This window comes from Scyliorhinus canicula, chromosome 10 (genome assembly GCF_902713615.1).
Source record: "Scyliorhinus canicula chromosome 10, sScyCan1.1, whole genome shotgun sequence".
Taxonomy (NCBI): Eukaryota; Metazoa; Chordata; class Chondrichthyes; order Carcharhiniformes; family Scyliorhinidae; genus Scyliorhinus; species Scyliorhinus canicula.
The window spans coordinates 48,862,923-49,007,101 of record NC_052155.1 but is presented as its reverse complement, the minus strand read 5'-3'; the positions used below and the strand labels follow the sequence as shown (position 1 = coordinate 49,007,101).

General features: G+C 46.4%; 1 protein-coding gene across 1 annotated transcript; it reads left to right on the top strand.

Annotated features, from left to right (window-relative positions):
* Nucleotides 1-40,444: 40,444 nt before the first annotated feature.
* Nucleotides 40,445-138,011, top strand: wnt9a (wingless-type MMTV integration site family, member 9A). Its single transcript, XM_038808869.1, has 4 exons — nt 40,445-40,582; nt 78,526-78,785; nt 92,522-92,787; nt 132,930-138,011. Exons 1-4 carry the CDS (start codon nt 40,497-40,499, stop codon nt 133,410-133,412), a joined length of 1,095 nt encoding a protein of 364 aa, XP_038664797.1. The 5' UTR covers nt 40,445-40,496; the 3' UTR covers nt 133,413-138,011.
* The last annotated feature ends 6,168 nt before the right edge of the window (nt 138,012-144,179 follow it).

The window sequence follows — 144,179 nt, the reverse complement described above, 5'->3', positions numbered from 1 at the left end:
GGGTGAGGGGTGGGTTTGGCTGCAGATCAGCTTGAATAGAGCCAGAGGTCAGAGCTCGTAGAGTCCCGACAGTGATGTGCATCGAGTCGACACCAGCCCTCTGAAAGAGCACCCTACCTTGGCCCCCACCCTATCACCTGCAGCCCCACCTAACACACATATCCCTGGATACTCAGGGGCAATTTAGCATGGCCAATCCACCTAACCTGCATATCTTTGGACTGTGGGAGGAAACCAGACCACCCTGAGGAAACCCACGCAGACATGTAAAGAAAATGTAAACTCTACACAGACAGTCATCCAAGGCCTGAATTGAACACGGGTCCCTGTGAGGCGGCAGTGCTAACCACTGTGCCACCCTTCTGCCCCCGAGAGCATTGAAGGCGGTGGTTCGGGGGGAGATTATCTTGTTCAAGGTGCATGAAAAAAGGAAAAGGAGAGAGGTGTACGAAGGTTTATTGGTCGAGATAGTAGAGGTGGACAGGGACTATTCGAGGGCTCCCACTGGGGATGGATTATTGAAAAGGAAAAAGCTACAGGGACAGTTTGATAAATTGACGACGGGGAGGGTGGTGAGGCAGCTGCAGAGGGCAAGGGGGATGCAGTATGTGTATGGAGAGAAGGCAAGCAGTGTGTTGGCACATCAGCAAGCACAGAGGAGCTGTGGGAGAGGGCAGAGCTCCGGAAGGGAAGTGAATTTAGGTATCTACAAGTAAGGGACTTTGCTCGGAAGGTGCGAAGCTTGCCAGGATGCCGACTTATGCCCTATTGGAACGGTTGCTGCTTCTGTTCGGGGAAGGAGAGGGTAGGATTGGGGATGTATATGGGTGGCTGGGACAGTAGTGGTGTGTACAGGTGCTGAGGATCAAGAAGCAGTGGGAGGAGGAGTTGGGAGGGGAGATAAGTTGGGGAGAGTGGAGTGAGGCATTGCACAGGGTGAACTCGACCTCCTCGTATGCAAGGATGAGTTTGATGCAGTTTAAGGTGGTACACTAGGTGCATGTGACTCAGGCGAGAATGAATGAATTCTTCCAGGGACCGGCAGATGAGTGTGAGAAGTGTGGGTGGGGACAGTGAACCACGCGCATATGTCCTGGGGCTGTGAGAAACTGGAGAGATTCTGGGCAGGAGTGTCCGGGACACTAACAACGATTGTGGGGGAAGAGATCGGTCCGAACCCGATGGTGGCGATCTTTGGAATATCGGAGAAGCTGCAGCTGTAGGAGGGGAGAAAGGCCAACGTCGTGGCCTTTGCCTCTCTGATTGCCCTGTGGAGAATTTTACTGGAATGACAATCAGCAATGCTGCTGGGGTTGGCTGCTTGGTTAGGGGAGCTGTATGATTTCCTCCAGTTGGAAAAAAATCAAGTTTGAACTGAGAGGCCCAGCGGAGGCCTTTGAGACATGGTGGGGACTGTTTGTGGCCATGTGCGAGGAGCTGTTCGTCGTGGCGAGGAGGGTGAAAATGAGGAAAAAACCTGTACAGACTGTAAAACTGTGAGTTGGAGAGCATGTTTCATGGGTTATTTATGTTTTGTAGCTGTTTGAATAAGTCTGGAATAAAATATATTTAAAAAGAAATGCTGCCCCTGAGAGCATTGGAGAATGTGATCAACATTTTAAATAGAATTTTCAAGCGGTTATTGGATAGACATGTGGAGTGCACTAGAATGATTGGCAGTAGGTTGATTTGATCTTAGTTTCAGACTAGTTCGGCACAACATTGTGGGCCGAAGGGCCTGTGCTGTGCTGTACAGTTCTATGTTCTATGACAGGTGAAAACCTTTGTTGAAACCCAGCGGTTTATGGCTTGCATTGCTATGGGCCAGGAATCAACGGTCTGAGGTCAGCAAGGTAGCACTAATATTTATCTTTCAAAAATACATTTAAGTTTAAAAAAAATTAAAGCATTTGGGTAATACTGAAAACTGTATTAGATGGTGATCTTACAGAGGGAAAGTTACTCTCAAGGTTTTGATGGCCAATTAGAGCACCATCTACTGGTATTACAGGGAAATGCAAATGGTTGGTGCAACAGGTTGAATGCAGACATTTTATAATTGGAATTCAATGGAGGGCATGATATTTGTGGGTATATTATATAATTTATGTAAGAAAACCTCCACTTTGTTTATAAGAGAGATAGAAAGAAGATATACTCAGAATGCCCAGAAACCTCAACACGGAGCCATGCCATAGATGGAATATTCTCATCATTTTTCACAAACCTCTCCATGGCTTTGCCTGTCCCTATCTCTATAATCTCCTCCAACCCCATAGCCTCACAAGGTATCGGTGATCCTCATATCTGACTTCATGTGAATTCCTGGTTTTAATCGCTCCACCATTGGTGGTTGTGTCTTTAATTACCGACCCCTGGAAATCCCCCCTTCTTCATCTCTGCCTCCGTACCTCCTCGAAGACACTCCCTAAAATCTGTCTCTTTGACCAGGCATTTGGTCATCCTTAGGTGCCTTGGTGTCTACATCATTTCATAATGCTCCTGTAAAGTGCCTCGGGCTGTTTTATCATGTTAAAGGCACAAAATATACGTTGGAATATTTTGCGTAAGAAATCATTACCAGCTAGATAGATAATAATAATCTTTATTGTCACAAGTAGGCTTACGTTCAATGAAGATACTGTGAAAATCCCCTAGTCGTCACATTCCGACGCCTGTTCGGATACATAGAGGGCAAATTCAGAATGTCCAATTCACCTAACGGCACGTCTTTTGGGACTTGTGGGAGGAAACTGGAGCACCCAGAGGAAACCCACACAGACACAGGGAGAATGTGCAGACTTCACACAGTGACCCAAGCCGGGAATCAAACCTGGGACCTTGGCGCTGTGAAGCAGCAATGCTAACCATTGTGCTACGGTGCTGCGAGATAGATAGAAAGAGAGAGAGATAACTCTGAAACCTTGAGCTATTTGGATTTGATAATTTCACCACGTAAGTAGACTTGCATTAAAAACATTGAGAAACATGGCTTAAGTGATGTGGGATTGGCTAAAGGACAGTTATGAAAGGTTTGTTCAGAGTTAGAGCAGAGTGATAATTGGGAGAGCAGAGCTCGAGTCAGGCAAGCTAAAAGCAATGTATCAGCAGCCTTGTCTGCCCTCTCAAGATCCCTGGGCACTACATGAAGAAGAGGGGATGATTCCTAGCCAGCATTTATCCCTCAACCTACATCATTAAAACCAGATTATCTGGCCATTTGTTTCACTGCAGTTAGTGAGATCTTGCTGTTTGGAAATCAGCTGCTGGGTTTCCTACAGTACAACACTTCAAAAGAACTTTTAGCTGGCTGTAAATCACTTTCAGATGTCCCGAGCTCGTCAGGAGGCTATGCAAAGTGCAAACGTCTTTTTCTTTAATTTGTTCATTCTAATGGTGGCCCTCATTCATTCTGCCCATCACTCCTTTAGTCAGTCTAACAATAGCTTGTGTTTATGTAGCATTTTAAATGTAGTAAAAGTTCCCAAGGAGAATTAACAGACAAGCACCACCCTGCCTAAAGGGCAGGCAGCAGGGGGCCTCCGATCCCGTTGGAGACCCCCACGAGTGCCGTTCCATCTGGTCCCCGTTTTTTTTTGTTTTCAAAAAATATACTTTATTCATAAAATTTATAATAAACTTTACAGAACATTTCAAATTGTCTTGACTATATGTTCCCATCTAAGTTACATTCATTTGTCTTTCTTCAATTCAATTGGGATAACATTACACACGTATCCTACTTTAAGTTACAGTTCTTTCTTAAATATTTACATTGCTTTGTTTCTTTTATACATTGTGGTATTGAAGACCCGGACCGAGGGGTTTTACACTGTTACCAACCCCTCGGTGTACATTTGCTGGTAAGACCTTACACAGTGGTCTTTCCCCATTGCACCTTGGCGGCAGCTGCCCCAAGCTTCAGTGCATCCCTCAGCAAGTAGTCCTGGACCTTGGAATGTGCCAGTCTGCAACACTCGGTCGAGGACAATTCTTTGCACTGGAAGATCAGCAAGTTTCGGGCAGACCAAAGAGCATCTTTCGCCGAGTTGATGACCTTCCAGCAGCAGTTGATATTTGTCTCGGTGTGTGTCCCTGGGAACAGTCCATAGAGCACAGAGTCCTGTGTTACTGAGCTGCTTGGGATGAACCTTGACAAATACCACTGCATCTCTCTCCAGACCTTCTTTAAAAAGGCACATTCCACATTTCCCCCACAGCCACTCCGAGGGTCCGAAGCTGAGCCTTCGGGTGTACATGAAGAATCTGACAGGGAGGGCCCTTCTCACCACCAGCCAAGCGAGGTCTTGGTGCTTGTTTGAAAGTTCTGTGATGAGGCATTCTGCCAGATGACTCTGACAGTCTGCTCGGGAACCATCCAACGTCCTCCACAGTCTCCTTTTCCCTGAGGGCCTTGAGGACATTACGTGCTGACCACTGCTTCATTGCCTTGTGGTCAAAGGTGTTTTCCTTCAAAACTTTTTCCACGAGGGACAGGTGGTACGGCACGGTCCAACTACTTGGAGCGTTCCGCGGCAATGAGGCCAGGCCCATCCTTTGTAACACCGGGGACAGGTAGAACCTCAGTATGTAGTGACACTTGGTGTTTGCATACTGGGGGTCTACGCACAGCTTGATGCAGCTGCACACAAAGGTGGCCATCAGGATGAGGGAGGCGTTGGGTACGTTCCTCCCTCCTTTATCCAGAGGTTTGTACATTGTGTCCCTTCGGACCCGGTCCATCGTGGATCTCCAAATGAATTTGAAAATGGCCCGGGTGACTGCTGCGGCGCAGGTTCGGGTGATGGGCCAGACCTGCGCCACGTACAGTAACACTGAGAATACCTCACACCTGATGACCAGGATTTTGCCCGCAATGGAGAGAGAGCGTTGCTCCCACCAGCCCAGTTTCTGTTTTACTTTGGCAATGCGCTCCTCCCAGTTTTTGGTACACGCCCCAGCCGCTCCGAACCATATCCCCAGCACCTTCAGGTAATCTGACCTGACCGTGAAGGGGACAAAGGACCGATCGGCCCAGTCCCAAAGAACATGGCCTCGCTCTTGCCGCGGTTTACCTTGGCTCCTGAGGCCAGTTCAAACTAGTCGCAGGTGTCCAAGAGCCTGTGTACAGATGCGGGATCCGAGCAGAAGACGGCAACGTCGTCCATGTACAGGGAGGCTTTGACTTGCACGCCTCCGCTGCCTGGGATCGTCACTCCTCTCATACCCGGATCCTTCCTGATGGACTCAGCAAAAGGTTCTATGCAGCACACAAACAGGGCCGAGGAGAGAGGGCACCCCTGCCTGACTCCAGATTTGATCTGGAACTTTTCTGATTCCCACCCATTGATTGAGACTGCGCTATGGATGTTTGTGTAGAGCAGTTTGATCCAATTGTGAGTTCCCTCCCCAAACCCCATTTTGGAGAGCACATCCATCATGTAGGTGTGCGATATTCTGTCAAAGGCCTTCTCCTGGTCAAGGCTGATGAGGCAGGTGTCCACCCTCCTGTCCTGCACGTAGGCGATCGTATCCCTGAGTAGCGCGAGGCTATCAGAGATCCTGTACCAAATGGCGCTCGCCCAAGGTCCCCCGAGACAAAGGGATTGAATCCCAAAGCTTCAGGTACCATGGGAATCTGCACATTAGAGTGAGGTTTACTGCCTCGCTCAAATATGCAGATTTACCAAAACTGATCCCGCCCATTGTGGCAGAGATTCCCTTGCAACATCTCGCGAGATTGCGTTGAATCTCGTGAGACATTGCGAGCCAGGTGGATCCTGGCAGTGGGGTCTCTCGGCTTTCACTGGCCACGGTGCACCACGGCGATCTGCTTTTCCGGCGCAGTGTGGCCGGAAGATCCAGTCCTCTATCTCTCTCTTATCCCCACACTTTCTCCCTCTCTCTCTCCCCCTCTCTCTCTCTCCCCCTCTCTCTCTCTCTAGAACATAGAACATACAGTGCAGAAGGAGGCCATTCGGCCCATCGCGTCTGCACCGACCCACTTAAGACCTCACTTCCACCTTATCCCCGTAACCCAATAATCCCTCCTGACCTTTTTTTTTCACTAAGGGCAATTGATCATGGCCAATCCACCTAACCTGTGCGTCTTTGGACTGTGGGAGGAAACCGGAGCACCCGGATGAAACCCACGCAGACACGGGGAGAACGTGCAGACTCCGCACAGACAGTGACCCAGCGGGGAATTGAACCTGGGACCCTGGGCTGTGAAGCCACAGTGCTATCCACCTGTGCTACCGTGCTTCCCACAAAGTGGAGAATGTGGGCACACTCCCTCTTGTTTTCTCTAAACCCCACTCTCTAATCCCCGCACTCCTTTTAACCACATACACTCTCTCTCTAATGCCCCCACACTCTCTCTCTAATGCCCCCACACTCTCTCTCTCTAATCCCCACACACTCTCTCTCTCTCTCTAATCTGCATATTCTCTTTCTTTGTGTAATCACCACTCTTTTCTAATACCCATATTCTCTTTAATTCCCACTCTCTCTGGTGTCCACGCTTTTACTCTCACTAACACCCATACTCTCTCTCTCTAAACCCCAGCCACCCTCTTGCTCTCTCTAATCCAATCGCTCTCACTGGTCTCCACATTCTCTCTTTCTGGTTAATCTCCACTCCAATTCCCACAATCTCGCTCTCATCCATACACGCTTTCTCTCTCGAATAACCACTCTCTCTCTGATCCCCAGCCTCTCTCACTCTCTCTAATCCCCCTCTCTCTCTCATCTCCACTCTCCGTGTCAAAACCCCACACATTCTCTTTCTCAAAAACCCATTCTCTCTCTCTATAATCTCCACACTCTCTCTCTCTCCCATCCACACACTTCCTCTCACTCTAATCCCCACACTCTTTCTCTCTCTGATACTCACGCTTTCTCTCTCTCTCTAATCCCCAAATACTCTCTTCCTCTCTCTAATCCATACACTCTCTTGAATCCCCACACTCTCACTCTTTTTGTTTGAGCCTCATTCTTTTTCTTGCCCTGTCCAATCCCCACAAAATGTCCCTCCACTCACTCTCTCTAATCCCCACCTTCTTTATCCCTCTCTAATCCCCATTCTCTCTCTGCCTGCCTAATCCTCACACTCTGTCTCTCTCTAACCCCACACTCTCTCCCTCTCTCTAATTCCCACACACATTGTCTCTCTGTCTAATCGCCACATGCTGTCTATCACACTCATTCTCTCTTGCTGATACACATATTCTTTCCCTCTGTCTAATGCCCACTCTCTCATTAATACCCAAACTACCTCTCTCTCTAATCCTCACTCTCTCTTTCTCTATAATCCCCATGCTCACTCTCTCATCCACACTCCCCCTTGCTTTCTCTAATCCCCACTCTCTAACTCCACACGCTCTTTCTGACCCCACACACTCTCTCTCCCTAATGCTCACACAATCCCTCTTTCACTCTAATCCACTCTCTGTCTCTAATCCACACTCTCACTCTCTAATCTCCACACTCTCTCTCTAATCCGCTCATTCTCTTTCTTTGCGTAATCACCACTCTTTTTCTAATACCCACACTCTCTTTAATTCCCACTCTCTCTGGTGTCCACGCTTTTACTCTCTCTAATACCCATACTCTCTCTCTCTAAACCCCAGCCACCCTCTTGCTCTCTCTAATCCAATCGCTCTCACTGGTCTCCACATTCTCTCTTTCTGGTTAATCTCCACTCCAATTCCCACAATCTCGCTCTCATCCATACACGCTTTCTCTCTCGAATAACCACTCTCTCTCTGATCCCCAGCCTCTCTCACTCTCTCTAATCCCCCTCTCTCTCTCATCTCCACTCTCCGTGTCAAAACCCCACACATTCTCTTTCTCAAAAACCCATTCTCTCTCTCTATAATCTCCACACTCTCTCTCTCTCCCATCCACACACTTCCTCTCACTCTAATCCCCACACTCTTTCTCTCTCTGATACTCACGCTTTCTCTCTCTCTCTAATCCCCAAATACTCTCTTCCTCTCTCTAATCCATACACTCTCTTGAATCCCCACACTCTCACTCTTTCTGTTTGAGCCTCATTCTTTTTCTTGCCCTGTCCAATCCCCACAAAATGTCCCTCCACTCACTCTCTCTAATCCCCACCTTCTTTATCCCTCTCTAATCCCCATTCTCTCTCTGCCTGCCTAATCCTCACACTCTGTCTCTCTCTAACCCCACACTCTCTCCCTCTCTCTAATTCCCACACACATTGTCTCTCTGTCTAATCGCCACATGCTGTCTATCACACTCATTCTCTCTTGCTGATACACATATTCTTTCCCTCTGTCTAATGCCCACTCTCTCATTAATACCCCAACTACCTCTCTCTCTAATCCTCACTCTCTCTTTCTCTATAATCCCATGCTCACTCTCTCATCCACACTCCCCCTTGCTTTCTCTAATCCCCACTCTCTAACTCCACACGCTCTTTCTGACCCCACACACTCTCTCTCCCTAATGCTCACACAATCCCTCTTTCACTCTAATCCACTCTCTGTCTCTAATCCACACTCTCACTCTCTAATCTCCACACTCTCTCTCTCTAATCCGCCCATTCTCTTTCTTTGCGTAATCACCACTCTTTTTCTAATACCCACACTCTCTTTAATTCCCACTCTCTCTGGTGTCCACGCTTTTACTCTCTCTAATACCCATACTCTCTCTCTCTAAACCCCAGCCACTCTCTTTCTCTCTCTAATCCAATTGCTCCCTCTGGTCCCCACATGCTCCCTTTCTGTTTAATCTCCACTCTCTCCCCCCGTCCAATCCATACAAATTGTCCCTCTTTCTGATCCCTAATTTCCATGTTTTTTCTCTCTCTAATCCCCACACACCTTGGCCGGGATTCTCCGATATTGTGGCCAAGGATTGACGCCGGCGTCAAAACCGGCGTGAGTGACACCGGCGTCAATGGGCCTCCAGGCCCAGTAATTCTCCTGTTCTTCGGGGACTAGAACAGCGCCGGAGTGCTGTGCGCTGCTCCGGCGCTGAAAGCCGGCCCTGCACGGCCGGCGCATGCATGCGCAGGCCGTCTCCGCGCCAGCGCATGCACGGGGTTGCCGGCCCCCGCACAACATGGCGAAGCCGACAGGGGCCCGGCGCAGAGGAACATAGCCACCCCCCCCCTGCGGAATGAGCACGCCCGCCGATTGGTAGCCCCAGATCGCGGGCCTAGCCACCGTGGAGGGACACCCCGGAGTCGTATCCCCCCGCCCCCCCCACCAGGACGGCCCCTGCAGCCAGAACACCAAGGTCCCACCGGGTGGGACCATACGTGATCCATGCTGGCGGAATTCGGCTGAACTCGGCGGTCACTCGATTGGAGAATCACCGCGGGGGCCGATCGGTCTCGTGGCGACGGCACGGGTGGGATTGCCGCCGATTCTCTGGTTGCCGGTGAATCAGCGGGCCGGCGCGGAGCGGCCTGGCGGGATTCTCGCGCCCTACCGCCGATTCTCCAACCCGGCCTGGACTTGGAGAATCCCAGCCCGTGTCTCTGTAATCTGTAAATACATTCTCTCTCTAATCCCTAAACTCCACATCTCTCTCTCTAATCCCCCCCTCTCTCTCTATTGCCCACACTCTCTCTCCAATACCCACACACGCTCTCTATAATCAAAGACACTCTCCCTCTCTCTAATACCCCCACACACACTCTCTCTAATCTCTCAACTCCATCTCTCTCTCTAATCCTCCACACTCTATCTAATCCCCACACTCTTGATCTCTGTGTAATCCCCATTCTCTCTTTGCCTGCCTAATCTTCACACTCTGCCTCTCTCTAATCCACAAACTCTCTCCCTCTCTCTAATTCCCACACCCATTGTCTGTCTGTCTAATCCCCACACTTCTCTATCAGTCTAATCTGCACTCACTCTCTATCTCGCCAATCCATACACGTGTCAAATCCACATACTATCGCCCTGTCTAGTATCCACCTCTCTCTCTGTTTAACATGCAAACTACCTGCTCTCCCTCTAATCCCCATGCTCTCAACCTCTGTCTGATTCACACACACTCTCTCTAATCCCCAATCTCTCTTCCTCTTTCATGATGACAATCTCTCTCCCTCTAATCCCCACTCTTTCTCTATAATCCGCATCTCTCTCTCTCATCCACACTCTCTCACTCTCTCTAATTCCCACTCGCTAATCCCACACTCTAATTCTCACTCTCTCTATAATGACCACACACGCTCTCTGTAATACACACTCTCTCTCTTGCTCTATTTCTCTCTCTAATCCCTGTACTCTCTCACTCACTCTAATCCCCAATCTCGCTAGTCCCCAGATTCTCTCTCTCATCCACACACTCTCTCACCAATCCCCGCATTCTCTCTCTTTTTCCCTCTCTCACTAATCCCCACTCTCCCTCTAATCCCCAGTCTCTCTCCCTCCCTCGCCAACCCCAGAACATTTCTCTCTGCTTTTAATCTCCAGTCTCTCTCCCTCTCTATAATCACCACATTCTTCTCTATTTATTTCCCAAACTCCATGTCTCGTTCTAATCCCCAAACTCTCTCTAATATCCACCCTCACTCTCTCTCTCCTTCTAATCCCCATACTCCCTCCCTCATCCACACATATTCTCTCTCTATCATCCCCACACTCTCCCTAATCTCCACATTGTATCTCTCTTCAGTCCCCATATGCTCTCTCACTCGTTCTCACCCACTGTCCATTCTATACAAAATCTCTCTATCTCTAATCCTCAGACACACACTCTCTCTTTCTAATCCTGACTCTCTCTCTAATCCACACTCTCTAATCCCGGATCTCTCGCCAAACCACACACTCTCTCCCTCTCTCTAATCCCCACACTCTCTTTCTCTATTTAATCCCCACACTCCTGGTCTCGCTGTGTAATCACCATTTTCCCTCTGTCTATTTAATCCTCACTCTGCCTCTCTCTAAACACCATAGTCACTCTTGCTGTCTAATCTGCACTCTCACTCCCTCCCACTAAACCTCACACTCCCGTTCTCTCTAATCACCTCACTCTAGCCCCAGCCATCACATTCTCAACCCCACACTCTTTCTCTCTGTCAAATCGAAAGACTGGATCCCTCACTCTAATACCCACACTATCCCTGTGTCTAATAACAAAACTCTATCTCTGTCTGATCCCCACATTTTCTCTTACTCTCTCTAATCCCCACGCACACTTTCTCGTTCTCTCTAATTCCCAAACTCTCACTCTCTCTACCCCAAACTCACTCTCATTCTCGCTAAACCCAACACTCTCTCTCCCTCTCTCTCTCCATCCCTACATACTCTCTCATAGAATCATAGAATTTACAGTGCAGAAGGAGGCCATTTGGCCCATTGTTCTGCACCGGTCCTTGGAAAGAGCACCCTACTTAAACCCATGCCTCTACCCTATCCGCGTAACCCCATCTAACCTGGACAATAGGAGTTAATTTATCATGGCCAATCCACCTAACCTGCACATTTTTGGAATGTGGGAGGAAAGCGGAGCACCCGGAGGAAAACCATGCACACACGGGGAGAAAGTGCAAACTCCACACAGACAATTACCTGAGGTCGGAATTGAACCCGGGACCTGGAGCTGTGAGGCAGCAGTGCTAACCACTGTGCCACCGTGCTGCTCTCTAATCTCTCCCTCTAATCCCCACTCTCTCTCTTTCTGTCTGCATCTCATACGCTCTTGCTGACCAATGCCCACAAAATCACCCTGTCTCTAATCCCCCACACACTCTCTCTCTAATCCCCCCACACACTCTCTCTCTAATCCTCTCTCTCTCTAAACCCACTCTCGCTCTCTCTCTAATCCCCTCTCTCTCTCTAATCCCCTCTCTCTCTCTCTCTAATCTCCTCTCTCTCTCCAATTCCCACACATTCTCTCTCTAATCCTTTCTCTCTCTAAACCCACTCTTGCTCTCTCTCTAATCCCCTCTCTCTCTCTAATCCCCTCTCTCTCTCTAATCCCCTCTCTCTCTCTCTCTAATCCCCTCCCTCTCTCTCTAATCCTCTCTCTCTGAACCCACTCTCGCTCTCTCTCTAATCCCCTCTCCCTCTCTCTCTCTCTCTAATCCTCTCTCTCTCTAAACCCACTCCCGCTCTCCCTAATCCCATCTCTCTCTCTCTCTCTCACTCTCTAATCCTCTCTCTCTCTCTAAACCCACCCTTGCTCTCTCTCTCTAATCTCCTCTCTGTCTCTCTCCCTAATCCCCTCTCCCTCTCTCCATCTCTAATCTTCCCTCTCTCTAAACCCACTCTCGCTCTCTCTCTAATCCCCTCTCTCTCTCTCTCCCTAATCCCCTCTCCCTCTCTCTCTCTAATCCTCTCTCTTTCTAAACCCACTCTCGCTCTCTCTCTAATCCTCTCTCCCTCTCTCTCTCTAATCCCCTCTCTCTCTCCAATCCCCACACACTCTCTAATCCTCTCTCTCTCTAAATACACTCTTGCTCTCTCTCTAATCCCCCCCTCTCTCTCTCTAATCCCCACATACTCTCTCTCTTTCTGTCTAAACCCCCCGCTCTCTCTCTCTCTCCCTCGCTGTCCAATCCCCACAAAATCTCCCTTTCTCTAATTCCCACACACATTCTCCTTCTCTCTAATCCCCACATTCATTATCTCTAATCCCCATTTTTGTTCTCTCTCTCATCCACACACAATCTCTCTCTGATCCCCACACTCTAATACTCACATTCTCTCTCTTACTCGCTAATGCCTACATTATATCTTTCTTTCTAATCCCCACTCTCTGTGTGACAAATCCACACTGTCTTCCTTTAATCCAGACGATCTCTCTATCTGTTTGATCACCCCACTCTCTCGCACTCTCTCATACCCACACTCCCTGTCTAATATCCACACCCTCTCTCTCTGTCTCATACCCACACTCCCTCTGTCTAATACCCAAACTCTCTCTCTCTGTCTCATACCCACACTCCCTCTGTCTAATACCCAAACCCTCTCTCTCTGACTCATACCCACACCCTCTCGCTCTCTCTTTCATTGATCCTAACTCTCTCCTTCTAATTGCCACACTCTCTCCCTCTGTCTAATATGCACTCTCTCCCCATTTATATCTATCTAATCACCACAGTCTTGCTCTCTCTAATCCCCACACTATCTCTCTCTCTCTGTCTGATCATCACACTCTGTCTGACCTCGAATCTCTCTCTCTAATCACCAATCTCTCGCTCCAAATCCACATGCTCGCTTTCTAATTTCCACACATTCTCTCTCTCTAATCCCACAACCCCACGCTCTAATCCCCACAATCTCTCTCTTTAATCTTCAAACTCTCTCAAATCGCCACTCTCCCTCTCTCTATCTAACTCTGACACTCCTTTGTTCTTTCTGATCCTCAGACTCGCTCTCTCTCGAATATCCCTACTCCCTCTCTCTAATCCAGACATTCTCTTTACTCCCCACTCTAATTCACCCTCATACACACTGGGCGGGATTCTCTCACCCCGGGGCTGGGACGGGCGCGATTCTCACCAGGCCGCCCGACGCCGGTTTGCCGATTCTCCGGAGAGCAAAGAATCAGCACCATTGGCGCTGGCGCAGTCGGCGCAGCGCCAGTTGGGGGCCGCTCTATGGGACCACCCCCGGCGATTCTCGACCTGGGATGGGCCGAGCGGCCACGCAAAAAAAGCCAAGTCCCCCTGGCGCCGTTCACACCTACTCTTACCCGGCGGGACTTTGGCGTGAATGCATCCGGGGGCAGCCTGGTGGGGGGGGGGGGGGGGGGGGGGGGGGGGGCTCCGACCCGGGGGTGGGCCTCCGCTGTGGCCTGGCCCGCGATCGGAGCTTACCAATTGGCGGGCAGGCCTCTCGGACTGGGGACCTCTTTTGTTCTGCGCCGGCCCCTGTAGCCCTACACCATGTTGGGTCGGGGCCGGCGCCGAGAAAGGAGCCACCGTGCATGCGCAGGAATCGCGCCAGTTCCACTGCACATGTGCAGACCTGCGGCGCCCATCTGACGCCGGGATCGGCAGCTGGAGCAGCGGGGTCAGAATTGCTGCTCCTGAGGCCATGTTGACGACGTTGCGTTACGACGGCGTCAACACTTAGCCTCAAAAATCAGTGAATCCCGCCCACTTTCTCTCTAATCCCCACTCTCTCTCTCTAATCTCCACACTCTCTCTCTAATTCCCACACTCTCGCCAGCTCTAGTCCCCACTGTGGTAGCGTTCCCCTTTAAATGGGCGCATTCTCAGAAGGTCATGTGACCCGGATGGCCAATTGTGCTGGAGCGTGCAACGTCTGAGACTGAGCGCAGGTTTTACTGTTAGTTGGCAAATTGGATTTGTAGAGTGTAGTTAGTCGCCTTTATCTCACTCTCTGTAAATAGTTATTTGCCTTAATAAACCATTTATTCATCAATCGACTTGGTATTTGCCAGTCTTTCACAATAGTACATTTGACAAAGAGGATTAACCAGAGTGCTTTCTATTGCTACAGAAATCAGGAGAGTAGCCCTCATGTGGAAGCCTTTCCTCTGAAGCAAACTTGTTCAGCAGGCTGTGAGTGGCAAAATGCCCTTTTTTGGGAAGCTTGAGCCATTTGATCCTAACATGGAGCAGTCAGTATTGTATCTTGAATGCCTGCACTATTTCTTCAGGCCAATGAAATTCGGGGGGGGGGGGAGGGGGGGAGAGAAGCAGTGGGTAATCCTATTAACAGCCTGTGGGGCCCCTACCTATGATCATCTGACTTCTCCAGTTGCTCCTGACTCCAAAACCTTTGAGGAGCTTGTGGAATTAGTCGAGGGACATTATCACCTGAAGCCCTCAGTGATAATACAATGGAGCAAATTTACTTTGATGACTAGGAGGCAATAGCAGCATTCGCAGCGTGCCAGAAACAAATGCATTGCATGTTCGAGACAACACTAAACGACATGTTGAGAGACAGGCTAGTCTGTGGTGTTAACAACATAGCAGAGGCTGTGATTACCTTAAAGAAGGCAATAGAGGTTGTCTAGTATATACAAAGTGCTGAAAAGGGGGCAATAGGACTGCAGAGAGTGCAAGCAGGCGAGGTCCACCAAGTTTGGCGGGAAGTTGCTGGCAGTCATCGTGCCAGGTATGAAGGCGCAGAAAGTAAATGAACAAAGAGGCTCTGAACAACTGTAGCGATGTTGGGAAATTGGTCCACAGACCAGGAGCTATGAAGAATGTTCACCAGTGTGGAGATCACCCCCAGGAGAGATGTAAATTAAGGGAAACTATGTGTTATGCCTGCAGTAGGAGGGGTCACATTAGGAGGACGTGCAAGGCTAGGCAGACCCTACAGGGGGCCAAAAAAAAAAACTCTGACTCCAGTACAGTGTTGGGAATAACCCTGAAAACGGATCTGAAGTATACAGTTTAAACAACATTAAGATGGGCAAGGCGGCCCCAATTACAGTTGTGCTAATAGAAGATGGTCAGCTGTTGAGAATGGAGGTGGACATAGAACATAGAACAGTACAACACAGAACAGGCCCTTCGGCCCTCGATGTTGTGCCGAGCAATGGTCACCCTACTCAAACCCACGTATCCACCCTATACCCGTAACCCAACAACCCCCCCTTAACCTCACTTTTTAGGACACTACGGGCAATTTAGCATGGCCAATCCACCTAACCCGCACATCTTTGGACTGTGGGAGGAAACCGGAGCACCCGGAGGAAACCCACGCACACACGGGGAGGACGTGCAGACTCCACACAGACAGTGACCCTGCCGGGAATCGAACCTGGGACCCTGGAGCTGTGAAGCATTTATGCTAACCACCATGCTACCGTGCCTCCAATACAGTTGTAGGTGAGCAAATATATTGTTATTTACAAGGTGGGGTCCAGCCCCTGAAGTTAAAAAGCATGACAGCCAGACTAGCCATGTATACTGGGGAATCTTTAAGGATCTTGGGAACAACCACAATGCCCGTAAGCTACCTGCTCCAGTGAGCTCAACTGCCTGTAATAGCAGTGGGGGAGGGCCGAGAGCCAAGTCTAATGGGCAATTGACTTCTCCAAATTAGATTAAACTGGCTAGAAATATTCAAAATTAAGGTAGGAGACTTTCACGTCTTAAAAAAATACCAGGAGGTTTTCCAAGATGAGTTAGGCAAGATATAGGGACTAAACACAAAGATTTATGTGGATCTTGAGGAGCACCTAGTAAATCTTGCGGAAGTTTTAAAAAGATTCAAGAAGACCAGAATAAGGCTGAAAAGGGAAACATGTACGTTCCAGGCTCCTGAAGAGACGTGCTGAGGATTTAGGGTAGACGCCAAACAGCTGCATCCGATGAGGAAAAGATAAAAGCAATTGAGGAAGCACTGGCCCCAAAAATAAGTCAGAAATGAAATCTTTTTATGAACGGTGAATTATTACGGCAGATTTATTCTCAATCTTTCTACAATGTTGGAACCCCTACACACGCTGCTCAAGAAACACCAGAGGTGGTATTGGAGAGAGAATCAGAAAGAAGCTTTTGAACAGGTCAAACTATCTTTGCAGTCATCCAGTCTCTTAGTTCATCTTGACCCCTCAAAAGAGATAGTTCTGTCCTGCAATGCGTCTCCTTACAGAATCGGAGTGGTTTTAGTGCACAAGATGGAAAATGGTGCAGAAAGGCCTATCGCCTATGCCTCGAGGTCTCTGACCGATTCTGAACAAGCTTACTCACAAATTGAAAAAGAGGGAACTAGCTGTACTCTTTGGAGTGAAAAAGTTCCATCAATACGTCTATGTACAACATTCCATAGTAGTTACTAACCTCTAACCTGGCCGGGCTTATTGAGGGAGGATAAGACCATTCCCCTCTTAGCTTCAGCATGCATCCAACACTGGGCTCTATTATCGACTCTGTCTAACCCCCATTCTCTCCCTGTCTAGTTCCCACACTTTCTCTCACAACCAACTCTCTCCCTCTAATCCTGACACACTCTTTCTCTCTAAACTCCACACTCTGCCCCTCGCTCAAAACCCATACATTAGCACTCCCTCTAATCCCCACACTCTCTACTCCATACACTTTCTCTCTAATTCCCACTCTCCCTTTTATTAATCCCCACAATCTCTCTCTCTCATTCCCACTCTCTCTCTAATCCCCACAATTTATCTCTCTTTAATCCCCCCTCTCTCTCTCTCCAATCCTCACTCTCTCTCAAAACCACACCTCACCCTCTCTCTCTACATCCACACACTCTCTCTCTATTGTCCTCTCTCTTTCTTTACTGCCCACAATTTCTCTCTCTAATCCCCAATCTCATCCTCTCTCTAATCTGAACACACTCTCTCTACCTAATCCCCACACTCACTTTCTCTGTCTAATTTTCTCTTTCGCTGTAATCCCCTTTCTGTCCTCAAATCCCAATTTTCTCTCTCTAATCCTCCCTCTCTCTCTCTCATTCCCCACACTCTCTCCCTCTGTCTAATCCTCTGTCTAATCTCCACACTCACTCTCTTTAATCCCAGACTCTCAATCTGTCTAATCGCCTCGCTCTCTCTAATCCCCACACTCTCTCTGTTTAATCCCCAAATACTCTCTCTCTCTAATCTCCACTCTCTATTGTTGGCAGTTTATGAGTATATGTTTCAACATAGGCGAAGCACACACATTTCAAACATGGATGCTTTAAGCCACCTTCCCCTACCCAAAAGTATATACCACCTCTGCCAGTATGGGCAGCACGGGCATTTTCATCTTTGTCATCCCAGGATGGGCACAGTGTAGCTCTTGCAATAATAGCTGTCTAATGGGAGTGGGAATGACAACCCTTGCTCCCCATAATAATACACTGTCTTCACAACTTGTGTTTTCTCATCTCAAAGAGTTGTAACTGTTATCGTGATGTCAGCCGTGGAAGCCCAGCGGAAAACTGTCAAAGTTTCATTTTGGGCACATTTGGCCTTTCCCGCTATTCACCCAGTGCGGTCCAATCCACGCTGGGCACAACATGGTGGTTAAATCACCCCCCATGTGTTTGACTCGTGATAATATGAGGTTTTTTTGGGCCCAAAAATGACTTGTCACATCGATACAGGCAACTTATTAAGAAATTTTAAAGGATGAACAATTTGCTATGGAACATAGAACATACAGTGCAGAAGGAGGACATCGGCCTATCGAGTCTGCACCGAACTACTTAAGCCCTCACTTCCACCCTATCCCTGTTACCCAATAACTCCTCCTAATCTTTTTGGACACTAAGGGCAATTTAGCATGGCCAATCCACCTAAACTGCACGTCTTTGGACTGTGGGAGGAAACCGGAGCACCCGGAGAAACATACGCAGACACGGGGAGAACATGCAGACTCTGCGCAGACAGTGACCCAGCGGGGAATTGAACCTGGGACCCTGGAGCTGTGAAGCCACAGTACTATCAACTGTGCTACTGTGCTGCCCCATGCTACCTTTGTTTGCTACCTTTACTTCAACCCTCTGTAAATAGTTATTTGGCCTAATAAACAGTATATTTGTTAATCTATTTGAAGATCGCCAGTCTTTAAAGATATTAGACCCACACTCTCAGGATTCTCCGGTCTGTCAGTCACGTGTTTCTTGGCTGTACGTCTTTCGCAGATGGCGGGATTCTATATTCCTGCCGCTTGTCAATGGGATTTCCCATTGAAAACTTCCACGCATTGGGGAGCCCATTGGCGGGGTGCACTGCCAGTGGGAAAAGTAAATTGCAACACCCAGAGAATTCCGGCCACTCTCTTACTCTCTCTAATGCCCACAAACTCTCTATAATGCCCACATCTCTCTCTCACTCTTTCTAAAGCCCACACTCTCTCTATAATGGACACACACTACCTCTTTACTGCCCACTCTCTCTAATCCCCACTCTCATTCTCTCTCTAATCTGCACACACTCTCTCTATCTAATCCCTACACTCACTTTTTTCTGGTAAAAAATGCCACTGTTCCCACGTGGGACAGACCCTCAGAATCGGAGAATCCAGCCCACTATATATCGCTCTCTAATCCTCATTCTCTCTCCCTCTAATTACCACATTCTTTCTCTATCTCCAATCCCCACACACTCTTCTCTCTAATCCCCACACACTCTTCTTTCTAATCCCCACACACTCTTCCCTCTAATCCCCGCACACTCTTCTCTCTAATCACCGCACACTCTTCTCTCTAATCACCGCACACTCTTTTTTATAATCCCAGCACACTCTTCTCTCTAATCACCGCACACTCTTCTCTCTAATCCCAGCACACTCTTCTCTCTAATCACCGCACACTCTTCTCTCTAATCCCAGCACACTCTTCTCTCTAATCCCCGCACACTCTTCTCTCTAATCCCCACACACTCTTCTCTCTAATCACCGCACACTCTTCTCTCTAATCCCAGCACACTCTTCTCTCTGATCCCCACACACTCTTCTCTCTAATCCCAGCACACTTTTCTCTCTAATCACCGCACACTCTTCTCTCTAATCCCAGCACACTCTTCTCTCTAATCACCGTACACTCTTCTCTCTAATCACCACACACTCTTCTCTCTAATCCCAGCACACTCTTCTCTCTAATCCCCACACACTCTTCTTTCTAATCCCCACACACTCTTCTCTCTGACCCCAGTACACTCTTCTCTCTAATCACCACACACTTTTCTCTCTAATCACCGCACACTCCTCTCTCCAATCACCGCACACTCTTCTCTCTAATCCCAGCACACTCTTCTCTCTAATCACCGTACACTCTTCTCTCTAATCACCACACACTCTTCTCTCTAATCCCAGCACACTCTTCTCTCTAATCCCCACACACTCTTCTTTCTAATCCCCACACCCTCTTCTCTCTGACCCCAGTACACTCTTCTCTCTAATCACCACACACTTTTCTCTCTAATCACCGCACACTCTTCTCTCTAATCACCGCACACTCTTCTCTCTAATCACCGCACACTCTTCTTTCTAATCCCCACAAACATTTCCCTCTAATCCCCACACACTCTTCTCTCCAATCCCCACACACAATTCCCTCTAATCCCCACACACCGCCTCTCTCTCTCTCTCTGTCCAATACCCAAACTCTCTCAGAAATTTCCAAACCATCTATCTCTAATCCCCACAATATCTCTCTAAATCCCATACCCTCTCTATCACTCTAATCACAACACTCTCTCTTCCTAATACCCACACTCTCTCACTAATGCCCAAACGTTATCTCACTCTATCCCTACTCTCTCTGTGTAATCCCCACAAATTCTCGCTCTCTAAAACCCACAATATCTCTCTCTCCAATTACACACTTTCTCTCTCTAATCCCCACTCTCTCTAATCACCACACTCTCATGCTCTAATCCCCATACACTTTCTCTCTTTAATCCCTCTCTCTGATCCCCACATACTCACCATCTCTCTCTAATCCCACACATTCCCTCTCTCGTTCTAATTCCCACACTCCCTCTCTCGCTGAAATCACCACTCTCTCTCTAATGCTGACAAATACTTCTCTGTCCGTCTTTCTGATCCCTACTCTCTCTCTAATCCGCACACTCCCTTTCTCCATAATCCCCACTCCCTCTCTCCAATCCCTGCATGCTTTCTCTCTAATCTCCACACACTCTTTCTCTCTAACCTGCACACTCTGTTTGTCTAATCCTCTCACTTTCTCTCTTTAATCTCCATCGACTCTGTCTAATCCCCATTCTCTCCCTGTCTAGTTCCCAGTTTCTCTCACAACCAACTCTCTCCCTCCAATCCTGACACACTCTTTCTCTCTAAACTCCACACTCTGCCCCTCACTCTAAACCCATACATTAGCACTCCCTCTAATCCCCACACTCTCTACTCCATACAATTTCTCTCTAATTCCCACTCTCCCTTTTATTAATCCCCACAATCTCTCTCTCTCATTCCCACTCTCTCTCTAATCCCCCACAATTTATCTCTCTTTAATCCCCCCCTCTCTCTCCAATCCTCACTCTCTCTCAAAACCACACCTCACCCTCTCTCTCTACATCCACACTCTCTCTCTCTCTATTGTCCTCTCTCTTTCTTTACTGCCCACAATTTCTCTCTCTAATCCCCAATCTCATCCTCTCTCTAATCTGCACACACTCTCTCTACCTAATCCCCACACTCACTGTCTCTGTCTAATTTTCTCTTTCGCTGTAATCCCCTTTCTGTCCTCAAATCCCAATTTTCTCTCTCTAATCCTCCCTCTCTCTCGCTCATTCCCCACACTCTCTCCCTCTGCCTAATCCTCTGTCTAATCTCCACACTCACTCTCTTTAATCCCAGACTCTCAATCTGTCTAATCGCCTCGCTCTCTCTAATCCCCATACTCTCTCTGTTTAATCCCCAAATACCCTCTCTCTCTAATCTCCACTCTCTCTCCTTCTAGTCTCATCTAACTCCCTGTCTAATACCAAAACTCTTTCTCTAATATCAACTCTCTCTTTAATTTCTCACTCTGTCTAATCCCCACACACATTTTCTCTCCCTCTCTATCTGACCCCCATTCTCTCTCGAGCCTCAACTCTCTCTCTAATTACTAGTTACTCTTGCTCGAATCCTCATAATCTCACTCTCTTCTTAATCTCAAATCTCTCTTTTTAATCTCCAAATTCTCCCTCTCTCTCTAATCCCCACTCTCTCTCTCTGTCTAATCCCACACTTTCTCAATTTCTCTAATCCTCACACTCTCTAATCCCCAAACTTTGCTCTCTCTAATTTCCGCTCTGTTTTTCTGTCTAATACACAGTTTTTCTCTCTCTGAAAGCTACTCTCTCTAATTCACAGTCTTGTCCTCTCTCTAATCCCCAGACTTTCTATCTCTCTAATCCCCACTCACACCCTCGCTCTAATCCCCACATACTCACTAATCACCGCACTCTCTCTTTCTCTCCCTCTCTAAACCTCACTCTGTCTTTCCCTGGTCTTTCTCTCTCTCTAATCTCCACTGTCTCTCTGTAAACACCACACACTCACGTCTCATCCCCCCTCTATCTGTATAATCCCCACAAACTCTCTGCCTCTCCCTAATCTTCACATTCTCTCTCTAATCTCCACTCTCTGTCTCTAAACACCACACACACTCTCTCTCTCTCTCTCTCTCTCTCTCTCTCTCATCCCCCTCCCCCTCTGTATGATCCACACATCTCTGCCTCTCCCTAATCTTCACACTCTCTCTCTAACCTTCACAACTTTGTTTTGAACCCCCAAATTATCTCGCTCTCTGTCTAATCCCCATACTCTCTCTCTGTCTAATCCCACACTCTCTTGCTCTCTCTTGCTCTCTCTCTCATCCCCACTCTGACTGTCTAATCCCCCTCTCTCTCTTTAAACTCCACACATTATCTTGCTCTAATCCTTCACACTCTCCCTCTTGAATCCCGATGCACTCTCTCTTTCTCTCTGTCTCTCTGTCTGATCTCCTCTATCTGTCTCTAATCACCCACTCTGTCAATGTCTAATCCTCGCTCTCTTTCTCTCGCTCTAATAATCACACACTCTCTCTCTAAAATCCACCCTTTATCTCTCTAATCCCCCCACACACACTCTCTCTCTCTCTCGTGTCAACTCCCTCTGTTTTAGCCCCATTCTCTCACTCTCTAATACCCACACTCTCTCTGTGTCTAATCACCACACTCACTCTCTATCTAATCCCCACTCTCTCTCTAAACCCACATTCATTCTCTCTAATACCATGTCTCTCTCTGTCTAAACCCCACACATGTTCATTCACTAATCCCCACACTCACTCTCTCTTGAATCTCCACACATACTGTCTCTCGAATCCCCACTCCCTCTCTAATACCTACACACTATATTTCTCTAATATCAACACAATCTTTCTAATCCCCACCCTCTCTCTTATACCCATGCACTCTCTCTCCCTTACCTCGACACCCTCTCTATCTCTCTAATCTTCCCACTCTCCCTCTGATCCCCAAACTCAATCTCTTTCTGTCTAATCAGCACATTCCCTCTCTAATATCCACTCACTCTTTTGAATCCCCAATCTCTCTCTCAAATCCCCACATAGTCTTTCTCTCTTTAATCGCCACACTCTCCCTCAAACCCCCAAACTCTGTCTCTCTCTAATCACCACACACTCCCTCTAGTCTCAACTCTCTCCTAATTCCCACAATTTCTCACTAATCCCCACTCTCTCTTTCTTTCTAATTCCCAGACTTCCTCTCTCTCTAATCCCCACTCTCTCTGTGACTAATACGCACACTTTGTATCTCTCTAACACCTACTCTAATTCTTTTATTTTTCTCTAATCCACAGTCCCTCCCGCTCTCTAATCCTCACACACACTCTCTCTCTCTAATCCCTACACTCTCTCAATTTAATCCCCACACACTCTCACTTTCTCTCTCTAATCCCCACTCTCTCTCTGTCTAATCTCTACGTTCTTTCTCTCTCTAAAACCTATGCTCTCTTTAAATCCTATATTAACACTCTCTAATCTGCAGAGTCTCCGCCTCATTCCAATTCCCACACTTTCTCTCTCTCTCACCCCCATTCTAACACTCGCTCTAGTTCTCACACTCATTTTCACACTCATCTCCACACTCTCTCCCCCCTCTAATTCTCTCTCTGTCTGTCTCTCTCTCTAATCCCTCCATCTCTCATTCTAAACCCCGCACATTTTCTCTCTCTCTCTCTAATCTCCACACATTCTCTCTTTTGAATCATCAAACTCTCTCTTTCTCTCTTTGCCTAATCATCGCACTCTCTATAGATATGACGTTTCTATAGATATGTCAGGAATAAAAGAATGACTAGGGTAAGAGTAGGGCCAGTCAAAGACAATAGTGGGAAGTTGTGCGTGGAGTCTGAGGGGATACGAGAGGTGCTAAATGAATATTTTTCGTCAGTATTCACACAAGAAAAAGACAATGTTGTAGAGGAGAATACTGAGATTCAGGCTACTAGACTAGAAGGGCTTGAGGTTCATAAGGAGGAGGTGTTAGCAATTCTGGAAAGTGTGAAAATAGATAAGTCCCCTGGGCCGGATGGGATTTATCCTAGGATTCTCTGGGAAGCTAGGGAGAAGATTGCTGAGCCTTTGGCTTTGATTTTTAAGTCATCTTTGTCTACAGGAATAGTGCCAGAAGACTGGAGGATAGTAAATGTTGTCCCCTTGTTCAAGAAGGGGAGTAGAGACAACCCCGGTAATTATAGACCAGTGAGCCTTACTTCTGTTGTGGGCAAAGTCTTGGAAAGGTTTATAAGAGATAGGATGTATAATCATCTGGAAAGGAATAATTTGATTAGAGATAGTCAACACGGTTTTGTGAAGAGTAGGCCATGCCTCACAAACGTTATTGAGTTCTTTGAGAAGGTGACCAAACAGGTGGATGAGGGTAAAGCAGTTGATGTGGTGTATATGGATTTCAGTAAAGCGTTTGATAAGGTTCCCCACGCTAGGCTATTGCAGAAAATACAGAGGCATTGGATTCAGGGTGATTTAGCAGATTGGATCAGAAATTGGCTAGATGGAAGAAGACAAAGGGTGGTGGTTGATGGGAAATGTTCAGACCGGAGTCCAGTTACTAGTGGTGTACCACAAGGATCTGTTTTGGGGCCACTGCTGTTTGTCATTTTTATAAATGACCTGGAGGAGGGCGTAGAAGGATGGGTGAGTAAATTTGCAGATGACACTAAAGTCGGTGGAGTTGTGGACAGTGCGGAAGGATGTTACAAGTTACAGAGGGGCATAGATAAGCTGCAGCGCTGGGCTGAGAGGGGCAAATGGAGTTTAATGCAGAAAAGTGTGAGGTGATTCATTTTGGAAGGAATAACAGGAAGACAGAGTACTGGGTTAATGGTAAGATTCTTGGTAGTGTGGATGAGCAGAGAGATCTCGGTGTCCATGTACATTGATCCCTGAAAGTTGCAACCCAGGTTGAGAGGGTTGTGAAGAAGGCGTACAGTGTGTTAGCTTTTATTGGTAGAGGGATTGACTTTCGGAGCCATGAGGTCATGTTGCAGCTGTACAAAACTCTGGTGCGGCCGTATTTGGAGTATTGCATGCAATTCTGGTCGCCGCATTATAGGAAGCATGTGGAAGCATTGGAAAGGGTGCAGAGGAGATTTACCAGATTTGCCTGGTATGGAGGGAAGATCTTATGAGGGAAGGCTGAGGGACTTGAGGTTGTTTTCGTTGGAGAGAAGAAGGTTAAGAGGTGACTTAATTGAGGCATACAAGATGATCAGAGCATTAGATAGGGTGGACATTGAGAGCCTTTTTCCTCGGATGGTGATGTCTCACATAAGGGGACATAGCTTTAAATTGAGGGGAGATCAATATAGGACAGATGTCAGAGGTAGGTTCTTTACTCAGAGAGTAGCAAGGGCGTGGAATGCCCTGCCTGCAACAGTAGTGGACTCGCCAACACTAAGGGCATTCAAATGGTCATTGGATAGACATATGGACGATCAGGGAATGGTATAGATGGCCTTTAGAGTGGTTTCACAGGTTGGTGCAACATCGAGGGCTGAAGGGCCTGTACTGGGCTGTAATGACCTATATTCTATCTCTAAATTTACTCTCTCACTCTAAACCCCATTCTCCTTTGTCTAATCCCCATACTCACTCCCTCACTCCAATGCCCAGGCCTTCTCTTCTCTCTCTCCAGAACTCTCTGTATAATACCCACACTTTCTCTGTCTCTCTCTCGCTGTAATCTCCACAATCTCTGCAATCCGCTCTCTGTAATCTCCACTCTCTACCTCTACAATCCGCTCTCTGTAATCCCCACTCTCTCGCTCTGCAATCTACTCTCTGTAATCCCCACTCTCTCTCTGCAACCTGCTCTCTGTAATCCCCACTCTCTCGCTCTGCAATCTACTCTCTGTAATCCCCACTCTCGCTGCAATCAGCTCTCTATAATCTGCAGTCTCTCTGGAATCCGCTCTCTGTAATCCCCACTCTCTCTCTCTGGAATCCGCTCTCTGTAATCCCCACTCTCTCTCTCTGCAATCCGCTCTCTGTAATCCCCACACTCTCTCTGCAATCCGCTCTCTGTAACCCCTACTCACTCTATCTGCAATCCGCTCTCTGTAATCCCCACTCTCTCTCTCTACAATCCGCTCTCTGTACTCCCCACTCTCTCTCTGCAATCCGCTCTCTGTAATCCCCACTCTCCCTGCAATCCGCTCTCTGTAATCCCCACACTCTCTCTAACTCTGCAAACCACTCTCTGTAAACCCCACACTGTCTCTGCAATCCACTCTCTGTACTCCCCACTCTCCCTGCAATCCGCTCTCTGTAATCCGCACATTCTCTGCAATCCACTCTCTGTAATCCCCACTCTCTCCGCAATCCGCTCTCTGTAATCCCAGCACTCTCTCTGCAATGCACTCTCTGTAATCCCCACTCTCCCTGCAATCTGCACTCTGGACTCCCCACTCTCTCTGCAATCAGCTCTCTGTAATCCCCACTCTCTATCTCTGCAATCCACTCTCTGTAATCCCAACACTTGCTCTGCAATCACCTCTCTCTAATCCCCACTCTCTCTCTGCAATATGCTCTCTGAAATCCTCACTCTCTCTGCAATCCCCTCTCTGTAATCCCCACTCTCTCGATCTGCAATCCGCTCTCTGTAATCCCCACTCTCTCTACAATCCCCTCTCCGTAATCCCTACTCTCTCTGCAATCCCCTCTCACTCACTCTCTGTCTAATCCCCACACACACTCTCTGTCTAATCCCCACACACTCTGTCTAATCCCCATACTCACTCCCTCACTTCAATACCCAGGCCTTCTCTTCTCTCTCTCCAGAACTTTCTGTATAATACCCACACTTTTTCTGTCTGTCCCTCTCTGTAATCTCCACAATCTCTGCAATCCGCTCTCTGTAATCCCCACTCTCTCCGCAATCAGATCTCTATAATCTCCAGTCTTTCTGGAATCCGCTCTCTGTAATCCCCACTCTCTCCCTCTGCAATCCGCTCTCTGTAATCCCCACTCTCTCCCTCTGCAATCCGCTCTCTGTAATCCCCACTCTCTCTACAATCCGCTCTCTGTAATCACTACTCTCTCTGCAATCCCCTCTCACTCACTCTCTGTCTAATCCCCACACACACTCTCTGTCTAATCCCCACACACTCTGTCTAATCCCCATACTCACTCCCTCACTTCAATACCCAGGGCCTTCTCTTCTCTCTCTCCAGAACTTTCTGTATAATACCCACACTTTTTCTGTCTGTCTCTCTCTGTAATCTCCACAATCTCTGCAATCCGCTCTCTGTAATCCCCACTCTCTCTGCAATCAGATCTCTATAATCTGCAGTCTTTCTGGAATCCGCTCTCTGTAATCCCCACTCTCTCCCTCTGCAATCCGCTCTCTGTAATGCCCACTCTCTCTGCAATCCGCTTTCTGTAATCTCCACACTCTCTCTGCAATCCACTCTCTGTAATCCCCACTCTCTCTGCAATCCGCTCTCTGTAATCCCCACTCTCTCTCTGCAATCCACTCTCTGTAATCCCCACTCTCTCTCTCTCTGCAAACCGCTCTCTGTAATCCCCACTCTCTCTGCAATCCGCTCTCTGTAATCACCACTCTCTCTGCAATACGCTCTCTGTAATCCCCACTCTCTCCCTCTGCAATCCGCTCTCTGTAATCCCCACTCTCTCGCCTCTGCAATCCGCTCTCTGTAATCCCCACTCTCTCTTTCTGCAATCCGCACTCTATATTGCTCACTCTCTCTACAATCCGCTCTCTGTAATCCCACCTCTCTCTTTCTGCAATCCGCTCTCTGTAATCCCCACACTCTCTCTCTGCAATCCGCTCTCTGTAATCCCCACTCTCCCTGCAATCCGCTCTCTGTAATCTCCACACTCTCTCTGCAATCCGCTCTCTGTAATCCCCACACTCTCTGCGCAATCCGCTCTCTGTAATCCCCACTCTCTCTGCAATCTGCTCTCTGTAATCGCCACTCTCTCTCTTTGCAATCCGTTCTCTGTAATGCCCACACTCTCTCTCTGCACACCGCTCTCTGTAATCCCCACACTGTCTCTGCAATCCACTCTCTGTACTCCCAACTCTCCCTGCAATCCGCTCTCTGTAATCCGCACATTCTCTGCAAACCACTCTCTGTACTCCCCACACTCTCTCTCTGCATTCCGCTCTCTGTAATACCCACTCTCTCCGCAATCCGCTCTCTGTAATCTCCACACTCTCTCTTTCTGCAAACCGCTCTCTGTAATCCCCACACTCTCTGCAAACCACTCTCTGTACTCCCCACACTCTCTCTCTGCAATCCGCTCTCTGTAATACCCACTCTCTCCGCAATCCGCTCTCTGTAATCCACACTCTTTCTCTGCAATCTGCTCTCTGAAATCCCCACTCTCTCCGCAATCCCCTCTCTGTAATCCCCACTCTCTCAATCAGCAATCCGCTCACTGTAATCCCCACTCTCTCTGCAATCCCCTCTCCGTAATCCCCACTCTCTCTGCAATCCCCTCTCTATAATCCCCACGCTCTCTCTGCAATCTGCTCTCTGAAATCCCCACTCTCGCTGCAATCCGCTCTCTGTAATCCCCACTCTCTTGATCTGCAATTCGCTCTCTGTAATCCCCACTCTCTCAATTAGCAATCCGCTCACTGTAATCCCCACTCTCTCTGCAATCCCCTCTCCGTAATCCCCACTCTCTCTGCAATCCCCTCTCTGTAATCCCCATGCTCTCTCTGCAATCTGCTCTCTGTAATCCCCACTCTCTCGATCTGCAATCCGCTCTCTGTAATCCCCGCACTCTCTCTGCAATCCCATCTCCGTAATCCCACGCTCTGCGATCCCCTCTCACTCACTCTCTGTCTAATCCCCACACACACTCTCTGTCTAATCCACACACACACTCTCTGTCTAATCCACACACACTCTCTGTCTAATCCACACACACTCTCTGTCTAATCCCCACACACACTCCGTCTAATCCACACACACTCTCTGTCTAATCCCCACACACACTCATGTCTAATCCCCACACACACTCTCTGTCTAATCCCCACACACACTCTCTGCCTAATCCACACACACTCTCTGTCTAATCCACACACACTCTCTGTCTAATCCCCACACACACTCTGTCTAATCCACACACACTCTCTGTCTAATCTACACACACTCTCTGTCTAATCCCCACACACACTCTGTCTAATCTACACACACTCTCTGTCTAATCTACACACACACTCTGTCTAATCCACACACACACTCTCTGTCTAATCCACACACACACTCTCTCTGTAATCCCCACACTCTCTCTGCAATCCGCTCTCTGTAACCCCCACTCTCCCTGCAAACCGCTCTCTGTAATCCCCACACTCTCTCTCACTCTGCAAACCACTCTCTGTAATCCCCACACTCTCTCTCACTCTGCAAACCGCTCTCTGTAATCCCCACACTCTCTCTCACTCTGCAAACCGCTCTCTGTAATCCCCACACTGTCTCTGCAATCCACTCTCTGTACTCCCCACTCTCCCTGCAATCCGCTCTCTGTAATCCCCACTCTCTCTTTCTGCAATCCACTCTCTGTAATCCCCACTCACTCTATCTGCATTCCGCACTCTATAATCCTCACTCTCTCTCAATCCGCTTTCTGTAATCCCCACTCTCTCTTTCTGCAAACCGCTCTCTGTAATCCCCACACTCTCTGCAATCCGCTCTCTGTAATCTCCACACTCTCTCTGCAATCCGCTCTCTGTAATCCCCACACACTCTCTGCAATCCGCTCTCTGTAATCCCCATTCTCTCGCTCTGCAATCCGCTCTCTGTAATCCCCACACTCTCTGCGCAATCCGCTCTCTGTAATCCCCACTCTCTCTGCAATCTGCTCTCTGTAATCCCCACTCTCTCTGCAATCCGCTCTCTGTAATCCCCACACTCTCTGCGCAATCCGCTCTCTGTAATCCTCACTCACTCTGCAATCCGCTCTCTGTAATCCCCACTCTCTCTCTTTGCAATCCGTTCTCTGTAATGCCCACACTCTCTCTCTCTGCAAACCGCTCTCTGTAATCCCCACACTGTCTCTGCAATCCACTCTCTGTACTCCCAACTCTCCCTGCAATCCGCTCTCTGTAATCCGCACATTCTCTGCAATCCGCTCTCTGTACTCCCCACACTCTCTCTGCAATCCGCTCTGTGTAATACCCACTCTCTCCGCAATCCGCTCTCTGTAATCCCCACACTTTCTCTGCAATCCGCTCTCTGTAATCTCCACACTCTCTCTCTGCAATCTGCTCTCTGAAATCCCCACTATCTCTGCAATCCCCTCTCTGTAATCCACACTCTCTCTCTGCAATCTGCTCTCTGAAATCCCAACTTTCTCTGCAATCCCCTCTCTGTAATCCCCACTCTCTCAATCAGCAATCCGCTCTCTGTTATCCCCACTCTCTCTGCAATCCCCTCTCCGTAATCCCCACTCTCTCTGCAATCCCCTCTCTGTAATCCACACTCTCTCAATCAGCAATCCGCTCTCTGTAATCCCCACTCTCTCTGCAATCCCCTCTCCGTAATCCCCATTCTCTCTGCAATCCCCTCTCTGTAATCCCCACTCTCTCTCTGCAATCTGCTCTCTGAAATCCCCACTCTCGCTGCAATCCGCTCTCTGTAATCCCCACTCTCTCGATCTGCAATTCGCTCTCTGTAATCCCCACACTCTCTCTGCAATCCCATCTCCGTAATCCCCACCCTCTGCAATCCCCTCTCACTCACTCTCTGTCTAATACCCACACACACTCTGTCTAATCCCCACACACACTCTCTGTCTAATCCCCACACACACTCTCTGTCTAATCCACACACACTCTCTGTCTAATCCACACACACACCCTCTGTCTAATCCCCACACACACCCTCTGTCTAATCCACACATACGCTCTCTGTTTAACCCACATTCTCTCTTTTGAATCCTCAAACACTCTCTTTCTCTGTTAGCCGAATCATCATGCTCTCTATCTCCAATTTTTACATACTCTCTAAACCCCATTCTCCATTGTCTAATCCCCACACTCCCCACCTCACTCCAATGCCCAAGCCTCCTCTTCTCTCTCTCCAGAACTCTCTGTATAATACCCACCCTTTCTCTGTCTGTAATCTCCACTCTCTCTGCAATCCCCTCTCTGTAATCCCCACACACTCTCTGCAATCCACTCTCTGTAATCTCCAATCTCTAAGCAATCTGCTCTCTGTAAACCCCACTCTCCCTGCAATCCGCTCTCTGCAATGTCCACACTCTCTCTCTGCAATCCACTCTCTATAATCCCCACTCTCTGTCTCTGCAATCAGCTCTCTGTACTCCCAGCACTCACTCTGCAATCTCCTCTCTGTAATCCCCACTCTCTCTCTTGCAATCTGCTCTCTGAAATCCCCACTCTCTCTGTAATCCCCTCTCTGTAATCCCCACTCTCTCAATCAGCAATCCGCTCTCTGTAATCCCCACTCTCTCTGCAATCCCCTCTCCGTAATCCCCACTCTCTCTGCAATCCCCTCTCTGTAATCCCCACGCTCTCTCTGCAATCTGCTCTCTGTAATCCCACTCTCTCGATCTGCAATCCGCTCTCTGTAATCCCCGCACTCTCTCTGCAATCCCATCTCCGTAATCCCCACCCTCTGCAATCCCCTCTCACTCACTCTCTGTCTAATCCCCACACACACTCTCTGTCTAATCCCCACACAGACTCTCTGTCTAATTCACACACTCTCTGTCTAATCCACACACACTCTCTGTCTAATCCCCACACACACTCTGTCTAATCCACACACACTCTCTGTCTAATCTACACACACTCTCTGTCTAATCCCACACACACTCTGTCTAATCTACACACACTCTCTCTCTAATCTACACACACACTCTGTCTAATCCACACACACACTCTCTGTCTAATCCCCACACACACTCTGTCTAATCTACACACACTCTCTGTCTAATGCCGACACACACTCTCTGTCTAATCCCCGCACACACTCTCTGTCTAATCCCCACACACACAATCTGTCTAATCCACACACACTCTCTGTCAAATCCACACACACTCTCTCTATCTCCAATTTATACTCTCTCTCTAAACCCCATTCTCCATTGTCTAAACCCCATACTGACCACCTCACTCCAATGCCCACGCCTTCTCTTCTCTCTCTCCAGAACTCTCTGTATAATACCCACACTTTCTCTGTCTGTCTCTCTGTATCTCCACTCTCTCTGCAATCCCCCTCTGTAATCCCCACGCTGTCTCTGTAATCCGCTCTCTGTAATCTTCACTGTCTCTGCAGTCCGCTCTCTGTAATCCCCACTCTCTCTCTCTTCAATCCGCTCTCTGTAATCCCCACTCTCTCTCTCTTCAATCCGCTCTCTGTAATCCCCACTCTCTCTCTTCAATCCACTCTCTGTAAGCCCCACACTCTCTCTGTGCAATCCGCTCTCTGTAATTCCCACTCTCTCTGCAATCCCCTCTCTGTAATCCCACTCTCTCTCTCTGCAATCCCCTCTCTGTAATCCCCACACTCTCTCTCTGCAATCCGCTCTCTGTAATCCCCACACTCTCTCTCTGCAATCCGCTCTCTGTAATCTCCACACTCTCTGCAACCCGCTCTCTGTAATCTCCACACTCTCTCTCTCTGCAATCCGCTCTCTGCAATCCCCACTCTCTCTGCAATCCGCTCTCTGTAATCCCCACTCTCTCTGCAATCCGCTCTCTGTATTCCCCACTCTCTCTCTGCAATACATTCTCTGTAATCCCCACACTCTCTCTCTGCAATCCGCTCTCTGTACTCCCCATTCACTCTCTGCATTCCGCTCTCTGTAATCCCCTCTCTCTCTGCAATCCGCTCTCTGTAATCCCCACTCTCTCTTAAATCCTCTCTCTTTAATCCCAACTCTCTCTCTGCAATACGCTCTCTGTAATCCCCACTCTCTCTGCAATCTACTCTGTGTAATCCCCATTCTCTCGCTCTCCAATCCGCTCTCTGTAATCTCCACTCTCTCCCTCTCTGCAATCCGCTCTCGGTAATCCCCACACTCTCTCTCTGCAATCTGCTCTCTGTACTCCCCACTCTCTCTGCAATCTGCTCTCTGTAATCCTCACTCTCTCTCTCTGCAATCCGATCTCTGTAATCCCCACACTCTCTCTCTGCAATCCGCTCTCTGTAATCCCCACACTCTCTCTGCAATACGCTCTCTGTAATCCCCACTCTCTCTTAAATCCTCTCTCTTTAATCCCAACTCTCTCTCTGCAATACGCTCTCTGTAATCCCCACTCTCTCTGCAATCTACTCTGTGTAATCCCCATTCTCTCGCTCTGCAATCCGCTCTCTGTAATCTCCACACTCTCTCTCTGAAATCCGCTCTCTGTAATCTCCACTCTCTGCAATCCGCTCTCTGTAATCCCCACTCTCTCTCTTTGCAATCTGCTCTCTGTAATCACCACACTCTCTCTCTCTGCAAACCGCTCTCTGTAATCCCCACACTGTCTCTGCAATCCACTCTCTGTACTCCCAACTCTCCCCGCAATCCGCTCTCTGTAATCTCCACTTTCCCTGCAATCCGCTCTCGGTAATCCCCACTCTTTCTGCAATCCGCTCTCTGCAATGTCCACTCTCTCTCTCTGCAATCCGCTCTCTGTAATCCCAACACTCGCTCTGCAATCCGCTCTCTGTAATCCCCACTCTCTCTCTGCAATCTGCTCTCTGAAATCCCCACTCTCTCTGCAATCCCCTCTCTGTAATCCCTACTCTCTCGATCTGCAATCCGCACTCTGTAATCCCCACACTCTCTCTCTGCAATCCGCTCTCTGTAATCCCAACACTCGCTCTGCAATCCCCTATCTGTAATCCCCACTCTCTCTGCAATCTGCTCTCTGAAATCCCCACTCTCGCTACAATCCCCTCTCTGTAATCCCCAATCTCTCGATCTGCAATCCGCTCTCTGTAATCTCCACTCTCTCTGCAATCCGCTCTCTGTAATCCCCACTCTCTCTCTTTGCAATCTGCTCTCTGTAATCACCACACTCTCTCTCTGCAAACCGCTCTCTGTAATCCCCACACTGTCTCTGCAATCCACTCTCTGTACTCCCAACTCTCCCTGCAATCCGCTCTCTGTAATCTCCACTTTCCCTGCAGTCCGCTCTCGGTAATCCCCACTCTTTCTGCAATCCGCTCTCTGCAATGTCCACTCTCTCTCTCCGCAATCCCCTCTCTGTAATCCCCACTCTCTCTCTGCAGTCTGCTCTCTGAAATCCCCACTCTCTCTGCAATCCCCTCTCTGTAATCCCTACTCTCTCGATCTGCAATCCGCTCTCTGTAATCCCCACACTCTCTCTGCAATCCCCTCTCCGTAATCCCTACTCTCTCTGCAATCCCCTCTCACACACTCTCTGTCTAATCCCCACACACACTCTCTGTCTAATCCCCACACACTCTCTCTGTCTAGTCCCCACACACACTCTCTCTCTAATCCCCACACACTCTCTTTGTCTGATCCCCACACACAATCTGTCTAATCCACACACACACTCTCTGTCTAATCCCCACACACACTCTCTGTCTAATCCCCACACACAATCTGTCTAATCCACACGCACACTCTCTGTCTAATCCCCACACACACTCTCTGTCTAATCCCCACACACACTCTCTGTCTAATCCCCACACATACCCTCTGTCTAATCCCCGCACACACTCTCTGTCTAATCCCCACACACACAATCTGTCTAATCCACACACACACTCTCTGTCAAATCCACACACACTCTCTCTGTCTAATCCCCACACACACTCTGTCTAAGGGGCTGTTTAGCACAGCGCTAAATTGCTGGCTTTGAAAGCAGATCCAGCAGGCCAGCAGCACGCTTCGATTCCCGTACCAGCGTCCCCGAACAGGCGCCGGAATGTGGCGACTAGGGGCTTTTCACAGTAACTTCATTTGAAGCCTACTCGTGACAATAAGCGATTTTTATTTAATTTCATTAATCCCCCCACACACACTTTGTCTAATCCCCACACACACTCTCTGTCTAATCCCCACACACACTCTCTGTCTAATCCCCACACACACTCTGTCTGTCTAATCCCCACACACACTCTGTCTGTCTAATCCCCACACACTCTCTCAGTCTAATCCCCACACACTCTCTCAGTCTAATCCCCACACACACTCTGTCTAATCCTCACTCTCTCTCTCTGTCTAATCCCCACACACTCTTTCTAATCACCACACACACTCTCTGTCTAATCCACACACACGCTCTCTGTCTAATCCCCACACACTCTCTCTGTCTAATCCCCAGTATGTACCTGTCAGGCAGGGAGGAAGTTGTCGAGCAAGGGAGCCGTGGTTTATTAAGGAAGTTGGAGCACTTGTCAAGAGGAAGAAGAAGGCTTATGTTAGGATGAGACATGAAGGCTCAGTTAGGGCACTTGAGAGTTACAAGTTAGCCAGGAAGGACCTAAAGGGAGAGTTAAGAAGAGCAAGGAGAGGAAACGAAAAGTCGTTGGCGGATAGGATCAAGGAAAACCCTAAGGCTTTCTATAGGTATATCAGGAACAAAAGAATGACAAGAATAAGATTAGGGCCAATCAAGGATAGTAGTGGAAAGTTGTGTGTGGTATCAGAGGAGATAGGGTTAGCGTTAAATAGATATTTTCCGTCAGTGTTTACACTGGAGAAAGACAATGTTGTTGAGGAGAATACTCAGGTACAGTCGACCAGGCTTGATGGGATTGAGGTTCACAAGGAGGAGGTGTTAGCAATTTTCAAAAGTGTAAAAATAGATAAGTCCCCTGGGCCAGATGGGATTTATTCTAGGATTCTCTGGGAAGCCAGGGAGGAGATTGCAGAGCCTTTGTCCTTGATCTTTATGTCGTCTTTGTCGACAGGAATAGTGCCGGAGGACTGGGGGATAGAAAATGTTGTCCCCTTGTTCAAGAAGGGGAGTAGAGACAACCCTGGTAATTATAGACCTGTGAGCCTTACTTCGGTTGTGGGTAAAATGTTGGAAAAGGTTATAAGAGATAGGGTTTATAATCATCTTGAGTTGATTAGCGATAGTCAACATGGTTTTGTGAAGGGTAGGTCATGCCTCACAAACCTTATTGAGTTTTTTGAGAAGGTGACCAAACAGGTGGATGAGGGTAAAGCGGTTGATGTGTTGTATATAGATTTCAGTAAGGCATTTGATAAGGTTCCCCACGGTAGGCTATTGGGATTGAAGGTGATTTAGCGGTTTGGATCAATAATTGGCTAGCTGAAAGAAGACAGAGGGTGGTGGTTGATGGCAAATATTCATCCTGGAGTTCAGTTACTGGTGGTGTACCGCAAGGATCTGTTTTGGGGCCACTGCTGTTTGTCATTTTTATAAATGACCTGGAAGATGGTGTAGAAGGATGGGTTAGTAAATTTGCAGATGACACGAAGGTCGGTGGAGTTGTGGATAGTGCTGAAGGATGTTATAGGATACAGAGGGACATAGATAAGTTGCAGAGCTGGGATGAGAGGTGGCAGATGGAGTTTAATGCGGAAAAGTGTGAGGTGGTTCACTTTGGAAGGAGTAACAGGAATGCAGAGTACTGGGCTAATGGCAAGATTCTTGGTAGCGTAGATGAACAGAGAGATCTCGGCATCCAGGTACATAAATCCCTGTAAGTTGCCACCCAGGTTAATAGGGCTGTTAAGAAGGCATATGGTGTGCTAGCCTTTATCAGTAGGGGGATTGAGTTTTGGAGACACAAGGTCATGCTGCAGCTGTGCAAAACTCTGGTGTGGCCGCAACTGGAGTACTGCGTGCAGTTCTGGTCACCACATTATAGGAAGGATGTGGAAGCTTTGGAAAGGGTTCAGAGGAGATTTACTAGGATGTTGCCTGGTATGGAGGGAAGGTCTTACGAGTAAAGGCTCAGGGACTTGAGGTTGTTTTCGTTAGAGAGGAGAAGGCTGAGAAGTGGCTTAATAGAGACATATAAGATAGTCAGAGGGTTAGATAGGGTGGACAGTGAGAGCCTTTTTACCCGGATGGTGATGACCAACACGAGGGGACATAGCTTTACATTGAGGGGCGGTAGATATAGGACAGATGTCAGAGGCAGTTTCTTTACTCAGAGAGTAGTAGGGGTGTGGAAAGCCCTGCCTGCAACAGTAGTAGACTCGCCAACTTTAAGGGCATTTAAGTGGTCACTGGATAGACATATGGATGAAAATGGAATAGTGTAGGTCAGATAGGCTTCAGATGGTTTCACAGGTCGGCGCAACATCGAGGGCCAAAGGGCCTGTACTGCGCTGTAATGTTCTATGTTCTATACTCTCTCTGCCAAATCCCCACACACACTCTGTCTGATCCCCACACACTCTCTCTGTCTAATCCACACACCCTCTCTCTGTCTAATCCGCACACACTCTCTCTGTCTAATCTGCACACACTCTCTGTCTAATCCACACACACACTGTCTAATCCGCACACACACTCTGTCTAATCCACACAGACTCTCTGATTAATCCACACACACACTCTCTGTCTAATCCACAGACACACTCTCTGTCTAATCGGCACACACACTCTCTGTCTAATCCACACACACACTCTCTGTTTAATCCAGACACACACTCCCTGTCTAATCCACACACACACGCTGTCTAATCCACACACACACTCTCTGTCTAATCCCCACATCCTCTCTCTCTCTAATCTGCACACACTCTCCCTGTCTAATCCACACACACTCTCTGTCTAATCCCCACGTACTCTCTCTGTCTAATCCACACACACACTCTCTGTTTAATCCAGACACACACTCCCTGTCTAATCCACACACACACTCTCTATCTAATCCACACACACTCTCTGTCTAATCCCCACATCTTCCCTCTGTCTAATCCCCACCCACACTCTCTGTCTAATCCACACACACTCTCTGTCTAATCCCCACGTACTCTCTCTGTCTAATCTGCACACACTCTCCCTGTCTAATCCACACACACTCTCTGTCTAATCCCCACATCCTCTCTCTGTCTAATCTGCACACACTCTCCCTGTCTAATCCACACACACTCTGTCTAATCCCCACGTACTCTCTCTGTCTAATCCCCACACACACTCTCTGTCTAATCCCCACACACTATATCTGTCTAATCCCCACACACACTCTCTGTCTAATCCACACACACTCTCTATCTAATCCACACACACTCTCTGTCTAATCCCCACATCTTCCCTCTGTCTAATCCCCACCCACACTCTCTGTCTAATCCACACACACTCTCTATCTAATCCCCACACATACTCTCCCTGCCTAATCCACACAGACAATCTCTGACTAATCCCCACAAACTCTCTGTCTAATCCCCACACGCACACTCTCTGTCTAATCCACACACACACTCTCTGTCTAATCCCCACACGCACTCTCCCTGTCTAATCACGACACACACTCTCTGTCTAATCCCCACACGCACTCTCTCTGTCTAATCCCCCCACACACACTCTGTCTAATCCCCACATCCTCTCTCTGTCTAATCCCCACACACACTCTGTCTAATCCCCATACACACTCTCTGTCTAATCCCTACACACACTCTCTGTCTAATGCCCACACACACTCTGTCTAATCCCCACACACACTCTCTGTCTAATGCCCACACACACTCTGTCTAATCCACACACACCTTCTCTGTCTAATCCACACACACTCTTTCTAATCCCCACACACTCTCTGTCTAATCCCCACGCACACTGTCTATTCCCCACACACTCTCTGTCTAATCTCCACACACACTCTGTCTAATCCACACACACATTCTCTGTCTAATCCACACACACACACTTTCTAATCCCCACACACTCTGTCTAATCCCCACACACTCTCTGTCTGATCCCCATACACACTCCGTCGAATCCACACACACTCTGTCTAATCCCCACACGCACTCTCTGTCTGATCCCCATACACACTCTGTCGAATCCACACACACTCTGTCTAATCAATACACACTCTCTGCCTCTCTCTAATCGCCACTCTTTCTCTCTAATCTCCATGCACTCTCTCTTTTGTATCCTTACACTCTGTTACTCTCTTTGTCTCATCATCACACTATCTCTTAACTCTATTTGTTCTGTCTAATCCCCATTCTCTCTCTTTGTATGGTCCCATGCTCTATCCCACTCTCCAATGCCCACGACTTCTTTCTGTAATCCCCTCTCTCTCTAATCCCCACAATTATCCACTTTCTCTCACACACGCTCTCTTTTCCCACACTCGTTATCTCTGTCTAATCCCCATTCCCTCGTTCTCTACTCCCCACAACACTCACTTGCTCTCTAATCTCCACACTCTCTCCCTCTCTCCAATCCACACACACTCTCTCTAATCGCCACACACGCTCTCTGTATAATTCCATTGTTGCTTCTCTCTCTGTCTAGTTCCACCTCTTTTGCAATCTAGTTCCTGCATTATTTCCCATCTCTGTCTATTCCCCACACACTCTCTCTAATATCCAATCTCTCTCCCTCCCTTTTATCCACACTCTCCCTCTTTCTCTCAATCTAATCCCCTCTCCTTCGAATTTCCATACTCTCTTTATATTTCCCAATCTCTCTCTAATCCGCACACACACTCTCTCTCTGTTTAAACCCCACGTTTTCTCTCTATTTCTCACACACTTTGTTTTGAAGCCTCAATCTCTCTTTCTGATCTCCACTCTCTATAATCATCACACTCTTTCCTCTCTCTAATCCTCACTCACTATCTGGCTAATTCACTGTCTAGCTAAACCCCTCACACCCTCTCTCTGTTTAATCCCCACACACTCTGTCTAATCATCTGTCTAAACCCCACTCTCACTGTCTAATCCTCTCAATCTATTCCGATTTTGTCTCTCCCTGTCTAATTTCTACTCTCTCTCGCTGTCCCTCTGCTTCATCCCCCGCATTCCCTCTCGGTCTAATCCACATTCTTAGTGTATTTTAGCTCTCTCTCTTTCTCTCAGTCTGATTCCTACACTCCCAGTCCAGTTGTAGTCATCTCCCCCTGTGTCTAATTCTGACTTTGTCTAATTCTTGCACCCCTTGTCTAATCGAAATGGGCTCTGTCAGATGGCAGCTTTCTCTCCCTCCCTTTTTCAAACTCTGTCTGCCTGAATCCACCTCGTCCTCCTCTGGATGTTTCTCTGCCTCTTTCAGTAATTCCACTCCCCTCCCTCCCGCCAGAAACCTGTGTGTGTGTGTGTGTCTCTCCTCCTGACTGCATCTCGCCCTTTCTGCCTCTGTGCCGGTTCCCAACCTGTTTGCAACTAACTCCCTCTCCCTGCCTCTCGCTGTTTAGCCGCTATGCGACTCCCTGAGTGCAGCTCCACCCTCCCCGGGCTGTCTCCGCTTGTTGTGGCTCTCGCTGGCTGAGTGGGGAGGCGGAGCGGCCACCACGCCTGCGCCTGGCCCTGGAGCTCTCTCGCGCTGCTCTATAAGAAGCAGCCGCGATCGCGCGAAGCTCACCAGAAACTAACCTCAATGCGAAACGAGATGGTCAGCTTCCGAGCCGCTACAGCAAAATGCTGGATGGACACCGCTCTCTGGGATGGCAACTCTTCGCTGTTATAGTCTTCCTGACCATCGGCAACACCACTGCCTATTTCGGGTACGTCCTGAAAACTTCGGAAACCTCCTCCAACTCTCCAAAAACTTTTTGTCAAAACTTAAGTTTTTTCTTTCCAAACTTTCCTGCAAACTTCTTTATTCTTTCAAGCTTTCGCAGTATCTTTGAAGCGGTGTTTGTTTCACTGTTCCCCTGAATTTCTAATGTCAATATTTTGTGTGTGTTTTTGTTTTGTGGTGACCAGAGCAAATGTACATAAATCCAGCCCCCCCCCCCCCCCCCCCCCATGAGTTGGGTGCGCCTCTCTCTGCCTTCGGGATATTGAAGCGGATCCGTCAGAGCTCCCAGCTGCAGGTTGCTCTGTGTGCAAGTTGGATTTTAAGATTTCTTCCACCCTGAATACCGGTTGATCCCCTTTGGGCGGATTGCTCACACATTTTAATTTGATTCATGTTTCTTTGGGAGGCTGGAAAGGCTTGCTACGTGACCTTTTGCAAACGTGTCTCTCTCACACTGTTATGCTCCATCCTACTGCAATGGTCTTTACTGTAAAGTGCACTGCTGGGCGAGAAGGCAAGTGTGTTTGGGAGAGGTGAGGGGTTTGCATTTTCCTGTGAATTATTGCTCCTGCCCGCATGCATTCAGTTGCTACCTAATACTTGCTGACTTCTGTATTTTATTTATTCCCTCTGCAACAGAAAAAAGGAGATTTAAACGCGTGCTTAACCTGTCAAACATGGGAATAGTAAAACGCCGAGAGTTGAGAGGGCAGCACTGTGTGGGGGACATTTGAAATAGTGGATCGCGCGGGTCTGTATCAAGCTCTGAGTTAGACTCGGAGTCTGGAAGTCATCTTTTTACGGCTCCAAGTTATGCAGACAAAGTATTTTTATTTCAGAGACCTTCCTCCTTTTTTTGCAGTGGGACCACCCGATTCATTTGTATTTTGGAGGCTTGCTTTTACAGTTCCCAGCTATAATAACACATGCTGTTTTACACACATACACACTCCAAAATCCCAGTGGAATCAAAACTGAAGGGAGAAAAAGACCGGGGATCGAATCCCAGGGACTCTGCCAACATCCCCATCCCAGCAAGCCTGTGTTTCCTCGGGGTGTGAAGCGAGGCTGGGGTCGGGCACGAGGAGGGAGGGAGGGAGGGAGGGAGGGGGGGGGGGGGGGAAACCTAACAAGTAAAGCTGCACCCCATAATATTCTCAATATTTCAGACGGAACGTAATAATTAAGATAGAAATAATTAGCCCCCCCCCCAAAAAAAACCCTTTCCACCTTGTGGATATATATAAAGCACGTTTTTTAAAACAATTAAGCACATTGGATGAAGTTGGAAATTGACCTTTTTGTAACCCAAACAGTTTCTGTCAAGCTCTTTATTTGTTTAGATGGAATTTATTTTGCAATAAATAAAACCGGACGGCAATGATCCTTCGCACCCCCCCCCCCCCCCCCCCAGACCTTCCCATCTCTTTAATCCAAACTGTAATCCAGGCGTTATTGGAGAAGAGCAATATTTTTCTCATTAGGAAACGTCTCCAAACTGCCGTGAGATACGAGGGGTAAAAACACCTCGGTCCGGTGCTAAGCAGCTTGAAATGCAGACCCAGGCGGTGTCCGCCGGTAAAACTCTGCCCGGGATATGGTGCAGCCTGAAGTTTCTGCACGGAGCACCTGTCTTAAAGGGACCTTGTCCCCGTTTAGCCAGACTGCGATGGGAGGACCGCCGGTTCTTTGCCTGGCAAAACGGAGCGGCCCCATCTGCGGGAAGGTCATTGTCCAGCAAGGTCGGTCGGCCTGTGATTATTATTTTGAGGTCCAGATTTTACAGTTGGTGAAATTAGCGGACGGACGCGCGCGTTTAAAAAAAAATGATAATTTAGGGACATTCCCTAATTGTAATATCTTTGACTTTCGCACCCAGATCGGACGTGTATCTCTCCCGCCCCACCTAAAGGGTCAGAAACTGAGAGGAAGTTTGCGCTGATAATCTGCTCTCTGTTATTTTAGCACAGGTGGGGGGAGAGAGATAGAGAGAACCTGCAATGTGCTAACATTTTTGCGAAATTAAACACGTATATCCTGGGACCATTAATCTTCATCCACTAATATCACCGAGTCAAGTGAATTGGAGCTAAGTCCTGGCCTGCCACCAAAACATTATCAACATCATTCATCACCTTTATCAATATCACTCACTGTCGTTTCCACATATGTTGGTTGGTGCCACCGTGAGCTGAGTGGAAGGTATTTGTAAACTGTTACCCTTCATAAAACCGCAAATTTTTCTTTAAGTAATTTCTCCAGAAATATGCAATTTTAAGTCTTCCTGCTGTGGTATAAACTGAACAGACTAGACATTCACCTTCTGCTGTTCTTCACTGGGACTGCTGTTCAATTAGTAAAGGTTGTTTCCCCTTTAAATAATCAAGGTTTTGCTCGCTGAATGATGTTTAGTTAAAGGAATCTTCATCGTTATGAATTGACACCACAGGCAGTGGGTGAATGTTGTCTCTTCCTCCCTGGAGGACCCATGCAACATGGGTCTTCACTTTGACCCTTGGAGGAATCCTTCATAGCTGTTCTGCCCCTTACCCAGTCCTAAAGCTCAGACCAAAGGGTTGAATGACGTTTTTGCCCCGTTCTGCAGACCCATCCCTGAACCTGCCTCTCCTCTCGGCAGGACCCTTGAGGTTAATACCATGCTCTGCCAGGAGCTCGCCATGAATCTGCTCCACACATGGCAAATAATCCCCCCCCCCCCCCCCCCCCTCCCCATCTCTCTCTTATAGGCATACTACAACAATGTCTGCTTTCATTCTCTCTGCAGGTCACAAATCCATTCTGTTTCCCTGACAGATGCTGGTTATTTTACCCAACTTATGGGCGCATGGTAGCATAGTAGTTACCCCTGTTGCTTCACAGCTCCAGGGTGCCAGGTTTGATTCCCGGCTTGAGTCACTGTCTGTGCAGAGTCTGCACATTCTCCCTGTGTCTGTGTACCCAAACAGGCACCGGAATGTGGTGACTAGGGGCTTTTGACAGTAACTTAATTGCAGTGTTAATGTAAGCCTACTTGTGACAATAAAGATTATTATTATTGTAATCCACTCTGTCACTCTTGCACTTTGATTTCCACAGTGCTTGTTGCCAATTTCTCGGTCCTCCAAGTACCCGTTCACTGGGGCAGACATAAGCCATCACTCCTCAGTCTTTGCTGTCTATGCTAAGTTCGGTGGAAGTAAATGAATGTTGGTAGTAATTGTTTTTAGGATGTTATTCCCAAGCATTAGGACCAAATACAGTCTTATTCACTGCTGGAGATGAATGTCGGACCTCAAAGCAATTTATATCTTTCACAATCTCAGAATTTCCCCAAGCACTTTAGAGCCAATAACGTATTTTTTGATGTTTGGTAACTGTTCTAATGTCGGAAGCACAGCAGCCAACTTATGAAAACCAGATCCCAAAATTAGCAATGTGATGATGACCAATCTGTTTTTGTGATGTTGGGTGAAGAATGAATATTGCACTGGGGAAGTCCTGGGTGGAGGGGAAGAGGTGCAGAAACTCCCCTGCTCATCTTCCAATTGTGTCACGGGACTTTTCATTCATTCACTGGAAAGGGCATTGCACTCATCGGAGTGAGAGGGTTCAAATCTTAACAGAGACATGAGTCCAAATTTCAGGCTGACACTTGGCTTCAGCACTGAGGGAGTGTTGCTCTGCTCGAGGTGCTGTCTTCCAGATGAGATGTTAACCCTATCTGTACTCTCTAATGGATAGCACTGTAAGAGCTGGGGAATTCTAGTGTCCCAGTTCATATTTATCCTTTAATCAACATGTAAAATGGATTAATCAGATCATTCATCTCTCTGCTGTTTGTGGAAACTTGATATGCAGAAAGTGGTTGTCCATTACTAACATTACAAGGTGACGACACTTCAGAAGTACTTGCTTAGCTGTAAAGTGCATTGGGAGGCCATGAAAGATACTAGATAAATTAAAGCCTTTCTTTTCCTTTACCTAAGCATGATTACACTACCACCCCAAGTGATCAACTACTTCAGCAGAGAATAGTGGACCATACTAATTACCTGACCACATCATGGCTTTGCCATTTTGCAGGGATGAGCTCCTCATTAGGTCTTGGTGAGCTGGTTGTGTCACATTATTTAACAGGAAGTCTTCCTGTTGAGTTCCTTTTCATATTTTGACTTCAATATGAGGTTGCACATTGAGCCAGGGCATCGCTCCAGGAAAGGCAGTATGTCTTGAGACCCCTGACAATGCGTTTATTCTTGGGGTGGGCATTGCAGCTCGCACTGCTCTTATCCTAGTCCTGTATTTTAACAGTTTTCAACAGGTCTCACTAGATGAAGCTATTTAAATTTTTCTCTCTAAACTCCGTCTCTCAAGAGCTCTGATGTAACTTTGAATCTCCTGCTTTCCATGTGTTCATAAAATAAATCATCTTTTTTTTTGTAGAATTGGGTCATTAGTTTAAGCCTTTACTTGTCAATGTGAAGGATTAGGTCTCTTCTTTTTCAATAAGCCTGGCCCAACTGCTGACCAAACTCTGTTGGGAGGAAGTGTGGGATACCATATGATTGTGAGTGCACTTGACAGGGAATGCCCAACAGTTCCTAGTATGCCCTGTGGGAGCACTACTGCTCCCACCCCAGGGAAATCTCTGGAACATAAATAGAGGAGGCACCCACACAGAGGATGACACTCACATTGACACACACAACAACATGCACAGAAATACACGCTCACACACACGCGTTCACCCATACACACATGACATGCAGATTGAGACACGCACACAGAGATGCATGCTCATACACACGGGTACATTCTTACACATACTTTTGTACACACTTTTGACATGCAGAGAGATGCACACAGCAACACACACACAGCATGATTGAGAGAGAGACGCACATAGAGCAGCACATGCAGAGAGAGACACTCTCACATCACACACACTGTTTAGGGTGGTGGCTTTGGTTTCCAGCTGCAGCAACAGTTGATGCTGTGTAAAGGTTCAGGTCAACACTCCCTTCCCACAACATAATACAAAAATAATTTCCTACAGGATATTTGTAAGATAGCTTCATATTCCACTGACCGATTACAGATCTTTGAGGAGCTGGCATATTCGGCAATGTCTCTCATCAGGATTTTTCCACCTGCCAACCCCAGCTGTGCCACTCCCAATTCATCAGTTTGTGAAGTAGCTCCGGAATTGGTTTTCGCAAGTGGATGCGCCCACAGGAACTTGTGGGAAGGGGACGCTGTAATTTATGCAGTGCAGTACCTGAAGCTTGCCCATGTGCAAATCCCCTGTTTACCTGGGATCGAACCTGGGACCTTGGCGCCTTGAGGCAGCAGGGCTAACCCACTGCACCACCGTGCTTCCCTTTGTATTTCCTGAGCTAAACCATCCCTGTGATGGAATGTGGAAACCACGTCCATAGGAGACATCATTGTTTCTGCCTGTAAATTTGGTTTCCTTTAAAAAGCTCGGTGGGTAGAAGAACAATTCTAATCTTTCCAAGCAACTGCTAAGATGTGGCTGGAGTAACCTTCCTTCACCGGGAAGGGCAATGACATAGTCATGTACAGGAAGTGTTCATCAATCTTCAGGCGAGAGCCAGTGTGTAATTGGGTAGAAAACTGTTCTTTTGTTTTAAATTTAGTGCACCCAATTCATTTTTGCCAAGTAAGGGGCAATTTAGCGTGGCCAATCCACCTACCCTGCACATCTTTGTGTTGTGGGGGCGAAACCCACGCAGACACAGGGAGAATGTACAAACTCCACACGGACAGTGACCCAGAGCCGGGATCGAACCTGGGACCTCAGCACCTTGAGGCAGCAGTGCTAACTACTGCGCCACTGTGCTGCCCATAAAACTGTTCTTTTAAATGATCTGCTTTCGCCTGATATTACATAATGTATTGGGCATTGATTGTTTGCCACAGAGTGTTGAATTGGTGAAAGTTTCTTGTAGCTCTCAACCACCTTGGTTGTCCAGGCTCATCAGTGCAGCTTTACTCAAAACTCTATCCGATTGGCAATTTTTCATCTGTGACCAATTGCAGTGAGTAGTGACAGCAATCGCCAGCCATGCCCAATTTCATGCAGGCTCTGACATCTGTACATGTCTGAATACTTTACAGGAGCAGGACTCCCTGCCTGGCTGACACATCTCTTTAACTTAGTGGTGCTGAGCCCAATTATAGGGGACAAAACAATATGCATTTATATAGAATCTTTACCATAGAAAGATGCTCAAGGTGCTTCATAGGAGTGTACTCATGGGGAGATGTTAGCATCGTGGTAGACTCGAAATCTAAAGGCACAGGCTAATATTCTGGGAATATGGATTCAAATCCCATCATGGCAGTGGGTGGAATATGAATTCAGTTTGGAAAATCTGGAATGTGAAGCTAGTCTTATCATGATTTTCGTAGTGTAGTTATCTGAAGCTTGTACTTGTGTCAATTACCTTCTTACCTGTCCTGCCTTAACTAAACAATCCATGTGACTGGAATGTGAAAACCACGTTTGTAGATACTATTTTCTGGCCACTCCCGCCCGGCGACAGGAAATTCCCGCCCAATGTCAATGGACTTTTACACGGTCCGCGTCCTGCCCATCAGCGGGCAGGGCGGAAGAATCTAGCCTGCTGTAAATGTCCCTGGTTCTACATTTAGTTTCCTTTAAAAAGCTGGGTGAGGAAGAAGAACCATTCTAATGTTTCCAAACAACCTCTAAAATGGGATTGAAATAAACAGCAAACTGGTGAACAGTCAATGCCCAACACAGTGTGTCTCATTTATAAAGAAATAACATTTCCCCAGTTGCAGACTGGCTGTAGTCTGAACTCTGATGAACACTTCTTGTACGTGACTATCTCATTGCCATTCACGGTAAAGGCCATTAATCTTCCATCAATTGTTGTAAAAAGAATCCAGCTCACTAACGCCCTTCGGGAAAGGAAACCTCCTGGGTGGGATTCTCCAATCCCGCGGCAGAGTGTCCATGCCTTCGTAAACGTTGTTGCGTTTTACGACGGCAAGAACGGGCCGCTCCCAGGACTAATTCTGGCCCCTACAGGGGGCCAGCACGGTGCTGGAGCGGTTTGCGCCACTCCAGCTGCCAATTCCGGCACGAACTGTGCGCCGCGGGATCCGCGCATGCGCAGTTGAGCCGGCGTCAATACGCGCATGCGCAGTGGCCTCCTTCAACGCGCTGGCCCCGATGCAACATGGCGCAGGACTATAAGGGCCCCCAGCCACAGAGGCCGGCCCGCTGGTCGGTGGGCCCTGATCGCGGGTCGGACCCCCCACCCCGTCCCCCATAGGCCGCCACCCGACCCTTCAACGCTGAGGTCCCGCCGGCCCAGAGCAGGTTAGAACGACGCCGACGGGACTCGGTTCTTTTCTTACGGCCGCTCGCCCCATTCGGGCCGGAGAATCGGCGGGCCGACCACTTAGAGCGGCGTGCGACCGATGCTGCGCCAACCATGCTGGCGACAATGGCACCGAAAGTCCGAGAATCGCGTGCCGGCGTCGGGGTGGCGTGACCCGTTCGTGGATATTCTCTGGCCCGGCCCCGGGCTGGGAGAATCCTGCCCCCTATCTTTACCTGGTCTGGCCTACATGTGACTCCGGACCCACAGAACTGTGGTTGACTCTGAACTGCCCTCTGGAGTGGCTGAGCAAGCCACTCTACTCGAGGGCAATTCAGGATGGATAATGAATGCTGGTGTTGTCAATGAGGCTCACATTCCAGGAAATAATTTTGTTTTAATTCAGATATAATCATGCAAGGAGATATTAGACACGTCAAGCTAAAGGAGGAGAGATAACTGGAAAGGTAGAGTGCTTTAGGGTGGAAATTCCAGAGATGGATGCCTAGACAGCTGAAGGTACATCTGCCAATGTTCGGGCGAAAGAGGAGGGGGATGTGGAAGAACCCAGAATAATGCAGCACAGTAGCATAATGGTTAGCACAGTTGCTTCATAGCTCCAGGGTCCCAGGTTCGATTCCCGGCTTGGGTCACTGTCTATGTCACTGTCTGTACATTCTCCCCGTGTGCACGTGGGTTTCCTCCGGGTGCTCCAGTTTACTCCCACAGTCCAAAGATGTGCGGGTTAGGTGGATTGGCCATGATCAATTGCCCTTAGTGTCCAAAAAGGTTAAGTGGGGTTATGGGGATAGGGTGGAGGCGTGGTCTTGGGGCGGGTGCTCTTTCCAAGGGTCAGTGCAGACTCAATGGGCTGAATGGCTTCCTTCAGCACTGTAAATTCGATGAAATAAAGGAATGCATAGAGTTGTCGGGACTGGAGAAGATTAGAGGTCAGGAGGGGCAAGCCCAATGGGGGATTTGAACAAAAAACAGGCTTAATTGAAAGTTGAACTGTCCTGAAACTGAGATGGAGAATTTAGCTGCGAGATATAAAGACGGTTTCAAAACTCGTCTTTGTTTTTTGCTTTTTGCTTCTTAACTTGGTGATCTGCGAATACAGGGAGATGGTCTATTCCCTTGCTGCAACAAGGGTTCGCACATTTGGCCTAGTTTCCAGGACATGAAAGGCCAAACTCTAGGAAGGTGAGATGGGACTTTTGCAAATCATTTTTTCACACCTCCCTCCCTAGCGGAGTACACCTGGCACTCAAGATCATGTCAGATTAGCAATGGTCATGAGGGAGGAAATTTTGAGCATCGGAAATGGACTTGATTTTTTTTCCTGTCCCCATCATATCCTTGATCATTAAATAATTCTGGATGAGTAAGAGTGTTTGGCCATTTTAGCTCATGGGTAAAGTTCCCCTCCCCTGTTTCGATGATGCCATGAGTCCTGCCCCAAGTCTCTTTCATTATCTTCACACCTCAGTCTCTATGAAGACCCAGGAGGCCCCAGAAGCTAAGTAAACAGAAGTTTATTTAGGTGAACGTAAACGGTCGCAACGGAAGTGTACTTACAAGAAGCCCCACTCGGGATTAGAAGAATGTCAGTCCCAGTTCGGGCTGGCATTTACAGAGCAAGGTAATGTGCCCCAGTTGGGCAGGCCTCCGCCCATTAGCGGTGAAGCTTGTGTTCCACAGCGAGATTGATTTGTGTATCCTTGTCGGCCTCATAAGGGTTATTACAAATTAAAATTCTCTGCAGAGAGAGTAGTACCAATTAAACCAAGCTGTGGAATTCCCTAGCCTATCCCCACCCAATTTTACATAAGTTTACATCCCAGCAGGACCTTCTGGATGGCAATTGTGAGCATAAATACAAGTGACCCCCCCCCCCCCCCCCCCCCCCCCCCCCCCCCTCCCATACCAAGCCAAGATCAACTGACACCAATTTCGAGGCTTAGTTGGAATTACACTGTCTCTTTGGGTCTGAAAACTTGGAGTTCAAGGCCAAATCCTGGAGTTAAGCGCACAATCTGTATTACTGTCGCAGGTGCCATAACCTCAGGTGAAACATTAACCCGAGCTCTTGCTTGCCATTTCAGATGGATCTTCAAGAGATGAGCAGTGAGTTCTCCTGATATCCCAGGCCAACATGCTTATCACAATCAATACCACCAAAATATAATTAATGTACAACTCATTGCTGTTTGTGGAATCTTGCTGCATGCAATTGGCTAACCTTGTTTGCCACAAAAGTTAAATAGTGATGTGTGAAATGTTAGTGGTCTGTGGGAGCAGAATGCTGGAAGCACTAGTGCCACCCACTTCCCCCACAACCCCTGATTCTGCCCCTCAAGACTAGCAACTTGCAATCACTCTCTCTCCCGAATAACGATTTGGTCAAAGTGTTGAAGAGCTGTCACGGGATTGCGGTGCCCACAGGAATCTACACCTTCAGCAGGGTGGAAATGGTTGGGAGAGGGGGTAGGATTTAAATGACACATTTAACACCTGCTGTCAGTGACTATAAAGCGACTGTTCTAGTGGAGCCTGACGAGCAAGGAGGTGGGGGAGTAGTTTAATTAGAATTTTTACTGAAACTGTACTTGGTTAGCAGACTGCACTTTGTGCAGTGTCGGGTCTCGGCAATCACCTGTTAGCGTGCTGTTGGCTTGACCCTGTGCTCTGCTCGGAATCCGAGCCAATGAGTTTCTGGCTGCGAGCCTGGTCTGCCTGGGACTGGTGTTCATTCTATCAGCAGAGTGCAGATCATTCCAATGTGTTTCTGACTTGACTCTCAAACCAAGCCTTGCTGCTTTTGGCTGGCAGCTTCAGGTACTGCAAATTAGAGGCATGTGGAAGAAGATTAGGGTGGGGGAGAGAGAATAATATCTTGGGTTTTTTTTCTCTCTAACCTATAGAGTCCATTTTCCCTGGAACTAATTCCCAGTGCTCAATGGGTAAATGCACTGTCTGGGTGAATTTTAAAAAATACATTGCGATTTTAGAGCATCATTTCAGGCCACTTGGATATCTCTCCAAACCCTTAACAATGAGTTATGCTGAGATGCAAGCAGCTGTTTTAATGTAGTTAAACATGGCAGCCATTGAGCACTCTGTACAAAGCACCCACAAAATAATACTGTTGAAATGAATGATTAGTTACTTGTTTGTGCTGTGTTGTTTGAGAGAATTGTTGACCAAGCCTTTGAGACCTCTTTTGCATTTCTTTATGATGTCCTGGCATTTTTATATACCATGAAAGAAATGCATCTCCAACATTAATGTGGCACGTATCTGGAATTTCAGTTCAAATTCTGGAGTGAGGCTTGAATCGGCTAGAAAGACTCACACTTATATAAAGCGTAGTTTATTCCCTCAGAACATCCCAAAGCTCTTGGACAGTGAAGTACTTTTGAAGGTTAATCACTGTTGTAATGTAGGAAATTTGCATGAAGAACACATCAATAAGAAACAGTCATTTAATCTCTTTTTGCGTGATTTTGGTAGAAGGATAAATATTGGCTACAATATGAGTAAGAATACACACAAGGACATGCACACTAACTTGCACCTTGCCAACTTTCGAACACTTCTTCTTACCTGTCCTTGGATCTTGACCCCAGTGCTGAACATCAAGCTATTGTTTCTGGGATTGTCACCGACCTTATTTCCTTTGGAGATCATCCCTCCATAGTTTCCAACCACATAGTACCTCAACCCCATACAGTCCACTTCTACCTCCTCCCCAAAATCCACAATCAGGACTGTCCTGGCATTCCCATCGTGTCAGCCTGTTCCTGAACCACTGAACTAATTTTTTCCTATCTTCACTCCCACCTACACTAATTTTTTTCCTATCTTCACTCCCACCTCTCTTCCCACCTACATTCCTCTGATGCCCAATGCCACATCACCAATTTGCAGTTTCCTGGCCCTAACCTCTTCTTTATGGACATCCAATCCCTTTACAGCTCCATCCCCCACCAGGAGAGTGTGAGCAATTCTTGTCCACCAGCACTCTCCTCCACCTAGCTGAATTGTTCTGGCATTCAATAGTTTCTCCTTTAACTCGTGCTTCTTCCTGCAAATAAAAGGTTATGGCTATGGGTACCAGCATGGGTTCCAGTTATGCTTGTCTTTCTGTGGGGTATGTGGAACATTACTTGTTCTCGTCCCTTTCAGACCCCTTCCCACACTTCTTCTGGCTTATCGATGACGGCATTGGTGCCACTTTATGCTCTCTCCTGGACCTGGAAACATTTCTCTTTTTTTTAAAATTAATTTTCTTTTTTTGCTTACACTTTCCTCCCCTCTCACTCCTTCACATGATCCATCTCAACGCTTCCCTTCCGTCTCCATTTCTGAAGGTAGGCTGACCACCATATTCATTACAATCCCCCACTGACTCCCATAGTGATTGTTGCTCCTCAGAAGATTCAGGACCCATATGTGGAGGATGTAGGGAGGATGGGGAGTCTGCAGAGTGGAGTATTAAAAAGCCAAGGGAAATCCCACTAGCAGTGAGCTTTATATTTATAGATTTTGATTGTACTGGGAGTCTTTGCTTTAAAGAAAAAATTCTATTGGGATGTAACTGATGCTTAACCAGGCCACATTTATTGTCAATACCTAATTGTTCTGAGAGCATTAATAGTTCCGAGAGCATTAATAGCCAATGTAGCATTGGAGGCTGGACCAGATAGTGGTGGCAAATCCCTTTTGTTGAAGGATATTACAAAACCTCTGTATTATTTGTCCAGTACCAGAACAGCTTTCCTTGCATACCATATTTACCACCAGTCTTTTGACTACACACTAGCAATGGATCACCATTAGCTTGTCCTTTGAAAGCTGCCTCCCTCATTTTAAGTTATGTGACACAACTCGGCGTCCCTTGCCTTCTGGGTGGTGAAACTCAGCAGGAGTGGAGCTGGAGACGGGGATTAACCCAGAATGCACTGTGGACTGGCCAAAGGCAGGATCTGCCAATTCTACTGACCTCAAGTCAACAAGATTGGCATCTGTCTCTCTTCAGCCCACTTGCTTGTACTGGAAGCTTGGCCTGTGGTGCCAAGCCTCAATGTTGACATACAAGGGTAGATTTACCAAGAACTACAAGGCTGGTAAGCCGCCCACCTTGAGGGGAATAATAAATTGGAGAATCCGTCACTAAGGTCAATTACCCTCCTCCTCCTACTCGTGTGGGAGGGAGTTAGTTTCAATTTTCCAGCAAAATATATAGGAAGTGGCACAAATCAAGTAAGCTGATATCGTTCTTTGGTTTTCCATTCATCACTCACACCAATCTTCCCCACTCCTTGAGAGTTAAAATTATCCTACAATTTAGATGTTTTACTGATTATTGTATGGCACTTGTATCACTGAAGACCACGCCTGATAGGTAGTTTTACTGATTTTTGCCCTCCCATTAAGGAACCACTCTCACTCTGAGCATACATGATAAATTAAAGTGTATACTGTGTTTAACCTTCTGACACAGTATATACACCGATTTCCAATATCCACTCCCAATGACTGAGTTACCTTTCAGGGAGCACCAAATTGGAAAAATTTCCCTACTGGAATACTGTGCTCTGTTCTACAGGAAACAGGGTTTAGGTATTGGCCTGGGTCTAGAGAAAGGCAGCCGTATTGACTGAGGAGGATAGGGCTGGGACAGAAATTGAAGTTCTACAGATTACAATGACAGAGCTTACAAAAGATGATTACACTGAGCTAAATAGAATTGATTACCCCAGGGTGAACCAGGATAGTAGGAATGTGGAAAAAGGAAAGCATGTTTTGTATTTGCTTCTGAAATGTGTGGAGAGACCATATGCGCCAAAATCGCGCTCAGCGCGGGGGCAGAGAATGGGCGTCAGACCCGAGATCGGGTCTGATGCCGCTCGCGCAATTCTCCGGTCCCTGGAGAATTGCCGGCAGTCGCAGTTGACGCGGCGTCGGTCGGGAGCAATTGACAAAGGCCCCCACGGCGATTCTCCAAGGGCAGCTGGCTGAGTTCCCGCCCGTGTCATTCTCTCATGGTTCCACCCGGCGGGCAGTCGGCATGGCAGCTGCGGACTCAGTCCGCGGCCGTCCTGGTGGGGGGGTGGAGGGATCATTCACGGGGGGGGAGCCTACAGGATGGCTAGACTATGGATCGTGGGCCACCTATTCACGGGGCACGTGATCTTGGGGCCTATCTTCTTGGTGCCGGTCCGCAGTGTGGGTTGGCCATGTCATGCGGGGCGGCCGAACAGAGGCTGCCGCCGTGCGCATGCGCGGATCCCCGACCGAAAGTGCAGCGTGCCGTATCTGGAGCCGGAGCTGCCAGGGGCACTCCAGGGCCCTGCTAGACCACTGCAAATCGCGGAATCACCCTTCAATAATGGGGCTCCCCACGCCCATGAAAAAAACAGTGATTCGCATTTGTTCACGGGCGTGGGGACATAGCCCCATTATTCGAGAATCCCGCCCCACATATATTGTTCATCTTTAGTTGGTATCCAAAGGTAATGATAGTGTTCTTCACCAATTAGTAATCGTTTTTACAATCAAATCGCTTGTTGGGCCACTTCATAGGGCATGAAGAACCATAATGTGTGACTGACATCACATTTAGTCTATACCAGATAGGGGTGGCAGGTTCCCTTCCCTGAAGGACATTCATGAATCAACTGGGTTTTTACAACACATGCGAGTTTTCAAGGCCAGTTTCATTTTCTCCTGATGCCAACCCATAAATTATTTGAATTATTGACAACCAACTTTTTTAAATTAATTTTTACGGGAAGTGGGCTTTGATGGTTAGACCAGCATTTGTTGCTCATCCCTAGTTATCCTTAAGTAGGTGGTGGTGAGCTGCCTTCTTGAACCTCTGCAGTCCATGTGGCATAGATAAATCCACTGTGCCGTTAAGGAGGCTGTTCCAGGATTTTGACCCAGTGACAGTGAAGGAACGGTGATATATTTCCAAGTCAGGATGGTGAGTGATTTGGGAGGGGAGCTTTCAGGTGTTGGTGTTCCAATGTATCTGCTGCCTTTGTCCTTCTTAGTAGAGTGGCTGTGGGTTTAGAAGATGCTGTCTAAGGAGCCTTGGTAAGTTCCTGCAGTGCATCCTCTGGGTGGTACACACTGCTGCTACTGTGCATTGCTGGTGGATGGAGTGAATTTCTGTGGAAGGTGTGCCAATCAAGCAAGCTGCTTGGTCCTGGATGGTGTCAAGCTTCCTGAATGTTGTTGAAGCTACGTTCATCTAGGTAAGTGGGGAGTATTGCATCACACTCCTGACTTGTGCCTTGTAGATGGCGGACAGGCTTTAGGGAGTCAGGAGATAAGTTACACCCCACATGATTCCTAGTCTCTGACCTGCTCTTGTGGCCACAGTATTTATATGGCTAGTCCAGTTCAGTTTCTGCTCAATTGTAGACCCTAAAATGCTGACAGTGGGGCATTTAGGGATGATAACGCCTTTGAATGTCAAGAGGCGATGGTTTGATACACTCTTATTGGGGATGGTCATTGCCTGGCACTTGTGCATCACAAATGGGATGAAATGAATTTGCTGAAGATTGGCATCTTTGATGCTATGAACCTCTGGAGGGACCGAGATGGATCATCCACTCGGCACTTTGGCTGAAGATTATTACATATGCTTCAGCCTTTTCTTTTTCACAGATGTGCTGGGCTCCTCCGTCATTGAGGATGGGGATATTTGTGGAGCCTGCTACTCCAATGAGTTGTTTAATTGTCCACCTCCATTCACGACTGGATGTGGCAGAATTGCAGAGCTTAAAACTGATCCGTTGTTTATGGGATCATTTTGCTCTGTCTATCACTTGTTGTTGATGTTGTTTGGTATGCAAGTAGTCCTGTGTTGTAGCTTCACTAGGTTGACATCTCATTTTTTGGTAAACCTGGTGCTACACCTGGCATGCCTTCCTCACTCTTCATTGAACCAGGGTTATTTCCCTGGCTTCGTAGTGATGGTAGAACGGGAGATATGCTGGGCTACAGTGGCCCACAGTGCCTCATGGATGCACAGTTTTTAGTTGCTAAATCTGTTCTGAAATCTGTTCTGAATCTATCCCATTTAGCACGATGGTAGAGCCACACAATACGATGGAGGGTATCCTCAATGTGAAGACAGGACTTTGTCTCCATAAGGACTGAATGGTGGTCACTGCTATCAATATTACTGTCATGGACAGATGCATCTGCGGCAGGCAGGTTGGTGAGGATGAGGTCCAATATGGTTTTCCCATGTGTTGGTTCCCTCACCACCTCTTACAGACCCAGTTTAGGAGTTATGTCCTTTAGGGCTCAGTCAGTTGTGATGTTAACGAGCCACTCTTGGTGATTGACATTGAAATCCGCTACTTTCTGTGCCCTTGCTGCCCTCCGTGCTTCCTCCAAGTGGTGCTCAACATTGGAGTACTGATTCATCAGCTGACGGTGGACAGAGTGTGGTGATCAGATGATTTTCTTGTCCCTGTTTGACCTGAAGCCATGAGACTTCATGGGGTACAGAGTCAGTGATGAGGACTCCATCAACTATCCCTCCCAACTGTATAGCACTGTGCTGCCACCTCTGCTGCTGGCAGGACATACCTAGGGATGGTGATAATGGTGTCTGGGACTGTCAGGCTAGGCTGTTGCTTGACTAGTCTGTGAGACAGCTCTCCCAATTTTGGGCACAAGCCCCCAGATGTTAATAAGTAGGACTTTGCAGGCTCGACAGGTCAGAGTTTGCCGTTGTTTTTCCAGTGCCTGGGTCTGTCTGGTTTCTTCCTCTTTAGACTTTGTAGTGGTTTTGATACAACTGAGTGCCTTGCATTTCAGAGGGCTGTGGATCTCGAGTCACATGTAGGCCAGACCGGGTGAGGATTTCAGATTTCCTTCACTAAAGGACATTAGTAAACCAGCTAGGCCTTTTAATACAACAATCGACAATGGTTTCATGGTCATCCTTAGACGTTTAATTCCAGATTTTTATTGAATTCATGTTTCAACATATACCAGGCCGGTATTCAATCCCGGTTCCCCAGAGTATTACTCTGGACCTCTGGACCACCAGTCCCGTGACAATACCACTACACCACCACCTCCCCAACTCCTGGTTGTCCGCCCCGGCTCATATTCATTCCTTTGCCATATTTAGAAGCTGCTTTGCTCAACAGAGATAGATGTTTAGATTAACCTGCCAGACAGGATCATTGAGATAATAAGGACCTTCAGAGGGACGTAATAATGAAAGTGTTGTTGTGCCAGAGGCTTCAGTAGGCTCATGTAGACTTTTCGTACTGTTGATTTATCATTTTTTTTTCTTATAAAATAACTCTGGCTCATCAACGACATGTGTTGGGTGTGGAGAGCCGCAGGGTAAAAAAGTCAGAAGGTTTTGAGTTTAATCTCCATTCTGCTGAGTTAGTGGAAACTTTGTTAGTTTTCCTTCTGTGGCACATGAGGCAATCCATTTCTTCTATTGCAGCCTGCCCAAAGCAAGATGTTTGACTCCCTCGAACTATCATCTTGCATTGCATTCAGCAGGTTGCAGTTTTCGACAATGTGTTTATATTTGCCAGCCTGTAATAGAATTGCCCTCGCTGGGTTGTTTATGTAACCAAAGGCATTTTTATGTGGAACAGTCTGATTCTCAAGCTCCTACCAGGGGAGCTGGTGGCTGACTCCTCACTTACTTCCTGTATAGTTTGGTTTTGGAGTTATAACCCCTGACAATTTTTAATCTTCCCTCATGGAAGCCGGCAGGGCATTTGACCAGAGCAAGAGGTTGTTTCTCGGGAAGGGGAGTCCGTGACAGTTGTCCTGGCTGGGTTCGGAATACACTTAACAATCCTTGCCAAGTGACTGGAATCTGATTTCCTTCTAATTGATGTCATTGACCTCTGCTAACATCTCAAAGGATCATTTCCTAGTTGCTCATTGTGGAAGCTGGAGTTTATTCTTCATTATCTGGTAGAAAGCCACAGTTTTGCATTTGAATCATCTCAACCCAATTCTCTTCAGACTTACATTTTGTTTCACACAATATATTCTGTCATTTAGTTATCTTCCTGTCAGAGCTGCCTTAAGATGAAGCTGTCACGTAAGTATTGACGGTTTTGCAAATGAGGGAATCGCAAGGGATCAACACAAGCAAAGAGTTACAGCTGGGGACAGCAATAATTATCAGTTCATACCGTCTGCAAGCCCTAATTAATAAAACGGTGTGGAGGGAAATTTTAGATGATCTAGCCCATGATGTACCTGGGCAGAAAGTGTTTGAAGGAACAGTGTAGAGACAACTTGACTTTGTATATAATCCATGCTGTATCTGACCTGGGAGTGCTCAATGGAACATTTTAAAGAGAGCTTGATTCTGGGCCTAATCTAGGCAGCAACTATCAAGTGAATGTTTAATGGGACACTGCAGAATAAGTTTTATTCTGAATGTAATCTGATCTGGGAATCTTTGACGGGACAGTGTAGAGGGAGCTTTACTCTGTAGTTTTAGCTATATTGGGTTGGTAAACTACTTGACAATAAAGTTAGAATCCTGTTTCTCATCACTTTTTCTCCATGATGCTCTTTCCAGCTTTGTGAGGGTGCTGACTGTTTCCTGGGTGCAGGCTGACTGGGCATTCAGTCGCGGTATCACACCCATAAGTCCCAAGTTACCTATGTACTTCTGCAGCTCAGTCAGGCTGCCTGCCTGATATCAAATAGCATGGTGTAGATGTTTGTGGGGTGGACCAGGGAAATCCTGTCTTCCTGGTCTGTATAGCCCAGTGCTATAAAACATAGATCATTCACTGAATGTGGCTTTGGGAAATTTGTATTTTTTACAAGAACATTTCATAAGGAATGTACATTGCAGATTGAGCAAAGGACCCACCAAAAATGCAGAGGAAAACCAGAAGCGCAGCCATGGAGAGGCTTGCATACTTAAAGAGTAGTAAACAACACCATGTCAAGCTGGAGGAAGACCAACAACCATTGTTGCTTTTTGACCTTGTGATCCAGGAACCTATAGAGTATATACAATAAGATAAAACATATATTTCACCTTTCCTTCCTTGAACATGCGAACAGTCCGATGTTGGCTATCACAAACCATTTGAGGTGGGCAAGCAGAAGTATGATCTGGTTTTCACCAGATGCCCATATACTTTCACTATCCAGGTTATGTCACTGGTTACCCATCAGGAGCGCACAAGCCCACTGCAGGGCCCCAACTCTACCCTGACATGAGAGCAGTTCAGTCAATGTGCAGGATTTAAAGTCTGTTCACGCCGGCACAAAATTCTGGTCCAACATTGGCACATGGATTTCCCAGCGATGTGCTGTCACCGGGAAATTTCACTGACAACAGTGGGGTCGGTAGATGTGTAAATGGGTAGTCAGTAAATCCTGCCCAATATCTGCCAGGGTCCTTCTCTATTTCCCTATCTATGGAGAAGGCAACACCATGCCATTATCTCCTTACACCGTGCACTTCACTGGCAGCAATTGTGGGCAGGAGGCCTCTGCCAATACCATGAGGTGCCCAGCAGCCAGAAGGTGCATAAGAGTGGTATTTGGTTGACTAGATGTGCTTTCTTTTCTTTAGCACATCTCCTGTGGCATTGTTATGGTAGGGAGAATTTGTCCCAGATTGCAACAGTGATGGTCGACAGGTGATAATGGGTTTTTGACATTCCACCAGATGGTACAGGTCGAGAGTTCAGGTGAGACTGTGGCCTGAATTTCTACTCCTGAGTTGGGAGTGCAGAATTGTGAGATTTCCTGGCTGCATTGTTCAAACCCAGGAGAAAGTGGCCCGGATGGTCGGATTTTCCTTCTGGGTGTCAGGCCAGAAAACCTTGAATGAGTGTGGAAAGTGCTGGTACAGAGGTTTAAAAAGAAAACAACCCCTCCAACGTTACCCCTCATCCCCTCACACACTCCCCATGACCATCTATGCCAATGTTTGCTCCTCTACCCTTCCCCTGTGGACTTTAAAGCCCCTATGCCAACTTCGTTTTAACTCATGCCAACATATGCACTCCCCTCTTGCACCTACCATGCCACCATGGACAGACGTCTGGACCCATGCTGAGATTAAGTTCCAAGTACCTTTTTGCAAACTTTGGGCAGGATTCTTGGCCCCGCCACATTTCTGCTCTGACTGGCGGGATTCTCCGTTATGCTGGCCAGTCAATGGGGTTTCCCGTTGTGGGGCAGCCCCACGCTGTCAGGAAACCCCCGGGTGCCGGTATAATGAATCCCGGCGGCGGAGAATCCTGGCCTTTATTTGAAAAAACACTGATTCTAGTGAAATAGCAAGCAATTAAATATTTTTGGCTCCAGACAGTTTTTTCCCCCAAAAGTTGTTTTAAATGCCTTGTCAGTTCACCTTGACACTTTAACGGTTATTTTTTTATTGTTCCAGTGAGTTTATGCTCATCCATGGCTACTATTGCACTCTCAACGGGCACTCAATTTCCCCCAATGGTGTCTGGGACCATTACCAAAGAGGTACCCTGGCAATCCAAATAAATTCACACGGTTCAGACCTGCTTCTGCCAGGTCTAATCTGCCTCCACAAAATGCCACTTTTACGACAATGGAAAGGCTCTCCATCATCGCAAAGTCCAGATCTGTGTGTCAAATAAGGATCTTAAAATAGTGTTTCACACAGATAGTAAATATAATTAATTTATTTAGCCTGTTTATTTCACTTTTGTCCCTGCACTTGTGACTACTGTGGCAGGAATACAGTTCACATGTACTCTTTTATCATTCTTTGATAACGTAACTAGGAACCAAGCTTGATCTTGTGACCTACTTAATGTTAGCAGGGCATTTGAATGTGGAACTGTAGAGATTAAAGCTGAGTTCAGTCCTGTCTACAAACAGACTCCCCTCTGAGAGGGTATACTGGTTAGGGATTAGAAGTGAAAACCCAAGCTTATTTTCCCGATTGTAGTCTGAGGACATCTGGCACTAACTGCAGCCAGTAGTCAACCCAGGCAAGACTGTCAATATGATTCAAAATTATTCCAGGAACTGCATTCGCCCATGATCTCCAAGAAGGCATCTGTTGTCTCTATTGAAGCTCGTTCTGGAATAAAAAGGAAAAAGATTTGCATTCATGGCCACAGGACATCTCTCAATGTTTCATCAATGTTTCAAAGTGTATTGACTGTTGTAATGTAGGAGACACAGCAGCCAATAAGCATACAGCAAATTCCTACAAACAACAACATTATAATGACCAAATCAGTTGTTGTTTTATGATGGATAGATAAATATTGGCCAGCACACAGAGGTTAACTGTCCTACCCTTCTTCAAAATAGTACCATGTGTTCTTTTTCATCCACCGAACATGTAGATGGGGCCTCAGTTTAACAGCTCATCTGAAAGACGGCACCTCTGACAGTGCAACACTTCCTCAGTATTGCCCTCCCGGAGCATCAGCCTTGAATTTTGCCTTTAAACCCCGGATTTGGACTTGAACCTGAAATTTTGTAACTTGGGCAAGAGTGCTAACTAACAACTGGACCATGGGCTGCCAGAAAAGGGACTGAACGTTCAGATGTCTAGGTAGTGTCAAATTTCTATTCCTATCTATATGGCTGGAACATTTAGCACTAAGCCCTCCCCAATCTCTCTGCTGTTTATAAGGGTAGAAAGAATATTTTATTGATGAGCTAGCAACATAAAAGCTTTAAAATTTCAACACTTGGCTCAGTGACCTCTGCAGGTGAAAAATGCGGATCCAAATACCCCTCTATCAACCCGAGCAAGTAATCCAGACTGACACCTCCGTGTAGTGCTGCCCTGTTGGAGATGCCATCTTTCAGATGAAACTTTAAACCTGCTCTCTCGGGCAGACAGAAAACATTCCATGACACCATTTGAAAAAGAGCAGAGAAATGAACAGATTGGCTGCTGCATTTCTTGTATTACATCAGTAACTAGACTTCTTTGGTTGTAAGGTATCTTTGAGATCACCTGATATTATGAAAGGCACTAAAGTAAGTGCTAGTTCTTTCTGTTTCAGCTTTGTCCCAACAGAGGTGGCAGTCTTTACCCTCCACCCCGGCCTTGCTCCATTACTGTTGTGCATTCCAAGACGTATTATACATTACACCACTTCTTTTTGGTGAGACTTGTACAAGCCCTTTTCAAGATGCGTCTGTTCACTGTCGTGGAGAGTTCACCTCCTTCCTGGGTCAGCCTAAAGCTGCTGCCATGTTTCTTCTTTTATTTGGGGCAAAAGGCAGGGTCAGTCTTGTCTAGTGTTTCTGTCAATTATAGCAATCCAGATGATTGGACTAATAATACAGAGAACATCACTTCAATTCCAACTAAATTAAGAATTTGAATTCCGTGCAAATAAAAAGCTGAGATTGGTAAAAATGCCATGAAGCCATCAGACTGTCATTTAAAAAGAACAACAATTGGTTCACTAATGAATTTTTGAGAAAGAAGTCACCCAGTCTGGCGGATATGTAACTCAAGAGCCTCGGCCCACCACCATCGCTTGGAATAAATAGGGATTGGCAATAAACACAGGCCTTTAGAATGAATTAAAAGTTCTGGATCCAGAAAAATGATCCTGGAGGAATCTGTCTCAGGAAATCTGGGATGCTGCCATTATCTGGAAATTATATTTTATTTGTTCATGGGATGTGGACGTCGCTGACTAGGCCGGCATTTAGAACTCTTCACCGGGATTATTGTATTTAAATCCTCAGTGTGCCCTGCCCCACTGTCAACTCCAGTACGGATACAAAGCATCTGTGGTATTATCTGTTGGAAAAACAATGTTGGGCAGATCGATGAGACCTTTTCATTTTGGTCTGTGTGTGGCTGAGGGTCACTTACTTCAGTTGACTGGATCTTCACGCAGAATGACGCCAACACCGCAGGTCCAATTCATATACCGGCTGAAATTATTCACTAAGGCCTCGCCCTATCAACTTTGTCCCTCGCCTGAGATGTGATGACCCTCAGGTTAAATCAGCTCTCAAAGGGACAAGCAGCATCTGGTCCTCTGAGACTACGGTGACATTTACATTTATTTACATGTGGCTGGTTTACAGCATTGCTTTTTGAACGGAGGTGCAGTGCTCAGGCTGATCACAAGAGGGTGCTGTACAGCTCATGCCTTTCAAAATAAACTTTACGCCTGGGAGGGATGGTGGAGGTTAATCATCGCATTCCCTGACCGCGTATAAACTGCTCCAGCTTTCTCAATAATTGTTGTGTAAACTGTGTTTTTGTAAGGCATAATTACTATAATTGGAAATCCAGGCCACGTGACTGCAAGATAGTATTTCCTCCCTTGACCGGAGTGAGCGCGAAGCCCTGTCTGTCTGTCTCCCCCTGTCCATGTGTTGTCTGTCTCTGTCCCTCTGTCTTTTCCTTTTCTGTCCAGTGTGCTGCTACTCAGTAGATTTATCAAACTCTTTCACTCTGTCTGGCTCTCTCTGTGTTTGCCATCCTGTCTCCAACAATATCTTTCTCTGTTACAATGTCATTCCTTTTGTGCCTCAAGAGTTAGACTCTACTATCATAAAATCACAGCTAGTGCATTGGAAACCAGGCTTTAAATTCTCACTGCCAGAAGAAGAAATGTTTACCCATGGAGAGATCCAACTATATTTAACAGCTTCTCCCTTCCAGATCCTTTTTAGCAAAGGGCGATTGGAGAATTATTTAAATGCTCCATGTATCTGGATGTATATCCAGGCTTCTGGTGCCCATTATGCATCAGGCACCTATCGAAACACAATGTATCCCTCAGTCTTTTTCTCCTTGTGTGTCAGTTTTCTCTTTGTCTGTTTGTCTGCCCACCCCTGTCGCTATGCCTCACAATGTGTCATTTTCTCTCCCTAGTCCCCATGTTTGCCTCGCTCCCTGACCCCATCCTGCTTTTTGTTCCACACTATTCAAAAGTAGATAGATGGGATTGAGTCAGTATCCCTCATTCCCACCTACCTGCCTTTGGGGCATATCCTACATCCCTTTCCCAGAGCAGTATTGGCTCTTGAACAGACTTGTACTGCCTTTGCACAGTGGCTCGCCATGTAATTTATTCCACAACATTATTTGCCCTGACAATACCCCTTATTCCTCACTTATTCATTTTTAACTTGGCGCTCTATTTTATTTTGGTCACTTTTGTCAGTTTTCGTCAAAGTAATAAAAAAAAGTCACTTCAAAAATTCCTTTCTGCGAATGGGCAAAACCAATTTCCTTAACATTCCATCACAACTGCTACCTGGAATCATCTTGGGCGCTCCCTTCAAGGGCAGTCGTATTCCTAGCCACAATCAGGCAACTGCACATGTGCTCCACGTGAAGTCTGGCTACACCTTTTATAGCAGCCTTCTGTTTCCCATAAGTTAGAAATAATCACTTTGAACTTAAACATCATTGGGTGTATTTCTTGCCACTATCCGCGTGGCTGATATGTTTTTGTTCAACACGTGACTCCAGGGCAGCAATGAAATGTGGAAATCCAGCTATACCCTCACATAACTATTAGTTTCTATTTCATTGTGAATAATATATATCATACAACACGCCTCTTCTAATTTCTCAGTGCTGGTTGGATGGGTTCTAGAGCCTTGACTGGGTCAAGTGCCTGAACGTGCCTTTATTGGAGTATGATGCCATGGAGCACTCTAGATCATACCATGCGTGGGATAATTTCTCCATCAAGAGAGCACCAATAGTTAAGTGAAACCAGGGACTGGAAAAATGCTTCAGTAAAGCAGCTGCAGCTATAATGCTTCCTTATAAAAATAAAATGAGATGGGCCGGTGCCAACCTGCAATGAGGAGAGCTGTCAAAAATGGTCTATTGCCTTCAACTAAGCCAATAATGTCATAAGGTAATGATGTCATCAAGACTTATTCTGAAGGGTAATGGGCTAGGTTAGAGTATCTCTGGGACTCTCTCTTTCGAGACTGGAAGGCAGTGTATGTTAGAATGCTACCCTTTCACCTCCTTGATCTGTGTCCAAATCCAGCCTAGAGTGATGAGATGGAAAATCATTGTGGGTTAAAACCGTGTTCATTCCTCTCCTTGACCTGGGTTCAAATTTATATGATACTTATGGGATAACGAGATCGCTCGCACACAGTCTCTCTCTCTCCTCTCATTCACACATCTAGATAATCAGTCTAAATTTGTAAGGAAGGCTGCACATAACTGGTGCAGGAAGTAAAGACACATGTTTGTGTTTAAGGTTGGGGACACACGGATGCTGGGACTGAGGGGTACTCTTGAGGCTGAATGGGTAAAGTTAAACTGATTTGATGTGTTTGTGATATCACTTTCCCTAGAGCTCATTATTTAACGTCTAGAGTAGAATGCTTGAAATGATGAATAAATTGAGACGGTTGCACAGTATTAAATTGAATAGATTTTTGTTAAATCAAGAGAATACCACAATTTGGAAATGCAGGTTTTGGCGAAGAATGTCAGTCCTTGAGGTCCAAATATTCCAACAAGTGGGATGTCTCTATTAACTGAGTGTGTTGATTGTCTGAGAGATTGATGTCATTGTTACAGCAGTTGTATCTGAGGAAATTCGAGACGTTGTTGTGCTGATACACAGTAGTACAGCGTCTTGTGGAGGCGATGGGGGTCTTGGCTGTTGGGCCAGAGAGCCGGCGAGATCTCCACGTCCTCTTCTTTTCAGAAAGGCCTGCTGCATTTTGTGCCACTAGCGCAGGCCAGCAGTAGATCAAGGACCCTGAGGGTGGAAGTGATGCTTGCCAATCTGAGGCAGGCAACCCTTCCGTGCTCAGCAGCACTGTGGGGCAAGTGGTAGCTGCTGCCAGTACTTCACCTATCCGCCATCTTGGGTGTGTGATGGTGGGAATGGGGCTCAGAGTAGGGGTCACAGAGAAATAGTGGGGAAAGGGGTAAGCAATTAAGGCAGAGGGATTAGGTTTCATGGGCCTAGCCCTTCCTGATGTCGGATCTGTCAATCAGGCCTTTGAATTGGGGACCACAACCCTTCTCCCCAGAAACCCACAAGCAAACAGATCAGAGTTTACATGCTGTACTCCCTATGTGGCAAACTCTCTCTCTGCTGCAAGGTTGATAACCCTGGGGGTAGGATGCAGCACTTTAATGAGTATTAATTGCCCATTTGAGGACCTCCATTGGCGGTGGGGCAGGAGGTCATCCATGGGCCTTCCCACCATGGATGTCATTGGGTTGGAGGCAGGAAGGTGCCTTGATCCCTACCTGCAACCCCGTCACCCGCAAACTCACCACGGGGTGAGGGTACGAGATTCGTCCGATAGTTTTGGGTGTAAATTCACCCAAAAGTGGGGTCTGATCCCCATTTGGCTTTCATGTGTGCTGCCATTCGATTGGTAAAGCCTTTAGCTGAGATGCTGCAGCAGGGGAATTCAGGTCTGCACCCACTGCAGTGTAAGTTTGAGCCCAGTGCAGCATTGGTCAAGGTTGTCCCAGCTGAAGAAAAAAAGAGAAGAAAAGTGAGTGGTCGAATTTCTGTGGGGAGGAGTTCAGAGGGGATTCTCAGTTGTCTGTTTTGACCACAGTGGAGACCAGGGAGATGATGTGTGAACTGGCATTCATTCACAAACTTTGGCAGTTTTCTAATTATTCCGCTAAAGTTACGAGGGACAATCAGAAGAATTATCATGGAAATTCTCGGTTGATATTGCACCTTGTGAATCTCAAAGGCAGGGCACTTGGATTGGTTCAGCCCCTTTAATTCATTTCTTGGTCTTTTTCTCCCCTTCCTCGGTGTCTACTTTTAGTGCTCTGTTCTGTAAACGTTTTGAGACATCTTTCAGCAAGTGGGGCCCTGCCATAGAAACCTAAGCTGTTGTTGTGGATTCCACTTGGCAACTGCTCACAGCAGCATGTTTCAAATCAGCGGCTCATCATGTTGGGAATCCGAGGCACAGAACAGCGTCCCGTCACCCTGTGATGCAGTAACCCTTGGAGTTATTCTCAAGCAAAAGATATTTGATTTAGAGTTTGGAATTTAAGCCTTTGGTTAACCACAGTCTTTTCCAAAATCAATAAGGGAGGGAACGGAAAGTGTGTCATTAAGTCTGTCTAGGGCAAGAACTGGTGATGGGTTTGGTAAGATAATCATTGTCCCACTTTTGGAATTTCGATCCAGCTCACAATAATGTGACAAAGATCTCTTACTTATGCAGCCCATAAAAGTGCTAAATCTGGCATTGGGCCACTGTATGTGTGGCCCTATGTAAATGAGAATCCCACCCAGGGAAATAGCTTAGAATAGTTAGAAAATGGGGGAATAAGATACTACACTGCTATATTGTGGGGTGCTTTTCTGAAGTTGGGTATGGGGTATGCTATTGGGATTGCTATTGGCGAATGTTTTATTTACATCTAACTGTGCCATACCTGACGTAAGCGAGCTTGATGACAACAACTAGCACTAACCTCCCTTACCTTAGCAAGCACAATTTTAACAAGCACAACTTTATCTTTGCATGCCCTGCCTCACATATTGTTGATAGTATCTTATAAGCAATGAATGAGATTCTAATCTTGCCCCAATTGTTTCATTCAAATATTTTCCATGGCCCCATGGATGCATTATTGAAAATATTGGCATAAACTAAGAAGGAGTGTTGGAAAGAGAAATAAATGAATCTTGGGATATCCTGGATAGTTTAACAGCCAATTAAGTATTATTAAAGTGTAACCATTATTGTAATGTGTGAAGCACAGCTGCCAATTTGCCAAAAGCAAGGTCCCACAAAGAGTAGTGAGATAATAACCAGATAATCTATTTTGATGATGTTGGCTGAGGGATAAATATTGGCCAAGACACAAGAGAAAAGAGAAAACACCACTACTCTTCTTGACACCCAACAGCGAGACCTGGTGGGCCTTATGTGTAACCTTTCTGAAACAGCGGTTCCAGTCGCGCAGAACCCCGCTAAGCACAGGGCTGGAGTGTCAGTTTGGGTTATGCACTCAAGTCTCTGGACTGGGACTCGCTCTTGGGGATTTTATGATTTTTTTCCCCTTCAATGGGTTGTGGGTGTCACTGGCAAGGCCAATATTTGTTGCCGATCTCTAATTGACCTTGGACTGAACAGCATGCTCAGCCATTTCAGAAGCTGGTGGGAGTCACATATCTGGAAACGGTTTCTTTCAGTCAGTATCGCAGTGAAGCAATCTGGGAAAGGTGACCTTCAGTCAGTATCGCAGTGAAGCAGTCTGGGAAAGGTGACCTTCATTCAGTATCGCAGTGAAGCAATCTGGGAAAGGTGACCTTCATTCAGTATCACAGTGAAGCAATCTGGGAAAGGTGACCTTCATTCAGTATCACAGTGAAGCAATCTGGGAAAGGTGACCTTCATTCAGTATCGCAGTGAAGCAATCTGGGAAAGGTGACCTTCAGTCAGTATTGCAGTGAAGCAATCTGGGAAAGGTGACCTTCAGTCAGTATCGCAGTGAAGTAGTCTGGGAAAGGTGACCTTCATTCAGTATCGCAGTGAAGCAATCTGGGAAAGGTGACCTTCAGTCAGTATCGCAGTGAAGCAGTCTGGGAAAGGTGACCTTCATTCAGTATTGCAGTGAAGCAATCTAGGAAAGATGTCCTGCAGTCAGTTCTAGTTGAAAAAAATCAACTGAAGCACAAGGATAAGTAAAAGTCAGAGCTAGCATAATAAAGCATTATGATCAGTAATTATAATAAGTAATATAAGAATCAGTAGAACTAGACAAGAAGACTAAGTTGAAGTAGTAAGAGGAGTATCTTTTAAGCCTCAGTAATTTGGAAAAATTAGCAAGTTAGGCAAATATGTTTATGTTTAAGACCTGTCCAAAGTTGTCAGCCAAGTCAAATGTGTGACCTGTCATATGGGAAGTCAGGGACCATACCGGCATCCTAGATGACCACATACGCAGGAAGTGCTCCTAACTGCAGAAATTGGGGGCGGGATTCTCCACCGGCGGGATGCTCCGTTTTGCCGGCGTGGGGCTGCCTCACAATGGGAAACCCCATTGACCGGCCGCCGCAACGGAGAATCCTGCTGGCGGGTCGGGGCACAAATGTGGCGTGGTGGGGCGGAGAATCCAGCCCTGGAACTCTGGATTTCAGAGCTTGCACAGCGGCTGGAGACACTGTGGCGAGTCCGTGAGGCTGAGAATTACATGGATAGCACGCTGGGAGAGGAACAGGCGGGGAGTGCAAGAGACCCCTGGGGTCCCGCTCTCAAATTGGTATTCCATTTTGGAAGCTGAGGGTGCTGGTTCCTCACGGGAATACAGAATCTACAAGTAGTTCTGAATCCACAAATGGCCTGACTGTACAGGATTAAAGGAAGGAAGAACAATAGGGATAGGGGATTCATTAGTTAGGGAAGCAAATAGGCGATTCTGTAGCTGCAGACGTGACTCCAGGATGGTCTCTGGGGCCAGGGACAAGGATGTCACTGAACAGTTGCAGGTCATCCTAAAGGGGGAGGGCGATAAGTCAGAGGTCGTGGTACATGTTGGTGCCAACGATCGAGGTGGAATGAAGGATGAGGTCTTGCATAAATAATTCATGGAGCAGATTAAGAAGCAGGACCTCCAAGTATAATCTCTGAAATACTCCTGGTGCCATGTGCTGGTGAGTACAAAAATAAGAGAATAGGGCAGATGAATGAGTGGCTTAAGAGTTGGTGCAGAAGGGACGATTATGGATTCCTGGGTCACTAGGACCATTACTGGGGAAGGCAGGACATGTGCAAGTGGGATGGTCTGCTCCTGAACCAGGATGGGACCAATATCCTTGTGGTTGGGTTTGGGTTTGCTAGTGCTGTTGGGTAGAGGTTTTGGCAGGGGAGTGGACAGAGCCTTCGTGCAGCAGGCACACAACATACTACAGTAAAGGAACCAAGACAGAGGAAGTTCAGCCATGTTGAGTTCCAAGGGAGTAAGTTAAGACTGGGTGGCCTCTACATTAATGCCAGGATTATTACAAGTAAGCCTGATGAGTTAAGGGGGTGGATTGACAAGTGGAATTGTGATATTGTTACCATCACCGAGACATGGTTGAGGGAGAGGCAGGACTGACAACTCAATATTCCAGGGTATAGGATCTTCAGGCAAGACAGGGGAGGGTGTAAAAGAGGAGGTGGTTTTGCATGATTAATTAAGGAGTCAGTTACTGAAGTAAGGTGGGACAGTTCCTTGGAAAGGAACTCAAATGATGTTTTGTAGATAGAGCATGTGAATAAAAAGGAGGCAGTCACATTGATGGGAGTGTATTATAGCCCCTCCCCCCAAACAGTCAGCTGGCAATAGAGGAGCAGATACGTAGACAATTCACCTGAGGCGTGTAAAATTAATAATAATAAGGTAATTATATTAGGGGATTTCAACTTCCCCGACATTAATTGTGATCATCATAGTGTAAGGGTTTCTTAATGTGGTCAGGACAGCTTTTTATTATGTCAATATGTAGAAGGGCCAATAAGGGATGGTGCAGTGCTAGATGTAATTCTGGGGAATGAAGCCAGTCAGGTGTTTGAGGTGGCAGTGGGGAAGTTTTAGTTCGAGCAACCACAACACAGGATGATTTAAGTTTGTTATGAAAAAGGAAAAAGATGGGGTGGGATTCTCTGTCCCACTGCACCCGTTTTCTGGTGCCCCCCTCCCTCCACTGGCAATGGGATCCACTATCCTGGTAGCCGGCCAATGGGGTTTCCCGTTGTGGGCGCCCCCACGCCACTGGGAAATCTGCAGGTGTGAGTGCGCTGCTGGCGAAACGGACGATCACTCCGACGGAGAATCCAGCCCATGGTCTCCAAAAAAGGGTTTTGGATTGGGATAAGGCAGATTTTATTAAAATAAGGCAGGATCTAGCCAAAGTTTAGTGGGAAGAACTTCTTATGGGAAAAATTGACAGCAGAGTGGGGGGGGGGGGGGGGGCAATATGTTTCCTTTAGGGAAAAATATATGAGCAACAAGCCCAGAGAACCCTGGGTGCCTAGGAATATTGAGGACTAGGTAAGAAAGAAAAGAGAGGCTTTTAATTGGTGCAAAGGGAGCAAATCAGCAGAGGCCTTAGTGGAGTGTAGAGAGTGCAGGGGGAATGTAAAGCACTTAGGAGAGTACAGTGGGGGCATGAAAAAGCACTGGCAAGTGTCATTAGAGAGAATCCCAAAATATTCTTTATGTATATTATGGGCAAGAGGATAACCAGGGAAAGAGGAGGATCCAAGGGGGCAATCTGTGCACGGAGCCGGAGGATATTGGGTGGGTATTAAATAAATACTCCACATCTGCATTCACTCTGGAGAAGGAGTATGTAGGTATAGAATTGGGGGAGGGACAGACGTGTTTGAGTTATGAGTTATACCCCAGGCTGCTGTGGCAAGCAAGAGAGGAATTTGCCCAAATCTTTAATTCCTCCCTTGCCCCAGGGGAGGTGCCAGAGGATTGGAGGACAGCTAATGTGGTTCCACTTTTAAAAAAGGGTGGCGGAGATAAACCGGGGAATGACAGAGCAGTGAGTCTCACATCAGTGGTAAGGAAACAATTGGAGAAAGTTAATCTCCACTGGGAGAAGCAAGGTTTGATCAGGGATAGTCAACGTGGCTTTGTCAGAGGGAGGTCAAGCCGAATGAATTTGATTTAATTTTTCGAGAAGGTATAGAGGAGGATACTGCAGTTGATGTTGTTTATATGGATTTCAGCAAACCCTTTGACAAGGTCGAACATGTAAAGAAGGTAAATGCCGATGGGATCCTGGGCAACTGGGCAAGTTGGATCCAAAAGTTTCGTTGAGGGGACAAGCAGTGCTTATTTGTGTGACTGGAGGCCGGTGCTGGGTGGCGTCCCACAAGGATCAATACTAGGTCCCTTATCATTTGTGATATATGTAAACGATACAGGATGATGAATAAGTTTGTGGAGGACATGAAGATTTGCAGGGTGGTTAATAGTGATGAAGAACATCTTGGGTTGCAGGAAGATATAGATGGATCCTGTTTTGGGCATATTTAGCGGGGTGTTTCTCCGAAAATGGCATTGCTATTAAAGAGGACTTTGTTTTGGGCCCCGCCAATAAGAATGCAGGGGATTGGGGTGCCATTTTTAAATGCCGCCCTGATCTTTTGGAACCTTACTAATCTCCAATTTATTAATTAGGTGGTCCTCTAGCCCCTCCACCCCTCTCACCCCATTTAATAAGGACAGGGCATCTCCGGGTCCAATCCCTGGCACGGGAAATATGCCACCCAGGCACCTTGGCACTGCTCGCCTGACACCCTGGTGTACCCCTGCCAACCTGGCAGTGTCAACTGGGCACCCAGGATGGCACTGCCTGGCTGCCATGGTGGCAGTTCCAAGGTGCCAGGCTGGCAGCACCAAAGTGCTTGGATAGCATCGAGCTGCCAGGGTACCACCTACCCAGTGCCTGACCACCCATGGCATTTGATCGCATGGGAGACCATGGTCCACGTCTGTGGAAACCAATGCTAAAAGCTGCCTCGGCGAGGTCTTCCAGGCCCGCCATTTGATCCTGAGCCTTGGGAGAATCAAGCGTAGACACATTTCGATGAAGCTAACTGCTCACTTCAATCTGCAAATCTGGATCCCGCCCAGTGAGGGTGACATCCAGATCGCGAGTCTCGTAGGACTTCCCTAGCATCGTAAATTGTGCGAGAGGCCTCTCGTGAGATTTGCTAGCCTAGTCACAACATCGAGTCAGGGGCGACAAGGCCGTACGATCACGCGCTGTTTGCAAAATGTTTCTTCTCAGCCACATGGTGTACACTGAGTAAAGCAGCAGTCCCACCATACACCTGTCGGCCTGTTTCCATTGCGTTTATTGGGTGCTTTAGTCTAGTTTTTCTATTCTTATAAAAGGCATTGGTTACACCCTATAGTTTTCAGCCATGGGCTTTTATTCATGAAGGTGTTTGACAATCTATGTCAGTTTGTCTCTGAGCCAAGACCATTCATGTCCTCATCTGGCATCCGTTGATGTATGTTTCTTGCTATGGTCATCAGCAGCAAACATTCTGGATAAGTCTTCCCAGCCCTCTATCCCCAAAGACCAAAAGGACAATTGGGGCACAGGCTCCAGCTGAGACCAGCAAATGAACTAGAGTCTGGTTCTTTTCTGCTCTTTGTCTCCAGATGGAGAGTGCTTTGAACTTTTGGATCGACAATGATTTGAGGCAGGGCCACCTTTTGTTTTCTTTACCTTTTTTTTTTCAAATCATCTGACCGAAACTTGTATGGCCATTATAATAACTTCACCATGCACCATTAATTTCTATCGGGATTCTCCCAATCGACTGATGCAATTTAACTGGAAATCCATGGAAACCTTGAAGAAATCATGATAAAAGAGCAGTTCAGAAGCTTTGAATTCTGTGGAGAGTAACTCACCACTGCCTACCCAAAGCCTGTCCACCACCTGCAAGAAATAAGTCAAGATTGTTTTGTTTTAGGGCAGCATGATGGCCTAGTGGTTAGCACAACCGCCTCGCGGCGCTGAGGTCCCAGGTTTGATCCTGGCTCTGGGTCACTGTCCGTGTGGAGTTTGCATATTCTCCCCGTGTCTGCGTGGGTTTTGCCCCCACAACCCAAAAAAAATGTGCAGAGTAGGTGGATTGGCTACGCTAAATTGCCCCTTAATTGGAAAAAATAATTGGGTAATCTAAATTTATTTTTAAAAAAAAGATTGTTTTGTTTTCACTCATGCAATGTGGGCGTCATTGACTAGGCCATTATTTATTGCCCATCCCTAATTGCCCTTGTGAAGGTGGTAGTGAGCTGCCTTCTTGAAACACTGCAGTCCATGTGATGTAGGTACGATGATCACCAGTGAAGGAATGGTGATATATTTCCGAGTCAGGATGGTGAGTGACTTGGAGGGGAAATTTCAGGTAGTGGTGTTTCCACCGGGTTGGAGAATCGCTGGGGGGGCGGCGTGAATCCTGCCCCCGCCGTCCGTTGAATTCTCCGGGACTGCAGATTCGGCAGGGGCGGGAATTGGGGCGCGCCGGACGGCAGCCGCTCGCAGCAGCCCCCCAGCGATTCACCGACCCGCGATGGGCCAAAGTCCCACTGGCGTAAATTGGACTAGGAATCAGCAGGACCTGGCGGCGTGGGCGGGCTCCGGGGTCCTTGGGGGGGCATGGAGCGATCTGGCCCCGGGGGATGCCCCCACAGTGGCCTGGCGCGCGACCGGGGCCCACCGATCCACGGGCGGGCCTGTGCTGTGGAGGCACTCTTTTCCTACGCGTCGGCCATGTCAGCCTCCGCGATGCACGGGGATGACATCAGCAGCCGCTGACGCTCCCATGCATGCGCGGACTCGCGCCGGCTGGCGTAGTCTCTTCGGCCCCGGCTGGCGTGGCGCCAAAGGCCTTCCACACCAACCGGCGGGGCGCAAACCACTAGGCGCCAGCCTAGCCCCTGAAGGTGCAGAGGAATTTGTGGCGGGTTGACGCCGGAGTGGTTCACGCCACTCCATCCCGCCGGGACCCCCCGCCCCGCCGGGTACAGGAGAATCCCGCCCCATGTATCTGCTGCCCTCGTCATTCTAGGTGGTAGAGATCACGGGTTTGGAAGGTGTTGTTGAAAAGCCTTGATGAGTTGCATCTTGTTGTTGGTACTCATGGTTGTCACGGTGCATCAGTGGTGGGGGGGGGGAGTGAAGTTGAAGTTGATGGGAAATAATATGGGCTGTTTTGGCCTGGGTGTTGTTGGAGCTGCACTCATCCGGGCAAGTGAAGAGTATCCCATTGCAATCCTGACTTGTTCCTTGTAGATGGTGGATAGGCTTTGGTGAGTCAGGAGGTCAGTCATTCACCAGAGGATTCCTAGTCTCAGACCTGCTCTTGTAGCCATGGTTTCTATCAGGCTGGTGGGAGTTTCTAGTCAATGGTATCCCCCGGATGTTGATAGTGGGGGTTTCACTGTTAGCAATGCCATTGAATGTCAATCTATAATTCTTTCTTGTTGGAGATGGTCATTACCTCACACTTGATGTTACTTGCTGCTTATCAGTCCAAGCCTGAATATTGTCGAGGTCTTGCTGCATATGGACACTGATTGCTTCAGTAGCCGAAGAGTCACAAATGGTGATGAACATCCTCACTTCTGACCTTATGATGGAGGGTAGGTCATTGATGAAACAAATAAAGGTGGTTCAGTCTAAGATACTGCACTGAGCAACTCCAACAGCAATGGCCTGGGATTAAGATGATAGACCTTCAAAACCACAACCATCTTCCTTTGTACTTTGTATGGCTCAAACAAGTGGAGAGTTTTCCCTCTGATTCCCTCGATTTAAGCTTTCAGTTTTGCTCGGGCACCTTAATGCCACACTCTTTCAAATACTGCCTTGATGTCAAGGGCAGTCACTTTCAACTCGCATCTGGAGTTCAGCTCATCTGTTCATGTGTGGATTAAGGCAGTAAAGAGGTCGGAAGTTGAGTGGCTCTGGCAGAACCCAAACTGCAATTCCATGACCAGGTTATTGCTGAGCAAGTGCCACTTGATAGCGCTGTTGACAATACTTTCCATCATTTTCCTGATGGTTGAAAGTAGACTGCTGGAGTGTTAATTGGCCATGTTGGATTTATCCTGCCTTTTGTGGACAGGACATAAGCTGGACAATTTCCAAATTTCCTGGGTAGATGCCAGTGCTGGAGCTGTACTGGAACTAAGTCTACCTGAATATTGTCCGGGCCCATAGCCAGTGCCTTCAACTGTGATACCACAAGAGTCAATTGAATTGACAAAAAACTGGCATCAGTTTTGCTAGGGACCTCAGGAGGACAACGGGATTAATCATCCACTTGGCAATTCAGGCTTCAGATGGCTGCAATTTCTTTTGTTTTATTGTTTGCACTGATGTGTTGGGCTCCGCCATCATTGAGGCTTGGGATAATTGTGGAGCCTCTTCCTCCAGTGAGTTGTTCAATTGTCCACCACCATTCATGACTGGGATGGAGTACACCCCACTTTGCCTGGATGTACAGCCCCAACACCACCCAATAAGCTTGACACCGTCCAGGACAAAACAGCTCGCTTGATTGGCACCCTCTCCACCACCTTAAACATCATGCCCTCGACCATCAACGCACAGTGGTATCAGTGTGTACCATCTACGAGATGCACTGCTGCAACTCAAAGGCTCCTTCAACATCACCTTCCGAACCTGCAACCTCTATCATCTCAAAGAACAAGGCCAGCAGGTGCATGGGCGCGTCATACATCATCCTGACTTGCAACTATATCGCCAGTCCTTCTCTATCTCTTGGTCTAAATCCTGGAACCCCCCCCTCCCTAACAGCATTGTGGCTGCACCTACACTGCATGGACTGCAGTGGTTTAAGCAGGTGATTCACCACCACCTTCTCGGGGGGGGGGGGGGGGGGGGGGAATTATTGTTGGGTAACAAACGCTGTGCTAGCCAATGACACCCAAATTCCCTGAAATACTTTTTTTTTAAGTTAGATACAGTGATCTGTTTTCCATGTGATGCGCTATGGCCCATATTAATTAAAGCCCCTCAAGCACGCTTACAGACGAACAGTACTCTTTGAAGTCCGATTCTATTAACATATAGGCAAAATTGGCATCCATTTTAGAACAGCAGAATCCCACTAACCATCATCAAGGGAGTTGTATTGCAGGATAACTTAAATTATTTCTCGATGTGCTGTCCACAGAACTCTGTCTTGATTTCATAATTCTGCTCAGATCAGGTTCATTTCTCACTCATAGTAAGTTGATGTCACTGCCAGCTGTTTGGTACCAAGTTCGCAAGCATTGGCTTGAGGCTACTCCTTCTCCAGCTGAAGCTTTTGGCAAATGTCGAGGAACTGCAGAAAGTTGATAGATGATGATGCAGTGAGAAAGTGTTTAACATTTCCATGGTACCTCATTAGTTGTGAACTGCTTTGGGATATCCAATAGACACCGTTGTTACACAGGTGAAAGCAGCAGCCATTTTATATGTGACAAATCTTGAAAGCTGTAATGAGATGAATGACCCCTTCTATACAGTGTTATCGATTGAGATATGTTGATTAAGCAACTCCCTTTTTAGATTTTGTGGCAACCTAAATTAGCAGGTACCCACGCAAACCGAGAGATAGAGCCACACTTCAATGTCTTACCCAAAAAACTGCCTTTTTAAAATTAAACTTGGGATGTGGCCATCACTGACACCTTCTCAAGGACAATTAATACTAATCTTGCCAGTGAGCCACTTCCTTGAACTGCTGAAGTTCATATGGAATAGCTATTTCTAAGAATGCAGCATTGTACCAGAGCATCAGCATGGACTTTTTTTTAAATGTACCTGTCGGATGTGGCAGCACTGTCTAGGCCAGCATTTATTGCCCAACCCCAGTTGTCTTTGAAGGAGGTGGTGAGTTGCATTCTTGAACTGCTGCAGTCCATGTGCTAAAGTACACCCATAGAGCTGTTACGGAGGGAATTCCAGGATCTTGATTCAGTGACATTGAAGGAACGGCAATATATTTCCAAGTCCAGATGGTGAGTGACGTGGAGGGAAACATCCAGGTGGTGGTGTTCTCTGGTATCTGCTTATCCTTCTGATGGTAGTGGTCATGAATTTGGAAGGTGCTGCCTAAGGAACCTTGGTGATTCCTGCAGTGCATCCTGTAGATGGTACACACTGCTATCACTACTCATTGGTGGTAGAGAGCGTGAATGTTTGTGGAATTGATAGCAATCAAGTAGGCTGATTTTCCTGAATGTTGTCGAGCTTCTTGAGTGTTAGAGCTGCATTCACCCAAGCATCAGAGGTGAGGTGAGAATGGCTGCCCTGAGTATGGCATTAAGGAGCCCGAGCAAAACTGCAGTTAATGGGAATCAGGGAGAAACTGGCCACTGGTTGGCGTCATACCTGGTACAAAGGAAGATGGCTGTAATGGTTGAACGTCAATCATCTCAGCTCCAGTACATCACTGCAGTAGTTCCTCAGGATAGTATCCCAGACCCAACCATCTTCAACTGCTTCATCAAGACCTTCCTTCCAGCGTAAGGACAGAAGTGGGGATATCCACAGCTGATTCATGACTCCTCCGATACTGAAGTTGTTCATGTCCAACTTTGGCAAGACCTGGACAACATCCCGGTTTGGGCCGATGAATGGCAAGTAACATTCACGCCACACAAGTGCCAGGCAATGACGATCTCCAAAAAGAGAGGGTCTAACTATCGTCCCTTGACATTCAATGGCATTTCTGAAATGCTGAATTCCCAACTATCAACATCCTGGGGGTTACCACTGATCAGAAACTGAACTAGACGAGGCATATATATATATTGTAGCTACCAGAGCAGGTCAAAGGCTAGGATTCCTGCGTTGAGAAGCTTACCTCCTGACCCCCCAAAAGCCTGGTGGGCAATGGTGGAGGAGGGAGTGGATTAAGGACCTAGTGGAATATGCACAAATGTTTTTCTCCAAGGAAAACCTGCCTTTTCTTCGCAGTTTCAACCCTCATTTTTATTTTCTCTCTCCTTCCCTCACAGTTTAACTGGTAATGAACCACTTACCATCTTGCCTCTGACACAAGAAACAGAACAGACTCACGGGAAAGCCCACTTCAAGGTCTGCGACCGTCTGAAGCTGGAACGGAAACAGCGGCGGATGTGCCGACGGGACCCCGGAGTGGCAGAGACCCTAATGGAAGCGATAAGTATGAGTGCCCTCGAGTGTCAGTACCAGTTCAGATTTGAGAGGTGGAACTGCACCCTGGAGGGACGTTACAGGACAAGCCTTTTGAGGAGAGGTCAGTTATGGCTCCTTCTGCACTAGAAGGTTTTCTATGTCCTTTATGTCTTATACTGTGTGTACGTTGAGTATATTTTTGAAAGGCAATATAGGTGAAGGGATGCTGTCACATCAATATTCGTTTAAATGATAACTACTCTCCAATAAGCAGTTAATTTTCTTTTTTGGAGAGTTAAAATAATTTTGGAATATGGACATGTTTGGGTCTCAAAAATTTGTTTCCCCACCCAAAACCGCTTCAAACCCACCCATTTTCCACTTTAACTGAGGTTGGAAAGTATATGGGGAACAAACTCACTCCAAAGAGGCATTTGGGATTTTAAGTATGGCCATGAGGCTGCAAGTCTCATCGCCATTTACATTTGCACCGTGAGTTTGGTCTTCCAAATTTTCTTGACACCCAAGAATCACAGCATCTTCCTCCAGGTGAAGACTTGGTGAAGTCATGGTTAAGTGTCTTCACACCAATTTCCTAGATCCAGGTGGCTGCCCGAGGATGTTTCCTAATTGGGCACCACCAATCTCCACCCCCAGGGCTCTTGATCCTCCCACGAGGACTCTGACCTTCACCCCTCCACACAATAAGCCCTGATTTTCTTTCTCTCCCACCCAAGCCTCCAATTTTCCCTTTCTTTCCTTCAGAACTCTGACTCTTTCCACCCCTCACAGAAAGAGGCCATTCATCCCATCTTGTCAATGCCGACTCTCCGAAGGAGCAATTCCGCTCGTGCTACCTTCCTGCCTTCTCCCCCATAGCGCTGCTCAATCTTTCTTTTTCAGATAATAATCCAATTCCCTCTTTAATTGACTTGACTCCACAACACTCAGGCAGTGAATTCCAGACCTTAACTTGCTGTGTGAACAAAAATGTCCTTCCTCTTATTGACATTGCTTCTTTTGCCAATTGCCTTGCCCTCTGCTTCTCAATCCTCCCACAAACAGGAACAGTTTCTCCCAATCTACTCTTATATAGCAGGCCAACACTGACCTCTGGGGAACTCCACAAAAAAACTTGCTTCCAATCTGAAAATCATCTATTACCTGCTCGACTGTTTCCTATTATATCTGTGTTGTTGCTGTCCGTTTTATTCCATGAGCTCTAAACTTGCTCAAGTTTGTTTTGTGGTACTTTATTGAATGCCTTCTGGAAGTCATGTAGGTTGCATTAACAGCATTATATTAATCCTCTGTTATCTCATCAAAATCTCAAGTTAGTTAAACAAAATTTGCCCCTATCAAATCTGTGCTGGTTTTCATGAGTTAACCATCATATCTGGTCCTTTTGCCTTTTTGACTTTAAGTGCAAGCAGCATATCTAATACATCCTTCTTATCAATTACCTCATCATTCGCCATGATCTGTGCATCATCATCATCTTCCTTGGTAAAGATAGATCCAAAGTATTCATTTAATACCTCAGCCATGTCCCGTGCCACCAAATGGATAGTGGTATTGTCGCTAGACTAGTAATCCAGCAACCCAGGGTAATAATTCTCTGGAGACCAGGGTTCGAATCCCACCATGGCAGATGCTAAAATTTGAATTCAATCGAAAAATCTGGATTTAAAGTCTAATGGTGACCATGGGTCCATTGTCGATTGTCATTAAAAACCCATCCGGTTCATTAATGTCCTTTAGAGAAGGAAATCTGTCATCCTTACCTGGTCTGGCCTACATGTGACTCTAGATCGACAGCAATGTGGTTGACTCTTAAATGCCCTCAGGGATAAGCAGTAAGTGCTGGCCCAGCCAGCAAAGACCACATCCCATGAACGAACAAAAAAAATGCAGATCATCTTTTCATACCTAATTGGCCCTGCCCCTCCTCTGCTTAACATTGTTTTACTATTTATACCCTTGCAGAAAATGTTTGGATGTCCCTTTTTATGTTGGCCCCCAATCTCTCGTCGTATGCTTTGCCTCTCAGATTTGCCGATTAACTTCCTCACTGATTTTTCTACATTCATCTGGTTCTCCGGTGGGGTTTTCAGCCCAGCCAGTGGTGGGCATTGTTGCGGGCTGATGGGGAAATTCTGTGAAATTTTCACATCCTGCCTGTGGGAGTGCCCACCGCTGGTGGGGCCAAAATATCCCAGCCATAGTTGTGTTGTCAACCTGACATCTGTCATAAGTGCACTTCATTTTGTCTTCTTTATCTTAATTTTCATCTCACCTTGTCATCTGGATATGTTTGCCTTACCTTTCCCCTCCGTGGAAATAACCATGACTGTACTTGAACTATCTCCTCTTCAAACACAACTCATGATTCAGTTACAGTTTTGCACGCCAATCTCCCATTCCAGTTTATCTGGGTCAGATCCATTTTTACCCCATTGAAGTTGGATTTGCTCCAGTTAATTATTCTTACATTGGCTTGTTCTTTTACCCTTTCCATAACCAACCGAAACGAAATGAGCCAATGATCACTGTCCCGTAAATGTTCCCCTACTGACACTGGCCCACCTCACTCCAAAATCCAGGGGCTATAATTTGTGCCCCACTTGAGTATATTTTGGGCAGGGGAGTACATAAAATTGGCAAATACTCAGCCCATCACCTTCCAGCCCACCACTGAGCTCACCCTCACAATACAGGTGCCAAACTCAACAGCGCATTCAATATTTTAAAATAACTAATTGAGCCAATTAGACTTGGTTGAGAATAATAATATGCTGCCAATGCCATCAAACGTTTGGATTGGACAGTCGGGCAGCAGCAGGCTGCCTGATTTATTTTTAACAAAGTTCTTAAAGGAAATGAAGGGGATGTTTGATCTTTTGGATGCTGCCGTTTGCTGGCTCCATCACCCTCCAAAGATCAAAGTACTCTCCACTTCCATCCTACCCACCCAGAGCCTAAAAATTACTGACCCCCTAAACTCTCCCTGGACTTGCCTACTCTGGGGATCCTTGGGCCTTCTTCCTTCTCCTGTAGTCCCAGCACTGGCCACTGGAGTGCTCTTGGCACTGCTGGGAGTGATGGAGCTACAGGTCAGTCAGACTGATTGGCAATTCCTCCTGGTTGAGAGGCGGGTGTCCCACTTGGCCCTCATTTAGCCTGCCTGCGGTGTTTTATGGCTGCGAGGCAGGGTCAGCATGAAGCATTTCAGCTCTACACTAACTTTGCTTCTTTGGGATTAGCCCACCTCGTGTCCCTCTGTATTATTCAGCCGAGGTCTAGTAATGCCTCTTTTCTGATTAGTGGAAACATACTGCTGCAGAACAATTTTCCTGAACACACTTTAGGAATTCTTGCCCTTCTCTGCCCTTTTAATTATCTGTATATAGTCTGAAATAGTAGCAGTACAAAGTCCCCCATTATACCTACTTTATAATTCCTGAGCGTCTCTGTAATTTCCTTGCAAATTGTTGTTTTGTATCTTTCCAACTAGTTGGTGATTACCTGCCAAGTTAGTTTAAACACTTCCCAATAGCACTAACAAATTGCCTCGCAAGGATATTGATGCCAGCTCTGTCTAGGTGTCACCTATCCAGCCTGCAGTGGTCCCATTGCGCCAGAGCTAGTCCTGTCACACCAAAAATCCAAGCCCTCTCACCTGCGTCATCTGTTCAGCCACACACTTATTTGCTTTATCCTCCTATTTTTGTAATAGTTTGTACCTGGTACCAGGGGTAACCTGCAGAATCCCTGCTTGCTAATTTTCCACCTAGCTCCCAAAAGTTTGACTGCAGTACTACATCCATCTATCTTTCCGTCTAAGTTGTTGGTACCAATGAGAGTTGGCTGTTCCCCTTCTCTCACCCCCAACCTCCATTGCCTTCCTCCTCCAAGGTGCTGTGTAGCCATTCAGTGATATCCTTGATCCTGGCACTGAGGAAGTAACACACCTGGATTTGTGTCTCTGGTGGCAGAAATGCCCGTCTGTTCCCCTATCTATTGAATCTCCTATAGTTATTGCTCTTCCAGTCTTCTTTGTTTGCTCTTGTACAGCTGAGCCAAACTTGGTGCCATGGATTTGGCTCTGGCTGCACTCCCCAGACGAAGCATCACTTTAAACCTAACTGATCCACTTACCCCTACCAATGACACTCCCATTGTGATCAACGTCCCCTGGCCGATCTCCCTCACTGGCACAGACTTACCTGCTCTTGTGACCATCATTGACCTGCTCCTGCCTGATTGGAGGTCCAGCTTGTTGATCAGCCTGGTCTCTGAGTGGGGGGGTAGTGATCAGTGACATGTTACAGATTTAAACTTAGCAACATGTGGTGGAATCTTTAATAGTGGGTCCCCTCTCACCACCACCATCTCCGTCATTACCCCATCAACTCATCCCCTGTTGATCAGATCAATAAAAAAATTATCCATGCAGTAGGTAAGTCTGAAAGAGAAAAGGCAGGTTCATCTTTGGGTGCGACACTTCAAGAGGCATGGTAGATGTAATTTAAATATAATGTATGATATTTTCTGCTGTTATTTGACATTTATTTTCACCTTTGCTCTGGTCCCCCTTTGTCCTTCGCACTCTCTCTCGTTCTTTCAGTTTTCTCTCTTTGACTTTAACCAGGCCAACTTGCTCCGGTTTCTGAATATTTCTTTCTATCTTCTCTTGCTTAAGACAGAAAAAAGCTAGAGGACACTGGGGGTCAGGCTCCCTCCAACTGAAGCAACACATGAAAGCCCTTTATTAAAATGACAGGCTGTATAATTCAAATATATGTCAGTGCGTTTAGATGTCAGCCTTGACTCAGTGGTAGCATTCTCACCTCCTTGAGTCAGTCTCTATAAAGAAATAAATCTTTCGGAGAGAGAGCCTTTGACAGAAAGTTTGTGTCCTGTTCAACATGGCCTTTATCGTCTAACAATTTCTACGGTCCATCTAGTTCACGTCCTGCCATCCTGGTGGTTGCATGAGGCAACAGTAATGGAGTTGTTGATTAATCCTGACAATCAATCTCTATCAATTAGTCTACACCAGAACCAGACATGAGGCGAGAAAAACCTCAGTGGTGGAAAGGATTGGGAATCATAGGTCAAAATCATGTGCTCCTCCCAAGCTCGCTACACTTGGCACACGTCGTGTCTGAAATGACTCATGAACTGTATCCCAAAGTGTTCTTTTCTGAAAGAAACCCATCGCATTTTCATTTGAACGAATCAATACTGACTGCTTCCACCGTCTCCTGGGAGCCTGCTCCATGGATTGATCACAAGTGCCTTGGACCTTTTTATTTGCCAATTGACCGCCTCTTGTGGCTCACTCAGCACATCACCCACTTCAACAAAAATGTCATCGGGGACAGCACCGAAAAGACACAGCTTGCTACCAGAAACAAAATCTCTTTCACAGGAGATTGATGGTCCTGGTTGGCATTTTTGGGTGAACTGGGAGAGCTGATTTGAAATGTGGTGAGCTTGATCCAAGTGCATTATAGACATGAGTCCATGGCACCAAGCTGCATTCTAATTCAGTTCAAAATTGAGCATTCTTACTCTGAGAAACTCCAGAGTAGATGATGTAGGAAATTAAATATCACACTGGTGGAGTAATGGATATTTTTCTTGGAGTTGATGCTGAGTCACATTTTCTGGAACCAGGAAAGGTTTTAGTGGCAATTAAAGTTGTTGTGCTGTACATGAACTGGTGTAGTGGGAGGGAACTGCCTGTCGAAGGTTCTATGTTATTAGCTAACAGAATCAGTAAAAGTTGCCGTGAGGGATGCACATCTTTTTTGAAAAATAATTTTTATTGAGATTTTTGAAAAATGTATAACAACAGAATAATAATAATAATAACAATAACAATAATAAACACCCCCCGGCACCCATAACAATGCATAAAACGGACCCCCCCCACCCCCGCCCCCCCAACCCAATAAACAACAAAATAAATAAACAATAAATTAAATTAACATAAACAATGCCCCCCTAAACCCCCTCCCCCCCGGGTTGCTGCTGCTGCTGACCTAGTTCCCTATCTTTGAGCCAGAAAGTCGAGGAAAGGCTGCCACCGCCGAGGGATGCACATCTCAACAACTTAGAACACAGTAGTGGAGTGGGACAGAGAATAAGGGGAAGAAAGGATGTACATCATCCAGAGGGAGAGAAAAGGATATAGTGGGGGGTGAAAGGGCCAAGGAAGAGGGAACTGTCAGGCCTGATGAGAAAAGGAGAGTGAGAGAAAGGCAAAAGAACCTACGAGAGGATCATCTAGAGTGTAAGGGGCAGACAGGGATAGATAGAAAAAGAGAGGGAGAAGGGCACGCAGAGAAAGAGAGCCACAGAAGGGAGGCATAATTATATACAAAATATGCAGCAAGAAAAAGGAGGCAAGAGAGAAATAATAGAATATGTTTATCACTGGAATCAGGGTTTGACGGTGCATCTTGAGGGCAGAAAACAAATCGAGAGGAGAAAAAAAGACATTGACCTAAGCTGTGGAATGAAAGCGCAAAAAATAGAACATTGAGAATAATGTAGACCATTATGATGCCAATGGGGCTTCCATTCCTCGGATATCCAACGTTCCTGTGCCCAATCAAACTGACTTTACACGCTAATGTGAGATCAGCTCGCTCAAATATTTTTTTGGTGGAAGCCATAGGGATTTTTAACTGTGAAACTGATCACCAGCAATGACACTCTAGGTACTTTATTTACTTTTGTTTACGTAGTTAGCGATATAGGGGCATGGGGCAACAGAACCAATAACAAAGGGTGGGATCCCTGTTTCACAAAGTAAGCTTCACCCAGGGTTTAAGTAGCATAAGACTCCACTGTGTGTGGCTTGTTGTCTGCAACATTTCTCAAAGTGTCCAGTCACATTTCAGAAAACCCCTGATTCAGATGAAATGCGGGATCTCACCATTGATATGCAGGGCTTTATTACTTCCAGCATTTACCTGTATTTCCTGGAGAGTGGAGCAGGCCTCAGCCCTCTACTTCTAATTATCCACCAGTCCATACCACTGGTATGGATTGGAGGGGCAGCACGGTAGCACAGTGGTGGCACTGTTGCTTCACAATGCCAGGGAGGGGGGTTCGATACCCGGCTTAGGTCACTGTTTGTGCGGAGTCTGCACGTTCTCCCCGTGTCTCTGTGAGTTTCCACTGGGTGCTCAAGTTTCCGAACACAGTCCAAAGATGTGCGAGTTAGGTGGATTGGTCACGCTAAATTTCCCCGTAATGTCCAAAGGTTAGGTGGGGTTATGGGGATAGGATGGATGTGTAGGCTTGGGTTGGGTGCTCTTTCACGTGCCGGTGTAGACCCTGTGGGCCGAATGGCCTCCTTCTGTACTGTAATTTCTATGACATATTATCTACATATCTGACTGCATTATCAGCCCTGAGAAAAAGATGATGAGAGGATATTTCTCCTCGTGGATGAGCCTTGGACCAAAGGACATAATCTCAAGGAGTCACCTATTTAGAACAAAGACTAAAGTAATTTCTTCTCTCAGAGGGTAGTGAATCTATGGAATACTTTACCGTGGAGAGCTGTAGAGGCTGGGTTGGTAAGTATGTTCAAGGCTGAGATAGACAGATTTTTAATCAGCAAGGGAATTGAGAGTTATGGGGATAGATAGATAGAGAAATACAGCACAGAACAGGCCCTTCGGCCCACGATGTTGTGCCGAACTTTTGTCCTAGTTTATTAATCATAGAATTTTGGACACTAAGGGCAATTTTTCATGGCCAATCCCACCCAACCTGCACATCTTTGGACTGTGGGAGGAAACCGGAGTACCCAGAGGAAACCCACGCACACACGGGGAGGATGTGCAGACTCCACACAGACAGTGACCCAAGTCGAAATCGAACTTGGGACCCTGGAGCTGTGAAGCAATTGTGCTATCCACAATACTACCGTGCTGCCCTTAATAAGGCAGGAAAGTGGAGCTGAGGATTATCATATCAGTCTTAAACACATCGAATGGTGGAACAGACCCGATGGGCAGAATACTTCTGCTCCTACGTCTTATGGTCTTCTAGAAACAAAGTGAGTAAAATTAAAGTGAGATCAATAAGAGGGTACCCCAATACTGAGATGGGACTGGCAGCAGCAGATAACCAACTTGGAAGGATAAGATGTACATTTTACATGGAGTGAGAATGTTTATGGCACTGGACTTTAACCCAGAGAATGTAGTTAAAGTTCTAATATGGCAGTTTGGAAATTTGCATTTAATTTTAAAATTCAGGAAATACAAAGCTGACTAGTAAGAGTCACCACTTAGCTGTTCATCGTTATAAAGATTCAGCTGGTTCACTAATGTATTTTAAGGACAAAAACCTGTTGCGCTACCTGGTCTGGGCTATTTGTGACTCCAGTCCCATAGCTCTTTCACCTCTGAAGTGCCTAGCAAGCAACTCTGTTTTATTAAACCATTACACTGTGCGTATTCAAAAGATTGCCCAGCATCACCACTCGGGTCAATGAGTGAAGGGCAATATTTAAATGCTGGCCCTGTCGAAAACGCCCACTCACAGGTATAAATGAAAGGGGTGGAAAACAAAGAACAAAATACTCAGTTCAATTCTGGCCTTGGGTGACTTGTCTGGGAGTTTGCACTTTCTCCCAGTGTCTGCATGGGTTTCTTCCTTGTGTTCCGGTTTTCTCCCACAGTCCAAAGATGTGCAGGTTAAGTGGATTGGCCATGCTAAATTTCCCTTTTGTGTCCAGGGATGTGCAGGTTAGGTGGGGCTACGGGGATAAGGCAAGGGAATGGGCATAGGTAGGGTGTTCTTTCAGAGGGTTAGTGGTGACTAGATGGCTCAAATGGCCTCCTTATGCACTGCAGGGATTCTATTAGTTGTAAAATAGATCAGACCAAGGGGATGAAACTTCACAGAACTTCCCATTTAGTGCTCAAACTAATATTTGGAAGATCAGTTCGAATCAGTCTAATCAGAAGGAAAGAGTGCCGCAGTGGGTTTACAGACAAGAGGTGAAAGATGGACAGATGTATATATCAGAAAAGGGCAGACCGGGGAAAAAGTCAAAGTCAGTTGTAAGATTTCCAGACGGGAATCGACTGGCAGATTAGTACATCAGGCAGTCTTGGTACTTGAACCCATAATCAGAAGGCTAAGGAGCAGACCTCAATTGTTTCTTCCATTGAAAAAACGATTAAACTTGACTTTTCATTTTTTTTAAATATGAGAAATTAAAATAGCATTTTCAGTCCAAGAGGACAAGTACATTTGACTGTAATTATTTTTTCCATTTTCAATTGCTTTGCCAGCAAAAAGGTTATGAGTTTATTACAGCACATCTGGCAAGCAGCGTGCTGATTTATGAGCCTATGACTTCTGCAAGCTGTACACTTCAGATAAACTCCACATATGCAATATCATCTAATTAAAAATTAAATTGCACACTTCGCTTTCTCTTATGAAACATGTGCAAAGAATAAAGAATTTCTCACCACAACTTGTGACTTGTCCAATATAAAATTGACCAAGAGTCACAATGTCCACTCATTGAACAAGCCGGTGTCAAGTATCTGGCTGCAGCATTTTAGCAGATACATTGAGCTGTGTATTTTAAATAGCTCTGCACCGCTGGTCAAACATGGGGAAGGATGTTAATTGTTCAAGCAGTAAGACGGCTGATGGTAATTGTTACGCAGCTTTTCTTTTGTTTGGGTGCGAGAGACATTTTCTCCTTGCAAATTAGGAATTTCAGTAGTGAGGGGGGAATGCAGTATCTGCCATTCTCTACTCTGATCTCATTCGATGTGAGAATTGAGGACCCTGGCAGGTACAGCACAGGTTAGCTACAAAGAAAGATTTTTACCCTGTTCCATGAAACGCTACAGCCTAAAGATTTGGGGCACCTTACCACATTGTGCTAAGAACCCATGCTTGAAGGGAAAGTTCCAAGGAGGACCTAATTATCAGCCATGGGCCTTGGCCATTTTCCGGTAGAAGCGGAGGTTTGTGAGCCTAAGTTCAGATGTGTGATTATGGAGGAGGAAGACTGGGTCTTTGTGCAATTGGGTGTGGGCTAGGAGATCGGGGAAAAAACATCACAGTGTCGACAGTTTTATGCTGGGCCTTGGAATGTGAGTGGGGTAGTAAGCCGGGACCAGGGCTTGCCAGAGGTATGGGTGGGTCTGATAGTTGGAGTTAGGCTAAACAGCTGGCTTGTAATGCAGAACAAAGCAGCAGCGTGGGTTTCATTCCCGTACTGGCCTCCCTGGCAGGCGCCGGAATGTGGTGACTAGGGGCTTTTCACAGTAACTTAATTGAAGCCTACTTGTGACAATAAGCGATTATTATTATTATTAGCACTGTTGCCTCAGCACCAGGAACCTGGCCTCAATTACAGCCGTGGTAATTTTCTGTGAGGAGTTTACACTTTCTCCCCAAGTCTGCGTGGGTTTCCTCTGAGTGCTCCGGTTTCCTCCCACAATCCAAAGATGTGCAGGTTAGGTGGATTGGCCATGCTAAATTACCTTGTTGTGCCCAACAAAGGTACAGGTTCGGTGGGGATAGGACGGGGAAGAGGGCCAAGGAAGGGTGCTCTTTTGGAGGGTTGGTGCAGACTCGATGGGCTGAATGGCCTCCTTCTGCACTGTAGGGATTCGATGAATCTGCTTTGCTACTGGCTGCTCCACAAGCAACCCTGGACTTGGCATGGGTAAAGGTGCCTTTTGGGCTCCCCATTTTCAGTTGGTTCTATGTTTCTTCAGTCTGTTACTCCTTCAATTTATAATATGTGACTAGGGCATTGAGGACCTGGGTTCGAATCCCGGCCCTGGCTCACCGTCCGTGTGGAGTTTGCATATTCTCCCCCTGTCTGCGTGGGTTTCACTCCCACAACCCAAAGATGTGCTGGTTAGGTAAATTGGCTATGCTAAATTGCCTCTTAATTGGAAAAAAAATAATTGGGTGCTCTAAATTTATAAAACAAAACCTTATAGTATGTTTGGAAAGCTGCAAAAAATAGCATACACAGAGGAAACAAAGGGATGAAGGGCATCAGTCTCTCTTTGGGCACCACTTTCCCATACTGGGTTATATAAAGGCAGAGCCAAGTTGGTTCCACAGTGTGCCTCTTCTCAAACCTCAGGAGCAATGCTTACTGCACCACTGTGGCACTTCAGTTTCCCACACAGATATCTCTTGGGGCCTCGCTCAGTAAGGTTGCCAACTTAGTGGAATTTTTGTAATGATTGATGAATAAGTTGTTGCTGTGGACTTGTGCCCACTAGCAACTGGTATGGCAAAGGCCCAAGATCCCTTATAAACCAGCAAAGAGGGAGAGGGAAGGTGTGGGGTGAGAGTGAAGATTTTCAACCCAGCAATTTGGGCTGAATTAAACCTAGATTTCAGTGTTGTAGCTGATTACGCCATTCATTGAACCACCTGCATTAATATTGCTCCCCCCCCACTCGATGAACTACCATGGCTTCACCCGACACATCAACAGATTTCCAATTCTGTAAACTTGCATGCAGCTCCTTGCATCTTGGGGAGCTACCTGAGAGGGACTTGCCTCAGCTGAATGGCTGGTACAAGCTACCCTCTCACCTTAGGAAATTACCTGTGAAGGATCTCATAATGCTCACAGCACAAAAGGAGGCCATTCAGCCCATTGAATTTAAGCGCAGTTTAATTAATCCCACTCCCTGGCTCTTTCTCTATCCTTCTGCTGAAGCCTTTCCTTCAGTTGTTTATACAATTTCCTTTTGAAAGCTGTCGTCTCCACGCACTCAGCTTCCAGTTCCTCACCACTCGTTCTTCCTCCTGTTGCCTTTGGTTCTTTTGTCAATCACTTTAAATCTGTCTCCTTTGGTTCCTGCCTCTTCAACCAATGGGAACAGTTACCCTCTATGTACTCATCTCATGATTTTGAACCCCTGTATCAAACCTCCCCTCGACCTTTTTTCAGGCCAGCATCTGCAATTTATTCATGTATCCTCATCGCTGGAAATATTCTCATAATCGCAAAATTCAGAACCAATTTGTGATTAATCGCTCTCTCGAACTTGCGCAGCGATTAAGGATACTAACTGATTCTTGCAGACATCCCTGACGTCTGGTGTTTGACCTCCCCTCTTTCCTGCTGTTTCTGGCTACTGCCTGTGTCCTTTGGTGAAACTATATTTGTCTTCAACTTCTCCAGAGATCGGCAACTGGTATCCCACCTTGCGCTAAATCCTGGATTCCATTCATCCCTTTCTTCATAGGCTTCCTGACCCACAGCCTTTATAATCATTGGCCGTCGGTCAGCATTTTCCAGTCTGATTGAATCCCACTTTACAGTCAACTGAGTAGGCTTTGTGCTCGCTCTATTATTGGTCTCTTGATCCTGGTTGATTCTTTGTTTCCCAACATCAGGCTAACTTTTGGCCAAGGAGAGGGTGAGTTTGTGGTCTATTGGTTACATTAATTTCGCCATCCGATACCTTGGACAGGATTTTCCTTGCCCCAAAGTGCCGGGCTGGGAGGCGTGCAGGGATGAAACATAGCGAGGAGCTGCTTATTGACAGCTTTGCACTGCAGTTCTGCTCTAGAGAAGTTTCCCAGTGGTAGGACCAGGCATGGATAGCCTATCCACTGTATGGAGGTGGGCAGCCAATTTAAATAACCTGTAGGCCCTGTTAAGGGCAATTTCTCCCAGGCCACCAATATTTCTCTGGCAGCAGGGTGTCCCCCCCCCCCCCCCCCCCCCCCCCCCACCGTGCTGCATGGGGGGAGGGTGCCATCAGTTCAGTATGCCAGCCCAGTGGCATTGCAGCTGGAGACTCTGTAGGCTCAAAATCCCGTGTTCCTTACACACATGCTACACTTGCCACATATCACTTAAATTACTCATCGCAAAATATAGTTTCCTGAAAGAAATATATCTATTGACTTTCGTACTGAATAATGTTTGGGCCCAGGGGTTGATAGTGAGATATGCGTGAGTTGTTCAGTAACAGAAGAAAATGAATTGTTCCCCTTTAAACAGGATCTACATTAAAATGAAACAGGTTTCCAGACGGTGGCCAACTGTATCCTGCACTAATTCCACAGGCATTTTTCACTGTTTGATTCGGGCCTGTGGCTGCGTTCTGCTCAGTACCTTCTCTGGAAGCGCAGCTGAGACCTGTAACATTGCATCATTTGGAAACTCTATTATACATAGCAGCATGAAGGTCATCCAGGTTGCCAGCTACAAAAAATAAAAAATAATAATAAGCGATTATTATTTTTTATTTTATTGTTACAATGGACTTGTGCTCACTCTTTTCATGACCTCCTCAGGATGTTACAGGTGTAGGATATCTGGCAGTCAAGTTGTGGGCAGGAAATGACCACAAACAGCAATCCGATCAACTATTTTAGTGATGTTGGTCCAGGGATACATGTTGACCAGAACACTGGGTCCAACTCCCCCGCTCTTCGTAAACATTGTCGTGGGATTTATTTTTCATCCACCCAAGAGAATAGAAGTTTAACATCTGGACACCTCTGGAAATGTAGCATTTGTTCAGAAATGTACTGGGTTGTCAGCTAGTTTCTTATGTTCCACAGCCTTTATTCTCACCACTTTGAAATTCAGATTCATAGCATTATTTGAAATTCAAAATTGGTCTTTCCCAGGAGTTCACCTCCCTCAAGTTTCCATTCGGCCTATAAACCTCTGGCTTTAAAACACCAAGTCTGAACCAGAAATTCTTGCCTTTCTCTGTTTTCTATCCTTATGTTTTAAGCCCTCAGTTCTGTTCTTTATGCCAGAAAAACTCATCAATTTTGTTTTTTGACCCCCCCCCCCCCCAGGTTTTAAAGAGACTGCCTTTCTGTATGCCATCTCTTCTGCTGGACTGACCCATGCCCTGGCCAAGGCTTGCAGTGCTGGGCGGATGGAGCGCTGTACCTGTGATGAAGCTCCTGACTTGGAAAACCGGGAAGCATGGCAGTGGGGAGGCTGCGGGGACAATCTCAAGTATAGCAACAAATTTGTCAAAGAGTTTATGGGACAAAAGAAATCCAACAAGGATTTACGAGCACGCGTTGATCTGCATAATACCAACGTTGGTGTCAAGGTGAGTGGTCGCCAGTGATGACAACATTAAGTGGTTGTTTTTTTTTGAAGGGGTGTGGAATATGTATAATCTTGAATGCAACATTACTGTTCAACTTGGATCAGTTGATAGAGTTCTCACTGTCGAGTTGCACTTGACTCCAGGATTTGAGCACATCAGCTAGGCAGATATTTCAGGTTCGAGCATGTAAATGGTGGGCTTGCGCACATACCCTGATTCTGATTGCTCCACCCCCAAGAGTCGAGAGGAATTCTCAGAAGAATGTCCATCCTAACATTTCTGATGTTTAAAATGAATAATGAGCTCATCAAGAATGTCATGGAAATGAAAAAACAAGCTAACGAAAAGGAAAAATGAATGAATGAATTGAGGCACAACTGCTAAAATTGCAGTGGTTCAAGAAGGAGGACTACCATAAGTTATCTGCATTTAAGGATGGGAAATAAATGCCAGCAACAGTATGATGAAGGAATCTGCCTGTACTTTGCTTGAGGGAGGAACATTGGCTGAGACAGTAGAAGAACTCTCTGTTCTTTGTCAAATGGTCTTATGGGATTTTTAAGATCAAGGTAATGCCTCATTCAGAACCTATGAAAAAGTTAAAGACCCTCGCAATTGCACCAAATGTGCCAGCCTGGATTCTGTGTTTTGGTGTGCGGTTTTCAACTGACGAACTTTAGACTCTTGAGGCAAGGATACTACCCACTCAGCCCCTTTTCTATTTGCTTCTGATTTGTCTAAATTATGACCCAATATTCAGGCCACTCAAAGGACGCAATCACCAGAGCAGGATTTTTTTTTCTGCGTCATGCTTTAATGTGCCAGAAGAATTAAAAGGTCTTGTTAACCGCTGCCCAAAGGGTGGTGAGTTGCACACCAGCTGCTTTTGCAGTGATATCATGCGTAAGCAATGGGCGTCTATGTCCATGAGTTGAGTTGGATCATCACATCAAACAAAACAAAACAAACTGCCAAACGCTTTCTAGGAAGATTTTCTGGAATACTTAACTCTATCTTTAAAACAGTGGGTGCATGGCCACTCCTGGATTTCTACATCACCGTGGGACTCTGCTATGTGCAGCTGACTTCAATAAAACCCATGAGTTGCCAAACTATTTGCCTTTGTAGTAGAGAGAACCTAATACGGCTTTTAAGATTTTTTTACGCTAATATGTGACTTGTAAAGGGACTATTCTAAAGTAGAAATGTATTAAGTTAGGCCGGAGGGGGGAAAAACTAAGGGAATGGTTCCAGTTCCCACATCAGGAACGAGCTGCTTGAAGGAATTTAGACCAATGCTGTAGGTTCTTCTATTACAGTCCCAGCCCTCAGACATATTGCACAGGAGCTGAATGGAAAGTGTATGTAGGTCACCTGGCTAATTTTCTGCCACTCCTTGCACTAGAATTCATCCAGCTCCATATCACCACCTTCTTCCTTTTTTTTACCCAGGCGCCACACACACACACAATACATTGGTACACCACAATGGGAGAGTGAATTTGTGCGAGGGCAGAGGTTCTCCCACTAGAGTTGAAGTGGGCAAGCTGAAAGGCATAGACAACCTAGGACTACACAGAGAAACACCTTGGCTTAGAAACTGGATCGCTCTGTGTCCACCATACTCCAGTCTCTCCTTTAATTACTCTGACACATCTGAGGCAGCCAATCTTGTGCCTATCTTCCCCCAAGTTTAGTGAGCTGTCTCTGAATCCATGACTGGTACGCACTGCTTGATGGATGAAAATTGGTGCATCGGTCTAATTCAAGTGTCTAACCTTCCTGAATATTGCTGAGGCATGGTAATGATAATAATAAACTTTATTAGTGTCACAAGTAGACTTACATTGGCACTGCAATGATGTTACTGTGAAAATCCCCTGGTCACCACTCCGCTGTCTGTTCGGCTACATTGCGGGAGAATTCAGGATGTCCAAATCACCTAACAAGCATGTCTTCGGGACTTGTGCGAGGAAACTGGAGCACCCAGAGAAAACCCATGCAGACACCGCACAAGCCAGGAATCGAACCCAGCTCCCTGGCACTGTGAAGCAACGCTACTAACCAATATGCTACCAGACACATTGGTTCAGGTGGTGTAGCCTACCAAGGAATGCCTAAAACATGCCTCATCACCACAGTGCCCCTAAGAGCTGAAATGCATGTTTTAGGTCCAAAACCTGTCTACACCAGTCACAGCATGCTTCAGGCCTGCTGCATTCATTGATCACCAGATTTAAATTCAATATAATGTACTATCCTTTAAAGTAAGTTCCTGTCTTAGATATATTTCTGTTGATTCACCGTTGCCGGGTCAACATCCTGGCATTCCTACCATAATCATATTGCGGGAGCACCATCACCGCAAGGCCTGAATTGGCTCACAAAATAGACCCACTCCCACCTTGCCAAAGACATCGAGAGATGGACAGTAAATTCTGGTCTTATTGGCAATGCCCACATATGGAGTATGAATTAAAGAATGTGGAACCAAAAGAAACAATGGTGCTCCTCCCTACACTGCATTTAAAACCACAAACTGAAGGCACCTATTGCTCACCTCTCCTGGCTACCACTCCTCAGACCAGCCTTCATTCCTCTGCCTGGCCTGAGCCAGTCGATCTTGTGCCTAACTCCCCGTCGTGAGCAAGCTGCGTCGGAAACCCTGACTGGTGCCTACACTTCACCAGTAACAAACAAATGAGACCAACACAGCAATTTCCTGTGATCCTGCCACTGCAACCATATTAGGCACATGCAATTGGTACTGCACCAGGATTCCACTCTGATTTGAGTACAATCCTGGTACTAGGCTAATGATCCTCCACTCCTGACCAGTCTGAAGCTAGCTGAAAGACAAACAGTTCAGATTGCCACCAACTTGCTAGACCGTCAATAGATTTTGAGTTGTAGACTAGTTGCTGTGCATTAGTAAACATCCCCACGATCGTTGTATCATGCAAGATCAAGGCTAAGCTAGATGGATGGTAATCTTTTTTGTCTAACGGTTCCCATGTTCTTCTTTACATCACACCAGATAGCTCACCAGTGTGTCAAGGCTATATAGAGAAGAATGAATAAGAATTGTCTATTCGATGCTGGGTTGCCTGGCCAGGAGTTGGGCATGCACAATTATTCTTATTTTCAAATTTCCCTCCGTAAATGACCTCTGGTTGTGTCTGTTGAAATCAATTGGACATTGTGGGGTGGGATTCTCCAATAATTAGGCTATGGCCCCATGCTACCATCAAAAGGCGAATGTTTCACTCCAGATTTTCCTGAAGAAAGTTGCAGGGGGCTGGCAGGGCCCCGGAGTGCTCCTCGCAGCTCTGGCTGTGGCGACGGGGCCCTGCTCTTCCGGTCTGGGGTCTACGCATGCGCACAGCGGTGGGACTGTGGCGGCTGCCCCATGCAACATGGCAGACGCATACCGTGGCGGACCATGATGAACGAAGTCCCCCTGAGATCGCACGCACCATCGGATTGGTGCCGCCCGATCGCTTGCCTGGTGAATCTCCCCCCCCCCCCAAACCAGGGCGGCTGCGGAATGAGTCCACAGCTGCCAACAGCCATTCCCAACAGGCAAAACATGGTTAGAGCCACGCTGGCGGGAACCGGACCAGTTTTCCTGGGAGAATCGCCGCAGGGGCCTCTGTCAATGAACCCCTACAGCGGCGCAAAGACCGCTGAGTCCTGAAGATTCTCCGGGGAACGTCGTCGGACCGGATTCCGCCGTTGACGCCTGTTCTCCACCCGAGCGCCGATCACGATTTCGGCACAGAGGCTCAGAGAATCCAGCCCGTGGTCTTTCATTGACAGACCTGGTTAAACACTGTTGTATCTCAGCAGCCAAATAAAAAGCTAGAGTTTGAAATGGGGCTGATAAAACTACCGGATTGTCATAAAAGCCCACACGCTTGATTAATGCCTACACGTGACTCCAGATCAAAGTGATCTGCTTAGCAGCCCTCTGAAATGGCCCAGTGAGCTAGTGCACTCAGGTGTATTAAAATAATAATTAAACTAGATGGACCACCAGAAGTGAAGCTCGGCACCGTACATGAGAACAGCTCACCGAGCCCAGTCAATCCTGTAAACATTTGGCGACTTGTGTCAAAATTTGGAGAGCTGTCCCACAGTCTGACCAAGCAACAGTTTTGCATAATCATACTCTTTCATGGCTGTTAGCTAATGTCTCAGACGTCTCCATCACCATCCACACATCTGTCTTGTTGAGTGGCATACAGGTGGGAGGAAGTGACCCTGGGAGTCCATAACATTGATTCTAGGCCCCATGAAGTGTCATGGGAACAAGTCAACCATGGGCTAGGAAACCTGCTGATTACCACCTACTGCCATCTGTCAATTAATGAGTCAGTATGCTTCCTTGTTGAACACTACTTGGAAGAAGCAGAGGACAGCAAGGATATGGGGCGGGATTCTCCCATTCGCCGGAAGAGTGTTCACGCCATCGGAAACGCTGTCGCGTTTCACGACTGCATGAACGGGCTGCTGGGGGTACCGATTCTGGCCCCTACAGGGGCTCTACAGTTCGCACCGGCGCCAACCCGCTCATGCGCTGTGGCCTCCCTCAACGCAACATGCGCGGGAGTTCAGGGGCCGATGCGGAAGAAAATAGGCCCAGGGAGCGAGAGGCCGGCCCGCCGATTGGTGGGCCCCGATCGCGGGCCAGGCCCCATCAGAAGCTCTCCCTAGGGTTGGAGCCCCCCCCCCCCTCCCCCCCACAGGCCGCCCTCTGACCCCGCATGCAGAGTTCCCGCCGGCTGCGACCAGGTGTGGACGGCACCGGCGGGACTCTGCCTTTTTAGAGCGGCCACTCAGCCCATCCGGGCCGGAGAATCGGCGGACCAGCCACGTACTGCGGCCCGCGAACGGCACCGCGCCAAACGCGCCAGCGCCAATGGTGCCGATTCGCGTGCCGGCGTCGGGACAACGTGGCCCGGTTGTGGGGATTCTCCGGCCCAGTCCCGGGCTGGGAGAATCCCACCCATGGAATGTTGCCTGAGTGGGGATTTTAATTTCCATCAGCATTGCCACTACTGACCAACCTGACTGAGTCCTGAAGATTACGTCGGTCAGACTGTGTGAGAGCCAACGCCAGAAAACAACCTACCTGATTTAATTCTTGCCAATCTGCCTGTGCAGATGCATCTGTCCATGCTGGCAGTGACCACTGCACAGTACTCATGGAGCTGAAGTGCCATCTTCACAAGGAGGATACCTTCATTGTATTGTGTGGCACCACCACTGTGCTAAATGCAATAGATTCAGAGCAGATCCACCAGCTCAAAATTGAACATCTGGGGTGGTACAGTGGTTAGCACTGCTGCCTCACTGTGCCAGGAACCCGGGTTCGATTCCGATCTTGGAGGACTGTCTGTGGAGTTTGCACGTTCTCCTCGTGTCTGCGTGGGTTTCCTCTGGGTGCTCTGCTTTCCTCCCACAGTCCAAAGATGTGCACTTAGGTGGATTGACGGTGCTAAACTGTCCAAAGATTGAGTGGGGTTACGGTGATAGGGCAGGGGAATGGGCCTAGGTAGGGTGCTCCTTCAGAGGCTCGGTGGAGACTAAATAGGCCAAATGGCCTCCTTCTACACTGGCGGGATCTGATTCTATTAGGTGCTGTTTGCCACAATTTGTAACCTCCAGATCTTGGCATATCCCTCGCATTACCATTACCATCTAGCAGGAGGACCAAACTTGGCTGAATGAAATGTATAGAAAGGCATGTCAGACCAAACACTATTTGTACCTAAAGATGAGGAACAACCTGGTGAAGCTATAACACCAAACTTCATGTCTGCTAAACAGCAGATGCAACATACTATAGATAGAACTAAGCAATTCTGAAAACCCAACAGATTAGATCAAAGCTCTCCAGTTCTACCATATGCAGCCATGAGTGGTGGTGGACAATTAAACAAATAATCCGAGGAGGAAGCTCCGTGAACATCCCCATCCTCAATGATGGTAGAGATTACAAAAGGCACGGCTGTTTACAGCCATCAGTGCCAAATGGATGACCCATCTAGTTCCCCTCCTGTGGTCCCAGCGTCATAGAATCCGGTCTTAAGCCAATTGAATTCATTCCATGTGATACCAAGAAATGGCTGAGTAGCACACTAGAGACGACAAAAGAGCAATAAATGCTGACTTTGGCAGGGATGTCCACATTCTGTGAATGAATGGAAAAATAAAACACTAATGCAGGAAAGGCCACAACAAATTTTGGTTACAGTGCTTAAGAGTTGTGCTCCAGAACAGACATCAACAAATGTTTCAACACCGAAAAAAGACTTTTCAGTTCATCGACCCTGTGTGCTGCTTTTGCCCACGAGCTACTAGCTCCACATCACACAACTTTCACTATCGAAAGTCTTGTACTATTGCTCAGAATAATCCAGATAATGCACTAACTTTATAAGGCCATGGCTGTTATGCCACATAGCCCTAGAGAAGCTGCTCCAGCAGAGCTACAACATGGGCACTTGCCTTGATGACAAAGTGGGAAATTTCCCTGGCATACCCTGTCCACAAAAAGCAGGACAACAGAATCCATCCAGTCAATTATCTTGCCATCTGGCTTCTCTTGATCATCAGCAAAGTGGAAAGTGTCCAGCTATTATGTGGCACTTATTCACTGACAACCTGGTCGCTGATGCTCAGTTAGGATTCTTCCAGAATCAGACATCTCCAGGCCTCACTATTGCCTGGATCCAAACATGGACAAAAGGGCTGGATTCCGCAGGTGAGATGGGAGTGACTGCCCTTAAAATGCTGTTTGATTTTTGAAAAATAAATTTAGAATACCCAATATTTTTTTTCCCCCAATTAAGGGGCAATTAAGCATGGCCCATTCACCTACCCTGCATGTCTTTGGGTTGTGTGGGTAAGACCCACGCAGACTCTGGGAGAATGTACAAACACAGTCAGTGACCCGGGGCTGGGATCGAGCCCGGGTCCTTGGTGCCGTGAGACAGCAGTGCTAACCACTGCACCACAGTCCCGCCCCTGCCATTTGACTTTAGTGTGACATCAAAGGATGCTCATGAAATTTCAGTGGGAATTTGGGTGAACTCTCCAATGGCAGGAATCATACCCAGCAGAAAGGCAGATGGTTATGGTTGTTGGAGGTCACTCATCTCAGTCCCAGGACTACACAACAGGAGTTCCTCATGGTAGTGTCCTAGGCCCAACCATCTTCAGCTGCTTCACAGGGTCTGAAGTGGGAATGTTTGCTGATGAGTGTGTAGTGCTTATTCACAACCCCTCAGAGAAGTCCTGCATGCACCAAAACAAGGACGACATTCAGGCTATGGCTAATAAGTAGCAAGTGATAATTGTACCAGACCATGATCATCTTCGCTAACAGAGAATCAATCTACCTCTTCATACCATTGAATAGCATTAACGTTGGTGAATCTCTCGCCATCAATATCCTGGGAGTCATCATTGATCAAAAACTGAATTGGACCAGCTACACACATACTGTGGCAACAAGAGTAAGTCAGAGACTGGACATTCTGCAGCTTGTGACTCAACTCCTGACTCCTCAAATCCTTTCCGCTATCGATAAGGCGTGATGGAATACTGTCCACTCAAGAAGCACAACATCATCAAAGACCAAGCAGCCTGCTTGATTGGCACCCCATTGATGTCCTCAGCATTTAATCCCTCCATCACTAGGGTTACATTGTGAACTATTTGCATGATAAACTGCCACAACTTGCCAAGCTTCTTCAACAGGATCCCTCAAACATGCCATCTTTATTGGCTAGAGAGGACAAGAGCAGCAACTGCTTTCATAGAATTCACAGCGCAGAAGGAGGCCATTCGGCCCATCGGGTCTGCACTGGCTCTTGGAAAAAGCACCCTACTTAAGCCCATGCCTCCACCCTATCCCCGTAACCCAGTAACCCCACCTAATTATTTTGGGCACTAAGGGCAATTTATCATGGCCAGTCCACCTAACCTGCACATCTTTGGACTGTGGGAGGAAACCGGAGCACCCGGAGGAAACCCACGGGGGGGATGCACGTTGGCAGGTCCAGAAGCTCTCACCTTCGTGAACGGCTAGAAAGCTTCCAGCCATTATTTGGATTATCCTGAGCAATTCCCAGGAGACTCAATACTGAGAAGCTGCATGAGATAGATCAGGTAGCTCAAAGGCAAAAACAGCACCAGTACGATGGGCTAAATGGCCTTTACCCTGTGTTAGAACATTCTTTTGAGCTTTGTGATACCCTTTTTTTGAACTGGCAATACTTCTGACGCTTCTTTATGGCTATTTTTCAGGAAGGCTGGTTCTGATCTGTGGCCTTCAGTTATTCCAGAAATTTGTCTTGTGATGTTTACATTTTTTAAAATCTTTTTTTTTTTAAATTCCTTTACATTTTTAAAGAGCACATCTGATTCCAATAAAACCTGAGACATGTAATTGTTTTTTCTTATTATGAGTTGATAAATGGTAATATATTCCAGAAATCGTAACTGTGGACCACAGGAAGGGAGACGGAAAGGGTGGGGCAGATAGTGCCATTTGGAATAGGAGTCAGTCCGTCAGTTGGGCAGCACGGTAGCATTGTGGATAGCACAATCACTTCACAGCTCTAGGGTCCCAGGTTCGATTCCAGCTTGGGTCACTGTCTGTGCGGAGTCTGCACATCCTCCCCGTGTGTGCGTAGGTTTCCTCCGGGTGCTCCGGTTTCCTCCCACAGTCCAAAGATGTGCAGGTTAGGTGGATTGGCCATGGTAAATTGCCCTTAGTGTCCAAAATTGCCCTTAGTGTTGGGTGGGGTTACTGGTTTGTGGGGATAGGGTGGAGGTGTTGACCTTGGGTGGGGTGCTCTTTGCAAGAGCCAGTGCAGACTCGATGGGCCGAATGGCCTCCTTCTGCACTGTAAATTCTGCTCCACCATTCATTTAATTTGCCAGCTCGATCTTTCTGAATCTAAGTATTTCAGTCAACGTCTGCGCTTAAAGGTTGAGAGTTCATCCTTACTCCAGGGCTTCAGCATGTTATCCAAGTCTTCACATTAATGCAGCAATGAAGGAGTATAGCATTGTCATCCTTGGGATTTTTGTCAGCCTGTGGGATGAGGATGTTGGGGGGGGGGGGGGGGGGGTTGGGGTGGGGGGGGGGCTCTTGGGTTGGGAGGGGGGGGGCTCACCCACTCCAATGTTAAAATTCACCCTCTTGAATGGCCTTGCTGTTCAGGTAGATGGAACTGACCCAAAGACTGGAAGCCTGAGTAGAAAGTTTACTTAGTAGAGAACAAAAATAAGAGAATAACATCACCCTCAGGCAGAGCAAATAAGCTGAAAGGTGAGAAGGGAGGTGGTCAATGCAGGACTGAGGGTATTGTACCTTAATGCGCGCAGTATATGGAACAAGGTAAATGAGCTTGTTGCGCACATTGAAATTGGGCGGTACGATGCTGTGGGCATCACTGTGAAGTGGTTGCAAAAGGATCAGGGCTGGGATCTAAATATAGAAGGATATGTGTCCTATCGAAAGGACAGGCAGATGGGCGAAGGGGGCAGTGTTGCATTCTTAGTAAGGAATGAAGTTAAATCGATAGCAAGGAGCGATACAGGATCAGAAGGCATAGAATCTCTGTGGGTAGAGTTGAGGAATCGCAAAGGTAAGAAGACTCTGATGGAAGTGGTAAGAAGACTCTGATGGAAGTGGTAAGAAGACTCTGATGGAAGTGGTAAGAAGACTCTGATGGAAGTGGTAAGAAGACTCTGATGGAAGTGGTAAGAAGACTCTGATGGAAGTGGTAAGAAGACTCTGATGGAAGTGGTAAGAAGACTCTGATGGAAGTGGTAAGAAGACTGATGGAAGTGGTAAGAAGACTCTGATGGAAGTTATGTACAGGCCCCCTAGCAGTAATCAGGATGTGGGGGGCAGAAAATAAATCAGGAGATAAAGAAAGCATGTAAAAATGGCTATATCACAATAATCATAGGGGAGTTCAACATGCAGGTGGACTAAGAAAATCAGGTTGGTAGTGGACCCCAAGAAAAGAAATTTGTGGAATGTTTAAGAGATTTTTTTTTGGAGAAGCTTGTGTTGAGCTCAGTAGGAACAGGCAATTCTGGATTTGGTGATGTGCAATGAGGCAGACTTGATTAGGGAACTTGAGGTGAAGGAACCCTTAGGGAGCAGTGACCACAATATGATAGAATTTACCAAGGCATCCATGGTTGACAAGAGAAGTTAAGGACGGCATAAAAGCAAAAGAGAAAGCATACAAATTGGCGAGGATGAGTGAGAGGCCAGGGGATTGGTAAGTCTTTAAAAGTGAGCAAGGGATAACTAAAGAAGCAATAAGGGGAGAGAAGATGAAATATGAGTGGAAGCGTGCTAATAATATAAAAGGTAAGAGAGAGGCAAAAATAGACATTGGACCACTGGAAAACGTGGCTGGAGAAGTAATAATAGGAAGCAAAGAAATGGCAGATGAACTGAATAATCACTTTGCATCAGTCTTCATGGTGGAAGACACCTATGGGATGCCAGAGCTCCAGGAGAATCGGGGGCAGAGGTGAGTGCAGTGGCCATCACTAAGGAGAAGGTTCTGGGGAAACTGAAGCGTCTGAAGATGGATAAGTCACTTGGATGGAATGGATTACATCTAAAAGAGATAGCTGAGGAGATAGTCGAGGCATTGGTGGTGATTTTTCAGGAATCACTGGAGGCAGGGAGGGTCACAGAGGACTGGAAAGTGGCTAATGTAACACTACTGTTTAAGAAGGGAGGGAGGTAAAGACCGAAAATTATAGGCCAGTTAGCCTGACTTTGGTCATTGGTAAGATTTTAGAGTCCTTTATAAAAATGAGATCATGGAGTACTTGGAAGTGCATAATAAAATAGGACTGAGTCAGCACAGCTTTGTCAAAGGGAGGTCATGTCTGACAAATCTGTTAGAGTTCTTTGAAGAGGTAACAAGGAAGTTAGAAAAAGGAGAACCAGTGGACGTAATTTATTTAGATTTCCAGAAGACCTTTGACAAGGTGCCGCATAGGAGACTGTTAAATAAGTTAAGAGCCCATGGTGTTAAGGGTACGATCCTGGCATGGATAGAGGATTGGCTGACTGGCAGAAGGCACAGAGTGAGGATGAAAGGATCTTTTTCAGGATGGCAGCCGGTGACTAGTGGTGTGCCTCAGGGGTCTGTGCTGGGACCACAACTTTTCACAATATACATTAATGATCTGGAAGAAGGAACTGAAGGCACTTGCTACGTTTGCAGATGATACAAAGATCTGTAGAGGGACAGGAAGTATTGAGCAAAGAAGGGGGCTGCAGAAGGATTTTGACAGGCTAGGGCAGTGGGCAATGAATTGGCAGATCAAATACAAAGTGGAAAAGTGTGAGGTTATGCACTTTGGAAGGAGGAATTTAGGGATAGACTATTTTCTAAATGGGGAAATGCTTAGGAAATCAGAAGCACAAAGGGACTTGGGAGCCCTTGTTCATGGTTCTCTTTAGGTTAACGTGCAGGTTCTGTCGGCCGTTAGGAAGGCAAATGCAATGTTAGCATTCATGTCAAGAGGGCTAGAATACAAGACCAGGGATGTAATTCAGAGGCTGTATAAGGCTCTGGTCAGACATCATTTTTAGTATTGTGAGCAGTTTTGGGTCCTGTATCTTAGGAAAGATGTGCTGGCCTTGGAAAGGGTCCAGAGGAGGTTCACAAGAATGATCCCTGGAATGAACAGCTTGTCGTATGAGGAACGGGTGAGGACTCTGGATCTGTACTCTTGGACTTTGGAAGGATGATTCTTATTGAAACTTTCAGGATACCACGAGGCCTGGATAGAGTGGACGTGGAGAGGATGTTTCCACTAGTAGGAAAAAGTAGAACCAGAGGACACAATCTCAGACTAAAGGGACAATCATTTAAAACCGAGTTGAGGAGGAATTTCTTCAGCCAGAGGGTGATGAATCTGTGTAACTCTTTGCTGCTGAAGGCTGTGGAGGCCAATTCACGGAGGGTCTTTAAGACAGAGATAGATAAATTCTTGATTAATAAGGGGATCAGGGGTTATGGGGAGAGGGCAGGAGAATGGGGATGAGAAAAATATCAGCCATGTTTGAATGGCGGAGCAGATTCGATGGGCCTCGTGGCCTAATTCTGCTCCTATGTCTTATAGTCTTATGGTCTTAGTACTTTGGCCAAAAACAGACTTAACGAGCTATTTCCTTATCTTGTATCTATGGACATTGCTGCGTGAAAATTGTCCTGCTGCCTTCTAAGTATGTTGAGAATCTCCTTCAAGCTGCTGCTGTTCTGCTACTATACCTACACTGGGAAGTACAGCACAATGGGAAACACAATCCGCTCTAAGGAAGTTCCCAGCCTAGTACTCCACATTCTTGGTTATGAAGCTTTTGGAGGTATGATAATGTGATTATATAAATCCAAATTCTTTCTTTGTGTAAAGTTATTTTTCTGGAGTAATTTTTTAACCAGCTTAGTTTTAACTGTCAGATTATGAACTGACCCGTTCAAGAGGGAACTGGATAGATATCCAGTGCCTGAGAAATAGTTCAACTTGCTGTCTGGGTGTAAAGCTGGTATTAAAGGTTGTGTGTCTATAATATTAAATCTGCCACCATGAAATAAATATTTAGCGGCTTCTTTAACTGGTGCTTGATCCACCATGCCAGTTTGTGCCAAGTTAAAAATCTACTATGTCGCATCTGGATTTAGCAAAGTCAGTTGACTTCACTGCGCCTTCATCCATTTGATCATGGTCTTCCCTCCCACACGACCTGGCAATTTTTGTTTGACAGCAACAGTAGAGAAAGAAGATTAATTTGCACGTGTGAATTGAACAGTGTGAGAGGCATAAGGGCTATTAAAGGCCTTAGGGATGGGTAGAGGCATAGGTTGGCAATGGGGAATGAAGGACACAGGGTGGTATAGGGGCTATGCTGGGTCATAGAGGTGGGTAGAGGCACATACATTGGTCCAGATTTGGACCGTAGAGGGTAGGAGAGGCCATGGGAGCAGTGGGTAGGGTGGGTTGGCATGAATGGACATTGGGTGTGTGTGTGTGTAGTGAGGGCTTGAGGGATGTTTTAAGAGCTTTTTTCATTGTTGAACTAAATGTTTTTAAAAGTGCTGGAACCCAGAGGCAGGTCTTGCTGCCAGCCCGTCTCCACAGGCGGCACAGTGGCACAGTGCTTAACATTGCTGCCTCACAGCTCCAGGGACCCAGGTTCAATTCCAGCTTTTGGGAAACTGTGTGGAGTTTGCACTTTCTCCCGTGTCTGTGTGGGCTTCCTCTGCATGCTTCAGGTCCTCCCACAGTCCAAAGTTCAATAAATCCTTATTCCACTACTGCAGCTTCCTCAAGTTACTAAAGAAATATAGCCACTGTTTTAATGAAATAAGCAGCCAATGTGCACACAGCAAGCTCTCTCAAGCAGTGACAAGAGAACTGATCAGATCATCTTATTTCTGATGTTCATTCAATGCTCTGTTGTTTGAGGGGTAGATGTTGGACAGGGCATCAGATCATGATTCTACAACCTAAGACTCCCAGTTCCGGCTGGGAGCTAGACTGGAGAAACGAGGCTACAGCAGGATTTCAGAATCAGAATTACCGCTTGTACTTCAACTGAGAGGCTGTGTGGGCAAATCAATCCAAGGCCTTGTAGGGAAGGAACTCCTTGGAGATCTTCATATCCTTGATATTGGAGGCCACAGGTATGAAAGGAGTTGCATTGATTTAAGTTTGGGGTGCTGCTTTCTTCTGTTTAGAGAACAATTGGGGAGTGAAATTTGTCTTCATTATTAAGAAGCTGCAAACTAGCTGGTGGAATTTCGATGTTTTTAAATTTGATGACTAACAATCAGACATTTTCCTGTTTCTCATTATAAGAAGTATTCTGCACCCCTCCCCTTCCCATCAGTGACGTGCTTGCATTCAGAAACTCAGTGTGGGGCTTTTTGTGGACCTGTGTTCTGGGAGAATTTGGACATAAGCCCATGACCCACCTTTCTGTATATCAGCCAAGCCAGCTTTCTTCCTTCCTCTCCGAAGGCACTGGCTCATGCTGATACTGTTAGCTCATTCAGTAGCTTTTCTTCGTGTGGGAGTGCAGACGGTGAGGGTCAACAGGCTATTTGCTAATGGAAGGCATCGCAGCCAACCCAACCCTGTCTTTTATTAGGTGTCCACACCTACTAGCTGGGAATGTTGGATCAGAAACAGCAAGCCAGGCTGATTTTTTTTTTCCCCTCCCTTCTCCAGTCTGAGAGACTGGAGCCATTTACAGAAGCTTGCCTGTGCCTCTCAATCATTTCAGCATGAGCTTCAGTGCCGAGGACCCAGATTTGATCCCAACCCTGGGTTACTGTCCATGTGGAGTTTGCACTTTCTCCCCATGTCTGCGTGGGTCACACACCCACTACCCAAAGATATGCAGAGTAGGTGAATTGGCCACGCTAATTGTGGAAAAGAAATGAATTGGGTACTTTAAATTTTAAAAAAATCAACAAGATTTTGAATCAGCAAGGGATTGAACCTCTTGCCTTCCTGGCTTCATGGTTTTGTTATCTCCCTCCTGGCTGGCCTCCCATCTTCTACCCTATATAAACATTCCACCAAATTCTCAATTTTAAAATCCTTGTGCTATGTTTAAATCGGTTTCCTCCCTATCCCTGTAATCTCCTCTGGCCCTGCAGCTCTTCAGGGATTCTGGCCGGGATTCTCCGAGCCTCCACGCCTCACAGGCGCTCGGCGCGGGGGTAGAGAATGGGACGTCGGACCCGCCATCAGCTCCGATGACTTTCCATGATTCTCCGGGGACCGGAGAATCTCCGCCAGTCGCATGCGCGGTTGACACGGCGCCGGTCGGGGGCCATTGAAAGGGGCCCCCACGCCGATTCTCCGCCGACAACTGAGCAAGCTCCCCCGGCGTGGTTCACTCATGGTTCCACGCGGCGGGAGCTCGGAGTGGCGGCTGCGGACTCGGTCCGTGGACGCTCTGATTGGGGGGGGGGGATCCGTAACCGAGGGGGCCTCCAGGATTGCCAGGCGCTGTGTGGGTCAGCCATGTTCCATTGGGCCGCCACCACAGGCGGTCGTCGCGCGCATGCGCAGACCCGCGGCCGGAAGTGCAAGGCTCCATATTGACAGCCCGAGCTGTGAGGACTACTCCAGGTCCTACTAGCCTCCTTCAAAATGGAGAATCACTCTGGACTTTATCCAGGAAAGTCCAGAGTGATTCGTGTCCATTTTCTCACGGGCGTGGGGACATAGCCCCATTATTAGAGAATTCCACCCTCTGTTCTTCAGATTCTGGCCTGTCTCACTTGTGCAAGTCTCACTTCCTTTACCCCATCATTGACTTGCTGTAAGCTCTGGAATTCGCTACCCAAATCACTTTGCATCTTCAGTTCATTTAAGACGTTCCTTAAAACCTATCTCATTCAGCTTCTGCTTCTTTGGCTTGGTTCATTTTATGGCTGATAATGCTCATTGAAAGATTTTTATTCCTTTAAGGCAATATACAAATGCAAGTTTAGTTAAATTGCTCAATACCACACTTGAGTTCAGAAGGCCTGCCATTCTTTTATGTCATGTAAGTCTTACTTCACATATGGGGGTAATGTCCTCACGTTCTTGGTCAGGTCAGTGGTGGACATTGTTCTTGAATGCAGCAAGATGTGCTTTTTCTTATAGGTCAAAGCCCCAATTCTGAACCACAAGACTATAATCTAAACCAATAGATTACCGAGCGAGGGCTGCAGACAGTGTCGGAGCTGATGTTGTTTGGTTGAGATGTGAGGCCCTGACTATGTAAAACACCTTGCATTATCTGAACAGCAGAAAAGTGCTGGTATCTTGGCCAATGTTGTTCCTCACAGTCTGTGTTGGAAAGTGTTCCAAAGTATCCTGAGGTTTTGAAAGGTTCTGTACAAAGTGGTTCTTTCCTTCTTTCTCTTTCTTTTTTTTTCTCCTCTCCTTTATCTTTCTCTTTCTATTCCTTCTCATTCATTTCTTCCAGCGCTTTATCTGATTATTCATCACATTGCCATTTGTGGTACCATTCTATTGTTCCTTAATGTGGCCACTGGGGCTACACGTCAGAGCAGTGAAACACTTTGGCAAGTCCTAAGGTTGTGAAAGGTGCTATATAAATGCAACTTGTTCAGTTCCAACGTGACCAAGGGGAAGACTTTCATCTATTATGTTGCTGCTAGTCCTGTCACACTGCACAATTCAGTTCAGCCAGTGGTTTAATAGGAAAGGCAGCACTGAACGATTTTGAAGCAAAGTTCCACATGTTACATTGGGCTTGAGACCATTAATTATTCAGACATTCAACATCTGCTGAGAGGAAAACATTCCAGACCTGTGTTACTCGTTGTAAAGTCACGATCTAAACATGCCAACATGCAAATCGTCCATTGTATACACCCATCATCCAGACCTGTGCAATCTTGCTCAAGACATTAGTCTTGGTTAACAGACTAATAAATCGTGGTGTCCCCGTTAGTTGTCTGCACAAAGCAGCCCAGGACACCACGTAGTTCAAATAACCCTTTGTGTGCTCATTTTATTCACTTCAAATGGCACATTTTTAAAAACCGTGTACTTGTATAACACTTTCCATCATCTCTGGACAACTCAAACTACTTCACAGGCAAAAAGATACTTTATTGATGCATCACCATTTTAATGGAGGAAATTAGACATTTTGCAAACTACAATTAAATAAATGAGCAGTTAATCGGTTATAGTGTTAACCATTAAGGGGGGAGCTTTGACCAGGACAGTGGATTGTGAGTATTATACTCTCTGATATTGACCATTTACTGCAAGGATTGATGGGCACAAAACTAGGGCAGGATGCCATGTGATTAAACCTCCAAGCTTTGCATTCCCACCCATGTCCAGTGTGAGCCCCTATTATAGAGTCATAGATGTTTACAGCATGGACACAGGCCCTTCGGCCCAGCTTGTCTATGCCACCCTGTTTCTACCACTAAGCTAGTCTCACTTGCCCATTTGGTAATATCCCTCTATACCCACCCTGCCCATGTAACTGTCTAACTACCTTTTAAATGACAAAATGGTACCCGCCTCTGCCTCTGGCAGCCCGTTCCAAATGCTCACCATCCTCTGTGAGGAAATGTCCCCTCTGGTCTCCTTTGTATCTCTCACGTTAACCCTATGCCCTCTAGTTCTAGAATCTTCTACCTTTGGGAAAATATATTTGCCTTATCTATGCTCCTCATTATTTTATAGACCTCTGTAACCTAAGTCTCCTATGCTCCAAGAAAAAACGTTCCAGCCTCTCCTTATAACTCAGACCATCAAATCCTGGTAGCATCCTCGTAAATCTCTTCTGCACTCTTTCTAGTTTAACAGTATCCTTCCTATAATAGGGTGACCAGAACTGAACACAGTATTCCATGTGTGGTCTTGCCAATGTCTTGTACAACTTCAGTAAGACATCCCAACTCCTGCATTCAATGGGCGCGATTCTCCAAGGTGCGGAGAATCGGCGGCATTTGCGCGTCGGCGTGTTTGACGCGGGGCCGCCGATTCTCCAGCCCGGGTGGGCTGAGTGGCCGCACGGATATGGCAGAGTCCCGCCAGCTCCGTTCACTCCTGGTCGCTGCCGGCGGGAACTCTGTGCGAAGTGTCGGGGGGGTAGCCTGTGGGGTGGGGAAAAGGGCTCCTTCACCGGGGGTGGGGGCCTCCGATGGGGTCTGGCCCGCGATCGGGGTGCACCGATCGGAAGGCCGGCCTCTCCTCTCCCCCCCCCCCCCGCCCCGGGCCTACTTTATTGCGCGGCCGGCCCCTGAATCCCGACGCCATGTTGAGTTGGGCCGGCGCGCTGAAGAAATCCCCCTCGCATGCGCAGGTTGAGCTGAAGAAATCCCCCTCACAACTGCCCATGAGCGGATTGGCGCAGCTCCCATTTGGCGCCGGGAAGGGAGGTTGGAGCGGCGTGAACCGCTCCAGTGCCGTTCTGGCCCCATGTGGGGGACAGAATCGGTTGTCCCCGTGCCCCTTTCGCGGCGTCGTGAAACGCGACGGCGTTCACGAGGGCGCGAAAACATAGGGGCCGATTCTCCAATATGGAGCTTGCGCATGAACGCCGTCGCATTTTACGAAGGCGCAAACCGGGCCCGGTTACGACCAATGGCCCAGCACAGCGCTGGAGTGGTTCTTGCCGCTCCAGCCTCCTTTCCCGGCGCCAAATGGGCGCCACGCCAACCCGTGCATGCGCAGTTGGGCCGCGCCAACCTGCGCATGCGGGGGGACTTCTTTAGCGCAGCAGCCCCCATAGTCTCCATTTTGGAGAATCGCCCCCAGTATTCTGACCAATAAAACCCAGCATGCCGAATGCCTTCTTCACCACCCGGTCTACCGGCGACTCCACCTTCAAGGAGTTATGAACCTGTACCCCTAGATCTCTTTGTTCTTTAACTCTCCCCAACTCAGCTGGTTTAGCTCACTAGGGGCTGGTTTAGCTCACTCAGCTAAATCGCTGGCTTTTCAAGCAGGCCAGCAGCAGGGTTCGATTCCCGTACCAGCCTCCCCGGACAGGCGCCGGAATGTGGCGACTAGGGGCTTTTCACAGTAACTTAATTGAAGCCTACTCGTGACAATAAGCGATTTTCATTTCATTTCATTTCCCTACCATTAACTGAGTAGGTCCTGCCCTGATTTGATCTACTAAAATGCATCACCTCACATTTATCCAAATTAAATTCCAACTGCCATTCATCGGCCCCACTGGCCAAATTGGTCAAGATCATGTGGCAACCTTATATAACCTTGTGCACTATCCACTATGCCACCAATCTTGGTGTCATCTGCAAACTTATTAATCATGCCTCCTACATTCTCATCCAAATCATATAATATATAACAAATAACAGTGGACCTAGTGCCGATCCCTGAGGCACACAGCTGGTCACAGGCCTCCAGTTTGAAAAACAACCCTCCACAACCACCCTTTGGCTTCGGCTGCCAAGCCAATTTTGTACCCAATTGGCTACCTCACCCTGGATTCCGTGAGATTTAACCTTTTGCAACAACCTACCATGCGGTATCTTGTCAAAGACCTTGCTAAAGTCCATGGAGACAATGTCGACCGCACTGCCTTCATCGACCTTCTTGGTTACCCCTTAAAAACACTCAATCAAATTCGTGAGACATGACTTTCCCCTTACAGAGCCATGCTGACTTTCCCTAATTAGCTCTTGCCTGTCTAAATGCTCTTCTTGTTCCTCTGATAGTTTGCTTGGTACTGAGCCCCATTGACCAGGAGGGTTGAGTTTGATCCTCAGTTGGTGGTGAGTCAGCTGATCTCAGTAGGGGAAGACTTACAGTTGGCCTCAGAGCCTTTGGGTCAGGGAGTAAAAAGAAATTCCAGGTTTACCATTCCCGTTCTCTATCCGAAGTGGGATTTGAATGTTGTTCTCTGGGTAATCTATCTAGGCCACTGGTAAACATTCCAACATTATTAGGCATCCTCCAGGAGAAACAGGGAGAATGTTTGGAGAGCAATAAATGACAGCAGTGTGAGAAATATTTGCTTTTGTATTAAATAATCAGTTAAACATTGCATTGAGTTCAATTAGAAGTTACAAGTTCAGAGAATGTCTTGATATGGCACATTCTGACACTGACGGTGCCTCTAACCTCTCTTGAACCATGTCTTGAACACTCTCTCGGCTTTGATTGAGTGTTACATTCATGTGTAGCTGGCTAATTCTTAAGTTTACTTATTCCACTGTTGAGTCATTAAGCTACATCTGAATATTTGGTTTCACAGACCGTTAATATTAAAAAAAATGTCTTGTTAACTTCAGACTGGGCGTAGAGGTGGTTGGAACACTGGTCTCTCGCCTCTGGGAGCAGTGTTGAAATCCAGCCCAGAAAGGAGGGAATGAATGTCGTTCTAGCTCACGCTTTCAGACAGTTGTAAGGGTCCTAAATGAGAAAATTGGTTTGGGCAGCAATTATCTCAGTTATTAAATAGACTTGGGTCCGTAACGAGAGCAGTTTTCCCAACTTCTGTTAATGGCACTTACCAGAATTTGGCAAAGTGTAAGGATCTCACTGAAAACTGGCATAGAAATCTCAAGTTCCAGTTTTTCTCTCCAGATCGTGAGCCACTTTGTCAGAAATAAGTGGGTGGGCATGGTTTACGTCGTCACTCTGGTGGGGCGAGGATTCTCCAGCTCCACACAGATCAGGACGCCTTCTTTAAAGGGTGCCCCCGACCAGTGCTGCAACCCCCTCCCCCCACCCCTAACATTCATTGCTCACATCCCCTGCCCCCCCAGGCCACATACATGCAATCCAACACCCCATGATTAGGATGCCAACCTGCCCATTCCGACCTGTGCCAGGGCATTTCCGGGGCATATTCCACTACCTCTTTCCCCCCCTTCCCACCCCCAGGTGGAAGAATAAGCACTGATCCCTGCGTCCCCACAGATTCTAGCCTGGCCCAACTTGTTGTGAAGGGTTTGATGATCTGGCGAGGGAGCGTCATGTAGCAGAGGGAGGTGGGGTCTGGGGGTGGGCAATAATGACATTTAAATTAAGTCAAAGTTATTCAAATCAGGTTTACATGCTTGGGCGTAAATCTCATACTGCCACCGGTGAGGGTCTGGGAAAATCGGGAAACACTGATCTTGCTGGCGAAAATCATGTTTCCCGATTCTCGCAAGACTTTCCGCCCGCGTCGCCGATACCACAGGGGGTGAGGGTAGACCCAAGATTGCGCCCACTGTCTGCTATTTGCTGCACTTGGAAGTATAAATGAATTGATTTATTTGTTCTGGGAGAAGGACTGACCCACATTCTTTTTTCACTGCTGCTACTAGGGGTTGTGGTAGTATTGTGGTTACGTCGTTGGCCAGCAATCCAACGGCCTAGAATAATTATCCGGAGAACAACATTCAAATCCCACCATGCTCGTTTAAGAATTGAGTTCCATTTTAAAATAAATGGAACTATTTATAAAAAATAAATAAAATTGGTATCTTAAAAGATGACCAAGAAGTTATCAGGTTGCTGTAAAACTTCAACTGGTTGACTAACGCTCATTTGGGAAGGAAAGCAAAATCTACATGACTGTTGGGGACTACAACAGTTCTAAAAAAGGCCCGACCGTATTTTTTCAGGGTAACAAGGAATGAGCAATGCACGACAGCCTTGTCGGTGATGCCCACTTTCTGGGAATTCACTAAAAGAAAGACTTGTGTTAGCTTACATTAACATTGTTACAACGGTGGAATAAGTAAACGTTGTTATAACGTTGTTACGTTGTTAACCTGTGCACGCTCAGAATACCTGTATCATATTGCAAAATACAGTCAGGTCATAAGACCATAAGAGGTAGGAGGAAGAGTAAGCATTCACTCCATCGCGTTCGCTCCACCATTCAATAATTTATGGTTGATCTGATTTTATACACACATATATTTTAAAAAATAAATTTACAGTACCCAATTGTATATTTTTTCAATGAAGGGGCAATTTAGCATGTCCAATCCACCTACCCTGCACATCTTTTTGAGTCGTGGAGCTGAAACCCACGCAAACATAGGAAGAACGTGCAAACTCCACGTGGACTGTGACCTGGGGCCGGGATCGAAGCCGGGTTCACAGCGCCGTAGGGAGCAGTGCTGACCAGGTTGATCTGATTAGAACCTTAACTCCACTTTTCTCTCAGCCTCCCCAGAACCGTCGTCTCCCTTATGGAACAAACATCTATCTAACTCAGCCTTGCATCCAATCAAACCCAGCCTTCACTTGTGTCTGGGGCCTGTAATTACAAAGGCTACTACTCTGAGACAGGAAGTTCCTCCTTTTCTCTGCATGAGTGGCAGACCCCTTATTTTATCACTGTGCCCCTTAGTTGCGGACTGCCCCACAAAACTAAATAGCCTCTTGGCATCTGCCCTGTCAAGTCCCCTCGGAATCTTACACATTTCAATAAATTCACCTCTCATTCTTAACTCCAATGTCAATAGGCTCAATCTTCTCGACCTTTCATCATAACCATTCCTTTTTCACAGTAACTTCATTGTAGTGTTAATGTGAGCCTACTTGTGACACTAATGAAGATTATTATTATCATCCCGGAAATCTGCCAGTGAACCTTCTCTGAAATGTTTCTAATGCAAATGTATCCCTCCTTACGTAAGGACGACTAGCTCAGTGTCAGACGTCCTGCCCGATTTTGTACTGGAAATCTGGGTTAATCTGCCTAAACCCATTTTTAACTTGGTGTTAATCTTGCTGAGAGAAGGCGATGTTGGAAATGGGAAAAGTGTCACAGCCGTGCAGTAATGGGTGTTCTTCTGAGTTTGGGTCTGAGACCAGTAAGGGAAACTGTACTCTGGATGTGATTTTCCTAGGCCCCAACTTAGGACTGCTTGACACTTGCTTATTTTGACTTGATAGAGGTGTACATGGTGATGAGAGGCATGGATAGAGTGGATAGCCAGAGACTTTTCCTCAGGGCGGAAATGGCTGTCACGAGGGGACATCATTTTAAGATGATTGGAGGAAGGTATAGGGGAAATATCAGAGTGTTGGGTGCATGGGATGCACTGCCAGCGGAGGTGGTGGAGTCAGAGTCATTAGGGACATTTAAGCGACTCTTGGGCAGGCACATAGACAGCAGTAAATTGAAGGGGTGTAGGTCAGGTTCTCAGATTAGGATAACTGGTCGGCACAACATCGTGGGCCGAAGGGCCTATACTGTGCTGTAGTGTTCTATGTTCTAAAAAGACGGCATCTCAGATCTTGCAATACTGAAGAGTCAGCCGAGAGTTTGTGCTCTGTCTCTGGAGTGGGACTTGAATCCATGACCGTCTGACATAGAGGCAAATGCCTCACCCAGTCTACAGAGCAGTCACATTTTTGTGAATCCCACCTCCAGTATCTCAATTATCCACCACCGCAGAAAGTGATGAGCCAGTTCACACGGCCCATCTATCCCCACCGACTGGGCAAGGTGGCTTCTGCCAGCCTCTTCTCTACTCACTGCTTTAAGGGAAAATGATAATTGGGCAGGTGCGTATAATCAGGAAGCGAAATGCAATATTGGAGTAGCAAGCTGGAATTCTCAGCTTCCTTCTCATCCAAATTCTTACTTCACTTTTACTTGTTTTGTTTCCCTCTCTTTACCTTATTTTTCCCCTTCTCCTCATTTTTCCATTCATCCCAGGCCTTGCTTTTCTTCTGTGTGTCTTCCTTCCTCATTTAAACTGCCTGTACCTATTCGATGTTTACACAAACAGCAATGAGAAAAATGTCCAGATATCTGTTTTTGATGTTGATTGAGGGTTAAAAATTGGCCAGGATGCCAATTTTTCCATTTGGCTTTGTGTGCTTCTCACTTCTGTATTATGTGTCAATATCTTTCCATCTCACTCCATCAGGAAAATTTTCCAGTCACAGGCGGAACAGAAAATTTGATGGACCATTTAAAATCTGTTGACCTCGGGCGGGAATTTCCTGTCTGAGGGAGGGAGGAACTGGAAATTCCCACCCATGTATTCTCTTCTTCCTTCTCCCTCTGTTTCCAGTTCTTCGTCTGTTTCTCTTCATTGTTTTCTCTCTCTCTCTATTTCTCTTTTCCCACCTCTCTTTCTCTTTCCCATCTCTATTTCTCTATCCCTCTTTCCATTTGACTGCAACTCCTCTTCTTTCTAATTCTCTTTTCCTCTCCATCTATCTCCCTTTCTCCATCTTTGTATTTTGCTCTACCTCTCATCAGTCCATATCCATTTTTGTCCTATCCCTCTGTTTGCTTCTCACACATATTTAGTCTTAAGTGCATGTGGAAAGGCAAAAAACAATAGTTTGCAGCACAGATGTTCTGGTTTGAATGCCCATAAGTACTTCAATTAGTTCTAACTCATTGTGAATAAGGGGTTTGTCTGGAGTGAGGATGAGGTAATTAAGAAGAACCTCTTCAACTTTTTTTGTGCTGAGGTTGAACTCCAGCTCTCAAAGAGCCATTTATGAAAAAAACGAATGTCTTTTCTCCTCCCAAGTACACTCTCGTTCTGCTCTTTCCCTGAGAAAAAGCCAGCTGCAAAGAAGCACTAATCCCAATGCAAGTGTGAAAGTAATTTCTAATTCAGGATTTATGTTAATGACAGTCTGAGGTGTAAATACACTCCGGTTCAGGCTGTGACTTTTCGAGCTTCACAGACCCCGTGATAGCTTAACACACTGGTCATTTATTCTCCTTTCCTATTGATTTTTGGTACCTCCAATTTTCTCCCTTCGCCAAAGCATGTTAGCTTTCTGCAGAATAGATCCACAATCATTGTGCATCGTGCATTATTTCTCCCAAGTATCTATGCTGCACATGCAACCCTAAGCAGAACAAACTGTCAATGCTTGGCATTTGTGGAGCTTCACTGAATAGCACAATATTGCTTTTAAACCAATAGCTACACTTGTATACTCAACTTCGTGTTAAGGCCTCTGGTCATTGGTTAGGAGCAGACAGTCCAACTATTTCAAGCGTCTACTGCATTTACTTGTAGAATTACTGCAACTACCAAGATGAGAATAATTAACTCCGAGCTCTCCCCACATCAGGCTCCAAACTGGCACCTGCTTTGTCTAAATGGCCTGGACATTTTATGTCCCGCTAGGTGTGCAGGCATCAATCTCTGAAGTCCACCTGCCATATTTAAATGCATAATTAAAGGTAGATTTGACTTCAAGTCTATTGAGCTGAATTATATGCTGCCCACCATACTGTGATTGGTGGGCAAAGGGAGGCAGGAATGGGTAAGCTGTTTTGTAAGGCTTACATGAATAAAGGGCATGAAGAAAGGGAGGCATCTCATTTGGAGGGTGCCCTAGTGGGCATCAGGGTCACTGCCACCAAGATGTCACTGCTCCCACATTTTAGACCACCTGAGCTACAAAACTCATGATCTGTCCCTGCCCTAAAACCCCAGGACTTGCCTTTCTGGGGCAGCAGCAATGATCTCAGAGCCCTATGGCTCTGAGAAGAATTATTTTATTCTAAGCTATGTTCCCCTCTCCTTTCTTTATTACTCCATTTCAGAAATATTACAGCTGGAGCTGAAACTCTTTCTATTTCAGACAACCTCAGAGGACCACCCACTATGACAACAGTGTGATATTTTACATGCCCCCTAATCCCAGTTTCCTGTCCATACCATCTTGTTGCCTTTTCCGGTTCTATTTTTCCATTTAGTTTTTCCTGAGATGTTGATGTCACTTGCAAGGCTGGCATTTATTGCCCATCCACAATTGCCCTCGAACTGTGTGGTTTGCTAGGCCATTTCAAAGGGCAGCCAAGAGTCAACCCCATAGCTGAGGGTCTGGAGTCATATATAGGCCAGACAGGGAAAGGATAGCAGATTACCTCATTAGTGGACTAATTGGGTTCTTACAGCAATTGATAATTTTATGGAATCATTACGGAGACTAGTTTTATATTACAATTTGTTCATGAATTTTAAATTCCACCAGTCGCAGGGAACGCATGTTCCCAGAGTCTGGGTCTTTGAATTACTAGTCCAGCAACCATACCACTATACCATTGTTTCCCCATGTTAGACTACAGCCTGGATTTTCATCAAGGCCACATGACCTGGAAGCCTTTCAGAATGATGGGCAGGTCTCAATTCCGAGATTTCCGACCCCATTCCCAGGCTATCTGATTTTTAGGAATGCTTTTAAAGGGTGCAGATGGGTTCCTGTCCAAGGTTTGCATTCAATGCTCCCAAACTGGTCAGCTCCATTGAGGAAATTGGAACGTCCTACTCCTCTCTAATTTTCATGGAATTGGGCCACAGCACTTCAGGAATCATGAACCGTAGGAAAGTAAGTTCATGACACTTTTTATAAGATATAGGAGCAGAATTAGGCCTTTTGGTCCATCGAGTCTGCTCCGCCATTTGAACTTGACTGATATGTTTCTCATTCTCCTGCCTTCGTCCTATAACCGCTGACCTCAATATTAAGCAATCCCCTTATTAATCAAGAACACCAGATTTGTGCTTGAGTTGCTGTTGCCTACAGGGCTACAGACCAAGAGCTGGATGGTGAAATCAGACAGAATAGTTCTCTCTTGGAACATCAGAATGAGGAGCAATTTAGCCTCTCGAGCCTGCTCCACCGTTCAATACGATTATGGCTTTCATGTACATTGATTCTACAGTGTGTATAGTGTGTGAATGAACCCTAGAATGACAGCAGGATGTGTTTGAAAAAAAGCTTTAAAAGTAATTAATGCATAACTTTCTACTATGTTCAAAAAGTAATTCCAATGAAGGTGATAAGTGTCCATCATCCAGACCCTTAAACGTATAATCAGCAAAAACCACGAGCCCTTGAAACCATTTAACCCTGTGTAAATATATTTGGCAAAATTGATGGCAGCGGTCAGAGAGACAGAACTATTAATAAAGCAAAGTTATTTCTGGGGCGAAGCTGTTTTAATAGGACTAATGGATGTCTGAATTCTCAGCCAAACCTTATTATGTATACTCAGCTGGAGCCCAGACATCCATTAAGTTTGTTGAAACAGCTGCCCAAAAAAGAAAACATTGTTTCATTGGCAGCGCAGTCCCTCGGATTTCAATTTTACACAAGGTTAAGTGGTTTCAAAGGATTGGGTTTTTGTTGATATTTTAAAGGGTTTGCATGATTAACACTTAACTTAGCAGAAAGTTATGAATAAATTACTTAGAGCTTTTCTTTGAAATACCGCACTGTCACTATATGATTAATTGGTTCGATATAGTATATGGTGGGGCAATAGAAGTTCCAAAGCTTCCATAGGAGTATGAGGGACCATGGGGAGTGGATGAGCCATTGCTTGGCATAGGAGGTTGGTTTGGGGCATGAGCAGTGTGTGTGGGGCGAGAGTATATGAGGGCTGGAAGGCTGCCGTTTTTATTTTGACTGGGACAAAGTCCCACAGCACTGAGGCAGGCCTTTTGAACAGCATTCAGCAGCTCCTGCAGCTGCCCGGTAACTTTTTCCCAGGTCGACAGGCCTGACTATAGATTTCAACTGCCCGCCATTACCGCAATTAAGTTACTGCCAATATGGCCATTTTCTCCTGAGGCGGGCGGGCTGATCTGGAAATTTTCCTGACTCAAAGTTGAAAACTCAGATCTGCGTCGTTACTACATTGAACAACAGCTTTATGCTGGGGATCGATGCATGTACACTGTGAAGTGGATTAAACTTGCTTCATCCGTTGCACATGGGCCCCAAATAGCCAGAAGTTTAAGCAGCCTTTTATTCCATTTGTCTGCACTGGGTTTGAAGCCAGATATTAAAGATGAAAGGTTGTCATCTGTAGCTTTTGAAAGCTGTGGAATAGAAATATGGAAGAGGAAAATGGTGTGGAGTTTCAAAGAATTCTGTATTGGTTTCTCAATGAATATGATGTAAAAGTGATGAATTACAGAGAAAATAGAAGCAGCAATAGGCCATTTGGCCTTCAAGCCATTCATTACGATCATGGCTAATCACCCAACTCAATATCCTGATCCTGCCTTTCTCCCATGACCAGTGATCCCATTTGCCTCGAGAGCTATAACGAACTCCTTCTTGAAAAGTGTTTTAGCCTCAACTGCTTCCTGTGGTAGCACGGATCCCTCTCTCTGGGTGAAGAAATTACTTCTCATCTCAGTCCTAAATAGTTTACCTGCTGTCCTTAGACTATGACCCCCTGGTTCTGGATACCCCCACCATTGGGAACATCCTTCCTGCATCTACCCTGTCTAGTCCAGTTAGAATTTTATAGGTTTCTATAGACTCCCCCCTCATCCTTCTGAACTCCAGCAAATATAATCCGAACCGACTCAACCTCTCCTCATACGTCAGTTCTGCCATCCCAGGAATCAATCTGATAAACCTTCTCTGCACTCCCTCTATAGCAAAACCATCCTTCCTGGAATAAGGAGACCAAAAATGCACACAACATTCCAGGTGTAGCCCAGCAAGCCACTCCGTCAAGGAAACTGGGAATGGCTAGTCTTGCCAGCGACACCCACATTGCCAGAGTTAATTTTGAAAAACCGGAATGTGTTCACGAGTGTTATTTCCCTTTGATACTCCTGTCAAAGTCAATCCCTGATTTAATGAAATGAAAATCGCTTATTGTCACGAGTAGGCTTCAAATGACGTTACTGTGAAAAGCCCCTAGTCGCCACATTCCGGCGCCTATTTGGGGAGGCTGTTACGAGAATCGAAACGTGCTGCTGGCTTGCCTTGGTCTGCTTTCAAAGCCAGCGATTTAGCCCAGTGAGCTAAACAGCCCCTTTTTTAAAAAAATTTAAATTTAAAAGATTCTTTTTTAAAAATTCCAATTAAGGGGCAATTTAGCATGGCCAATCCACTTACCCTGCACACCTTTGGGTTGTGAAGGTGAGACCCACGCAGACACTGGGAAAATGTGCAAACTCCTCACAGACAGTGACCCGGGTCTGGGACCGAATCCGGCTCCTTGGTGCCGTGAAGCAGTAATGCTAACCAATGCGCCATCGTGCCGCCCACATCAAAACCTGATTGAAGGCTACTCAATCCATCAATAAAACACCAGTGTTTTCGCAGCTTAATGCTATCCAATAGAATAACAGGGATAATACTCTGTCTGCAGTAGTTCCACAATTGGATTTCCATCCAACTGTCAATGAGGCAATGCCAAATGACAGCCCAGTGCTGCCAGGGAGGGAGAGAAGCGATGACTGAAAAGAGTTCCATTCATACAGTAAACTTCTGTTGACTCGTTTACAGTGGTATTGGTGGAGGCCTGGCAGCATATTTGGCACAACTGGTACATATGTGTCATCTTGGCTCAGTTGAAAGCACTCCCCTGTCAGGTCCAGAAGGTCATAGATTCAATCCCCACACAAAGAGTTTGAGCTCACAATCTAAGCTCGCACTGCAGTACTGTATTGAGGGAGCACAGCAATATTGCAAGCTGAAGGATGCTGGGAAAAATGTTAAATCAGGGTCCAGCTGGTCTATTCCACTGGACCAAGTGAATCTTAAGAAACCATGGATTTGACATTGGGAAGCGGGAAGGCCGCTGAAAGAACCCACCCGACCCCACCACCTTTGCCTCTGACCCTTCTCACCCCACCATCCCTCTCTCAGTAACCCCCTCTTATGACCCCCAACCTGCCCCCCCCTTCCCCCCACCCCCTCACTTTTGGCCTTGCTGCTCCTCGTGTCTGATCCTGTGTCTCCTGTGGGTGCATTTCTGCTTCCAGTGATCCCTGCAACAGAGTAGCAGCCGCCCTCTGACTGACAGACACTACACAGTTGGCGGGATTTCTTTCCCCCATCAGCGTCTTCAATCCTGGGGGCGGCCTGATTGTCGTCAGTTAAGTGCCTGATAGACACTTCATTCTGTTAGGCCTCCTCCATGTAATTAATGAGGGTTGTCTACAGGTCCCCCAGCTGATTCCCTCAGGCATATAATATCCACTGAGTTCAAATCCAGTCATAAAGCACTGTCTATATTTAGGAACGGGCAAGCACAAAGGGAAGTGGACAGACTAAGAATGGCATGTGGAGTTCAGTGTGGTGAGGTTGTACACTTTGGATCTGAGCAAAACAAATTGGAATTTCTTAATGGTGAGAGACTAGGTTCTGTGGGTACCTATGTACGCAAACCACTGAAACCTAGTGTGCAGGTATAAAAATCAGTCACAAAGCTAATGAAATGTTGACCATTAACTCTGGGGCTTTGAATTCAAGGCCTTGGAGGGGGATACAAGGTAGATTCACCAGAATGGTACCAGAGCTTAGTGCTAAATTATGAGGTCAAACTGCATAAATATTGCTCATATTCTTATGAAGGTTGAGGGGTAATTTAATATTTGTTTTCAATTCATCCACGGGATCTGGGTGTCACTGGCTTGGCCAGCATTTGTTGCTCATCCCTAATTGCCCTTGAACTGAGGCCGTTCCAGAGGGTACAAGAGTCAACCACATTGCTGCGGATCTGGACCAGGGAAGGTGAATAGATTTCCTTTCCAAAAATACATTAATGAATGATAGTTTCCTGGTTTATCAGAGATTTTTAATTCCACGTTTTTATTGAATTCCAATTTCACCATCTGCCTTGTTGGGATTCGAACCAGGGTGTTCCAGAGTGTTCACCTGGGTCCTGGGTTACTAGTCCAGTGATAGTACCAGTAAACAACCACCGCCTGCCCTATATTTCAAATGGGAAACTTATTGAACAGATTGGATACGGAGAAATGATGGCAAGAAAATCAGGCTGATTTCTGATCGCCCAAAGGATAAACGATGGATAAAATGAATGGGAATATCCCTTTTGGTTAATTAAGTCTTCTAAATGTCAGTTCAACACCTTAAATCATTGTGCCAAATACTATTCCCCTGTTTTTCAGACAGACTTTTCCACTGGATGATATCATGGGGTTAACAGATAATGCACAGAGCATGGCAGAGAGTCAACTCATGACATCATCAGTGGAGCAGTCCATTGGGAGCATGGGGGTAGAGAGGAAATAATGTAAATTTGACAGCAAATAAAGCTGTGAATGTTCAAACGCCACATTAACCCTTTCAATATCACAAACTGATGTAAATTGAAAGGATTTGGAAGGAAAATTGCTGTTGATTTGTGTCAGTTTTCATTTTCTATTCATGAGGGTGTCTCGTATTTGATCTCCAAAAGAAGGTTTGATTACATTTAATTCAAAATGCTTCTGCATTGAAATTGTACAATTCTGCACGGAAACAAGAACCTCACACACTTGTGTCAAATTTCTCCGGCTGTAGTCTGGCAGCCGTAACGACTTCACTTCCAACAGTTTAATTTTCTTATCTGTTCTCCGAGTGTGGGTGATGCTTGCAGGGCTGCATTCATTGCCCACATGCCATTTATTTTGACAAAGGAGGTAGTGAGCCTCCCCCAACTAACTGGAGTAATGTGTGGTCTTAACTATCCACTCTCTCCACCACTGGAGCTCTGTCGCTGCACTGCAGCAGCCCTCCCAAGGCAATTTCACAACTTCTACCATAGGGGTTCCCAGCCATCAGTCGAGGTCATGGGATGAGCAACTGGGGTCGCATCTCCTCTGAGAGAGCAATGATCACTGGAGATGAATCTAGGCTCAAACATCTCTTGCAGTGAGCCATTTTGACAGAACCACAGCATGCTGTGCAGCCCAAACTGGCTGTTGGCATGAGATCTGGTGGAGCCAGCCTACATTTTGCTGCCTTGCAGCTCTACCACCTAGAACAATGACAGAAGGTGCTGAGGAACACCATCACCAGGTTTCCTTGCAATTATATCAATCCTGACCTGGATACATAACACCATTCCTTGAACATCACAGGATCAAAATCCTGGTGCTTCCGACGTAACTGCATTGTGAGACAACCTCTGCCACAGTCTGCAACAGGTCAATATGAAGGTCCAAAACCATCGCCTTCTAGGACAACTGGATATAAGGGCAGCACGGTAGCATTGTGGATAGCACAATTGCTTCTCAGCTCCAGGGTCCCAGGTTCGATTCCCGGCTTGGGTCACTGTCTGTGCGGAGTCTGTACATTCTCCCCGTATGTGCGTGGGTTTCCTCCGGGTGCTCCGGTTTCCTCCCACAGTCTAAAGATGTGCAGGTTAGGTGGATTGGCCATGCTAAATTATCCTTAGTGTCCAAAATTGCCTTTAGTGTTGGATGGGGTTACTGGGTTATGGGGATAGGGTGGAGGTGTGAACCTTGGGTAGGGTGCTCTTTCCAAGAGCCGGTGCAGACTCGATGGACCGAATGACTTCCTTCTGCACTGTAAATTCTGTGATTCTATAGGCAATAAATTCCGGATTTACAAGTAGACTCACCCCCATATCCCAAGAATGAATAAACAGTCCAGATGGGTCATAAGGTTTAGGAGCAGAATTAGGACATTCAGCCCATTGAGTCTGGAAAATGAAAATGAAAATTGCTTATTGTCACGAGTAGGCTTCAATGAAGTTACTGTGAAATGTCCTGAGTCACCACATTCCGGCGCCTGTTCGGGGAGGCTTGTACGGGAATTGAACCGTGCTGCTGGCCTACCTTGGTCTGCTTTAAAAGCCAGCGATTTAGCCCAGTGTGCTAAACCAGCCCCTGATCTGCTCCGCCATTCAATCATGGCTGATCTCATCCTGGCCTCAACTCCACCGTCCTACCTGTTCTCCATAACAACTTTTACCCATTACCAATTAATGTGTGTCTAACTGCTCCTTAAATCTACTCACTGTCCCAGCATCCACTGCACTCTGGGCTAGCAAATTCCACAGTTTCACAACCCTTTGGGAGTAGTTTCTCCTTAACTCCGTTTTAATTTGCTACCTCTTATCCTAAGACAATGACCCATTCTAGAATGCCCCACAAGAGGAAGCACCTGCTCCACGTCTACTTAATCCATCCCTTTTAATCATGTTATATACTTCAATTTGATCTTCCCTTATTCTTCTAAAGGTTGCCATCCTTAAAGGGATATCAATGAGCCAAGTTTGTTTTTACAAGAATCTGACGAATTTTCAGGTTATTTCTGGTAACAAGGCACAAGTTAACAAAATTGAATTTCATACGGGGGATTTCAGTTTTGGATGTTTATGTTGCCTTAACTAACGCCGATGCTGCTCTTGCTCATGTACTTGCTTTGTTTGGCCCCTTGTTCAGCACTGTAACTAATCACTGTTTATCGATGTACCATTTGTCAATGTACTCTGTTGATTATTCTACTATGTACGTACTGTGTACGTTCCCTCGACTGCAGAAAAATGCTTTTCACTGTACTTTGGTACATGTGACAATAAATAAATCAAATTATAGACCAACAATGCCTGTACTGGACAGAGGAAGATCCTAGGAACCCAAAACACTTCAATGTATCAATATTGCACAATGCCATTTCAAGGTTGTCACTTACCAGCTGTTAAGTGAAGACTAAAATTACATATTTGTGCTTCCAGTGCCCTTCCCTATCAGGAGGGTGCATCAGAAAATTACAGGAAAACCTTACTCTAAGCTTCCCAGAATGTATATCACCTGGTTCATATTTGTGCCAGATCGAGAACATAGTGACATGGTGTAACAACTACAATCTCTCCCTAAACATCAGCAAAGCTAAGGAGCTGGTCATTGACTTCAGGAAGCGACTAACTGATCACTTCACACATCCTGTACCAGCCTCCCCGAACAGGCGCCGGAATGTGGTGACTAGGGGCTTTTCACAGTAACTTCATTGAAGCCTACTTGTGACAATAAGCGATTTTCATTTCATTTCTGTACTGAGTAGTACTACACTCCATATGCTTCACCCGATGTCTGTGTCTATGTATGTCCTATACTTTTTTTCATGTATGGAATGATCTTTCTGGTCTATATGCAGAATAATAATTTTCACTGTACCTCGGTACATGTGACAATAAATCAAATCCAAACGACTTTACCAAAAACCATGGTTTAAATTCCAAGGGACCCAAATTAGAATGAAAGCTTTCAAGTAATATTATAAGTCAAGCCAAGGCTTTTCGTTATCCTGAAATACGTTACTAGGATAAGCTACTGAATGGAGTGACACTTGATGTGCCACAGAGAACCAAAAGAAGTTATACATTTTTTTGTAGGGAGAATGGAGACGCAATACAAAATAATGGGCAGGATTCTTCGGCCGTGGCTGCCCGGCGACCAGAAATTCCCGCCCAAGGTCAGTGGACCTTTATATGGTCCGCGGTCCGCCTGTGGCAATCTTGCTTCAGGTGAGACAGAAGTATCCGGCCCAAAGCGTGCAATTCTACACAGGGTGTAGAAACAGAGGCCTGGGGCTGGATTCTCCGCAGCCCTGTGCCGAGAATCCACTTTTGCGCAGGTATCGGGCCCGACGCCTCACCCGCGATTCTCCGGTCCCCAGAGAATCGCTCGCACGTGATTTACGCAGTGCGGCTGGGGAGTCATTGCCAGAGGCCCTCCCAGTGATGCTCCGGTCCCGACCGGCCGAATTCCCGAAGGCGTGGTTCTAACCATGTCTGGCTGGTCGGAACTCTTGCATGGCGACTGCAGACTCAGTCCGCGGTCGCCCTGGTGGGGGGGCGAAGGGATCAAGTACTGGGGGGGGGGCATATGGGCGGCAGGGGCAGCGATCGGACAGGTTAGATGTCATGGGGCAGATCGTTGGGAACTTGTTTGCTGGTCCGGGTCCGCTGGTCCGACATCGCGTTTGGCTTGGCTGCCAGAGGCCGCTGCATTGCGCATGCGCGGACTTCGAACTGGAAGTGTGGGGGCCCATATCTGCAGCCAAACCTGCAAGAAGCACCCCGGGGCCCTGCCAGCCCCCTGCAGGTAGGTGAATAGCTGGATATATTTTTAAGGAACGTCTGGAGTAGAATGCCAGCGTTTTTACGCCAGCGTGGGGACATAGCCCCATTTTTGGAGAATCCTGGGTAGGATTCTGCGATCCTGAGGCTAAGTGTTGATGCCGTCGGAAACACCGTCGCGTTTCTCGATGGCGTCAACACAGCCTCAGGATCAGCAATTTTGGTACTTACAGGGGGCCAGCACGGCACTGGAGCGGACCACGCTGCTCCAGCTGCTGATCCTGGTGTGAACTGAGTGCCGCAGGGTTCGCGCATACGCAATGGCACCGAAACTAACGCGCACATGCGCAGTGACTCCCTTCTCCTCGTCGGCCCCGACGCAACATGGCGCAGGGCTAGAGGGGCCGGCGTGGAAGAAAGGAGGATCCAGCAAGAGAGGCCAGCCTGACGATCAGTGGGCTCTGATCGCAGGCCAGGCCACATCGGAGCCCCCACGCCGGGGTCGATCCCACCCCCTCCATAGGCTGCCCCTGGACCCTTCCACGCCGAGGTCCTGTCAGCACCGTTCACACTTGCTCACAGTCGTTGGGACCTCAGCCGGCTGAGAGCAGATGTGAATGGCGCCGGCGGAACTCAGGTTTTTTGCGATGGCCGCTCTGCCCATCCCAGGCTGAGAATCGCAAGGGGGCCCCTGTAGAGCACCCCCCGACCGGCGCTGCGCTGACCGTGCCAGCGCCAATGGTGCCGATTCTACATTCTGCGCGATTCGCGCTGTCATGGGGAATTCTCCAGTCCCACCCCGGGCTGGGAGAATCCCGCCCCCAGCCCCTGGAGTGTTTGTGCACAAATTTATTTTTTTATAAATATTTTTATTCTCCATTTTCACATTTCTTTCAGAATTTATACCCCGCCAACACACAGTAAACGGTAAAGAATACAATGTCAATCCCCTTGTTAACAACAATGATCCCATCCGCCCACCATCCCCCAAACAACGGCTCACCTGACAATATAAGCATCAAATAAAACAAACCCTCCCAAGGTAGGAAAAAAAAGGAAAAAAGAAAAAGGAATTAGGAATCGCCTATGGTCACCATTGACATACGGTCCACCCCCCAACTCCTCCCCCCCCCCCCCCCCCCCCCCCAATATTCAATGCCATCCAATCCCTGAAAGAGTACCGTGAATGACATCCATGAATTGTAGACCCCCCCCCCAACCCCCTCACAGACTCCTCCCCTCCACTTCCTCTAGTAAACTCTTCCCCCCAACCTCGGTTCCTTCCCCCAACTTTTCACCCTGGCTAGGCTCACCAAAACCTGTTCTACCAGGCTCCGATGGCTACAGCCCCTCCCCCCTCCTCACTCCCGTTCACTGGCCGGCTTAAAACGGCAAGCGTGGAGGCCCCGTCTGGGTCTGCTTCCCCCTTGTCCGGTCCCAGGAAAACCAAGAAATCTCCTTTAGCACACAACCCCCGCATACACACCCAAGTCCCATAGAACCATCTTTGCAAATGAAAGTCCCATCTCTTCCCTTGTCCAGATATATACAGCGTCGACTCATTTAGTACATACACCAACACGCAGTGAAAAAAATAAAGTTACATGAGGCTACATCGGTACATGGCCATTTCTCAATTCTGCCATAGTCCTTCTGCCTTCACAAACTCCTCCGCTGCTTCCGCCTTCCCAAAATAAAAGTCTTTGGATTTGTCGGTCACCCTCAACTTAGCTGGATTTACTATGCCGCACTGCACCTTGCTGATGTGCAGTGCCTTCGTCACCCGGCTGAAGGCAGCCCACCTCCTTGCCAGCTCCACCGTAAAGTCCTGGTATATGCACATACCAGCTCCAGCCCACTGCACCACCCGCTTCTGCTTTGCCCAGCACTGGATTTTCTCCTTCACACTACACCTATGGAAACACAAAAGTTACGACTCTTGGCAGCTCACTCGCCTTTGGTATAGGCCGATGAGCCCGATCCAGTTCATATCGGAATGGATTGTCCCCTTCCCCCAATAGCTTTTCCAACATTGTGGCAAAATACTCCATCGGCCGCGGGCCTTCCACCCCTTCGGGCAGACCCACAATCCTCAGATTCTGTCGCCTGGATCTGTTTTCCAGGTCTTCCATTTTGGCTTGCAGGCCCTTGTTGGTCTCTATCACCTTCCGCAACTCCTTCCCCATCGAAGTGAGTTGATCACTGTGCTGCGATAATACCTCTTCCACTTCCTTCAGTGTCTCACCTTGCTCCTACACCTCTGCCGCTGCGCTTGATACCGCCGTCCTCACCGGGGCAATCGCCCCCTCCACCAGCACTTTCAATACCGCCTCCATCTCCTTCTTCATTGTTTCCAAGTGTTTTGTGAACTGTTTTCACAAAAAGTTCCACAGCCATCACCTTGGTCATTTCTTCTGCTTGAGCAATGCGGCCTCCCCTGGTGCTACAGCCTCCTCCTTCCTTACAGTTCCTGCGCAGACAATTTCAGTCCCCGGCGGACTTCCGTTAACCCCATTTTTCACGGCCGTTTTTCTCCCAAACTTGGACATTTCTCCTCACTGTGCCTTCTTACAGCCTTTTCAGCCTCCGTTGTCCCAGGACCTGGCATTAAAATTCCGAAATTCCTATTCCCGAGCGGCCTCCCGCCCGCCATCACCACAAGTGCTGTTTGTGCACAAATTGTTGAAGGCAGCAGAACAGGTTGAGGGAATGCTATAAAGACATGTGATCCTGGGCTTTACAAATAATTGCATAGAGTAGAAAAGCAAAGAAGTCATGGTGAACCTATATATAAAAGACTTATTCAGCCACCTCTGGAGTACTTTGTTCAATTTTGGTTGCCACGCTTTGGGAAGAGTTCGGAATGGATTGATGAGAATATTTCCAGTGATTGGGGACTTCTGCACGTACATACATTGTAGAAAGCTTGGGCTGTTCTTCTTGAAGAAGACCACTTAAGACAAAAAAATTTGAAATGTTTCCAAACCCAGAAGCACCAAAGTACCTGACCAACCTGTTATGGACATAACTAATGTCTCTGTAGAAGCAAGTAGTAATGAATTGCCTACTGCATAAGAGATACTCGTTATTGCAGTTCCTGTTAATGTCTATCCTGTGGAAGCATCTCAGACTACAGGATTACACCACTCTGTGTTGCAGAAACAACCCTCAGACTCTGAGCACGATCAAAATGCCTCATCATGCCTGACTTGGTGGTGCGATAGGGCCATTAAATCTCACAAGAGACCTCTCGCAAGATTTACAATGCTCGGAATACCTTGTGCGATCTAATGAGACTTCGCAAATCATTGCGATCTCGCCCTCGCCGGGTGAGATACAGATTTACATGTTTAAACAAGCCATTAGGCCTGGAAGACCTCACCAGGGTGCTGTTTAGCACTGGCCCACAAATCATGGACCAGACGTAACGGCACCTGGGGTGGTCTCCCAGGCCATCGGAAGCCTCCGGGTGCCAGGCTGTGGGCAAGGTGGTACCCTGGCACTTGTGCCACCCAGGAACCATGGCAGCGCCACCCTGGCACTACCTGGGTGACACTGCCAGGCTGATGAGCACGGCCCAGGATGGCAGTGCCAAAGTGCCCGCGTGCCAGGTTGCCTGTTCCAGGGATCAGGCAATGGGTGCCCTGCCTTTCAGAGATGGGGTGGGGGCTCTAGGACTCCCATAGAGGTACGTCAAGGCAATTGGTGGGTGGGGGGTTCGAAGACTGCGTTGGGAAGTCCGCAGGAGGTTGGGAGATTGGGGTAGCATTTACACCCCCATCCATTTCTGCACTGATGAGCTCATCAGTGGAGGAAGTGAGTTAATTGCAATCTCGGTGGAGCGTTGCCGACCGAGGCCCGAAAGAATACGTCCCAGTTTGATAGCGGGGTCGTTCTCAGCACTGCAGGTGCTACACAGATCCAAAATCGGGGAGGGGGGAGTCTGTTTTTGGGGTGTTAAATCACACCCCATTTTTATAATTGTCCAATTTGCATTTATAATGTATGGGTGGAATTTGGGACTGAGTGGATTGGCTATCGAAGATTGTGTATAGGAGTTAAAATGGGAGGAATGTGTGGTGATTGTGCCTTTAAGAGCAACACAGCACAATGTTACCTGGCTTGGGTGACCAATTGGGATTTAGAGTGGGAAATCACCCAAGGGGCTGGAGTCCTCTCTTCAGCAGGAGACATGTAGGGAGCTAGGTGCAGCCATGAAACTGCTGTGTTATTATTAAATCCTTTTCTGTTCACAAATGAAGCAAGCACCATCACTGCATAGCTGTCATTTATCTGCTGTTTCTGGGATATTACTATGCATCGATCGGCTACTGCATGTCCTACATCACATAGTGACTACATTTCACGAAGTACTCACTTGGCTGTGCCACACTTTGAGACATCCTGAGGTTATGACAGATGCTAAATAAATACAGTTGTCTTGTTGAGGTCGAGAAGAGGGAGTTCCACTTCTAACCATCCCATATGTGACCTCAGAAATATTAGAGGCTGATAAAGTTTCATTTCCTGATGCTAATGTCTCAACCCTGAGGCGATACAATCTCTGGCAAAAACCTATCAGAGGCTCTGGGGAGGAATTTGACATAACTGGCCACTTCTACTTCTACCCCTGGCCTGCTAAAGTAACTGTGAACTCTGGCAATAATTGCCACAGAAATGTTGCCTGTTGATGTTTTGGAATGGAATAGTCCTTTCAGGGAAAACTCTCAAAGGAAGCTATGTGAAACCTTTTATAAATCATTGGTTGGATCGCAATTGAAATATTGTATCCAATTCTGGGGACCGAACCTTAGAAAGGATGTCAAGGCCTTAGAGATGATTCTGAGGAAATTCCCTAGAACTCTACCAGTGATCAGGGACTTCAATAATGGGGAGAGATGAGAAAAGCTGGGATTTCTCTCTGATAGAGTAAATAGAAAGAAACTATTTCCACTGTCAGACAGGTTGGTAACCAAATGAGGAACCATTTTTTTCACATCATGAGTGGCTTTGAAAGCACTGATTGAAAAGGTAGTGGAAGCAAACTCCGTAGTAACTTTTAAAAATGAATTAATTCGTTCTTATAAAAGAGAATTTTCCTGGACAATGGGGAAGGAGCAAAGAGAGCAAAACCTGAGTCAGCATCGCTACATTGGGCCAAATGGTACATAATTCTATGAACCTAATGCTACTTAGAAAGGGTCCAGAGGAGGTTCACAAGAATGATCCCTGGAAAAAGGAGCTTGCTGCATGAGGAAGGGTTGAGGACTATGGGTCTGTACTCGTCAGAGTTTAGAAGGATGAGGGGGGATCTTATTGAAACCTACAGGATACTGCGAGGCCTGGATAGAGTGGATGTGAGGAGGATGTTTCCACCTGTAGGAAAAACTAGAAGCAGAGGGCTCAATCTCAGACTAAGAAAACAGATGAGGAGGAATTTCTTCATCCAGAGGTTGGTGAATCTGTGGAACTCTTTGCCGCAGAAGGCTGTGGAGGCCAAATAAATCACTGAGTGTCTTTAAAACAGAAATAGATAGGTTTTTGATCAAAAAGGGGATGAGGGGTTATGGGGAGAAGGCAGAAGAATAGGGATGAGAAAACCTTCAGCCATGATTGAATGGTAGAGCTGACTCGATGGGCCAAGTGGCCTAATTCTGCTCCTATGTCTTATGGTCTTACTTCCAATGTGCTTTCTACTGCTGCATTGCCACAAATGGTTCTTTTATGTTGACTGATGTCTGTGTTTGTGTCTCGTCTGCAGGTTATCAAGTCGGGGGTGGAGACCACCTGCAAATGCCATGGTGTTTCTGGTTCCTGCACCGTTCGGACTTGCTGGAGGCAGCTGTCCCCTTTCCATGAGATTGGCAAGTTACTGAAGCTGAAGTACGAGACTTCGCTCAAGGTGGGCAGCACGACCAATGAAGCAACTGGAGAAGGAGAGATTACACCGCCAAAAAAGACCGTGGCTGCTGCTCACCACCAACAGAACCAGATTCCAAGGACTACTGACTTGGTCTATATCGACGACTCGCCGAGCTTCTGCCGGCCGAGCAAGTACTCACCAGGCACTGCAACGCGCAAGTGCTACAAGGACAAAAACTGTGAGAGCATCTGCTGTGGCCGAGGGCACAATACTCAGAGCCGAGTGGTGACGCGACCCTGTCAGTGCCAAGTGCGCTGGTGCTGTTACGTGGAGTGTAAGCAATGTACTCAAAGAGAAGAGATTTACACCTGCAAAGAATAAAGCTTCCACTTTTTAATGGAGAAGGCTCTGGGGATCAACAGTGAGGAATAGGAAAGTTCTGCCTGAGGAAATACTGCAACAAATTCCAATCGTCTTTTCAAAAACAAAATGCACAGTGAATTCTGTTTTCAACATCCAGAAAATGTATAAAGTGCATCACACACCACCTCTTGGATTCAAAGAGCCAAATTCTAAAGTAAAATAACACAGAACATAGATAAATATTGAAAGGTGCAATGCCTCGTTCTAAACAAACCCGTTCACTGCAACACGCTGGATATGATGGACCACCTTAAGCATTTCACAAGTCAACAGCAAGTGAACATGTCAACAAGGTCTTCAGTAGTTATCCCACTGGCCAGAATCTACAAAATTCACTTCCAATGGCTCACAATTGGGCCTGTTAAAGGTCCATTGCATGTTACTTAATATTCAGTTAGTTAATTATTGATGTTACATGGGAACTTTCTAAATATTAGAGAGAATGGGTTGAGACGGAACAGCCAGCAGGCTCCATTTGGGCTGAAGAGAAGAGTAAAGAAGCTGTTTTAAAGGACATTGTGCAACAAGTAGCCAAATCTGATTGGGTAAAGGATTACCAAAAAGGTACAGCCACAACCCAAATATTTCATATATTTGGTGGGAATTCAGGCCAAGCCCAAGGCATAAATGTGCAACACCTATTTTATGTAAAATGCACCCTACATATCTTCATAGAACGCTGGAGTGTTAGGGAGTAAAGGTAATATTTGATATTGCGATGAACCATTTAGATCAGAGAAGACTCTGATTTAATTTTCTGTCCATACTGAATTAACTAATCTCCACCGAGATACAGATAGGACTACTTAAACGTCCCAGGACTAGGAGAAAGGAAGTAGACTCTTGTGTCGATTTCTGAATGCTCTCCAGTAACCTCTTGCTTGAAATGTACCCGTGGAACAACTCCCATAAATGTTGGGTGTAGTAGCAGAGAGGATCAGCTACTTGCATCTGATGTCCCAGCAAGAACCAGTGTCTCAAGGACGTGATAAAAATGTGGAGTGAACACAAATAAAACGAGTTGGTGAATAGAACTACCCTTTGAGTAGCTGAGGCTCAATTCCTCAGTACTCAATTAGCTGATCTCAATTGGGTAAAATGATAGCAGTGCTCCAGGGTTAGAGAGGGGGCAATGGGTCATGACCCATCATTCCAAATTACTACACTGTGCCATTTGCTGGAAGAATAATAGCAAGGTGATGGGTGGCCTGTTCCTAGCGTATTGTACTCCACTGAGAAGAATGGGGCGGTTGGAGGGTGGGAGTGTGGACTAGGAGGAGTAACGAGAAGGAAAAAGCATGAGACATTTTGTGGATTTATTTAGAATCTCGCAATTTCTTGGCAAAGCTTTCCTTAACCTTAACATGCCTTTTCCGAAGGGTCACTTGGTTTTCATGTTTGTTCTGCAGGGTTCAGATTGGGTTGTTAAAAGAAAATGGGTCTCGATAGTGCAATTAGAACAAGGAGTCAGACAAAGCAGCTTTTATACATGTAAAGGGTTTAGCGAAGCGTGCTAATAAGTTCAGGTCCTTTCATTCCTGGGACGTACATTTGAATCCAGCTGAGGCGTCAGGTAGATGAAAGTCTCCTCACTCCAGAGGCTGTTAATTGTCAGGTTCCCAGAAGATGCAGGCTCACTGTGTAGTAGTATCCATGCCAATAGACATTAATGATCTGTTTATATTGGGTCTGGGACCATCCCAGGTTAATCTTAATTGGCGTGAAACAGCTCATACAAAATGGCCATAAATTGTGAACTCTAGACTGTTATGTGGCCCCAGAGTACGGCTGTGGGTTCCCACGCTTCAATGACGTAATGATCTCATTACGTTGTGGTATTCATAATAAACAAGGCCTGTGAGCTAAATGTTCGGCAATAGCCTGTGGTCTTCTGCTGAACAGGCAGTTTGAGGTACTAGGAAATCAGGATTTGCGCATGTAAAAGATTTGAGATGCAAACCAGACTAGAAATGTGGCTAATACTTTCTCAACTACTTACCTTAAATATCGTCTACCAGGATCCAGAGACTATCGTGATGTACCATCCCAGGGTATCCTTCAGTGGAAACCAGATTGAAAATGGACATTGCAGTTGAAAGTTCAGAATGCTCTAATTGTCAGCTGGAGGAATAGTCAGAACATTATCCATCATTCTCACTCTACGACTGTCATGGCTCAATTATACATGACAGAAGAAAAACTCTAGCCAATAAAGTTAACAAGCTTTTATAAGATTATGCACAGACTTGACTGTGGAAGGCCGTTGGATGCAGAGAGGAGTAGATTTTATTCCTATTATTGTGGTTCTTCAGACTGAAGACCGGCAGACTTTTATGTAGACATGGTGGACCATGTTACTGGAAACGCTGGTCTCTGATACAATTCTACTGTGTTTAAGTGGATTTAATTGCATGGCGGTCTAAACAACTGACAGTAATTTCATATTCCACACTCTACTTTAACAATTTGACGTATCACCATGCATGTTCACAAACTGCTATTTAACCCAGGCACCCCTATTTTTTGCAAGATGGTTTCAGATAGTCGTAGCTCTATTGGGAACTGAAGTGACCAGACTGCAAAAACCAAGGATCAGCAGGAAGATGAAACGCCATTGTGCCTCACCCTCTGAAGCTTTCCTTGTGTTACAAGCATGCCTTGTAAATAGTATTCACTAAGTATGCTGCCGACATCTCTAATGGCAGAATATCAGCATTGCATCGACTTTTAAAATGATTAAATGGGTGACTTGAGTTCATTGGATCCAATTAGAATGCCGATCCAATGTTGAAGGATCAAATGTCTGGTTAGATCTAATTCTAATCAAAAATGACTAATTCTTATCCAGAAATCGGCAAATATCGGACTGATAAGCAACTGAAACTCTTTTAGTTGCTCTGCTGAAGTCCCTTTCCACACTGCCTGTACACCTCACATCAGATTGGTATCATTCATTCGGACACGATGTCATGTAACATCAGATTATTTGACAGTACATCGATCCAAACCAAGATTTCTCACACCTTGGGTTTCAGAACATACTCAAGATGGTTTCTTTGGATCTAATTTGGGTGACGACATGGAAACCACTTGGGCCAAATTAATTCAGTAAGATATGGCTGAACAACACTGGGAATAGGTCTTCGAAAGCAATTTAAAAAAAACAATCAAAAGAGCTACGTTCATTTAGAGTGGAAATGGGGACAGAGGGTTCAGTGCATGCAGATTGTGGTGAAAAGCCTCATATTAGTTGTATAGAATTATCAAAAACGTTGATAGATATTTGTAATAATTGTTATTAATGTGCTATATGCTTACTTATAACACACCCTAGTATTATTTCCTGTAGATCATAAGTGTGCCAGGGAACTAAACATTCCTTCAATGGCTAAGTTCCATGTATGGAACTGAAGCATGCAAAGCAGATAGGTTCAGGGTTTCATTCCCTGAGTAAGCTGATCTCAGCCAGTAAACCCTGAGAGGTGCTACATTGGCCTCCTTGCCTCTGGACTAGAAGGACGGAGCCAAAAAATCGAAGTGTTTCTGCTCCAGTTTGCTACCAATGACTCCCAACTGGCAGGCACTCATGTGTGTGTGTAGATGTTGGTTCAGTACAAGTCTGGGCTCAGTTGCAATTTCTCCTGAGTTTGATTGAAAAATTCCATCTGGTATGAGGCACCTAAGGGCAGATGATGCAAACGGAACCACAGCTCACCAGTCAGTGCCTTCAAGAGAGAGAGGAGGACAGTAATTTGGAGCTGACAGAAAAACATCTGAAGAAGGTTGTCCCTTAGTGATTTTAAACGTGTGTTGACACCAAGATGTCGACCATAAACCAAATTGTTTTTAGAACAAGGCAAAAATAAAGATGACGCAGACCCATACTATTGCGGGGTGTGTTATAAATGACGAGCACAGTGCAGAGTATATCGACCTTGGTAGAAGTATTTGAAGGGCTTTAGTTTAACCTTCTACCACCATGCACCACTGGCTGATAAAAGTGTGCCCATTGCTGTAACCCATAGTATCACGGTCACAGAACCGGTCAGTTCTAATCATAAATATATATTTTATATATTATAAAATATGTAAATGTTAGTGGGAGGGAAGGGGTGCAATGTGTGTGTGTGTGTGTGTTTGTGTGTTGGTGGTGTGTGGAAATACATAAGGCAAAGGTTGTCTCTGGTCACCGTGTGTTAGTGACAATAGTAAAACCTAAATGTAAGATTTTGAGACATCGTCCATTACCGATGAAGCCGCAGATCATTCCAGTAGATTTACATCTCTAATACACAGTGAGCCAAGGAAATCTTCCTTCAAATCAGCTCTGTGGATAACTTAACCAAAAGAATGATTAAAAAACAAACACGAGAGCAAGGAATTAAAAACAAAACAGAGCAGAGGCTTTGATTAAACACCACTAAATAGTACTTGCAACACTTCAATAATAAGACTCCTTACTGCAGTCATAACATTGAATTCAGACAGAGATGTTGTCACCTGTGAAAGATGTTATATGGTTATATGCACCAAACAGAAGCATGCATTCAAAGTGAGTCCAGTGACTTGGGTGAGCTGTATGTTGGGAAAGTGATAGGGAAATGGGGTGGCTCATGTATGTTTAAAATCCATACAGCAAATTGCCTCTTGGTGCTTATACATCAGATAACAGTCTGAGTGGAGTGTTCAGGGGAAGGTCTTGGAATGAATTGTATGCTCATTAATGAACAAACGGAAAATAATGCACATTGTGGAGCCAGAATTGTCTATACTGGTGTGAAGACTATGGTTCTCGTTTAATCACCGCAGAGGTTTGGAGAGCCTATATTCTGTCCATACACAGAAACAGGCTGTAGCGGGGTCTGTATTTCAGCTTTGTTCCTTCGTGGGCGGCATGGTACCACAGTGGTTAGCACAGTTGCTTCACAGCTCCAGGGTCCCTGGTTTGATTCCAGGTCTGAGTCACTGTGTGCGGCATCTGCATGTTCTCCCCATGTCTGCGTGAGTTTCCTCCGGGTGCTCCGGTTTCCTCCCACAGTCCAAAGATGTGCAGGTTAGGTGGATTGGCCATGCTAAATTGTTCTTAGTGTTCAAAAAAGGTTAGGTGGGGTTACTGAGTTATGGGGAAAGGGTGGAGGTGTGGGTTTAATTAGGGTGCCCTTTCCAAGGGCTGGTGCAGACTCGATGGGCCGATTGGCCTCCTTCTGCACTGTAAATTCTATGATTCGATTCTGATGATAGCCCACGATAGTCTCTTGTGTCTAATGACCTGTGAAGATTGGAGAATTCACTTCCTAACTTTCCTAGTAGTAATACCTAGAAGCCCAACCCCAACTTGTGGTAGTGTTCAGGTTACTGGAATGGTATCACCAATGTGATAGCGACCATTCAGTCATTTAGAAGAGTACAATTGACCTCACACTGTCTAAGAATCTGAAATTGTGCCGAGGTCCCCATGAAACCTGACCACCGAATAATTCATTCAAACCATCGTCAAAATCACCTATCGGAGTGAGAGGAAATCCGCAGATCTATGCAGCTTTACCCGTTGATGGAGTAGAGTGCCCAGCATGATATCCATTTTAAACACTTTTGAGATTGAAGTGATCCACTCTTTATGATTGGAGTCAACAGGTAAATGCTGACTCCTCCAGCTTGGGAAATGAGAGAACGTGGGACAAAAAGTAGGAAAAGAATTCAGAGTCACGCACAAGGGCTCTTTTTATTCTTGGGCACTAAATGAAGATCCAGAATTCGAGGAACATTTTGTTGGGGAGAGATTAATGTTGATTTCCTATTGCCAAATGGGCTAGCTCTGTAGACTGTTCAAGGAGGAACTTTTGAGGGATCTGAGGAACTGTATTTAGGGGAGACCTAAAGAAAGAGGAAGAGAGGCAGAGAGGGTTAGGGAGAGAATTCCAGAGCTTGTGGCTGAGGCCATCGGCCAGTGACAGGGCAATGGAAATGGGGGCCAGATTAGGAGGAATGTAGAGTTTGCAAAGGGTTTCGGGTCTGGAGGGGGATGCATAGATGGTGAGCAGCAAAGCCATGGAGGAATTTGAATCCAAGATTAAGAATTTTTTGAATCAACGCTTAAGTGAGCTAGGAGCTAATATAGTTAGAGGAAGACTGGGATAGTGGGGCATAGGACATTGGCAACAGGGTTTTGAATGACCTTAAATTTATGGAGTGTGGAAGTAGGAGGCTGTCTAGGAAAATATTTGAATAGTCGTGATAAGAGGTAGCAAAGGCACGGAGTAATACATTTACCTACTGAGCCAAAGATTGTCTGATTTTAGTTGTATCTTTGGCTAATTTATGATGAATGACAGGCAATAGTGTTTTCAGAAGACTCAATCAGAAAATTATTAAATGTATAGCAATACACTTTTTCCACATTTTTTAGTCAAATTTGGATCAAGTTGGGCAGAGCATTCAGGTAAATATTAAAACTCAGACTTCCATTACAATTGAAATGCTTATCTTTGACAGAATTGAGGTCAAGCCTCAATGTATGAGGGTTAATGAGTTTATATCCAGAGTTTCCATCACCCTCATTCATCGACTCCTCTTGCCCATGTAAGCTATGTTCAACATTCTTGGCCTAACTCTCAAACACCCCTACGAACTCGCTGCTGCTGTGGTTGTGATTTTCTCCTGTCGCACATTCCAACGCTCAGCTCATCTTGTCTCGACTAACTGACTCCCTTCCATCATTCTCCAGGACAATTACATTGGCTTGCCATCTAAATCCATGGATGCTCGGCGCCTTTTGTTTTTGACTTCCGAATGTTTAGTGCATTGAGATACTTTCAGTATGAAGGATGAAAGTTGTGGTCTGCAATATTCATAACTGTTACTCACCTCCAGAGGAAACAAAATGGATTAACCCCTTCATTAAAAGAGCTTCATGGGGGTAATGCATTGAAATAGTGTTGTTTCTCCCCCAAAAGTGAGAAGATGGGAAGAATCTGAGGTCCTATGTGTTTTTTTTATGCATTGTGTGAGCAGGGGTGTGTCTGTGTGTGGGTGAGGATGTGTATGTGTGGGTTGGGCTGTATGGGAAGGAGTGTAAATGTGAGGCTGCAGGTGTATGTGAGGGAGGATGAGGGTTGCTGTGTGACTTTAAAGCAGATTCTCGCACTGAACCTGGATGCTTCCTGTAATTATTTAAATATATACTATTTAATGTGGATATATTTTGCTCTTGTAAATTGTAAATACTGAGTTTTCTCCTGTTCTCCTGTGGTATTAATACGTCTCAGTTAGTGCGGCACATATACTTTATACTGACATTAATTAGGAGTGCAATGGTTGCAGTCTTTCTCTTTCCAAGACAGTTCCCACCATTTCACTAAATCTTTGACCTGCCTCCTCCCGAATCTCCACCACTTCAAACACCTTGAACCAGAGTGACCAGTAGACGAGAATGTCTCAAGGATGTGGTCAGGTGGTGGAGACAAAATGAGAAAAACAAACATTGAACATCTGTAATAACCAAAATTTCTGTAAATACACAGGAGGGAATTGCCAGCACCTGAGAATATTTAGGAAGAATTCTTGTTTCTGATAGAAAGGCCTGTATCTAAAGCGTATCCGCCATTGTTTGGTGATTGATCTGCTGTTTTGATTTTATTTCTTAGTCCACACTACAGAATATTGCTGGATGATTTGGCCTAACAGTTCGGAACTTTCTACTGATGGAGTAAAGGCCTAAAACCATATTAAGTCCACCCCAACAGACATGGGAGCACAGTGGTTAGCACTGTTGCTTCACAGCTCCAGGGTGCCAGGTTTGATTCCCAGCTTGGGTCACTGTCTTTGTGGAGTCTGCATGTCCTCCCTGTGTCTGCATGGGTTTCTTCTGGGTGCGGTTTCTCCCACAAGTCCCAAAAGACGTGCTGTTCGGTAATTTGGACATTCTGAATTCTCCCTCTGTGTACCCGGTCAAGCACCGGAATATGTCGACTAGGAGCTTTTCACAGTAACTTCATTGCAGTGTTACTGTAAGCCTACTTGTGACAATAAAGATTATTATTATTACTATGTGTTAATCCTATCTCTATTCATCTCCAATTCATTATTAAGCAAGTATCACTGACCTGTAGTGAATTTGAAATTTTCCCTTCACTGGAAAGAGTGGCAGAAGGAGTGCAGTGAGCAGGGTGAGGACAGGTAACTTGTCTCAAAATTACTTGCACCCAGTGTTACCTGCTCCTGAGCAAAGAGCCAAACTCTCACCATTAAGTATACCTCTGTCCATTGGGGCTTTGTTCATCATTGCACAATGGATGCAGCCTGCAATGTGGGCCATTTGAAAGCCTATTATTTCAATATTTGACAGTTTGAAACAAAGGGGGTTGAAATAGATGTGAATGTATAATATGGCCACAGCCACATTCACTGGGAAGCAATATTAATATTGGATAGAGTCAAATGAGAACATTCTGCTATATTCCAATGCAGTTATTTTGATGGAACCTCTGATACTATGTAGTATCCCAACAGTTTGAAGCAGTGATAAAAGGGTGCATTTTTAAAACGGGCTTCTCAACTTGCCTCACTCTAGGGATTGCCATATGGGCTTCATTCTAGGTGTTTGTGCAGTGAACATTTTGCTCTCATGGGTTGGGCTTCAAAAAGCCAGTCTGTGCTTTTAACAGTCCTACCCTCGAAAGTTTCAAATCGCAGTGCCCAACACCAAAGAAGAAATCAGAAAAATGACTATCGCTTGGGAAATATTTTAAACCAGTTCATATTTAAAAAATAATGGGCATTACTGACAAGGCCGCCACTTATTGCCCATCTCTAGTTGCCCTTGAGAAGGTGGTGGTGGGCCTGCTTGAACTGATATATTCTGTGCAGTGAAGGTGCTCCTAACAACACAGGTTGAGAATTCCAGGTTATTTACCCTGTGATGATTAGTTAAGGGTAATACATGTCCAAGTGGGAATGATCTGTGACTTTGAGAGGAACCTGAAGGTGATGGTGTTTCCATGCACCTCTTGATCTTCTCCTTCTAAATTACCGGTTTTGTGTTTGGCAAATGATTTTGAAGGACTGTTAGCAAGTTACTTTTAGTTGTAATGAATTTAAAATACAGTCACTTGTTAAACACGACAGTCATTTTGCAAATGCGATTGCAGAAACAGTGATGAGTTGAATAACCAATTGATGCACGCAAAGCTCTCTGATCTCCTTCTGGTCTCGCAATGTGATCTTTGTAATGTTCCACTGGACAAGCAGATGGGATCTAGACTCAACATTTCATCCAATTGACAACACCTCTGGCAATGCATCATTCCCTTGGTACTGCACTGCAATGTTAATGAGCATATATAACCCAGTTAGACAAGGTGCAGAAATCTGGAATATTGGGATAGAGTCCTTTGCTGTACGTACATTACAAATTTAGCTGAATAGAAAGTGGAAAAAGAAAACCAATCTTGTGGCCATTGCACTCCTGACACTAACATACCCAGGTTATGTGTGTTTTTTCTCACAGAGTCTAATGGAGCCTAAATTATTTGTTTCTACCTCATGTGCATAGCTTGTAGGTAATGTACTGATTCTTCAGAGTGACTGTGGAGGATGTATTTAAGTTATTTAACACCTTGGTATAACAAAAGCAAGAGAATTTTGGAAATAAATGAATTGTGAATTATTTTTCAAATGTGTTTTGTCTTCATCCTTCTCGCTTCTAAAACTCAGAAGTCACAGAATGAGGGAATGATCCATAGATGGGGAGGAATATTAGGAAAGGAGACATGGATTGTGTTTATCGAAGGCGGGGGAGGGTCTTCTGAAATTTGGGTGCTCCAGGGTGGGTGAGCTGTGCCATCCTGTTGAACTAGCCGTCATCACCTTTCCAAGCCCAGGCTCAAATCTAGTGTGTGATTAATGAAAGTAATCTTCCCATTCTGGCTGTTTAAGGTCATAAAACAAATCTGAATTTTGCTAGAGTCACGTCAGCTCCAAATTACAACAGCATAAAGCTTTACAACCAAAAATATTACCAGCATGACTGGTCTGAGGCATTTAGAGTGAAGTGGTGTTCTGCAGTTCGGAATAAGATACTTTGTTGGGGTATAAGAGATAGATATATACTCTTCATCTAATGATTCTTCACTGGCCTGAAGGATTCAATGTGGTGGGATTGACAGCGGGCAGAAATATTAGGGCCAGTTGAATAGTTAATTGATCTCTCAAACTAGAATGTGGGTTTAAGTGCAGCACTGGCTGATGGGCTGGAAGTTGTCTCTGCTGGCTATTCAACTCACAGCAATTAAGAGGATCAAACACCTCCTCCGCCTGCAGTCGTCTACATCAACTCATATATATATCAACATGTTTTCATGTACAAATGAGAACATTCCACAGATTACTGATGCTTTACCATATGTCAGACTTCACATGTCACACATTACACTCCACATTTCACATGACAATCCTCACACCTCACATAGCATGGACTGGATTCGCTGCTTCGCCATGCCAGAAGTGAGAATCGTGATCAGCCGGAGAATTGCGTGAAATGGAAAAAATATGTTTGTGCCCCGTGCCGGTGGATCTATGCAAAACCGTCATTTGCACGGATTTTAATATCATTAGTGGCTTGGACACTTCATGCTCCACCCTTCCACGATGCTCTGCCCCTCTTAGGCAGAAGACTCGGCGCAATTAATGCATGTATAAGTGAGACCTGGGCGTCACGGCTGTGGAGGG

Excerpts from the sequence above, each read along its gene's own strand:
- wnt9a (XM_038808869.1), top strand. The coding sequence starts at position 40,497 with ATGCTGGATGGACACCGCTCTCTGGGATGGCAACTCTTCGCTGTTATA. Across the intron at positions 40,583-78,525 it reads AACACCACTGCCTATTTCGG|TTTAACTGGTAATGAACCAC; the intron begins GTACGTCCTGAA and ends CTTCCCTCACAG. Across the intron at positions 92,788-132,929 it reads ATACCAACGTTGGTGTCAAG|GTTATCAAGTCGGGGGTGGA; the intron begins GTGAGTGGTCGC and ends TCTCGTCTGCAG.